This window comes from Melopsittacus undulatus, chromosome 10 (assembly GCF_012275295.1).
Source record: "Melopsittacus undulatus isolate bMelUnd1 chromosome 10, bMelUnd1.mat.Z, whole genome shotgun sequence".
NCBI lineage: Eukaryota > Metazoa > Chordata > Aves > Psittaciformes > Psittaculidae > Melopsittacus > Melopsittacus undulatus.
The window spans coordinates 10194264-10328123 of record NC_047536.1 but is presented as its reverse complement, the minus strand read 5'-3'; the positions used below and the strand labels follow the sequence as shown (position 1 = coordinate 10328123).

The following is a 133860-nucleotide window of genomic DNA, read 5'->3' as shown; positions in this document are numbered from 1 at the left end:
GCATCACAGACAGCTTTTTGCAGCTGCTTTGGCGGCTCCAGGCCGGGAGCTGGCGCCGGCTGGGGCGGCCGATTAGCGGGATCGGGATGTGCGGATTAAAGTCAATCTTGTTGGTGCAATTATCTGCGGCTCGCTGCCAGGGGCTCAGGGCTGTAGGTGCCGGAGGGTGGAGGGAGCCCCCTCCCCTTGTTACACACCCGCCTGCCTTCCCCTTGTTCTGCAGCACCCAGGGTCCAGCCGTGGCCCTGGTTTGGGGGTGGCTCTACCCGTAGGGACCCCCAGGTTCCCATCCCCCAGGCTGTGGCTGGAAGCCGGGTGGGGATGGCTCTGCTTGGTACTGGGGGATTTTGGTGCTCTGACAAGCACCGCACAGGCACCGCCAGCCGAATGCCGATGGGCAGAGCTGCCCTGGTGCAGGGATGGGGGGGTCCAGCACGGGCAGCCCCAGCTTTCCGGGTGCAGTGTGTGACGGTGGCAGGAGGTTTGGGTGCCTGCCAGGCCCCAGCAGATCCCCGCTGCCTGCCTGCCTCCCCCGCTCCCCTCCGCTAATCACCTCGTCATCAGGGCGAGCTGCATCCCAGCTGGGATGGGGGGGTTGCCATGGCGATGGAGGATGCTGGTTGCCTAGCAACATCCATCCCCTCGCCCACCTGCCCTGGACCAATTTGGCATGTGTTCTCCCCCCCCCTCTATAACTGGCTGCATGCCCCTAGGGAGGTGCAGGCTGGTGGGGGTCCCCATGGAGCCCCGGGGGGGGCTGGCCAAGGTGCAGTGGGAGCAAGAGGGGGTTTCCCATCCGCTGGGAATGGTTTCTAAGAAACAGTCTCCATGACGGCCCCATCACACCCCGGCGGCACATTGATTTGCTGCTGCTGGTGCACCGGCATCCTCCCCCGGCCTGGTGCCTGCTGGGCTGGCGGCTCACGCAGCCCAGCACGTGAGCGGCCCCGAGCTCCCTGCCACGCCATGGGGCTGGCCCCAAAGCTGGTCGGTAGCTGGCAGGGGCAGGGGGAGGACAGGAACAGGCGTGTGAAGAGCCACAAGGCCACGGTGACTTGCGTCATTGGCACGGCTGCCAGCTGTTCCCTGTGTCCAAGTGACCCTCCTGTCCCCCGCCTGGGGACCCTGCCTGCAGGGAGGGGAAATAGGCCCTGCCCCAAACCCTGTCAGCCTGGCCCTTCACAGTGGTGATGGACAAGGGTTTGGGGTGGCTGTGTGGCAGCTTGGGAGCACATGGACAGTCCTCCAGGACTCCACTGGCCTCAGTGTTATCAGGATGGGGAGGTGGGAGGCTGGCTCCTGCTCCCCTGAGCTGTGGCTGACACACACTGCCTCCCCAGGGCCCTCTACACATACGAGGATGGCTCCGATGACCTGAAGCTGGCAGCATCAGGAGGTAAGTTCCTCTGTCCCCACAGCTTGGCTCTGACAGCCTTTTCCCCAGCACCCATCCTGGTGCTGGATGGACATAGGCTGATGGTGCTGTGCCAGGCGGAGGTTTGCTGGAGCTCTCTGGCCACTTTGAGATCCAGAAGGTGATGTACGGCTTCTGCAGCGTCAAGGACCCCCAGGCCGTGCTCCCCAAATACGTCCTCGTCAACTGGGTGAGTGGGGGTGGCTGTGCTGGTGGGGCTGTGCTGTGCCCACCAGAGCCTCAGTGTTAGCAGGGGCATTGCTGGGTGCAAGGCCAGGGAGGATGCGGGAGCCCCCCTGTCCCACTGCCCATGGTGGTCGCCCTGCCATCCACCCCTGCCATAGGTAGGTGAGGACGTGCCAGACGCCCGCAAATGCGCCTGCGCCAGCCACGTGGCCAAGATTGCCGAGTTCTTCCAGGTGGGTGATGCTGGGAAGGGGGATGATGATGCTGGGGCACAGACCCTGGTGCCTGACGGCTGCTTTGCCCCCTCCGTAGGGCGTGGACGTCATCGTCAACGCCAGCAGCGTGGAGGACATCGACCCAGGGGCCATCGGGCAGCGGCTCTCCAATGGTCTGGCCCGTGTCTCCAGCCCGGTGCTGCACCGCCTGCGGCTGCGGGAGGACGAGAACACCGAGCCCGTGGTAATGTCCCCATGGAAGCAATGGCGATGGTGGCGGCAATGGCAGCGGGTGCGGGGCATCCCTTCCGCCCGGGGCTCCTGTCTGCCGCAGCCCGTCACCCCTTGTGCCGCTTACTGTTATATCCCCCCTCGCTGATCCCAGCCCCTCCGTCCCCCCTGCCTCTCCTCCGTCCCAGGGCACCACATACCAGAAAACTGATGCCACCGTGGAGATGAAACGGCTCAACCGGGAGCAGTTCTGGGAACAGGCCAAGGTGGGCTATGGGGAAGGCAGATGGTAGCTCCTGGGGAACAGGGTGAGCTGCTGGCAGGTTGATGGGCAGCCCTGTCCTTCATCCCCCACCAGAAAGAGGAGGAATTACGCAAGGAGGAAGAGCGGAAAAAGGCTCTGGATGCCCGGCTGCGGTTCGAGCAGGAGAGGATGGAGCAGGAGCGGCTGGAGCAGGAGGAGCGGGAGCGGCGCTACCGGGAGCGCGAGGAGCAGATTGAGGAGCACAGGCACGATGGGGGCTGCAGTGGGGCTTGTGTGGGGATGTGTGTGTCTGGGGTGGCTGCGGGTGTCTGGGTGGGCACATGGGTGTTTTTCCATGGGAAGAAGTTGTTCCCGTTGAGGGTGCTGAGGCACTGGCACAGGGTGCCCAGAGAAGTGGTAGATTCCCCATCCCTGGCAGTGTTCAAGGCCAGCTTGGACAGAGCCTTGGGTGACATGATTTAGTGTGAAGCATCCCTGCCCATGGCAGGGGGTTGGAACTGGATGGTCTTGAGGTCCTTCCCAGCCCAAACCAGTCTGTTATTACATGATGGGGTTGGGGCAGGGGCAGGCAGGAGCCGGTGCCCAGCCCCTCTCCTGTGCCCTCGTCACAGGCGGAAGCAGCAGAGCATGGAGGCAGAGGAGGCCCGGCAGCGCCTGAAGGAGCAGTCCATCTTCGTAAGTGCTGCAGTGGGCATGGAGCCGGGCTCGGAGCCCCAGCCCTGGCATCACCCCTGGGCAGGGCTTTTCGCAGCCACGTCCCCAGGGCATGCCGGGGCTGGGGGTGATGCTGTGTCTGTGCAGGGGGAGCAGCAAGAGGAGGACGACAGGCAGCAGCTCAGGAAATCAGAGTCCGAGGTGGAGGTGAGTGTGGTGTCAGCCGTGCCCGGTGCTGGGCATGTGCTTGGTGCCTGGGGGGTGTTGGGTCTCAGCCTCCCCCCGTCCCCCCAGGAGGCTGCTGCCATCATCGCTCAGCGGCCCGACAACCCCCGGGACTTCTTCAAGCAGCAGGAGCGGGTGGCATCGGGCAGCAGTGATGCCATCTCACCGGGCAGCCACAGGACAGGTGAGGGGCTGGGGGGGCTGCAGCACCGGGGGGGGGCACAGAGAGCCCTGGGGAGCAGGTGAGTGTGGGATCAGGGGGGATCTGTGATGTGGGGTCAGGGTGTCCCCTCTGCTGTCCATGGTTGTGGGTGCCACGGGCACGAGGATGGCAGCGCATTGTTCTGCTCTGCTGTGCCACCATCACCACCGCTGCCACCGCGCCTCATGTGGCCCCTGCAGCCGGGGCAGCTTGGCAGGGGCTGGATGTCAGAGTGTCTTCAGCAAGGGGGGGTCATCCTGCTCCTTGCTGGGTGTCGTCCATTCACCCTTCATGGCACTGTGCTGGCAGCCAGGTTGGCCGCGTGGTCAGTGTGGCTGGGGTTCGGGTGGCTTGGGAGCTCATCCTATGGGGGCAGCTATAAGAGTAAGTGGGGCATCCGGTGTGCTCCTGGCTGGCAGGGACTGCCCCACAGAGAGGCTGGGCTGCCCCACAGTGCAGGGTCCAGCCCTGGGACTCTCTTTGCAGCTCTGGGGCTGTCCTGGTGGGCACCTTGGCCACGGGGCCATGTCATGGCACAGAGCTGGGGGTCGTGCTGGGGTGCTGTGCCATGGGGCTGTGCTGGAGGGAGCCTGTGATGTGTGTTCTTGCTGTGGGGTCATGCCATGGGCTGTGCCGTGGGGCTGTGCTGTGGAGTTGTGGTTCAGGGCAATGCCGTGGGTCTGTGCCGTGGGTCGTGCCATGGGCTGTGTGTTGTGGCCGTGCCATGGGGCTGTGCCGTCAGTTGTGCTGTGAGTTCATGCTGTGCCTGAGCAGACAGTTGGTCCCAGGGCTGTGTCCTGGCCTCTCTTCCCACAGGGCCATGCAGCACCTTCCATTCTTCTGTCCTGCTGTCTTTCCATCCTCTTGTCCCACATTCTCCCACCCTGCTGTCAGTGCTGCCTCCTGTCCTGCCGTCCTCCCATCCCGGTGCCTCCGTATCCTGGCCCCACCATGGCTGCATCAAGCAGGGACTGACCCATCTCTTTGCTCTCTCTCTCTCTCTCTCCGTCCGTCCGTCTGTCTGTCTGTCTGTCTTTCTCTCACAGGTCGTCTGCACTGTCCTTTCATAAAGACAGCTGACAGTGGGCCGCCTTCCTCCTCCTCCTCATCCTCCTCCCCCCCGCGGACCCCCTTCCCCTATATCACCTGCCACCGCACCCCAAATCTCTCCTCTTTCTTTCCATGTAGGTAGCTGGGAGCCCCTGGGCATGCAGCTTCGGGGGGGCCGCACCACAGGCGGCTGCCCCACAGCCCACCCCAGCCCCACAGCACATGGAACTGACAGCAGAGGCAGCGCCGCTCTCATGGGCTCCCTACAAACCTCAGCTGGGGCTGGCCCCATGGCGGGTGCTGTGCCACTGGGGTGGGAGGATGCAGCAGGCTGTGCCTGTGGGGCAGGTTGTGCCCGTGGTATGGAAAGGGGGCACAGGCAGGCTGTGTCTGTGGAATAGATGGGGACAGGGCAGAGCTGTACCCATGGGGCACACTGTGCCCATGGGGCAGGTGGGGATGGGGCACGCTGTGCTCTGGAACACCTAGGACTGTGTCCATAAGGCAGTGCAGGATGGAAAAGGCTGTGCCCATGGGGCAGAAGGGGCCGGATGGTGCTTGGGGCCATGTGGGACTGTCCCCCCTACTAGCCAGGGATGGCAGGGCACAGAGCTGTGCCTAGAGGGGCTGGGCAGTGCCGTGGCCCAGCAGGGTGATGTGTGGGCAAGGCTGGTGTGCACCATGGCATCTATGGAGCTGTCTGTGCCCATACCTGGCAGGTGTGGGGTCTGCAGCTGTGTGGGGCCAGTGGACATGCCTGGAAGGGCACATGGTGGTTGTTGCACCCATGGGTGCCTCTGTCCTGCCGGTGCAGGACGCAGTGGCAGGTACATGGTGCCATGTTTGACAGCTCATGGTTGGCGTGGGGCAGGAGCAGGGGCAGTGCTGGGGGGCTGGCCCCCTGCCTGTGTGGGCACCCCCACATCCACCCCCCGTCTCCCTTGTCCACAGGCAGCCAGTCGGACGCGTACCGCAAGGCCTCGGCAGCCGGCTGCAGCCCCTGCGAGCGCAGCCCTGCCGCCACGCCGCTGGGCACGCCGGGCACCCGCGTGCCGGGTGACGACACAGCAGCAGCGCCCAAAGGTGGGCGCAGGGCTGGCACTGCCTGGGCTCATCCCTGCAGCGCAGCCCCCACTGCCGCCCTCCCCTGCATGGCACTGTGCATCCATGCTGTCCTGTTTGCATCCCTCGATAGACCCCTGCCCTGCCAGCTCTGCCGTGTCCCCAGCACATCCCCGCCGTATCCGCTGCTCCGCACCGGTGCATCCCCGCCGCCTCTACTGCATCCCCCCCCCACTGCTCCGCCGTCATTGTTGCATCCCTGCTGTTGCCAGTGCATTTGCCAACACCAGTGCATCCCTGCTGTCCCTGCTGCACCCCACCCCTGCATTTCCTATCTCCAGTGCATCCTTGCTATTGCCAGTGCATTCCCTGCACCGAACATCCCTGCCATCTCTGCAGCATCACCCCAGTGCAGTTCCCACTGTCTCTGCTGCATCCCCCAATGCAACTCTGCCCTATCTGCCATCCCTGCCAGTGTTGCTGCTTCCTTCCATGCACTCCCACTCCCCCACTGCATCCCCACAATGTATCCCAGCTAATTATGGTGCAGTCTCCATGTGTCAGCGCACCGTCCCCACTGGCCCCTTTGCACCCTCTGGTGCATCCCAGCTTTCTTTTCCGTATCTTTCCAATGCACCTCTCCCTGTCCCCTCCACATCCCCTGAGCTTCCCACCTACTCCCCAACCCCAGGTAGGGCCGAGTCACCCCCCAAGGTATCGCCTTGCCCCCCACCATGTTCCCTCCATCCCTGGTTTCCTGGTGCATGCCATGAGTTGCCTCCCTGCCCACCCACTCCCACCCATCCCTGCAGCATCTCCCCACTGCACCCACCCAAAGAAACCCCCTTCCCAATGCAACCCTTTCCCTGGGTGTCCCTGAGCCCTGGATAAGGGGGGCTGCCCCCACTGACTGCTGTGCCCCCCTTGCAGACACCCCCAGCCCCAGCACCCAGGAGGCCGAGCCAGACACCCCCGAGCAGCACTGGCCCTTCCCGGGGCCCGAGGACAAGGCCACTGAGCCCCCCGGGGACGAGCCCAGCCCCAGGCCGGTGTGGACAGCGGGGGGTGACATCCTGGGGGACCTGGTGACCCTGGAGCCCGCTGAGCCCTCCCCGCCACCCACGGCCACTGAGCCCCAGCCCGAGGGGACCCCCAACCCCGAGAGCCTCATCGACCTGTGGCAGAGCGATGGGGCTGCCCCCCCGGCTGCCTGGCCCCTGCCTGCTGCCCCTGTCCCTGAGGGACCCCCGGCCGCGCTGCCCGACGAGGGGCCCCTGCTCAGCCTGGATGAGCTGCCAGAGCCTCCTGCCACCTTCTGCGATGCGGAGCAGGAGGAGGAGGAAGAGGAGGAGGCAGCCGGCGGGGGGGGGCCCCCAGCCCGGGGGGCTCGGCTGCCAGAGTGCCCCCCAGGAGGATGCCCCGGGCCGAGAGACCCCCCCCATCACCAATGGGGAGATGGCCCCCAAGGATGGGACGCCGGTTCGTGGGGAGCAGGTGAGCATCGCCGGGGAGGGGTTGGTGGTAGGGTGATGGGGTGGACGGCGGGGTCCTGACCATTGCCCCCACCCCAGGCCAGTGAGGGCTACTTTAGCCAGTCCCAAGAGGAGGAGGTGCCCCCCCCCGAGGAGCCATCGGCCAAAGCCCCCCAGCCTGTCTTCTACAACAAGCCCCCAGGTGAGTGGGGACGGGGAACATGGGGGGATTGTCCATTCCTCTATCGGACATCCCCACCATGCTGACCCCCCCACCTTGTCCCCCCAGAGATTGACATCACATGCTGGGATGCGGACCCCCTGCCCGAGGAGGAGGAGAGCTTCGGGGGGGGTCTGTAAGCCCAGACCCCGCTGCCGGCACCCGCAGCTTGCCCCGGCCGGCGCGGGGCATGGGGGGGGGCCACAGCTGGGGGCCTGGACCCCCCCGTTACCCCACTGGGGCCCCACAGGCTGAGGCCTCCGGGTGGAGGCCCCCCCGCTGCACCCCCACCCCGGGGCACCTTTTGCAGCCCTCCCTCCCCTCTCTTTTTTAAGTTGTCGGTAGGAGCCGTGTCAGCCCCCAGCCCCACATTAGCAGCTCCCCCCCCCGCTGCCCCAGCACCCCTTTGGAGGGGGGGGACACGACACACGCTCGCATCCCCTGCCCAGCTATGGGGCAGGGTCCTCGTTCTCTTCGTGCCCCCCCCCCCGGGAGTCCCCAGTACTTTGCACGACTTAAAAGCAAAAAGGAATAATTCTAATAATGGATGAATATGGCAATAAAGTGACCTGACCGAGGCGAGGCTGCGGCCAGCAGTGCCCCCCCCGACCCAAACCCCAGCAGGGAGCTGGTGTGGAGATTTCACACCCCCCCTTCATTCCTTGCTGTTAGCCCCTCCCCCCCCCCCCCCATTCCCTGTCCCTTTCCCCATTCCCGGTGACTGTTTTTGGAAAGCACAAGTTCTGTACCGGCAGTGTGCTCATGTCTGTTAATAAATAAAGCGACTCCCACGGGGGCTGCAGCCTGCTCGGGGGGTGCAGGGAGGGCTGGGGGGGTGCAGGGGGGGTGCAGGGGGGGTCCCCTCGACGCCAGGAGCCAAACCCGAGCCACAAACTTTTATTCTCAAACTGTAACAAACGAAAAAGTTAAGAAACAAGAGCAGAGTCCGGGTCCCAGAGCCCCCGGCCGGGGGGGGGCAGCAGGGGCCAGGCGGGGAACCAGCCCCTTCCGCGCCGGCGGCGATGGCCCGCGCCAGAGCGGGTGTCCCCCGGCTGATGGGGGCAACCGAACCCAAATTCCCATCCCCCCTCCTCCTCCAGTGCCGGAGGGGCACCCGCAGTAAGGTCCGGGGGTCCCCCGGTGCCGCCGTTAGACAGCGGTAGTCCTGCCGAAGAGGGGCATGGAGACCGGGAGGTGCCAGGGTCCCGGCTCGTAGGTGTCCCTGCTGCTGAGCTCCGAGTCCGTCCAGCTGGGGAACATGCGAGGGGAGCACTCTGCCTGCAGGTAGAGGTCCGGGCAGGCAGGGCCGGGGCTGGCCGAGCGGGGCAGGTGCAGTGCGGAGCCGTAGCCAGCGTCCAGGAAAAGGGGTTTGTAGCTGGGGGGCTGCTCCTGCTTCTCCAGCCGCTCATGGCTCAGGAACGGGGTGTTGATTTTGCGGTAGAGCCCCCGTGTGTCCATCAGCACTTCGCTGTATGGTGGGGGGGGCTCCGCCATCAGCAGCGCTTCCTCATAACACGGCGGCTTTGACAGGTCTGACTCTGCAAGGCAAAGCCCCCCCCGGACCCCTGCTGCCATCAGTGCTGCTCCCCGGTTCTCCTGCCGCATCCCCCCCTGACACCAGGGAGAAGCGCACGCTGCGCCGACATCTTCTCCCTGCTCCTTACCGTGCCGGCAGCTCCAGGGCCGGGGGGGAGGGATGTGGTGGGGGTGATGATGGTGGGGATCGAGGCGCAGGCGGTGGGGAATGGCAATGCCGGGGGGGCTGCCCCCATAACCCTCATAGTGCAGCGGCTCCAGCTCCAGCGCACGTAGGCTCTGCTCCCGCAGCCGCTCCTCCTGCTGCCGTTTCACCCGCCGCCGCAGGTAGCTGCAGAAGCAGCACAGCAGCACGATGAGGCCCCAGATGAGCCAGAAGCCCGCGAAGCAGGTGAGGAAGGTGTAGGTGCCCTGGGACATCACCATCTTGGCTGCCGGTCCCGAGGGGGAGGCCGCGGCCTCTCCCTGCCCTCGGGGTGGGGGACGGGATGCTCAGGGCAGCGGCAGGGCCAGGGCACGACCCGATGCTGCCGGGGCTACCGAGGGCATCTCCCCGGGCCGTGCCCGGCGGCGTCTCCTCCGGCCCTCGGGCACCTGCCGTCAGGGGTCCGTCCTCGCCATGGAGCCGGGGGGGGCCGGAGCAGGTGGGTCAGGCCTGGGTGCGCTGGGCGGGCGGTGGGGCTGGGGGCCGGCGGGGCGGGCGGCGGGGGGCTGGGGCCGGAGGGGTCCCGCTGCCCATCGCTGGGAGGGGGCCCTGCAACGAGACAGACGCGAGTGTGAGTGGGGCAGGACGCGGCTGCGCCGTTCCCATGGCGACCGGCGGGGAGCCCTGCGTGCACCCCCACGGCGGCAAACCCACACCCAACCGAGGTCCCCACCACGGCACTGAGGGCATCCCGGGCAGCGACACAGATGCTGTGGTCACCACAGCACTGACACCTTCACCAGCAACGGGTGTCCACTGGTGTGCCCCGCTCCTGCCCACCCAGCGCACCCCACATCGGCTGCAGAGCCCGGGCAGCTCAGCCCCCTGTGCCGCCAGCAGGGAGCCCCGGGGTGCCTGAGGAGGAGGAGGAGGGACGTGCAGAACTGCTGTGGCACGTGGCGCTCGCAGGAGCATGTGCACTGCGGCCATCACTGGCCTCACGGCCACCAAAGGGGCTGAGGGGATGGTGGCACCTTGACTCGGTGATGCAGAGCAATGGGAACTGTCACCCCTGTCAGGTCACTGCCTTTAGGCAGGGTGACAGTTTGGTCATGTCCAGCCAGGCACCAAACAGATGGCATGTGCCAGCGACTGGGGGGAACATGCACGTCAAGGAGTGGGGAGCAGCACCCATGGGTATGCACAGATAGGCATGTAAGCATATGTGAGGATTATTATTATCATGGTATGGGAGAAAACTGGCCTGCCCATGGGGAGGTGGGTGAATGCTGAAGTGCTGGTGGCTGAAGGCAGAAAGACCATGATGGCACCATTGCTTCCATGCACCTCTGCTTGCAAAAGGGTCCCTGTCAGCTCATGGGGCAAGATTGAGGTGACCATGGCAGGGCCACCGGATGTCAGGGGGCTGGCAGGGCAGAGGGAAGGGCAGCGGAGCTGGGGGTCTGAGCCCAGGCGGGAGGAAGGAGGAACGGGGGAAGGAGGAACGAGGGAAGGAAGGGGCTGGGAGCCCTGGCCATGCTCTGCAGGCAGTGGTGGGCAGCAGGGGCTGCTTCATCCCACAGATGGAAGCGGAACAGGGGCAGTGTCGGGATGTGAGTGTCTGGGGAGGAGGTGCCCCTTTTCTGGGGCTCCCCCAGCTGCCATCGCTGCCTGGCCAAGGCCAGCTCGGTGCGGGCAGAGCTCGTCGGTGCCGGCAACAACAGAGTCTCCGCCGGCAGCCTGGGTGTCCCCGGGGGACACCTTCTGGGAAGGGCCGCGGGTCGAGCACCGGGAGAAAGGCCAGAGGAACACCGGGAGCGATGGCGGGGCGGGGAGTACTGACGGCGCCCGGAGACCGGGGGCGTCTGCAGCTGGGGGGAGCGGGGCTGCCCGGGCCGTGCGAGCTGCGGGAGGAGCGTGGCCGGGCTGGCAGACACCCACAGCGGTGGGGGAAAGGACCGGCTGCCCGGCTGGGAGCAGACACCGGGGCGGCCCCGCTGCCCCCGGCCGCGGCCTGGGCCCCGCTGCCCGCCCGGTGCCTCCGGCGGAAGGGGGACACCCCGGCGGGGACCTCCCCGCTCCTGGTGCCGGGCGCGGCAGCCCCCTTCTCATCCTCCTCCTTCTCATCCTCCTCCTCTTCCTCCGCCGGAGCGCGCTCCCGCCGGGCACGGACCGGAGCCGCGCGCCCCGCTCCGCGCCTCGGCCCTGGCGCCGCTTGCCTGTGCCGGCGATCCGCGCGCCCCCGCCCCGGCCCCGCTGCCTCCGCGCCGCGCAACAGGCGGAGGCGTCGCGCCCGCTCCCTCCGCGGCTCCCGTTACCGGCGGCGGCGCACGTGGCTCAAGCGGCGGCTCCAGATGGCGGCGGCAGGAGGGGGAGCGGGGGGAGAGGGAGGGGGCCCCGTGCGCGCCCGGTGCGCGGCGCCGCCGCCTCCCGGCGCTGCCTTTGTCTCCGGTGAGCGCTCCCGCGCCGCCGCCGCGCGCCGCCCCGCCCGGGCTCCCGCCCCGCCGCTCCGCCCCGCCCTCGGCTCGGGGAGGGACCCCCCGCACCCCCACCCCGGGAGCCGCCGCCGAGCCGGGGCTGCCGGCGGGGAGAGCGGCCACTGCCGTGGGAATCCCCTTCCTCTGCCCCGGGCAGCGGCCGCGGGTACCGGCGGCGTGAGGGCCGTGGCATCTCCGCGGGAGACCCACAGGGCGGGGATCGGGGATGCCCCCGGGTGACGGCCCCACGGTCCGCGTGGGGTGATGGTCCTGCGATGCCCCGTGGGGTGATGCTCAATGGGGTGATGCCACGGGCTCCCGCAGCCGGTGGCCCCGCACCCACCCAGGGGTGGTTGGGGGATGCAGGGGGATGCCGACCACCCACTGCCTCCTTGGGTGACAGTCACGGGTTCCCCCCGGGTGGCGGCCAGCGCAGGGACAGTGACAGGGAAGTACAGCCGCTCATGAGACCTTGACAGCCCCCTCTGCAGCAGGGCGCACGGCTGTGGGGGCAGGAGGCCAGCCTGGCCCCGAGGACAGCGAGGGACAGCGGTGGCACTGGGTGGCACAGCAGCCTGCCCTGGGGGCACCCCGAGCTGCCCCTGCTCACGGGGGAGACCGCTCACTGGCTTCGTATCCTCGTGCGCTAGGGCTCCCCCGCCCATCTGCCATCGGGGCCGTCACCAGCTCTTCTCTGCTGCGCCCAAGGCTGGTGGTCACGGTCCCCATGGGAAACCTCCCCAAGCTCTGGGACGGGGCAAAAGAGCCCTGCTCCCCATTCGCTGCACCCTGGGGCACCCTGGTGACAGGGCAGAGCCGTGCCAGAAGCCGACGGGGTAACCGGGTGTGGGTCCCCACGCAGGCTGTGACCCCGCCGCCGCTTCCTCCCCGTGGGCAGGGTGACGGCCGCACACACGGCGCATTGTTCTGCCGAGGCCCGGCCGGAAGGACTTCCTCCATCCCAGCCAGGGAACGACCCGGGGCCGCCGGGCACCCGCATGGGCAGGCAGAACGGCTGCGGCAGCCGGCCAAGCCCCACCACCTCGCTCGGAGCAGCTCCGTGGTGGCCATGTCTCCCCCGGCCCCCTTGGCCCCGGCCCCGACTCACCTTGTCAAAACTCGCCTCCTGCGATCGGACCTCAAAGCGTGGCCGCGGCCGCCCGGCAGAGCCGGCTCGACGGTTATGGGGGTGCCCGAGCAGCACCCTCGGCGGGCAGGGGGCTGCGGCCATGCAGGGGGGCTCGGGTGCTCCCTCGGGGCGGGGGTAGTGCAGAGGCGGGGGGCACGGCAGGGCCCTCGGGCATCGTCAGGCCAGGGCGATGACGGGCGGGGGGGCCAGGCCTCCGGCCCCGCCAGCGCCGGGGGCCGGGAGCTGCCTTCCCCTTCCCCACGGCGGCGGGGGGAGGCAGGCGGGGGAGCGCTCCCCGAGCCACATGGTGGGCTGGAGGAGGAGCCGTTGCCCAGGCAACAGCTGAGAGCATCCTTCACCTCTGAAAATCGTGTGCCGGCGCTGCCACCACAGCCCCACGGCTAGAGACTCAGCACCCCGGACCCACAGCGCCCTAGCTCCCACTCAGAGCTCGGCCAGGGGCTGCCGTGTCCGTGGGGTACAGCTCCAGACATACACCAGCATCCCCTGACCCAAATCCTGCTCTCTCCCCCCCCCCACCATCAAGACAGGGATGTGGATGAGACACACCCCAAACGTTGGGACTGGGACAGCGCTGGGCAGGGGGGAAGCTGGAGCCCAAGGCAGGGGCTGCCCAGAGCCCTGCCCTGCCCGCACAGCCGGGGGGGCAGACACCACTGAGACACTGGTGACCTCAGGAGCCGGGTGCCACAGCCCCGGCAGTGCCGGCAGGGCGGCACCACATCCCCGGCTGGTGCGGTGGGAGCCGCAGGCAGCCCCATCCCCCGCCCTGCTTTCCTTCCATGACTGCAGAAATTTCCTGGATTTTACCCCAAGATGCCCCCTCCGAGTGTGAGAACTCCTCGGCCTGCTCCCATAGCAACTGTTCCCTAGCTACCCAGCCGCACTTGCTATTCTCATCCCTGTGCAGCTGCGTGCGGCCCCCCCCGCGCTGCGCATGAGGCTGCTGCCACCACCGGCAGCCCCACCACCGGCCCTGGTCCCCAAACCCACCCTGCAGCCACCCTCACACCCTGTGCACGCTCCCCCCGCTCTGGTGACTGTCGTGACCCCAACCCTACTCACACCGTGTTCCCTGTGCTTTGAGGGGCTGGCCCTTGGCCCGAGACTGCTCTGTGCTGACACAGGGTCCCCTAATGCACAGCACCCAGAGGGGAGCAGGATTCTGTCCCCAGCCCCACAGCACACCAGGACAGCCCAGGAGGGGCTGTGCCAAAGGCAGACAGGGGACCACAGCACCCCAACAGTACAAGGCCCCAACCACTGGCCAGAAGCCATGGAGGGCCACCCATGCGGCCAGGGCTCAGCATCAGCCCTTTTCTGGAGAACAGGAGAACCAGCAGAGCCCATGGCAACAGGAACAGGGGGCCCTGCTCCTCTCCTTCCAGTCACCACCCCTGGATCGCCCACACAGGCCCCCCTTGACCCGCCAGCAACACAAGGCACAGTCACACTTAGGCTTAAGAAAAGGTTAAAAATTTAAATACTCTCCAACTTTAGTGCAAGGCAAGCAAATGATACCACAGGTCCAAAGTGGTGCTCAGCCCCCCCAGGGGGCCTGGCTCAGAATGAGCACGAGGCAGCAGCACACACATGTGCACTCACACGTGTGTACATACACAAGAGACAAGTTATTGCTTGGGGCACAGCTGGGACAAGTGTACAAGAGGAGACAGGACAAGCAGAATAGAGGTGGGCTGAGCCCCACACTGCTCCCCAGGGCCACATAGGGCTCCAGCCCCTGCACTCCTGCTTGCCCTTGGGCACAGGAGCTGTGCTGGCTCCCCAGGATCCCTAGGGACAAACACCAAGCCAGTGCAGCAGGCATGCTGGTCCTGGCTCTGCTCACTCAGGTCACAGCTCAGAGCATGACCCCAGGAAGGGACATTCCCTTTACCACAGCTTCGCTCCCTGAGAGCAGGGTCCCTTATGTGTCTGCTCCTCCAACACCACAGTGGGCCCAGGGGGGCCCAGCATGCATAGACAGGTGGTCCAGAGCTGGTGGAACCACACTAGGGCTCAGATCAACCCCTTGGCCCCAGCAGCAGGTACCTGCTGTGGCAGTGACTGCATGGCACTGGCGCAGTCTGGAGAGATCAGGATCAGCTCTCCGGAGCTGGCAGCATGTGTGAGACGAGGCAGGAGGAAGCAGGCTCCGGCAGACAGGGAAGCAGGGATGAGGCAGTGACGCTCTGCTGCCAGGATGCAATGGTAGATGCTTTGGCACAGCAGTTTCCTGTGCCTTGGGGCTGAGCAATGGACTCCGCTGGAGCCAGGGACACCTCAGCATGGCCACAAAGGTCCAGGAAAGATGCTTTAGACACCTCAAGGCACAGAAGGCCTCTGCCCAGGACTCCCTGGTAACAAAGGTGGCACCATCGCTCCCCCCATAGGAGGACATTTGTGCCTGTGACAGCGTGGGGGCACTGCAGACCCCCACCTATAGATTAAAAACTGGCATATGTAGATTAAAAACTGTGATATGTACAGACCAACATACATAAATATACACCAAACCTGCAGTGCCGTTCCGGCACCATGGAATGTGTGAGCAGGGCTGCTCCAGCCTGGCCTCAGCCCAATCCCTCCCTCCCACCCTGGGTCCAGGAGGGCAGCGGCAGCAGCACAATCCTAAGCGGCAGATTCAGAAGCATCCAGGTCTGTCTCTGGGATGAGGGTTTGCCCACGGGCAGATGCACCTCAGCCCGAGCTGTGTGCTGCTCCAGCCTTGGAGCCATCCAGTCTTCAAATGCAGATGTACAGAGCTGTAAACAAATCCACTTTGTGGGGCTGCTGCTACCTTGTCCTTCAGGTTGGGCTGTTCTTGCTGGGCAGAGGCAGAGGGCTCCCAGGGCTGAAGAACAGGCTGTGCTCTACAGCCGGGTGGGCTCTTCCTCGCTGTCGCTGCAGTTCCCACAACAGTCCTGAAGTCAGAAGGGCAAGGAGAGGGAGGAGGGAAGAGAGGAGCACAGCAAGCAGAGGGTGAGCATGGTCACACAACCCAGCCTATAGCTGCCCTCTGGCGAGGAAGGGGCAGGTCCCTCTGATCTGCTCATGGGAGAGCTACATGGAGGCAAGGAGCTGGAAGGGAGCCCCCATTTGCAGAGGAACAGTCAAGCTGCATGTGGGGGTTCAGCTCCTGGCAGACAGACTGGTGAGCATATAGCTGACTAGCTCAGAAGTTGGGAGGAAGATGGTCTCTGTGGACTACAGCACCCAGCAATACAGCTTAGTGCCAGCATAGACGATTGGCCCTGCTCAGGGCTCAGCCAGCCACAGAAGCAGCTCAAGTCTTTTTTGCTGGAACAGGAGTCTGAGAACTGGGCAATGCCAAACCCTTCACGAGCTCTTAACCCTTCTGTGTGTCCCAGAAGGAGGAGTGAAGGAAACTGCCCACTGCCCCCTAGGAGCAGAGCTCTCAGCAGTGGCTATGCAAGGGCAGCTTTGGCTCAAGCTGAGGGCAAGGCCTACCCCATGAAGGAAAGCAGGGAAGCGGAATTAGTGGCTCAGGGGGCAGTTAGAACAACAAGCAGCTTGTGCTCTGCTGGGGGAAGGGGATAGGCACTGAAGGACAACACTCCTCTTTCCCAGATCTTGACATGTCCACGGGCCACCAGGTATTTCCCTGAGCAGAGCAGCCAGGAGAGACTGCTCACCTCTGGAAAGAGAAAACACGCGGCAAATCACAGCTCAACCCCTGCTACAGGCAGCTGCCCATCTGCCAGCAGGTCCTGCCTGCCTCGGAAAGGGCTGGGTATCCCAGCCCAGAGCTGGCTCTGGCTAGGGCAGCCCACTGAATAGTGAAGCACAACTCAGAGCTTGGCAGGGATGCAGGAGTCAGCACCAGATGGCTGAGAGTGGGTCCAGAGCCAACCATGCTTGAGTTCCACAGCTGCAAGCAGCTGTTGAGAGCCAGCAGCCCAGACTTTGCCAGTCCTAGAAAGAAGGCAAAGGCTGTTCTGGGCAGAGACAGGCAGGCAAGCAAGCCTACAGCAGCTGCAAGGCATTTCCATTCTTCCTCATCCCTCGAAAGAACTGCTCTTTCTGCCTGGCTCAAGGTCTGGCAGAACTGCTCTGGAGAGCCCAAAGAGCCCATTCCAAAAGCAAGGTCTTCTTCAGGGATGTTTTATGCACATAGGAAGGGAGAAGACTTGCTATTCAAGTGCATTCAACATCCCTCTGCCTGAGTGACTCCAGCACGTTTAACCAGGACATGCCACCCCAGTTCCCTCGACTGCTCCAGCATGAAGAGTGTACTCCCTGCAGCTCTGCACAGGTGCCCGAGAGCCCTGGGGTCTGGTCACCCACTGACTCTGCCTGCTGCCCTCTTGTGCTCACCTCCCTGGCATATCTACCTGGCACAGGCAGGAGCAAGCTCATTGCTGCTAGACAACTTGCTGGGGAGGAAGCACTGGGATTCTTACCTGTCTGCTGAATAAGCGCTGGAGTAACCCTTTTTTTGGCTGTGGAGAAGGCTGTCCTTTCCAGTCCAGGTCTGGAGGCACTGTCCCATCTGTGCTAAAGACGTTTAGCTCTTTGAAACACTCAGTCTCAATCATCTGGAAGAGGGCAAAGATAACTGTAGCAATCTGTCACTGAGAGCTCAGTGAGCAGCAAGGCAGACACAAACCCTGCAAGACACTGCACTCTGCCATGGTGGGCACAAGCAGGAGCAAAGATCGGCCCTGCAAACCTACCTCATTCTGCCACGGAATGGGCACGCTTCCTGTGGCAAACTTCTGGTAGAAGTCATTGTCTGTGGGCTCCAGCTCCACCCCTTTCACTGTGGAGAACTGCTCAATGTCCAGAACATCCTTGCAGTAGATGGCCTGAGGCTAAACAGCACAAAGATTGCTCTAATGCCACACTCCAGTGATGATGCCACCATCACAAACAACCGTGGCTCATGGCCAAGCCCAGGGCCCCTCTCTTGCAGCAAAAAGCTTGCTTGACCCCTGTTCTTCCAGGCTCCAAGAAACAAAAGCAATGGGGATGTGCCCCATCTCCTCAATTAAACCACACCAGGGCTCTTGCTTCCCAGTGACTGAAGAGGCCAGGATACACAGACACTTACATCTGGCTTGAAGGGGGGGTCCAGCATGCCTGCTTCCAGCCTCCTGAAGTTGAGGTGTTTGAAGAGAGGGTGCTCCTTCACTTCCTTGGCCCCAGCTCCTCGGCACCCCAGGCGCTCCAGAGGATCTTTGCACAGCAGCTGCAACACAAAGGGTATCAGTGCCCTGAGTAGAAGATGCTTTGGGCAGAAACAGCCCTGAGTTCAGCTGGGCTCCTGCAGTGTGTCCCTAGGAACAACATGAGCCCACCAGGTAACTGGGAGAGTGAGGAATTGAAGCACTCTGGACCCTTCTGTGCTGCCTTATCAGAGACAAGGGAACCTGGTTCCACCACATCTCTACAGGGAGCAGCCTCTGTGTTCTCCAGCTATGTGCAAAGGAGCAAAGGGTCAGGGATACCCACTCGTACCATGGTGCAAAGGGAGCGGGCACAGGGTGAGAACTTCTCTGAGTACTCCTCCTGCACTTCCTTCACCAACCGCTCCACCTCCTCCCGCTTGATCTTCTTCTTGCGCTGCTGGAAGGGGGACTGTCCCTCGATCATCTCGTACACCAGGCAGCCCAGAGCCCACCAGTCTGGGCTGAACGTGTAGCGCTCATTCTTTACCACCTCTGGAGCTACAAGGGGTGAGGGATGCGTGAGGGCAGGGAAAGCATGTGTGCAGAGACCACTTTCTGATAACACTAGGACCACTTACCCATGTAGCCAACTGTCCCCACCCGGCCCTTGATTGTTTGGCCCTCTGGCACATGCACAGCTAGTCCCAGGTCTGAGATACGGATGTGACCTGCACAGAGGAGGGGCCAAGTTAACAGGACAAACTCAAAGGGCAATGTTTGAAGCTGCCAAGAACACAGAGAACCCCTGGTACAAGCAGACAAAGAGAAAAGGACTTGGGTCCAGGGCTTTTCTTGAACCGGCACTCACCGTGGTCATCCAGTAGTATGTTCTCTGGCTTCAGGTCCCTAGGAAGGAAGGGGCTTGGTTAACATCAAAGCAAAAGACAAAAGCAACAGCATCATCTCAAGAAGTCACAGGTAAGCAGCAGAGGGATGCAGTGCCCCTCCCTCAGGCATACAGATAACATTCCTCTCACCCTCTGCTCTATAGTTAGCCCAGCAAGCTCTCTGCTCCTGGGCACAGAGAGGCAGGCCAGGACAACATTCAGTCCTCCACAAGGAAGCGGTGAGCATGTGGGCAATTCCCTTTTTGCAGGTGTAGAACTCACTATGGGGCAGCCTACACAAGAGAAAAGGAGCAGAAGCTGCTTCTGCTTGTCCTGCCCCAGGGCAAGCCACAGGGTAGGACTAGAAGGGACTTTCCAGCCTGTGTTTAGCCATGCTATCCCTAAGGGGATCACACAACCTGGTCAGTACAGTCATTATAGCTTGTTCTCCATTCTGCCCCTATTGGGGCATCCTACCCTCCTTTGTTCTAGAGTCAATACTGCCCAGCAGTTAAGCACCCAAGTGCCTGCCCTGAGGCATTCACAGAATGATCACATCCTGTTCTTGGCGATCATTTACCAGCATAAGGAAGCCAAGCTAAGCTCCCCCTCTCCTCCCATGAGATCAGCTTTCTGTTCCTGATCCTTTTTCACTCAGTTCTGTGCTGCTTTCAAGCATGAGCTTATTTTCTTGAGCAGACAGATCCAGCTGGGCTACTAAGAGCAGCTTCTTGCTTCTGCAGCCCATACAAGGTCTCCCAGCAGGGACCAGGCAGTGCTCACCTGTACACTATCCTCTCCTGATGCAAGTCCTCGAGGCCACAGCAGATTTCAGCAGCATAGAAAGCTGCCCGGGGCTCCTCGAAGCCAGCCTCTCCCATGTGGTAGATATGGAACTTGAGGTCCCCTCCATTCATGAGGGTCAGCACTAGGCAGAGAGCATCTTTAGTTTCATATGCATAGGCTAAGCTCACCTGCAATTCAGGGCAGAAAGGCTGTTAGACACAGCTGGAAGAAGGAAGTGCCCACCCTCTGATGGGCACTTTGCTACACCCAAGCAGCCACTCCTGGGCAGCAGGACTGGGCCTTTGCCAGCAGAGGAAGCAGAGGGGAAACTGTGCAAACCCATCAGTCCCAGCACAGCCCCAGCTTTTCTCAGACAAGGAGGACGCTGTTTCCTTGATCCAGAACTACTCCCCTCCATGGCAAGCAGCACCCAACAGCAACCCTGGGGCAGCATCTGGTGAATCCTCCACAATGGGAGGTTTCAGGTTGTTCACACCTCAGTGCAGACAGGGAAAGCTCCCTACAGTTCAGGAATAGGCTTCTGCCCACTTGGCTGTCTGGAGAGACAGATCTCACTGTTTTCTTGTGCCCCAGAAGCTAGAAAGGTGCCTGTGAGACCAGATGGGTGTTTGGGCCTGACTTTGGTGGAATTTACAGAGGCAGTAGGAGATCCTGCCAGATTCCAGCCTTGTGAGAGATCTGCAGCCACCAGGACCCTAACCCATGGGCAGGGTCTGCTCCTGTCTCTCCACGCCAGGTAAGGAGCACAGAGGTGCCAGCCCAGCTGGTTGGAGGAAGAATCAACTACTGCAGCAAAGTGAGAGCAATTCCTATGTACTTACTACAAACCTACTGTTCACTTTTTCCAGGATCTGTTTCTCATTCAGGGCCATGGCCTCTCCCTTCCGCTTTTTGATCCGTTTCTTCTCCAGCTTCTTGCAGGCATACATCTTCCCTGTGGCACGCACTTGGCAGGCACAAACCTGGAGGGAGGACAAGGCCCAACACCCTTCCACGGCTGTTTCCAGAGTGGGGGTCTAGGTTCTGCTCTTAGGAAGAAGCACAGGAAGGCAAAAATGTCCCTGTCCCCACCTCAGTCTGAGGTTAGCAAGAAGCCTGTTGTCAAAGCAAGGACACAGGCAGCAGTGATGTCTCCACATGTCACAGATAAGCATCAGAGGGCTGTGATGCCCCTGCCACCAGCAGTAACACCATGGCTAGTGCTTGGGAGAACAGCCATTCCAGAAACAGAAGCCTGACAGTGGCAGTTTTCAATGTCCAACACACAGCAATGCCCAGCACCGTAACCCACAACCCAACCAGCCAGCAGAACCTGCCTCCAGGTGCTAGAGAAGCTTGTGGCTGCCTGGTACCCCAAAAGTAGAGGAAATGTTGGTCACTCACCTCCCCAAAACCGCCCTTGCCCAGCACACGGTATTGGCGGAAAGTGTTTTTGGTCACTGGCTGCCTGTGAAGTAAAGGAAACTGGAGTGAAATAGGAGCAGGAAGGGAGCAGGAGTCGAAGCCCAAACCACCTCCATGCCCTGGCCTGAGAGACTGAGGCTCACCCCAAAACCCCTGCTCAAGCAGACCTTGCTTCCCTGCAAGGCAAGCAAAGATGGGGCTGCTGATGGTGCCAGGGCCCTCAAGAAGAGCAAGAGCAGACAAAGGCCAGGCCCTTTGCTCCTGCCAGAACCAAGCACAGGAAGAACCCCAAGGGACCCCTCAGACAGCCTATGCAAAGAGGGTGCATGTCTCCCAGCAATGCCAGGAAGCATTACCGTTCCAGCCATTTCCACTGCAGGAAGCGACTGAAGTACAAGCTGTCGAGGTAGTCAGCAAAGGGAGCCACACTCAGGTAGTCGTGGATAAGCCTAGGAGAGAGCAGAGCCAGCAAGTTCCTAAGGGCTGATCACAGCGGTCCAAGGAAAGAGCAGCCCTTAAGGCACATTTATTTTGCCATCCCTTCACCCAACCTCATGCTCAGAAAGCCACCTCCATGCTAACCGTGACGCAAAAGGAAGGTGTGTTGGAGGTACTGCTGTGACAAACAAACACCTTGGGATGGGGCTGGCACTGCTAATTGTGGCCTATCAGCACCAGCCCGGGCTCTGGGACAAAGCAGGATGATGGGACTCTGCAGTTATCCCTTTGCTCACAGGGCAAATGCACACAAGGCTGTAATCACCTGCCAAAAGCTGCTGGTAATGTTCAGCACAAGGTGCTGAATTCACTTTCAGATCAATATCCAGCACAAAAGGCCACAGGGGATCCGGCCTGGGGGAGCTAACTGCCTTGGAGACCAGTGCCAGGGCTGCCCAGTGGAGTAAAGAGCCTTAGACACAGTGTCTAGACTGGAGACATGCATCAAGGAGAAGCGGATGGGCTCTTCCCCTTTCAGAGCTTGCCAAGAGCAGGCAGGGCCCAGCCCGGAGGCTCTGCATTCAGACAGTGACACTAGTTACCACACACAGATCTAACGCTCCCCAGAAGACTGCAGCAAATCCATTGCTACAGCCCTGCGCTCAATTGGGCAACGTGCTGCAGTTACTGCTCAGGGAGGGGTGGAAGCTGTAAGCCGGGTTTGCCCAACAGCTTCCGCTTCACACCCGGAGCCAGGGCCTCAGCCACTGCCTCTACAATGGGAACAGAAATGACCTTAGATCCCTGCGGCAACAGCCAGCATCACCTAACCACAGCAGCCACATCTGCAGCCAGCAGAAGAGGACAGCTGGCACCAGGGCTGTCAGCTCTGCTCTATGGGTGCCTGTGAGATCCTGGCACAACACAGTGTGGCCAGATGCTGGGGCTCATTGAAACAGAGCCTTCCCAATTAGCAACTCAGACCCATGGCAGACTGAGGAGTGACAGGTTTCTGCAGCAGCTTGTGGCTCCCAGAGCTCACAGGAGCTCCCCGCACTTGCGTTCCTGTAGCTGTGCTAACCCAGGACTTCTCAGGCTCCAGCCTTAGCACCGGCCCTCACTCTCCTGGAGGAAAGGACCATGAAGGTGAGTTAGCTGCAGCGCCCACCCCATACAACCTGCAGGTAAGCCCCAGCTCTCCAACTTACTTAGTGGATTCCTTGAAGAGCTCCTTGGAAGGTTCCTGCTCCAGCCTCTCAGAACAGGCATCCACCAGCTGTGATGGAACTTCAGGCACATGGTCCTCACTCTGGGGACAAAGGGATGGAGTCAGACACAGGGAGCAGAGCCCAAGGGTCCTGCCAGGAAGGAGAAGCCCACAGGAAGGTGGCTTTAGGGCCACTGTCAAAAGCAGCATGGTTGCTTGTAAGGTAGCAGGGTGGCTCTGTATTCTGTCCTCACTGTCCTGCCCAGCACGTTCACTGTGGCAGGACATGGGTAATGACAGCTGTCAGCTGCTCTACCACTGCAGGCAGCAAACACAACCTCTTACTCACGTTTGGCTTCAAGTACTTTTCAATCAGGCGCTGCCCGCATTCCTTCCGCTTCTCGTCTGGAGCCACTTCGTACCCTGCCTGCACAGAGCAAACAGTGTGAGAAGCAGGTCCAGCCACGAGCCACAGCAACCAGGCAACAGATGAAGAGCAGCAACACCCTCTGCCCAACATTTCCCATGGTTTCCTGGAAAACCAGGTCTCCAGCAAGCAGCTCCCTAAGCAAAGGACTAACAACAACTCCCAGGTTTTTCCTCCAGGAAAACCCTAAATGCCCAGAAGTACCTGGCAACTGTCAGAGTACTCAAAGCCAGTCCATGCTGAAGGCACCAAGAACATCCCTGCCTCCCTCAGCAAAGCTTGACAAGCTCTGCTCTTACCACAGCATCCAGGAACTTGACGCAGCGTGCCAGCTCAGGCCGTGTCTCACAGAACTGCCGAAAGAGCATGTGCCCGATGGGCTGCTTCTCACACAGGCTGTGGTAGTCCCGCTCTGCAAACATGGAGAAGACCGCTCACTGCCAGCCCCCAGAGGAGCAGCCACAGCACACCACCCAACCCCAGGCAGCACTGGAGGGGCTCGTGACCCATCAGCCCAAGGCTCCCACGAGAGTGATGGGGACAAGAGCTTTCATGTTCCTATACGAATATCTTCTTCCCCAAAAGATGTTTGACCTGCTGTTCTGTACAGCCTGGCCTAGCTCGAGACCTAGCAAGAGACCTTTTGTGTCTCCTGCTTGCCTGGAGACTCTCTTCTCAATCCTTCCTACACATAAATCAACTGACTACTCCAGAGACACAACTTTCCTTGGACCACATCAACCTTATTTTGAGGCAGATCTTCCAGGCCAAGAGCTGCTCTGATGACTCTTGCAAACCACTCATATTCCCAAAGGCCCTGCTGGAAGCAGCAGCATGAAAATGGGAGATATCATTTCCACAGATGTCCTGTTAACGCTGCACACAGCAATCAGACCACCCCACTTCACGGGACAGCCACATGGTTGTACATCAACTTCTATAGCCCTCTTGAGCTCAGCTTCCCTGCTAATTCTTCCTATCCCTCTCTGAAGTCTGGCAGCCCAGGCACAAACCCTTTGGACTATCAAAAGCACTTCCACTTCTCCACGTTTTTCCCCTCCTCTTCCACTCATAAGATGTCTGATCGTGTGCCAGAACAGATTTCTGTAACAGCCTCTGCCACCAAGGGCTGCCTGGGGTGCAGATGTGCAGCCATCCATCATAGGCAGGGATCTGTCAGCACTCTCTGGAGCTGGGCACCGCCGGCCTTCCCGAGCCGGTGCAGCAGTTTATCCCGAGGAAGCTGCAGCTTCCTGAGGGTGCTGGAGAGCACAGAGTTGTGGTGGGGGAGGAGGCTGCCTCGCCAGCTCCGCAGCACCGGCCGGTTTCCTTGTGTCCACAAGGGAAGGAGTTCCCTTCAGCTGGGGAGGACACGAGTTTGCTGCCGGCGAGATCAGAAGCTTCCGGCTGCCCCGGCTCAAACAAGGTTGTTCCCTGTGGTCAGGGCACACAAAGCTCATTTCTGCAGTGGGCAACCAGCCCACCATGCCCCCAGTCCTGCCAAGCCTCTGCAATAGGAAAGAAATTTCCCTCACAGCTTGCTAGAAAGGGAAATAAAGACACTCCATCCAAAGAGTGACCCAAGCATGAGGAACGGGGTCATCTCTCCCACAGGGAAATTAATTGAGGTGGTTGCAACCTAGGCTAGAAGCATTTCTCATGTGCCTTCCCAAGGGGATGTGGGGACATGGGTCAGGACAGCCAGCAGCTGGGAGAGACTTGCCTGCCAAAGCTTCACAAGGTCACTGTCTTGGACAGTGGGACAGCAGGGACAGACAGAAAACCAGCACACACCACTGGCAAGTGGGCAGCACAATGAAATTCAGTGCTGTAAAATGTCATGACACCCACAGGAAGGGTGGCTGCAGGCAGAAGATGGACATCAGCTGAGGAAAGCTCTACTGAGGGCACACAAATCAAAGAAGGAGGCAGGTATGTGGATGGCCAAGACAGGAGCTGCAAGGAGAGCCCAGGTCAGAGCTGTGTTCGTTCAGTGCTCACAACTTGCTCCAGAGGCAGTGTGCAGCAAAACCAAGGTGAGAGTCTCCATCTGACTACACTTGGCTGTAAAGCCAGCCCCAAGAAGTGATGCACAGCACGCACTGGGCTGTTGTGAGCTTGCGGGTTACAGTGTGAATGTCCCACTCTCCAGCTGGCAGCTCAATCTGGAGTGACAACTTAAACAAGCTCTCCCCAGGAGGCAGAACATTCCCACCCTCTGTGCCCCAAAACGATTGCACATGATCCCAGGACCAAGCCTGCTGCACAAACAACATTAAAACCATGAAGAGTACAAAGTGCAGTATTAAAATGACAGGCCAAGCCCTGCCCACCCCTACAATTCTCATCCATACTGCACAGCAAGAGCCCATTTTTGCCTGAGAAAAGCTGCTGCATTCGTGTTCGAAGTCAAGGACTGTGGAACAGCCTGGGAGCCCAGAGGACAGCAGCAGGGCCTGTGTTATTTATGCAAAGGCACCCCACAGTGCCACTCCAGAACTGCAACACCTAGCAAGTCTGTTTGCACAAAGAAGGTGGTGTATCTCTAGTGAAGCTCCTCACAGACTACCAGGTGTGTTTGTACATCAACAGGCACTACCCAGCGAGCACTGTGCAGCTGTGATGTACCCACCCATTATTTCTTCCCTACACCCTCAGCTCCAAGTGCTTGTGGCTGGGATTTGTCCAACACATCTCTGACCCTCACAGGACTCGACTTTGGGTGCACAACACCCCACATACGGTCACCCACTGGCACCACTCCAGCCAGCCCCTGTGTCTCACCAAGGGTTTGTCGCAGGTCCTCGCAGAGGCTGATGTGAGGGAACTGCAGCATCTGGCGCCATTTCTTACTCTTCCCTTTCCTGTTTCCACCACCACCTGCAGGACACACAGAATTGGTACCATGAGTTATGAAGCAAGGATGACCAGCTGCAGCCTAGCCTTGCCAGGAGCTGAATGAGGAGACACCCTGTCTGTTTACACAAACAAGCCCAGGCAAGGAAAACAAGACTGAAGTGGTCATAGCAGTCTCCTGGCTGGTGGAACAAAGTGTTAGAGCCTCTGACTGCCAAAGGAAGCAGATGGACCAACCACTCTGGCTGCTGAACAAAGTCCCAACCAAGAACACAAAAACTTTTCACCTGGACCTCTCAGTGACTTGTATTTGTGATGGGAGAATCACAGCAGGGCCAGGAGCTCCGAAAGTCACAGGTCACTCTATGCCTGCATAAGAGTTCTTGGCTTGCAGGCCTGTCCTCAGGACCTCTGCATAACTGATCATCTCTTGAGGCCAAGCCTTGCTTGGTGTGAAGATCTTCCTGGTGAAGATGTTCATGCCACCTACTCATTCCAGGCTGATTGCCTACTCCAGGGAGAGGCTCTAAGAGGGAGGACATGAAGCTGGGAGACAGGAATTCCTGCTCTAATCCTGGCTCCACAACTTACTGCATTGCCTGGGGCTCATCACTTCAGTTTCCCACCTGTGAAGTGGGGACACTCCCACCTTTCTACAGAGATAAGCCAGCCTCAGAAAAGGGAGATCAAGAACCTGATATTATTCTAACTTCAGTTGCTGGAGTAAATGCCCAGTGCTGTAGGACAGGGTGGGAAAGCTTCTAGATAGACCAACAAATTTACATCATAGCGAGCACTAAGTACTGAAATAGGATTGCTGGGATCAGCCAGTCTCTAGGGACTGCTTTCCCTCCACCCGGTGCCAACACACACACAATATCCCACCTCCCTTTGGAAATATGTTAAACCACCCTGCTTGAAAGAGTTAGGCCAAAGGCTTTCTGAAATCGGGGGGGAAGGGGCTGAACATCATTTATCAGCTCTTAGGAAACACTCTCATAACATTTTCCTCCACTGTGGATGCAATTCAGCCCCAGATCCTAGACACAGTCCATGGGCACCCCAGCTACCCGTGCTGCAGGAGGCCTTGGCTGGACAGGCAGGTGGGATGGGGCCATCACAGGTGTCCTTGGGCAGGGCCAGCCTCAGGTCTGAGCCCCTGGCATGCTGTGGGTCGCTGTGTTACATCTGCCCCACACTAGCAGCTGGGCTGCATGATTGTACAAACTCAGGAAGGAAGTGACTCAAGGGTAAGCAGGGGTGGAAGAAACCAGCAGCACAGACACCTTCTTGTCAGCCACAGCTTGCAGCAATGAAATAGCGGGGGACAACTAAGGGAGGGCTCAGGAGAAGCCATCCTCGCCCTGAGAGTCCTCAAGGAAAGGCAGAGCAACGACCCACAGCTCCTGAGGGACGCTGAATGGCAGCTTGCATTTCCTTGAGTTGTTTGCTTTGAAAGGAGGCTCCAGCACCCTTCTGGCATGGTCCCTCCCAGCACCACAGCAAACAGCCCAGAAGGCAACTTGGCTCCTGCACACCAACCTCCCAGCACTTGCGATCTAGGGATGGGGCAAGGGGTGATCTGCCTCCACCAAGAGCTCACCACAGGAGAGCTTCAGGGCTTAGTGACAGCTCAAAGCTGGCCTGTTGTCCCTCTGCAGGATGCAAGCAGGCAAGGGGGACAATGGGGAAAGGATCCTTCACCTTCCCCAGGTAAAACCTTCCTAGAAGTGCTTGAAGGAAACACAGAGTATGGTCATCCTATGGCAGCAACTGAAGACAGCTTTCAGTAGCTCCCCCAGCATGTCCAGCATGATCTCAGCCACACACTCCCACACCAGACCAGAAGGCTCCCAAGAAAGCTGAAGCAGAGCATGTGGTGGTGCCAGACCTGGCCAGCAAAGCAGCTCTGTCCAGTCCCAGAGGCTGCCAGAGCTCATCCCAGCGAGCTGTGGGGTGGGAGAGCCATGCAGAGGCACCACAACCACCCGCAGCTCTCCCAGGTCAGGAACCTGCCAGTGTGTGTGCCAATGGATCCTATCTGCCTGCAACCAAGCTGCCCAACTCCTGCATGGGAAAGGCACTGGGAAGAGCCGCAGCAGCTGTCCTACGCCTCACTCTGCATCAGTGACCAAACTCTGCTCTGCTGATGGAATGAGAGGAGCCAACCTCCTGGTCACTCACTCCATGTGAAGCAGGGCCTTGTGTCCAGAATTCACAAATGCTGCTGTTTGGTTTTGAACCAAACCTTCCATTATGAGCCATAATGTCATGGCTACTGAGCCTGGAGTACCTACAACTAAGCCTGATTTTCAAGCAGCTCCGAAATGTTTCTGCCCGTATAAATTTAATTTCGTTGTTCTTTGCTCCCACAAATCTAATCTCCAAAGCTCTCTAACCGGATTTCAGCAGGCCCCTCGGGCTCCAGCATGACTTGGTCTGGCCAGCTGCACACCACGGGCCAGGAGGGACTGTACTTCCTGGCCACTTTATGTGATCTAATGAACTTCCCGACACCTGGCTGCATCAGATCTCTACAAAGGACCAGACTCTTGTGTGACCCAGTGCTCTCTTTAAGCCATCCCGAGGGTTCTCTTGCACACCTCCCCAGATGCTCACAGCAACCCCGCTGCTGGCAGGGGGCACCCCACACCCGTGCCCTGGAATTCAGCCGGGACCCCTGAATCAGCAGGAGGACTGTGAACCTGCAGCAAAGCTCGTGGTGCTGGGCAGACCCGGGGCTGGTGTGGGGGGGGGGGGGGGGGGGGGGCTCCCCCACCGCAGTTTCGGGATCGGCCCTTGTGTGGGAAGCGGCACTCACCGGCCTGAGATCAACTCCTTTCTCCTAAGGCACCAAAACTGCCAAGGAGCAAGAGCAGCCTCGGGAAGGGGCAATGCTGGAAGCCGCCAGCACGGCGGGGGCCGCCACAGGGGGAGGTCAGCACCCCCGGAGGAAACACGGCTTGGGGCGCGGGGCCACGCCGGCTGTCCGGAGCAGTGCCCAGCGCCGGGGCCCGCTCAGAACCGAGAGCTTTAGGGCTGCCCGTGCCCGACCCGCGCCGTTATCTCCCCGCTTCCAGGAGCGCCGCGGGCAGCCAAGGCCGCGACCCCGGCAGGGCCCTCCCGGGGTTAAGTCCCGGGACAGACGCGGCCGGAGCCTGCAGCTCACCCGCCGCAGCCCCAGGCAGCAGACGCTGCTCGGACAACCGGACCGCTGGGCTCACGGCTCAGGCCAGCGGCCGGCATCTTCCGGGCGCCGCGCTCACTCCGCGGCCGGACTGCCCTGGGCCTGCTGCCTGCCCCGCGGCCCCACCGCCCAGCCCGGGCACCGGAGCCAGCCCGGCACAGCCGCTCACCTTCGCGGGCCTTCAGGAGGACGGTGTTGGCGACGATGTTCTCCAGCTCCATGGGCCCGGCGGCGCTGCCGCCTCCCGTCCGCTCGGCCCGCGCCCCACCGCCGCCCCCCCGACACCGCCGCCGCGCCACGCCCCACCCACCACCGCCCGACCAGCCAATGCCTGACCACGCTCCTCCCGCGCCGCGCTCCCATTGGCCCAGCCCCCCAGGAAGCCCGGCCCCCTCCGCCGCGCCGCTGCCCTCCTGTTGGCCCCGGGGCGGGCGAAGGTCTGAGAGGGCGGGACGGGGAGAGAGAAGCGCGCGTCATTAGGAAACCATTGGCGAGGCTCTGCCGGGAGCGGGTGCTGATTGGTAGCTGAGGTGTCACTCAGCTGCCGCTCTGGGAACGGATTGGAAGAGGTGCAAGAGAGGAAGAGACCCTCCTCCTGCTGCATCTGATTGGCTGTGGAGCTGCCACTCTGCTACAGCGTGGGTCGTGATAGGGCCGTTCCGTAAGGGGGTGGGGCCGAGCTGCGGTTCGTACGGAGCCCTGGCCCCGGTGCTCCGGTGTTGTGGCGTGCTGCTCGGTGGGGTTTCGTGACCTGCCTTCCCTGCTTTGTAGCCTGGCCCCGTGCTTGCGATGGCCTTTATAATAAAGTCTTTGAGCACTCGTGTCTCTGGTGTTGGTCAGTCCCTGTGCCGTGGTGACAAGAGCTGTGGTTTCCCCTCTCTCGCTGCTGCTGTGGAGTTTTGGGGTTTCCCCATCCCCGGTGCCGCTGGCTGATGGCAGTGGCTGCTTATGTGCTGTCCTGGTGTCTGAGCTCGTCTTGAGCTTCTGACTGAGTGCAGCTGCTCCCGCAGGCTTCTTCCCTCCAATCATTTCCTCTAAGAGCCCTTTTTTCACTTGTACTTCCATTGCCAGCAGCTTTATCCTATCTGAAAATGAGCTGTAGGGTGAGAATCTCTTCCCCAGCTGCTCCCCGGCAAGTAGGTCATCGATTTCTTTGCAAAGCTCCATCTCACTCAATGATGTACTCAACTTGATGACCTGTCAGCGCTGCAGGTGACCTGCCACGCTCTCTGCTCCTCTGTGTAAAGCCACTCATTAATCCGCTTACCCGTTAGCAAGTTGTGCCTGTCCTGCTTTCTGCTCCTTCTGGCTCTCAGGAGCAGACGCCACCTCTGCCTTCCCATGGCTCCCATCACTGGCTCCAGCCCGTGGGTGATGCCTCTTTCTTACCTGGTGTGTGGCTGGTGGCAGTGGGGCTGCCCCAGGTGTGAGGTTTGTGGTACCCAGGGCACAGAGTAGCACATGGTGACAGGCAAATTCCTCCACCAGCCTCTGTCAATGGCGACCTGCTGGTGGGCCCCTGAGCACTGCTTGGCGGGGCTGTACTGGTGAGCTGGAGGGAAGATCATGTCCTCAGGCTGTAGCGAGGCTGATAATAACACCAATTACTCCAAGCACTCACTGGCCCTGCAGTCAGTGCTGCCTGTGGTCCACCGTGCCCTTCAGCATCCAATGGAGATCAGGTGTTGCACCTTCTGGTTATGAATACGCAGTGGTAAGGGGGAGGATGCTTTGCCCGGGCGTACCTTGGAGGTGATCTCCTGTGTCACTCTGCCGTGAGAGATGAGCTCACACTGTGAGCTTTCTTCTTTTAGAGCTGCTTTCCTTTTAAAGGTGGCACACACTTATTTTGAGCTTCAAATGTGATGGATTTGTTCTCATGCATTTGCACGCTTAACCCTTAGGTTGTTACTTTCTGCTTCCTCCCAGCTGGTGTTTTGCAGCACCATGGCAAGAGTTGTTGGCCATGGGGTGCTGCTGAAGCAACATGAATGTCCAGGGGGGTTCTGGTGTCCCCAGAAGAGCTGGTGGCAGCCCAAATGGTGGAAATGGCACTCTGCTTTTTAGCTCTGCAGAGGGGACCTCGATGGAGAGGGCTTCAATCAGGGGAGTAAGTAAAAATAATCCTGAGAAACTGAAGAAACAGCTGAAAATGCAGGATGCAATTCCAGGCAGAGGTAGTCCCTGGGGCAAAGTGGGGGACCAGGTGCTCCCAGGTCGTGTCCAGCTCATGGGATTTGATGTGTTAATTATCAGCCTGAAGCTCCCTTTGATAGCTCTTATGTCACCCTGTTGCCAGAACAAGCTGAATGTGTCAGTGACTCCTTGCCCAAGTAGAGGGGTCCCTGGGTGCCCTCAGACCAGCTGGTCCCTGTCTCCTCCTGCCCTCCAGCATCCTGGAGCTGTGTAGCCATGCCCAGAAGGATGGACAGTGCCTGCTCCCTTCACCAGCCCCAGTAGTGCTGTGCAAGGATGAGCTCAGGGTGCAGGAGCCAGACATTGTGGTGCCCCAGGGTGCTGCCCATGGGGCTGGTGCCCATTTGGCAGGTGCTCCTCTCCCTGCCCAAGTCCCCATCAGAAACCCTCATCTCTCTGGGTATTTTTAGAAGCAAACTGCTGTTTAATTATGAGACGGAGAAAGGCGGCCGCAGAGGGGAAGCCAGGCAGCAGTGATAGGGCAGCTCCTTCCGCAGACAGTGCCAGTGGGGCTCCAGCCACCAGGGCCAACAATATCCAGGGGGTCAGTGCCAGGCCCCATCCCAGCACCGTTCCACTGGCCCCCAGCTTCATGCCACAAGCCTCCATGTGTAGGGCCAGCAGGTGCAGGAGATGGCCATGGGATCCTTGCCTCTGCGAATACCCCATCTCTTCCAGACCCTCGGACCAGCTGCACCCACCCCAGCAGGGAACATGGGGGACAGTGGGGAATGGCATTCCTGGGTTCCACCTCCCAAGCACCAGTGGCTGTTTTTAGATGAGTGAAAGTCTGATGTTTGGAGGTTTTCTATTTTGAGCTTAAGGCTGGAGAAATGGAGCAGCTCCTGACCCCCGGCTGTCTGTGCAGCACAGAGCAGTGAGCCAGGCAGGGTGGGTGCAGGGCCCCTGGGGGGATGTGGTTGCCCCCAGGTCTTCACCCCATGGTTTCCCTGGGGGCCTCTTGCACCTCAGGCTGTGCTGGAGCTTGTTCCCATGCTGTCCCATCTTCCACACTCTCCCAAGGGACACAGCATTTCCAGCACTGCGATGTCATCCCTCCTTTCCCTCCTGCAGCGAGATCCCAGTGAAGCCCCTGAGCAGGATGTGGGGTGTCCCACCCCAGCCCCACACCCCTCGTACCACCTCACTGTTCCCACCAAACTCCCATGGCATGGCACAGCTACATGCTGATGGGAAGCCAGAGGGGATGCCCTTGGCTGAGTGGCACAGCTGGGCTGCTGCAGTGGCATGGCCAGTTCACCCTGGCACTGATGACACTGCTATGTGGGGGGTTTCCTATCCCTGCAGCAGCTTGGGGTCTGTCCCCTGTGTGAGGATGCCGGGTGTCAGGAGCCTGCAGAGGAACTGGTATTTGCCTGGCAATGGGAGGGCTGGCGCTTCCCAGAGCTGCCATGGTGGGTTGTCATCACCAGCAGGTCACCCATGCTGCAAGGGGGACAGAGGGGTCACAAGGGGTCTGGTGATGGCTCCTGCTCACTGTGCTCCCAGGAGGCAGACGCCAGCCCTGGGCACAGCTTCGGCCTCGTTTTATTCAAACTCTCATTTCCAAAGTACCTTGAGGTGCTCCCTGGCTCTGCAGCCCAGGGTCCATGGTGGGGTCAGGCACTGCCAGCGGCAAGCAGGGCTGGGAGCTGCATCCACAGTGTGCTGGTGTGTCCCTAGGGGCAGTGCCAGCGGGGGATGGCGAGAAGCCGTCGGAAGGCAGCTCGGAAGTCCCGGTTGAAGAGGGTGTAGATGAGGGGGTTGAGGCTGCTGTTGCAGTACCCGATCCAGAAGAAGAAGCTGAAGAGGGGCTTGGAGATGTGGCAGCCATCCCCACAGACAGCCCCCAGGCTGTAGGTGAAGAAGAAGGGGAACCAGCACAGCACAAAGGTGCCCATCACCACAGCCAGCACCACGGTGAAGCGCCGCTCCTGCACCCGCATCAGCCGCCGGCGGCACAGCAACACGCTCTGGTGCTGGCTCTGGTGCCGCCAGCCCAGCATCCTGATCCCTGGCCCCTTCTTGCTGGCAGCAGCAAGGCGCAGGGAGCGCGCAGAGAGGAGGGCTGCAGCCCGGCGCCTGGTCAGGCGATAGATGCGGCAGTACACGGTGACCATGACGAGGCAGGGGCCGAAGAAGGATGCGGTGCAGGAGGCCAGCACGTACCATGTCTCCTGGGTCAGCTGGCACTGGCGGCCACCCTGCCGGGCCCACAGCAGCGGTGGCAGTGCCACCAGGGCTGCCACAGCCCAAACCGCCCCGATCATCCCCTTCACGCGCCCAGGGCTGCGGCGCAGGTTCAACCGGGCTGCGCGGGTCACGGCCCAGTAGCGGTCAAGGCTGATGGCGCAGAGGTGCCCAATGGAGGAGGTGCAGAGCAGCACGTCCAGCGCCAGGTACAGGCTGCACCACAGGCCACCAAAATACCAGTAGCCCATCAGCTCGTTGGCCAGTGAGAAGGGCAGGATGAGGACGGCCACCAGGATGTCTGCCGAGGCCAGGGACAGCAGGAACAGGTTCTGTGGGGCCCGCAAGGCATGGCTGGTGGAGATGGCCACCACCACCAGCGTGTTGCCCAGCACAGTGGCCAGCAGGACAGCCAGGGCGGCCAGCAGGATGAGTCCCATGGCTGCAGGTGAGTGTGGAGCACTGCTGCCACTGCTGCCATTACCAGAGGCATTGGAGAGGGCATCGGCTGGGTCCATGCTGGCCCAGCTCCTCAGGTGGATGAAGCCCCATGGGGCTGCTCCCCACCACATGTGCCCTGTTCACCTCCCCTGACACATCTTGTGCCACAGCCCCAGCATCGCTGAGTCCTTCTGTGGCTGTCCCGGCCACACCACTCCAGTACTGACCTGGTCTGGTGGCAAGGAGAGGTTGTCCTGGTCCAGTAGTCACCCAGCCATGCACACGGGGCGATGGTGCCGGGAGCCCTGAAGCAGCTCCCACGGCAGCCCTGCTGGCTGGGCTGGTCCCAGCCCCGAGGAGGGCGGGCGGGAAGCAGGAAGGGACAGGCTGATAGCACTGGCAGGAGCCCAAGCATCTGCAGGCATGGGAGACGCCATTATTGCCAACACTTACGGGGCTTCTGCTGGGGTCACCATGGTGGGTGGGCTCCTGCCATGGGCATCAGGGTGCACGGTGAGCCAAGGGTACTGCCTGGCTGTTCTGAGCCAACATTCTGCTGATCCCCAGCCCCTCGCCAGCTGCCCCACGTGCCTCATCACGTATGGAGCCGTGCCCCACTGACACGCTGCTGGGGCACATTATAGTGTGACATGGACCTGGCCATCTCAGCCCTCTGGGGATGATGCAGGTGAGAGAAGGTGACACTTTGGTACAATCTGGCTGCAAAGCGCAGGTGTAGGGTTTGGCTGTGGCTCTGTCAGTGTGTGCCCCATTGCACCAGTGGTGTGATCTGTGAAGTGTGTGATGCACTGGGCACCACACAGGGCTGTGCTGTGCAGTGGTGAGTGTCTGGTACCGGTGGCTCTGGCTGTGGCTCTGGCAGGGTTTGCAGAGGCAGGAGCCAGAGACACACATGGAGGGTGCAGGTGCTCAGCTTTTATTAGGCACCAGCTGAGTGGGGATGGAGAAACCCAGGCAGCCATGGAAGCAGCGGTGCCGGCTAGAGCCGGGTGGCTCCGTGTGGGAGCGGGCGAGGGGAGCCCATCCGGATGGCAGAGCCGGGCACCTCCTCGGGGTAGGAGAGCATGGGGTTGTCCAGCCCCAGCCTGGCCTTGTCCCGGGGAGGGCCCTCGCGCTCCTCCCAGCCCTCGGGGCTGCGGCAGCGGTCGGTGCAGCAGAGGGTGGCCCTGGTGATGAGCCGGTCCAGGGGCTGCAGCGAGTGCATCCAGGTGGGCAGGAAGTCCCAGGTCTGCAGGCATTTGGGCAGGCGGCCGGGGCTGTGTGCCTGCAGCGCGTTCACCAGCCCCACGAAGAAGAGGAGGCTGAGGAAGGGTGCGCCCACCCCCACCAGCGCCCTCCAGCCCGCCATAGAGATGCCAAAGATGAGGGAGGGCAGCAGGAGGAAGCAGATGATGAGGTACAGCACGGCAAACCAGCGGTACTTGGCCGTGCGCTCGCCCAGCGCCTTGGCCATGCGGATGGGCAGGCGGGTGAAGGGCAGTGGGTACCACAGCAGGATGCCGGAGATGTTGAAGAAGAAGTGGCAGAGGGCGATCTGCAGGGATGGCATCACAAGGGGGTTGGACACATGGGCTTCCCCCAGCCCCTGCTTTGCCCAGTGCCCCCCACCAGCCTAGCTGTGCCTCCGGGGCTGCCAATACCTGGAAGGAGCTTGCCAGCTTGTCCCCTGGGCTGGCCAGCGCGGCCAGGATGGCGGTGGTGGTGGTGCCAATGTTGGAGCCCAGGGTCAGTGGGTAGGCACGTTCGATGCTGATCACCCCTAAGCCTGTGGGACAGGCACCCCATCCCGTCCCATCGCTCCTCACCAGTGCCATCCCCACAGTCTCCCAAGGAGGAACAGTTCCTCCCAACCCTCCAAGCACATTAACATCGAGGAGTCACTGTGGCTGGGAGCAGCACATGGCAGGGACAAGGCAGGGCTGGGACTCACCTATCAGGGGTGTGATGGCTGAGGTGAAGACAGAGCTGCTCTGCACCACGAAGGTCATCCCAGCACCCACCACCATGGCAAAGTACCCGGTGAGCCAGCTGAGCGGGTGTGGGAGGTCTGCCATGACATGGATATGGACATGGACACAAGCATGGACATGGACACATCAGCTGGGAGCAGCCTGTAGCTCCTAGATGATGATGGGGAGGGGTCCGTGGGGATGGCAGGTGGGGACAGGGATGGAAGCTGTGGGGCAGGCAGGGTCCCATCACACTCACCAGTGTTGATGACCTTCTGGATGGCTTTGGCCACTTGCCCCTTGAGCAGGGAGTTGAGGAGTTTGACCAGGAGGATGAGGCATGTGCAGAGCACGACAAGGGACCCAGCCAGCAGCACCAGCCCCACGGCCAGGTCAGGCAGCGGCGTGTCAGTGAAGAGGTGCTCGCCTGCCCCACAGCACGGCTGGGAGAGGGGCTGGGGCTGGCCTGGCCCCGCTCACAAACCTGCCCTCCAAGACAGCCCCACACCTGGACCCCAGCCCCAACATGTCTTGGCCCTACCACACACCACTGCTCCAGCCCCATGCCCACCATCTCTCCACCCCACACACAGCCCCCCAGTCCCATCTGCACCTCCCCAGCCTCATGACCTCTGCTCCCCAGTGCTGCCCAAGCCCCACTCACACTTCTGCCTGGTGATGTTTTGGAGGCTCTCGAGGCCCTTGGTGCTGCAGTGGCCGGGGCCTGTGCAGTTCAGGGGGGGAGCAAGCTCCACGGTGGCTGTCTGCAGGGAGGAGGTGTCTGCAGCTCCTCCACAGAACCCTCAGCCCCTGCCCTCCTCCCACCCTCCATGGGATGGTTTGGTGGCCCCAGCAGAGCCATGGGCTGCTCACCTGTGCAGGTGCAGGACCACACCAGATGCGGATGAGGCTCCGGTTTCGCAGGCTCTCATCCCCTGTTGCAATGCCCGTGATCACTGACTTGTCCAGCTGCAACAACACATGGGTTGGAGGGGGCCCTTGGGAGCTGACAGCACCCACAGCCTGGGGACATCACTGGGATGGGGACACCACTGCTGGCCTGGGGACACTTGGATACAAACACGGTGAAAGGGACAACCACCAGCCTGGGAACACCACCCCTGGGGACACCACAGCTGAGGAGACCTGGATGATGAGCTTGGTGAAGGGCTCTGTGATGATCTTCAGCAGATCAGGGGCATCCTTCCCACTACGGATGTTGAATGTGGCCACCACCAGGCGAGTGACGTGGTGCAGGTACCCGGTCACCACCTCCAGCGGCAGCAGCACCAGCACTGACAGCCAGTTGAAGCAGTCATGCACTGTGGCACCGGCAAAGGCCCTGTGCAGAGGAGCCCATCACCATAGTGTGGTCCCTGGGGAGCAGCTCCCAGCCCCATGGGTCCCTCTGCCCCGATGAGCTCTCACCGTTTGAATTCGCTGCGGTCACCAGCCTGCATGAGGGCCACAATGGTGTTGGTGACGGAGGTGCCGATGTTGGAGCCCATGATGATGGGGATGGCAGAGCGCACCTCCAGCACTGGGGACACAGACACCCATTAGCCCCACATGGCTTAGCTCAGGGTGGTCCCATCCAGCCACCCTGCTCCCAGCCTCAGGTAACCCAGGAGTCCTGTGGGTGCACTCACACCCTGAGGAGACCATGCTGACGATGATGGAGGTGGAGGTGGAGGAGCTCTGCACCAGCACAGTCACCAGGATGCCCACCACCAGCCCAGCCACGGGGTTGGAGAGGATGGCGTTGTCCTTGAAGATGTCTCCGGCTACCTTGCCTGCAAGGAGCATGAGCAGCAGCTGCATGCTGGCATGGTGGGTGCCGGGCACCCAGGCACCCCCACCACCCTACCTCCAGCCAGCTGGAAGGCAGAGCTGAGAATGTCCAGGGAGCACACGAAGAGATACAGGAACCCGAACATCAGGGGCACCTTGAGAAGGGAGACACAGATGGACTGGACCCTGGCCCAGCACCCCAGCTCTGCACAAGACAAGAGAGAGTGTTAAACACTGGTTAAACACTGGCTGTGGCACAGCCCTGGGCTCTTGCAGCCCTACACCATCCTCCCACGGTAGGATGGGGCTCATGTCCCCAGCCATGCTACCACCCCTGGGTCCCATCCATCTCCTCCCACCCTTCAGTGTCTTGTGCCCCCTGCCTCCCTCTGGCAGGTCTCTGTGGTGGTCCCCAACGTGGGTGCTGTGTGCCGGGGGTCTCACCTGGCTTCTGCAGCTCATCCAGACCGAGCCGGGGCCCCTGCCAGGGCAGCGTGTCCAGCTCGTACCGCTCCCGGCCCTCGCGCAGGCGCCCCGGGGAGCCGGGGCAGAGGAAGCCATGGTCAGGGCAAGGCACCGCTCCCACAGTGAAGGGGCAGGAGTGGGCACCCGGCAGCCGGTGCAGGGCTGGGCAGAGGGGACAACCGTGTTACAGCCCTGTCCTCACACAGAGGAGAGCTGGGCACCACCTGGGCCAGGATCTGGCCAGAAGCAGAGCTGAGCATAGCGGGGTGAGAAAGAGGAGGAGGAGGAGGAGACTGGGGGCACCTACCTTGCGGGCTGGGGCAGTAGGCGAACTGGGGCCCGTGCACCACCCTTCCTGCCCGCACCGGGCAGCGGGGCAGCACCGGGCTCTCCCTGTGGTACGGCAGCATCGCTCCTGCTGAGGCTGAGCAGAGGCAGCCACATGTCAGCACAGCTGTGCTGCAATGACCACCACAGGCTTCCCCAATCCCTGCGGTGCCAGCACCACCGAGGAGCACCATCCAATCACGCAGCAGTCCCCACCATGCCAGCCCAGTGAGCTCCTGCAAGGGCAGGCAGGAGACATGGGGAGGGGACCACTCCTGCCCAGTGCCCCGCTCACCTGAGGCTGGCCTGGCACTCAGGGCAGCACTGTGTCCACATGCCACATCCACACGTCTCTCCAGCAAAGTAGCCTGCTAAACACCACGGCCCTTTATACTCATGCCAAGAGCAAAGTCTAAGGAGCCTGCATTGCCCCTCGCCTCTGCTCACCGTTCACCTCCTCCCCAGAAATTCCTGCAGTTAATGGGTAACCCCACAGCATCCCCATCAGCTGTGGCACCGGGGTGGGATGTGGCACGTGGCACCAGGTACCACGCCACTGGTGCACCTCTCCCTGCCTGAGGCTCAGCATTGCCCTCGGGCAAGCGACAGCCAGTGGTGGGGAGTCAGACAAGGCAGTGCTGGGGTCCAGTGCCTGAGAGGCAATGCTAGAGCAGCCTCAGCTCTCCATCACTTGGTGCTTCATCCCCTGCACCAGAGGAGGAGGGCTCAGTGCTGGTGCTGTCAAAGCATCCCAAACTGGAGGTGAGGCCACACATAGATCCACCATCCTTGGAGCCATCCGAGTCTCAACTCTGTACACGATGTGTGGTCCTTGCTGCCTGAGCATTGGTGGTGGGTTACATCAGCATCAGTGCAATCCTTGTGCCCTGTCGCTGCTGCTGATGGTGCCACATGGCCTGTCTCAACCCATGCCAGCAGCTCGGTGTAGAACAACCGGCAGCACTGCAAGGGCTGCATGAGGCAGAGCCTGCATCTTCCCAGCATGCGATAGGGTGGGCAGGAGGGGAGCGATGCCAGTGCTGCTGTCACCACCTCCTCGATGATGTTTACCATTACCTGCTGTTTACGCACCTCCAGCCAAGTTTCCATCCACTCACAAGGTGCTCAGTCAGCTCCTGTCCATGTCTGCCCTGGGGAGAGCCAAGGGCCAAAGGCTCCTCTAGAAGCCCCATGACTGTGGGGAGTGGGCATAGAGGGTTCATACAGTCACCACATCCTCATGCCTCCATCACTGGGCACCCCCAAGACCCATCACCACAGACAGGCCAACTGCAATTGTATGGGGAGAGCAAGTGGGGATCCCTTGGGTACCCCAGGGTGCTTCTGCCACTGCTGGACCATCACTGAGCCTCCACCAGGTCACAAACCAATGGAGCCAAATGCCGGGGGGGGTGCCACAGCAGGGTACACAGCAGAGGCAGAGGGCTTGGGGACCTTTTCGTTCATGGGGCACAGCCTGTGGCACCCACAGAGCCCTGCGCCAGGCTGCAGTGGGCTGGAGGACGGTGTCCACACTTGCCCTGTGCATGGGGGCTCTTGGCCAGCTGCCGCACAATCATTAACCCAGTGAGGCCCTGGCAGCTCTGGCTGTCACTCATTGACAGGGTCAGGGCTGAAGTCCTTGGTCGTGCTGGCCCCACAGCTTCCCCTACACAGTCAGTGTTGCTGGGAAAACAAGCTCCTGGCACCGCTCCTTGCTGCAGGGCAGGGTGGCATCAGAGCCGAGGGCTGGCTCCAGCCCTGCCCTGGCCCTGGGGTGGCTTTGTGGGGTATGGGAAGGCTGAAAGACATTACTGCCCAGCAAAGCACTGTCTGGCTTCAGTGGTGGAGAAAGGCAATGAACACATGTCAAGGCAATGCTTTTTATTTCCCCTGATTTCACAGCACAGACAGGACTGAGCAGCACCACAGAGACACAGGGGGCTGTGACCAGGGCTGCAGGGCTGCAGCTGGCCATGGCTGCGTGGGGCTGGGTGGCCATGGCGCTTGTTCCTGGGTGAGCTCCAGGGCTGCCTTGGGTCACCCTCTGTCTCTTGCCGGGCAGTGGTGGTAGAGCAGTGACTCCAGGGCACAGCCAAGCAGGGCCCCAGCATGTGAGGATGATGGAGGGATCACTTGGCTGTTGCTGGGGGGAGTGCTTCCATCATAGACTGCATCCGGGACCTCTGGGGACATGGGGCTGCTGGGGATGGGGACCTGTAGAGCACAGCTAGGTCTGGCAGAGCTGGGCTCAAGGTTACAGCCCAGCACAGCCGCTGCCAGAGGCAATGGTCTCGGCACACGCTGGGTACCCACACACCAGGCTGAGATGCTCAGCACCCAGGGATGCTGCATTCCTCTGGCACTAGAGAGCTGAACACCTCCAGCTCTGACCAGGCTGGGGCAGGGGACCTACAGGGATCTGCTCCTGTGGGTCACTTCAGCAGACACCCAGGAGCTACAGGGTCTCCCTGCAGGGGGGAGAAAGGCTCCTTTGGCACAACCTGTGGTCTGTGTGGGGCAGGAACCAGGCACCCTGCTCCACAGCAGTGCTGTTGTGGCATTATCGGGCCCAGCCATACTCACACAGTGTGGACGGTAACAACCTGCTCTGCAGGGCCTGCAGAACCATGCACTTCAACTATGGGGTGTCCCTATTCCTGCAGGGTCAGGGACCAGATCCAGCCCTCAGCTCTGGGCACTTCTCCTGACCCTGCCTGCCCACAGCGCTAGGGTTGGGGCTGCCACCCCACCCTCTCTATCCTGAACACCTTTTGGTTAGAAGGGTGCTTTCCCTACCCAAACTGTCAGTGGGGCTGTGCCAGCCGAGCACAGGCAGGATTTGCTGGGTGGGCAACTCTGCCACAGGCACTGGGTAGGACAGTGCCAGGCACGTGGGATGTTGCAAAGTGCTTTGCAACGAGGGTTCGGACTATGTAGAGGACTCCTTTGACGTGCACCAGGATGTGACCCACTGAGGGGCAATGGCAGCTGCTCAACCACTCACAGTGACACAACACGACAGTTTGGGGCGGGACGTGGATGGATCTGTGGTCCGGGCAGTGTTGGCAGTGCAGGGCAGGGGCTGGTTGAGCCCATGTTGAACCCCGGCATGGCCTGAGGGCACCATGCGCTGGTGCAGACATGCAGCAGGACTCATCGGAGCTCGTGGTCTACCGGAGGCTGAGCCGGGGTGGGCTCTGTGGGCTGGGGATGGCTGCTCCCCTCAGAGCCTGGGCGATCGGGGCCCTCGCAGCCGCTGCCGTCCTGCCCAGGGAGCTGGAGGAAGTCAGGCAGGACCAGGTCCTCCTTGGAGAGCAGCCCACGCTGGTCGTTGGCCCGGCAGCTCTGGGCTCGGTTCAGCAGCTCCACGAGCCCTGGGGGAATGCAGGTTGTGCGCCTGAGCCTAGCACTTGGGTTCTTGTGCTAACAGCTGCCCTCACCAACTGATGTGACCTGGAACGTGTCACAGGTACAACACCCGCACCTTGTCCCTGCTCCATGCCAGCACCCATGCATATCCCCAGCGTACTGGGGGACCCTGGGTCCCTCACAGCTCATGCCCAGCTTCACAGAACCCTGCATCCACCCCCAGCAGACTGGGGGCCCTATCTCACCCCATGTGTTGCCCCAGCCCCTCAGGTTTCAGACACACCAGGTCTCACCTTCCAGGTCATATGTGCGGCGGTTCAGGTTTGTGGCAGCAGAAGAACGGGGCCGAGGGAAGGAGGAGGACATCTCCCACAGTGTATCAGGATCTTCTCCTGTTGGACTTCCCTCCTGTGATGAGCAGCCCAGGCTTCACCCATGGGGCAAGGAGGCAGCACTGCTCCAGCCCATGTCCCCATCACCCTCCCGCAGCTTGGTTCCTGCCTTGGTGTCCTCTGTCCAGCCCTGTACTATGTGCCAGTGCTGCAGCAGGACATATCTTCCCCATGGACCATGGCAGCAGCCACGGGGGCATCCCTGACCAGGGGATGGGATTTGAGCTCACCTCGCTCCTGAGGGGGGATGGGGCAGCTGCAGCACTCTCTGTCACTCGCATGTCTGCAAAATAAGTGATGCTGTGTCCCATGCCAGTACCCCGGTCCTAGCCCAGACTGTGACAGGATAAAGCCCTTCCCACGGAACAGGAGACATGGCCAGCAGAAAGCATCCTGGCCCTGTGAGTGCCCTGTGGTGGGACATGGCTTGGAGGGGGACACTTTACCTGCTGGCGTTTCCAGGACAAGTTTCTGAGCAGCCACTGTGCTGACCAGCATCTCCAGGTCCAGGGCAGCCGGATCGCCTTGCTGCAATGTGAAGGAACAGCAAGTGTCACACTCGCTGTGGCATGGCAAAGAAAGCCAGGCTGAAGAACCTGTGAGCAACCCAGCCAGACCCTGCTGGGTCATGGGCTGGACAGTGCAGAGCACACCCATGGATCCCTCTCAGCTCACAGCGAGTGTGGTGCCATGACCCATCTCAAACACTGGCATCCCTCCATGTGCCTGCAGCACAGACCACTACTCCCCAACACCGTCAGCAGCCCCTGGCCCAAGCCCCAGACCTGTTTCCCCCCCAGGATTCCAGCGGCAGGAGGCTGGGTTGGTGCTCACCCTCCGCAGCAGCACCAGCTCCACATTCACACCGTACTTCCCCAGCACAGGCTGCAGAGCTTCCCGGATGCGCTTGGTTGACTTTGCTGTGATGCGAATGGTCTTCTTGAGGGGGGAGATTTCCAGGCTGTGGATGGAGGAGAAGAGGCTGTCTGGAGGCAAACACAGACAGGCAGGGGCAGAGCCAGGGGCTTGGGACTGCCTGGGGGCAGTTGGGTGTGGGTCACAGTGCATGGCTGCACATGATGTGGACCAGACGTGTGAGAAACAGCATCAGCCCCAAAGCTCCCACTCACTCAAAGCTTATCCTGTTCTCCAGCTTCACTTCCTGGTCTGCCAACACAGAGCACTCTTGGTCCAGCACCAGCGCTTTCTGCAAGAGCCAAACCATAAGGAGAGATCAAGCAAAGCAGCACGTGGTCCCAGCCTGGGCACAACACTCCTCTCTGCCCCTCCTACCTGCTCATTCCCCACCAGGTAGACCTTGATGTCAGGGAGGCTGAAGCCCCGTTTCTCACATATCCCCGCCAGCATGTCGCGGATGGAGTGGCCAGGCCGGACGGAGGCCAGCGAGGCTGTGCCGTCAGGCAGGTACACACAGCAGTACTTCATGGGCTTGGCTGGCAGCTCTGCCTCACTGCCCCCCAGACTCTTCCGATGGCCCTGCAGGAGCAATGCGGTGCGATGAGCCCAGCCGGTGGCAGCGTGATGCCGTGAGGCTGGCATGGTGACAACTCACCTCGGTCCAGGGGCTTGGGGCTGTGCTTCCTGAGGACAGGAAGCCCAGGTCCAGGCTGGCAGAGGAGTTGAGTGAGCCCTGGGACTCCCGCCACAGCATGGCACTCCCACCACCTTCTCCTCCATCTAGGACGGACAGGACAGTGATAAGGAATGCAGACACCCTTCGGGGGTGGTGTGGTCCCTCTGCCCCGCTCAGCACAGCACCTACCTGCCCAGGAGGGCTCCCGCCGCTCTCCCTTCCTGAAGGAGCGGCGGGGGCTGCGGTTGGCACCACTGCCTGCCATCTCCACACCCAGAGGCAGGGACTTGCCCAGCTTCAGCTTCGATTTCTGGGGTGAACAGGGAAGCATCTCAGCATGGGGACATCCAAGGCTGCCTCTTCACTTTCCCTTGTCCCCTGCCTGCTTGTGTGTCCTCATCCTGCGACTGGGTTTGCCCCGAGCAGTGAGGAAGGGACCCAGCATCATTTTCTGGTGAAGGGACAGGCCCTTGTCCCCTCCTTCCCACCCCGCTCACCTTGCTGAGGTCAGGTGGGGGGCTGCTGCTGCGGGAGTGGGGCCGCAGGTCGGGTAGGGGCTGGCCCTGGCTCTCTGCTCGCAGGCAGGCCTGGTAGAGTGGGGATTTCACAAAGCGTGTGTAGCTGTCAAACTTCATCAGGTTAAAGATCTGCAATGGGAGGACACGTGTGCTCAAGACCCCTGCCCATCCACAGCTCGCCCCAGCCACTGCCCTGTGTCACAGCCCCGTGGTGACAGCAGTGATACAGTGATGTGTGGGATGGTCCCAAAGCTCCCACCCTGCAGGTGCTGTCGTACCTGGAGCTGCTGGGTGCGAAACATGTCTGGGGAGGGGGTGGCCAGCATCTCCTCCCCAATCCAGGCCTGCTTGTCGATGTTCACAGGACTGATGGAGTGGCTGGAGAGGAACTCATCGTAGATCCGCCGTGCCTCCTGGGCCAGCTGGAGGGGAGCAGGGGGGTCAGGCCGAGGCCAGGAGCCCCTTCCTCACTGCTACCCTGCAGAGAGCTCCTGGGCCACCCAATGGAGGAACCTGAGCCCTAAGGGGCCAAGTGTCCCCTTGGGACCAGCTCAGTACCTGGCCTTCAGGATGGGCACTGGAGCCAGGCACTCCTACCCAGTGCCAAGCTCTGGGCACAACACACCAGTCTCTCCACAGACATACAGCTGAAGGAAGGAACTGTCCCTCTATCTGCGTGACTCTATCCCCATGATCCCAATCCAGCTTTCTGCCCTTGGACTCTCTTTTCCTCCCAGCAGCACTCTCCACCCTCCGGCCACTCCACAATGGAGAAGCACACCCCTCAGATACACATCACATCCATCTCCTTATTCCTCCCACAAGAGCACCCAGCCTCCTCAGCCTCCCACAGCAGGGGTCTGCTGGGACATGCAGGCATGACACTTACCCCCATCCCTGCCCACCTCCCTCCCAGCAGCTCTGTGACTGTGGCTGCATGGAGGCCGGTACCTGCTGTGTGTTGCTGGCTGGGATCTGCTGGAAGCGCTCACACGCCTGCCAGAAGTAGACATTTTCAGCGCTGAACTCCTTCTTGAGGAACTCCTGCGGGGCAGAGGGAGCTGCTGGCCTGGATGGCACTGGGACTGTGGGACAGCCGGTGTCAGCAGTGACAAGGAGCGGGGACCAAGGAATGGGCTGTGGCACTCACAGTGAAGTAGGTGACGGCCACATGGTCCTGCAGCAGCGTCTCAAAGGATTCGGCCCAGCTGACCACAGAGCCCGGAGCAGAGCTGCAGGAGGCAGAGGGTGCCGGCAGGCTGTTCACACTGTGGCTGCTGCCGCGGGACCTGGAGGCATTTAACTCTGAGAGAGAAAAGGGGTCAGTTCTGGCAGTCTGGGTGCTCCCCAGTGTCACTCCCATGTCACCAGCAGCCCTCTGTATCTGCATCAGGTTCATCCACCCTGTTCCAAGCAGAGCCAGCAGCCCGCAGATGGAATACAAGGAGCATCACAGCAGCATCCTTGGTGGATTTAGCTGGTGATGGCAGAGCTGGCACTTTCTGGCATGACAGCCTCCCTGCCAGTGCTGGCCTCTCCTCCCCGTGTCACCGTGACTCTACCAGTGACTCACTTCCCAGGAGAACAAAGCGGATATGTGGGGAAGGCACCCAGCCAGGGAGGGAAAGTGGGGAGGAAGGGGACATGGGATGCACACAGCATGGAGGGAAGCTCAGAGGATGGGTTGAGGTCCTGATTTCCTTCACCATTCCTCCAGCCATGACGAGGAACAAACCCAGCAAGAGGAGGGCATAGCAAGTGTAATCCCCAGCTCCCAACCCAGAGGAACCCTCCCCTGGGGAAACCCAAGGTGACCACTCATTCCAATGGAATGTCTCCATCAAAAAGATGGAAGTTCCCAGGGGCAACCCCAGCTTTTGAACAGGTTTGGCTGGTGACCAATTGGCAAGAGAGTCATTTGCAAGAGAAGGTAAAGGTCTCTCCCAGCAAAGCTGGCAGGAGCAGAGGAGGAGTCAGGCTCCTGCTTTGCTGGGTTCCCACGCTTCCCCTCCTGTCCAGAACAGGGGGTAACTGCACACACTCTGCATGTGGGAACATCAACCACCAGCACCCACACTGGAAGGATCCTGCAGTGGGACTGAGATGGGTGAATGGACTATCTGAGATATCTGATGCACAGTGAGACAGATGGACAAACAGACTCCCTCAGGGAGCCTGGGGCTGGCTGGTACCCAGGTTCTGCTTGCTCAGGAAGCCTCTCAGCCCTCAGCACCCAAGGGTGCCAGTTGAGCAGGAGGGGCAGGTACAATGGGATGAATGGGGTATGGTGAGTCCCTTTTGGAGGGCTCATCCCAGCACCACGGGGGCCCAGCCATGCACTCGCCCATGGCACAGCCTGTGCTGACACAGGACCTGGCTCTCAGCTGGCTCCTTGCCCCTGGTGTCAGGCTGCCTCTGGCTTCCCCCTCCCCTGCTGATGATGCCGGGCTCCAGCAGAGCAAAGAGCAGTCTTACCTCCATCTGACACAGCCGGACCCTGTGGGGTGGAGAGAAGAGAGGTGAGAGGGGCCACACGGCACCTGCCAGCATGGTGCAGCAGTACCCGGGTGAGCAGCATCACCAGGGCAAGCCCAGTCCAAACCCAGGACACAGGGTGGCTGCAGACACTGCTCTTGTGACATCTGCAACCGGAACGGCTGCCCCATGGCAGAGGCAGGATAGCAGCAAGCAGGGGTGGGGGTTACAAGGGATGCACAGCTTTTCTTCCACCTCCTGCACATCTGCTTCCCTGGGGCCAGGCCAGCAGCTGGGAGAGGGCAGATGCCATCAGATGTAACCCTGCCACTGCTGCCCAGAGAGGAGAGAAGCAGCCTCCTCAGCACAGGAAGAGGAGGGGAGGAGGGGAGGGAAGGAAGGACAACCACAGCCCTAGGCAGGCAAACTGCCTGCTCCCTCCTTCCTTGGGGCCTGGGGCTACTGGAATGCAGATGCCCCAGACAAGACTGGAAGCTGCCAGCCCAGGGCTCAGCAGGACAGGATGCCCTACAGCACCCCTTGGACCACCCCAGATACTAGCCATGGGGATGTGGTACCCCAGGACCCACAGCAAGCAGGGACATGGGCAGAGCCTCCACAGCCAAAGCCCAGCCAAGAGGTGCTGCCTTTCATTGCCTGCTTGAGGCCATACTGAAGTGCTCCCCAACCTGCCAGCCTCACACAGCCCAACCTACCCTGCACACCGCCTGCCCGTCCCTATCCCAGACCCACACACTCCAGCCTCGCTATCCCGCTCCTCCCTTTCCTTTCTTCCCCACCCCATATGCCGCTGCCACGCCCCTTACCCCAGCCCCACATACCTCTATCTTGCCGGCTCCTTGCTCTTCCCCACCCTAGCACTGTTAATTCTTGTAACCCCATCCCCATATGCCACTGTTTGTCCCCAGTGCCATACACCCCCACTTACATTGCTGTCTCAGCCTCATAAACCCCTGCCTGCTTATTACTCCATCCCCATATGTCCCTGCCTGCCTGCTCCTATACTGCTGTCTGCCGTAATACCCCTCTACATCTTTGCTTGCTTTGAATACCCAAGTGCAGTGCCCAGCCCCAGAATTTTCACCTGCCTTTATCCACTCCAGACCCCTGTGCCTGCCCGGTACCCAGCTGCACAGTGCCTGCCTCCTGCCCAGCCCCACACACCCCTCTGCCTGCCCGGCACCCGGCTGCACAATGCCCTGCCCGCCTCCTATCTAGCCCTATACATCCCTGACCGTTATCCAATCCACGCCCCCCCCCGCCCCGCCTGCCCAGTTCCCGGCCCCAGTCCGTGCCGCCGGCTGGGGCACCCCCGGGGGATGGGAAGCGGCGGCCGCGGCCAGGCAGGGACTCACCATGCGGCCGTTGTGGACCAGCAGCAGCTTGGCCTTGCCCTGCATGCCTGGCACCGCCCGGCCGAGCGCTACCGGCGCGGCCCGCGGCCCCGCAGCATCCCCGGCGCGGCTCTCCCGGCGCTCCCCGGCACTACCGCTTTCGGCTGCCACAGGAAGTGTCGCCTTGGGAACCGAGACCGCAGCGGGGGGAGCGGAGCCGCCCTCCCGCCCCGCGCCGCCGCCACCGGCCCCTGCACCGCCCCGGCAGGCACCGGCTCCAGCGCCGGGACAGGCGGCGCCGAGGCCCCGCCGCATCCCTGTCCCTGCTGCCATCTGCATCCACACCCATGGCCCCATCTCTGCCTGCATCCCTGTTCCCATCCACATCCACATCCACATCTCTATCCCCATCCCTACCCCTTTCCCCATCTCCATCTGCATCCACATCCACAACTCCATCCCTGTCTGCATCCCTGTTCCCATCCACATCTACACTCCAGTTTCTGTTCCCATCCCCATCCTTACCCCTGCCTCCATCTGCATCCATATCTGCATCCCTGTTCCTAACTGCATTCCCGTTCCAGTCCCCATCCCTATCCCTGTCCCTGTCACCATCCCAGTACCCATCCCCAACTCCACCCCTATCTCTGCCTCCATCCATATCCATGATCCCATTCCCATCTCCCATCTCCCTGGCAGCAGCACCAGCACAGCCCTCAGGGACATCCCCAGGCCTGTTGCATGGCAGGGGGCTGGGAGGCAGCCGGGTGTGACCAGGGCATGTGGCTGCTCCCAGCCCCGTGCCATGCAACGGGCCTGGGGGTGGCCCCGAGAGCCGTGCTGGGGCTGCTGCCAAGGAGAGCTGCCTGCACCACGGGTGCTGGCAGGGCCTGGCAGAGAGGAGCAGTGGACGTGCCGCTTGAAGCCACCAGACTGATGCCTAAGCAGTTTTGCCCATCTCCTAAGGTCGGGGTTCCATGTTGATCAGCAACCACAAACCAGTCAAAGATATTTTAGGATATTTGTTAGGAAAATACAAGTAACTAACAGTTCGAGGATAAACTTCAGAGCACCATGGCAACCTGCTCATGGAAATGCTAATAACTGGGACATAAGGTGGGTGATTAACCTATCAAAAGCAGAACCCTAACATTAAGTCGGATGCAGATCTATGCAGAGAAAAATAAAGTGTTCCCACTGTGAACATGCACAAAAGCAGTGTGGCATTATCAGCCGCAGCCCTGGCTGGGGGGTCTCTGGGCAGGGGTAGTGGAGGGTGGCCCCTGCTGCTGCCCCATTGGCCCCTGCTGCAGCTCAGAGCAGCTGTGGGGCAGGGGGTGATGATGCTGCTCCCTGTCCCTTTGTTGGAGCAGAGCTGTGGTGTTTGGCTTGGCTTTGTAACAGGAGTTATAAATAAGAATGTCTCACCAAGAGTGCGTGACTCACGGTCCTCACCACAAGGATAACCTCTGCTAGGAAACCTGATCCGAGGGCCAAACTGCAGCATGAAAGAATCAAAGACATTGCCTCATTAATGTATTTAATCCAGATGGTGAACAGGAGAGCCTTTAACCCCACTTGGGCAAGGGTGGGCTGCTGGGGAAGGTCCCTGTGCCCCTTTGGAGCCCATTGCTGTGCCATCCCTGACCTCTGGCTCTCGACAGCCCAGCCCTCGCCCTGCTCCAGGGCCTGGTGTTTTCCGTTGGATGGCAGCAGGGACCTGTGGCAGTGGCTGATGTGGCCTTGAGCAGCTCCAGCCCCAGTGTCCCCTCTTGCTGCCCTCCGTGGGGCAGCTCATGGGTGCTGGTGTGAGGTGGGGTGGGATGATGTGCTGAGGCATCACCCCTCACACAGGAGGCTGTGTCAGCCCCATGCACCAGGATCCCACCACCATGCTCTGTCCATGGTGTCTGGTACCACATCCTCCTGCCATGCTGCCATCTCCGAGCCACCAGCTGGTCCCATGGGGAGAGGGATGCCCTGTGCCCCAGTGCTCCAGCCTGCAGGACCTGCTTTATTCTGGGGGTAGGGGATGGCAGGGCGACAGCTGGCTGAGGGATTTGCCGAGGGCATTATTTAATGCTGCGGGTAAACGGAGAGACAGCAGCTAATTCTGGAGCCCATAATCCTCTTCCTCCCCTGGGATGGGCAGCGTGCCAGCCTCACAGCCTCCGGCAGGCCCTGGGGATGAGCCCCCGGCAGGTCCCCAGGCGTGCTGTGTGCTGCAGTGACTCCTGGACCATGGGTGATGTGCAGAAGGTAAGTGGGGCCCGGTGACATCCCGCCTGCGCCAGGGCATCAGCTCCCAGTGTCAGTGCTGGGCAGGCTGACAGAGCAGGACTGGGGCTTTACAATGGGCAGTGTCCCCAGCTCGCCCAGCAGCCGACAAGGCTCTCAGGGCAGGGACAGCCACCATGGGGGGACCAGGGTTCAGTGGATCTGCCATGGGGTCACCCCAACCTGGGACAACATGGGAGCAAACCCCTGGTGCTCACTCAGGCCATAGACACAGAGTACCATGGTGAACAGCATGCCCAGCTTCCCCCTCTGAAATGAGTGACCCGCACCCTGCAGGACTCACCCAGCACCCCACGGCCCCAGGGGCTGCTCTCCGTCATCCAGAGGCTGAAAGGATCCCCGGAGCAGGAGCTCCGCATCGTCCTGCTGGGGCTGGACAACGCGGGGAAGACCACGCTGCTGAAACGCCTGGCGTCCGAAGAGGTCAGCACCATCACACCCACCCAGGTAGGTGCTGCTGGGGGCCAGCGGGAGGGTGGCAGGTCCTGCCCTCCCCTGCCAGATGCCAGAGTTTGTTCCTGTTCCTGTGCAGGGCTTCAACATAAAGAGCGTCCACTCGCATGGCCTCAAGCTAAATGTCTGGGATATTGGGGGGCAGCGCTCCATCCGCCCATACTGGAGGAAGTATCTGGGCAGCACAGACCTGCTGGTGAGTGGGGTGGCCACCTGCAGCCCCCCCCCAGCCCTGTGCATGGAGAGCCATGCCCTCTGCATGGGGCCCTTACAGCCACTGACTGTCGTGTTTGTCCCCATGGCAGATTTATGTCATTGACAGTGCAGACCAGAAGCGTTTTGAGGAGACAGGACAGGTATGAGGGGTCTGCTGGGGGGGCAACTGGGGGGGGTCCTGGGGCTCAGGCCCTTCTGGCACCAGCTCTTTGAGGACTGGAGTGGGAGGCAGGCTGCTCTGTGCCATGTCTTGGCACTGCTGTGGGGGCCAAGCTGTCCTGAAAGCTGTATGGGATGGGCTCGTGATCAGTCTCAGCATGCAGAGCCAGCCCACTCTATGGCACATCCATGACCAGCAGCTCCCCCTGATCCAGGCATGATGCCCGAGGGGTACCCGGCATGGGGGTGACTCTGCCCCTCAGTCCCCAGGCCTGCTCCCACCTCCCCAGCACCACCTGAGCCATTTGACCAAGTGAAGGTTTAGAAGTAGCAAATTCATAGTTACAAACCCTGGGATTGAAGCTGAAGAGGGGAAGGTGAGACTCCAAGTGCCAGTCTTGGCTGTACCAGCACCAGACGGCGGCGTGGGTGTGCCAGACACACAGGGTGAGAGCAGCTCCTTGTAGCTGCCCTTTGCCCAAGGCTCTGGGTGCTGGTATTGCTTCAGACCTCAGGCAGTACTGCATGCGGCTCCGGGCTCTCTGCGGGGCAGGTGGAGCTTCTTCTCCCTTGGGATGTCCGGACCTCACTGCTTCTTTGGCCGCAATAAGAGCACCAGAGAGAGGGGAGTGAGGCACTTTGGGGGCAGCCCTCAGGCAAGCAGCCCAGCAGCTCTATGGAGGAGGGCAGCAGCCCTGGGAGATGGTTCTCTCTTGGCAGGAGCTGGCAGAGCTCACTGAGGAGGAGGCTCTCACAGGGGTCCCGCTGCTGGTGTTCGCCAACAAGCAGGACCTAGTGACTGCTGCACCCGCAGCTGAAATCGCAGAAGGGCTGAGCCTCCACACCTACCGGGACCGGGAATGGCAGATCCAGGCCTGCTCAGCCTTGTCTGGGGAAGGAGTGCAGGTAGAGATGGGGGCCTGCAGGCTCTGCAGAGCTGGGAGAGAACACCAGGACCTGCCGTGCTCTCGGGGCTTTGCTCACGTATCTCTCTTCCCTCCAGGATGGGATGAATTGGATTTCCAGCCAGATCATGAATAGGAAGAAGTGAGAGCTGCAAGTGCCAGAAGGGACTGAGCTGCAGGTCCCTAAGCCATGGCCAACCCCCCTCATCCTTAGACTCCCTCAGAGGCTTGGCAGGGCCCTGAGCCTCAGACTGCCATGCTCAGGGGTGCTTCCCATCCAGATTTTCACTGATCATTCAGCTTCACCTCTCTCTGCTTCCACCAGCTCGTAACTCCTGACTCTCCTGCAGCCCTTGTGCTGTTGCAGGGAAGCACAGGCCCCACCGTGTCAAGGGCCTGCCCACCTCCAGAACAAGAACCTGCTGAGCACATGTCCATCCACACTGCTGGCACCCTCTGCAGAGGCTGCTGCAGCACACACACTGCGCAGAGCACACTGGGCACCCCACAATGACACCAGCTACATCCTCTGATATGGCATCTACAGCCAACAGAATAGCATGTATTCCACTCTGTTCCCATAGGATGTGACTGGTGCTGCCCCAGCCATGGCAGCTGGCTTGGGAAGGCTGAGCTCAGCTCCTTTCACTGGCCACAGGAGCTCCCACATGTGCACAGGAGCTGGCACAAGGACACAGATGGGACTTGGCTGTGCAGTCCCCAATGGAGGGGTCGCATTGCCTGCTTACAGCTCAGTTGCAGCTGAGGGGGTTGCTCTGCAGGAGCCCTGAGAAGTGCATTGTCCTCAACGCACCCAAGATGGGCCTTCTGCCACCCGGCTGAACATGCTCCTCCCAGGGGCTGGAAAGTGCAGTTCCTGCAGCCAGGGCCCCACACCTCTGTGCATGGCTGGGAGACAAACCACAGCCGGGTGGGAGCACCTGCTGGCGGCAGGAGGCCCCGCGGCCCTCAATAAAGCTCTTTGCAACCTCCACACGGCCTCGGCTGCTCCTTTCCGCGGCCCCACTGCTCTGCGGCCGGCGAGGACTGCGGCACCCCGGGCCCGAGCCCGGCCCCACGCACCAACGCCATCATGCATGCCGTTGCCATGGCGACAGGCTGCCGGAGCCGGTCACGTGCCTCGCTGGCGACACGTGAAGGGCACGAGGAGGGAGCGTGGACTACAACTCCCAGCACACCGCGCGCCCTGCGCCGCTCCCGGCCTAAAGCGCGGGGGGAGGGGCTCGCTCCCGGCCACACCCCCTTCCCTGCCATAGGTGGGCAGCAGTGACGTTGACCCGTGGAGGCGGGAACACGGTGGTGTAGGGGCTTCTGATTGGCGGACGGGGCTGCCTCTCCTGGGCGGGGCCGGGGGCGCGGCAGTGGGCGGTGCGCCCGAAGGCGGAAGCGGAGCATGGCGGCGGGTGCGGGCGTGCAGCTGGCGGCCGCGGCGCTGCTGCTGGCGGTGGTCGGGCCGCGGCCGGCGCCCGCCGAGCTCACGGATGGCAACAGCGAGCACCTGAAGCGGGAGCACTCGCTGATGAAGCCGTACCAGGGTGAGCGCGGGGCCGCGCGGACGGGACGGAGGCCCCGCGGCGGCCCGGGCTGAGCCACTCTCTCTCCGCCCCTCCGCAGGCGCGGGCTCCGCGGCCATGCCGCTGTGGGACTTCCAGGGCAGCACCATGGTCACCAGCCAGTACGTCCGTCTGACGCCCGACGAGCGCAGCCGGGAAGGCTCCATCTGGAACCGCGTGGTGAGAGCCCGGGGGGAGCCCTCGGGGGGCGGGGGAAGACCTCGGGGGCCCGGGGCGGCCCCAGCTCCTCTCGTGTTCCGGCTCTGAGGCTGCTGGGTGGTCTCTCCGCACAGCCCTGCTTCCTCAAGGACTGGGAGCTTCACGTCCACTTCAAGATCCATGGAGCTGGCAAAAAGAACCTGCACGGTGATGGCCTGGCGCTGTGGTACACGCAGGAGCGCCTGGTGCCAGGTATGGTGCACAGTTGGGGCTGCCCACCAGGACAAAGCCAGGTCAGCTGTCACACATACCCTGTCCCAGAGGGTTTCCCACCAGGGAGGGTGTTTGAGCTCCTCTGTCTGGTCTCATGAGATTGGATGGTGTGTTCTGCATCTTCAGACCCTTGGTCATCAGCCTGGCAATAAACAGCTAGTACAGCTCTTTTCATTAGGAATGTCTGAGTAGAAACTCTCTGGGAGCCTTTTGTTTCCAATGTTCTGCCCTGTTCTAGGTCCTGTCTTTGGCAGCAAGGACAACTTTCATGGACTGGCTATTTTCCTTGATACGTATCCCAATGATGAAGCGACAGAGGTGAGTCAATCAGTGCCAAGGAGGCTGCTTCCTCAGCAGCTTCATGTTCTAAGTGGTTCCTGGCCAGAGCAAGGAAGAGCCTCTCCTTACATGATTGGGCTGCTCTTCTTATCATGGGAGCTGGAAAAAGGATGAGTTTATACATGGAGATGAGACGGTCCTTGCTCCATCTTCTGCTGGTTTTGACTACACAGGTGTTTCCAAAGCCTTTCCTCCTCCTCATGAGAGACGGCACAGGGCTGGTGTAAACTATGCACCAGCTACTAAGTAAAGTTAGAGGAATCAGCCCATGAGTATATTAATTCTGACTGTAATTTCCTGAACTTCTCTGTGTTTTGCTTACTTGTTGTTCTTGCGTTATTCTCTATTGGCAACCTGGGTGTCTAAAAGACAAACTCCTGGCCAGGCTTTTTGCTCCAAATTCTCCATGGCCCAAATACAGATCAGTCCCATGGGGCTGGTGGTCCTTTTCTTCTGCCCTGCTCTGTGTTTGTGGATCTCATTACAGTAGTCAGAAAACATAATTCTGCTAGTGAAATCTGTTGTACCAAGACCATGATACTTAAGTCACGAAGCACCTGGAAATGACCCCTCTCCCTTTGTCTTGATGCTCACTGGGAGGTCAGTTCTTGCCTCCAGCTGATCTTTCTTGGTGTGTGTAATGTGCTGCCTACAAAGCCCTGAGTGCGTTTATGCTGCTTTTGTGAGATTTCTGCCCATTCTGGGTCCTGTGCTCTGTTCTTGTACTTCTTACCCAGGCTGAGGCTTACTCTGCAGGCTTGGGGTGGTCTCATTGCCCTGGACATGTGGCGTAGTGTGGTCTTCTGCAGGGTCTTGATACAGAGGGTCAGAAGTGGCTGCTCTGCTCTAGCCAGAACATGTTCCCACTCAGTTTAGAAGCAGCTTTATATAGAAAAGGAGCCTTGATTTCATTGTTCTGCCCTCTGCACCTGACTGCAGCCAGGCTGGGGCCCTGCTGCTGTGCCTTGCTGAGATCCCGCTCTCACTGAGGTTTCTGACCAGGCAGGGGAAGGTGGCTCTTGGTCTGCAGCCCCAAGGCTCCCACAGGCTGAGGGCAGTGGCACTCTCCTCTCCGCAGCGTGTGTTCCCCTACATATCTGCCATGGTGAACAACGGCTCCCTGACGTATGACCACAGCAAGGACGGGCGCTGGACAGAGCTGGCAGGGTGCACTGCTGACCTGCGGAACCAGAACCACGACACCTTCCTGGCCATCCGGTACTCCCGCGGTCGCCTGACGGTGAGATGTGGTCGATGCCTTCGTGGTGTCCCAGGCATGGCAGCCGGGGCAGTGCTGAGGGGCGGGTGTTGCTGTGGCAGTAGGTGACCTGGAGATGGTTTTCCAGGCTCAACCGCCTGCCTCTCCTGCACGTCCAGCTCCAAAAGAGCTGCAGGCGTGCGGGATGGTGGCACCCACTCCTGGTGTGACGCTCCCCTGGTCTTGCAGGTAATGACTGATGTGGAGGACAAGAATGAATGGAAGAACTGCATTGACATTGCAGGGGTGCAGCTGCCAACCGGCTACTTCTTTGGTGCTTCTGCTGGCACTGGAGATTTGTCTGGTGAGAGGGGGCTTTGCTCACACGAACACGTTTGGAGCCTGGATGATAATGCTGTGGATGCACTGTATGGCTTTCATGGCTTTCTTTCCTCAAATTGTTCACCAGGCTCTTTGGAAGACCTTCAGGGTAGGGACCCATGGCCTGGAAAGGGAGGTGTTTTGAGCCAAGGACCGTCTCAAACTGCAGTTTGACACCAGGAGTGTGAGGGGGGCTTGAGAGGGAAAGAGGCCTGGACCTGATGGAGCATGGTGCTACGGGTGTTCTGCATGTGTGGATGTCTCTCAGAGCTCCTGACAGTGTTTGGTGCTGATGGTTGTTTTCTAGACAATCATGACATTATCTCGATGAAGCTATTCCAGCTCATGGTGGAGCACCCCATAGAAGATGAGACCGTTGACTGGACCAAGATAGAGCCTAGTGTCAGCCTCCTTAAATCACCCAAAGGTAAGTGTCTGGGATTTGGAAACCTTGACTGGAGCACGTTGCGGCTGGACTCTTGAAGGCATCAGAGCTCTGACACTGCAAGACTCCACAAGAGCCAAGGCTGGGCTGGTCTCTGTAGCAGTTCTTATCCTTGCAGACAACGTGGATGACCCAACAGGGAACTTCCGAAGCGGACCTCTGACAGGCTGGAAGGTGTTCCTGCTCCTGCTCTGTGCACTGCTGGGCATCATCATCTGTGCTGTGGTGGGAGCTGTGGTCTTCCAGAAACGCCAGGAGCGGAATAAGCGTTTCTACTAGCAGCAGAGCTGGGCTGTGACATGCACCCAGACCCATCTTTTCTACAGGGAGCTGTAAATCTGTGGTTTCTAGAAGCTGTTTCTGAGAAATATCAGCAGTATTTTTTATCTGTCTGTTTGGCTGTAACCCCTGCCCGGCACTTGGCAGCGGCCGGGTTGGGCCGAGAGGACGATGCCTGCTGGGACCCTGGGGCTGTTCTATGGGAGCCTGGATGTCGCTCCCGTTTTTCCAGCTCTCCTCCTGCCCGATGAGATCTGCTGGATGGGACCTGCTGTGCTGGGTGTGAATGTGAGGGCTGGGGGAGGGGGCTGCGAGAGGGGCATTAAAGAACTGACACCAGCTGCGGCTCTGGCTTTGTATGGGGTGGGAAAGAGGGGGCTCTGCTGCAGTGGGGATGAAAGCCTGGGGGGCGGCCACTGGGGGTGGTTCCAGCTTGGTGTGGGGTTGACCCGGGGGGGTGTTCCTGGAGGCTCCGGGGGGTGGCACGGAGGAAGCGGGGGTATCCTGGAGGGTTGCGGTGCCCGCCGGAGGGGGCGGGTGCGTGCCCCGCAGGCGCCGGGCGGAAGGGAGCGGGGCGGAACGTCGGCGCCAGGCCGTGTTTCCGGGTGGGAGCGGCGGGTGCAGCCAGCGTGTCCCGCGGCGGCGCCGGGGCCGGGCGAGCGCCATGGGCCCGGCCCGCCGCAGGGCCGCGCTCCGCCTGCGCGGCGGAGGGTGAGCGGGGCGGGCACGGGGGGTCCCCGAGGGGGGGGAGTCGCGGCGGGTACGGGGGTCCCGGCGGCCGCTGACATCCGGTCGCGTTGTGACCCAGGCCCCGCTGCTGCCCGGCAGGTTCTCCGTGTTCCCGTTGTTCTGCCTGGCGCTGCTCCTGGGCTTCGCCTCCCTGCTCTGGCTCCAGCTCAGCTGCTCGGGCGAGGGGCCGGCCCCCGGCGGCGGGCAGAGCAGGGGGGCTCCCCTGCAGCCCTGCCCGCCCCAGGCCCCTCTGCCGCCGGTGGAGGATGAGCCGTCGTGGGGTCCCCATCGCCTGGCGCTGCTCGTCCCCTTCCGGGAGCGCTTCGAGGAGCTGCTGACCTTTGTGCCCTACATGCACCGCTTCCTGAGCACCAAGAGAATCCGGCATCACATCTTCATCCTCAACCAGGTGGATCATTTCAGGTAACGTGTCCCCTGGCCACAGCGAGCAAAGGGAGTGAGGAGAACCCCCTTCCAAACCCAGCCCCACCATGAGCGCTGAGGTGTCTCCCACTTGCCTCTGGCAGTGTGAAGTGTAGGACCTGGGGAGAGATGTCCCCAGATGTACTCACTCTAGAGCTTACAGAAGAATGAACTGGTGTTTGCTTCTCTCTTCCTGAGCAAGAAGAGAATTATCTACCCCAGGCTTACCAGCTTGTTCCCTAGTGTCACCGGTCTCTAGCAGTAAATATCTGCGGATGCTGAAATCAACAGAAATGCCATGGGGTGCTTGCGAGCACTGTCACAGCCTCTGCTCACCATTTGGTACCTGCCTGTAGCCCCAGGGGTGCTGTAGAGCTCCCCAGTTGGCCTTGGGCAGAATGGAGCTTGCTATAGCCCCTTGGGGTCTGCAGTGGTCAAACCTCTTCGTGTCACTGTGAGGCTCAGCATAAGCTTCCGGACAGGCAGCTGAGGCACCCAGTGCTGTGCAGGCAGGGAACACTGTGTGTGTATGTCCTGTTTGGGGACCAGTTGCACATTTAGCATTGAGGAGTGCAGGAGAGGGATGGGAAGGGATGGTGGCAGCTGTGCATGGCGCTGAGAGTCTCTGTCTGCAACAGGTTTAACAGAGCATCCCTGATCAATGTGGGCTTCCTGGAGAGTGGCAACGACACCGACTACATTGCAATGCACGATGTTGATCTCCTGCCCCTCAACGAGCAGCTGGACTACAGCTTCCCAGAGGCAGGACCCTTCCACGTGGCATCCCCGGAGCTACATCCGCTCTATCACTATAAGACGTATGTGGGTGGCATCCTGCTGCTCACCAAGCAGCACTACGAGATGGTGAGTGCACAGGTGGGATGTCATGGCCAGTCTGGGGCAAGGGCTATGACACTCTTGTGGTAGATGGTCATACATTGTGTGCTCTACAACTGGGATGGGGCAAACAAGTCAACATGTTTGGGGACAGAGCCTGCAGTGTGACCTGCTTACGGACAAGGGTTGGGAGGCTGCACTGGTGCTCAGAGCTTGAGATGCTGGTGTTTGTTCCACTGCGGTGTGTGGAGTTGTACTGGACAGGACCTCAGCTAGTATGGTACCCCTCTGATTCCAGTGCAACGGCATGTCCAACCGCTTCTGGGGCTGGGGACGGGAGGATGATGAGTTTTATCGACGTATCAAAGGAGCTGGTCTCCAGGTGAGTGGTGCTCTGTGCCCTCCTAGGTTGAAATTGCCCTTCTCCTTGTCTCCCCTTCGGTCCCCAGCCGTAGCTGCCCAGGTAGGGACCTGGGGAAGCAGCCCTTCAGCGCTTCCCACTCCAGGAGCAGGCACAGCAGGTTTTCTAGCAGCTTTACAGAAGCTCTGCTCTCTTCCAGGTTCGCCGTCCCTCTGGAATCACAACTGGATATGAGACTTTCCAGCACCTGCATGACCCAGCCTGGAGGAAGAGAGACCAGAAGCGTATTGCTGCACAGAAGCAGGTGAGACCTGAGACCTTTGTCTGCTTGAGGTGAACCACAGGAGATGCAGGTTGTGATCAGCGTGTGCTCTGAGCTGTCCTTGCTCATCTCCTCCCCTGCCAGCTCTGTGCTCCCTGCCCAGCCTATGGGTGCTTCCCTCTCTGCTGGAAGCCAGCATGGGCTGAATGGTCTTTGTCTTCCTCAGGAACAGTTCAAGGTGGATCGGAAGGGAGGACTCAACAATGTGAGGTACCGAATCGAGTCACGGACAGCTCTGAGTGTGGCAGGAGCCCCTTGCACTGTCCTTAATGTCTTGTTGGACTGTGACACAAATGAGACCCCTTGGTGCACATTTGGCTGAGCCAGTTGTGTCACTGTGCTTGAGCCGAGATGTCGGGGCTGCTGCCCAGCTGCTTGGACAAAGCAGGATCTTTGCAGCGGCTGCTTGTGGCGGTGCTGGCGAGATGCAGAGGAACAGAAAAGGCCAAGAACTGGGCTTTGCTGGGTCTGACAGAAGAGGCTGAGAGCAGGACTCAGTGGCATTGCTGCAGACATTGGTGCTGCCTCCCAGGGCAGGTGCAGGAGGCTGTTTTCCCTCTCTGGACATGGCTGAGCTGCCACCCAGTTCAGAGGACAATAAAGAACTATCAGGGCACCTGTGTGTTTTCAGTGCCCTGGGCTGTGCCGTGCTGCTCCTTTTTCCTGATTCCTTCACCTTACTGGCTTCAGTGCACCCATTTCTGGCTTGGCCCCAGCTATACTCCAGCTGGACAGGTGAGGTGCTCTTGTTTGGAGTCCAACCCACTCTAAAACGGGCCTCAAATGAGGTGGTGCCTGTGTTTGAGCTGCCAGGTACCCCTAGGGCTGTGCTGTGGTCAGTTCATTGCAGGAAGCAGTTGTGCCATGCCCCGAGCCCCAGCATCCACAGCTCTGCTGGATGTCAGCAGTTGAAGGAGCCCAGGACTTCGGAGGAGTGAGGAGGAGAGCTCTGGCTGAGCTATTCCCTTCCTTGCCTGCCTTCTGTGGCATGTGCTGCATCAGCCTTTTTGGGGGCATTAGAGAAACTGATGTACCCCCAGAAGTGCTGTGGGAAACTGGATCTGCTCTGGCCCTGTATGAGGTCCCCTGGGAAGGGGTGGCTGCCAGGCTTACCATAGTGCTGGTGGAGCTGCAGTGATGGTGTGGGTGAAGAGCAGGAATTGGGACAGTTGCTCCTAACCCACCTGAGTCAAGGAGAACAAGAGCTTCCCTGGGTGAGGCAGGAGCTGGAATGCTCCCTCAGAGGTGGGGAAACAGGGGTTTGAGTTGAGAGAGAGGCAAGGCTGTGGGGGGCCCAGGCTGCAGATCTCACCCACTTTCTCTTGCTGCCAGGCTGGTTTCTCCCATGTTGTGCTAGGACAAGGGCCTAGAATGCCTCTTCCAGCAGGGTTGCGGGGTAGTCACTTGCTGAGGGTATCAGATGCTGGTCCCTCACTGCTGGCAGGGCCTGCGAGGGCTCTGCTGTGGGCTCAAGCACGTTACTGGATGTGGCTTGTCTGGACCAGTGAGTGGGTTGGGGAAGGTGCCTGGGGAAAAGGCTGTGTCAGCCTTGGGGTGCTGGTGGGCAGGGGGTGGCTGGGCAGATGCACCCTGCAAACCCTGAGTCTCTGACCTGCTGCTGCCAGAGCAAGAGCAGCCGTGGGAGGTGGCAGAAGTACTGATGCTGTGTGCTGGGAGAGTGCCCTGGGGCAGGAGACATGAGGAGGAAGTGAAGAAGAGGAGGAGGTGAGTGTCCTCTTGTGGCTGCTGGGAACAAGCTGTAGTGCTGGACCCAAGCAGTGGGAAGGCTGGGAAGGTGCCAATGGGTGAGGAAGGGCACTGGATGCTGACAGTTACTTGAGTTTGGTTAGAAATCAGGCACACCAGCACCTTTTGCTGGGAAGTGGGATGTGAAGGGTTGGGAGGGATGGATGTGGAGGCCCACAGGCCCTGCTCAGGAGCCAGCTCTTGAGTCCTAGGCAGGAGTAGCAGGTGTGGAGCAGCATGTGGTCCATATCCACTCATGCTGGGACCAAACAGGTGCTGTGACCTCTAGGATGCTTCTGCTCACCCTGACCTGCTGAGGGTGGCAGAAATGCCCACCAGCTCTCAAAGGAGGCCCCTGCCAGCACTGGACTCCTTTGTCACCAGCCTGGCCTGGCCGCCTGCTGGGTGAGATGGTGCTGTGCTGCTCAGCAGTGGAGGGTGCTGGGCTGGCTCACAGATGGTGCCATGCGCTGGCTTTGAGGTCTTGGCATGCATGAGGGGTTCTGCTGCCTCCTCAAGCTGTGCAGACCCAGCCGAGCAGCCGGTACCCCTCCATTCAGCCCCGTCTCCAGTGCTGGCACCAGGCCCTCCGCATTTCCCGGCCCCTTCCATCCTGGTCCCCTGCCTGGCACTTCCTGGAGCAGTTGCTTTGCCGGGTGCCTGCAGATGTCCCCAGAAAGAAGTTGTTGCCATCCCAGGAAGATGAACGGCCCCAGGGATGTGGCATCTCCGGTGAGGAGCATTGGGATAAGGGAGGCAAAAGCATCAGAGCCAAGCGTGGGGTTTGTGTACTCTCTAGAGGCAGCAGGATGAGAGAGGAGCGTCTGGAGAGATCTGGTGCTATCTGCTCTCCATGCTGCTCTGGAGCTGGGTGAGGAGTCCAGAGCCCTGTGGACTGGGGTGTGAGAGGAAATGCCTCCTGATGAAAAGATTGAGGTCGTGGTGCATGGTGATAAGGATCAGGCCATGCTGCTTTGCATCATCCAAGGTGAAGGCAGACCCAGCCTCAGGGGATGTCCTTGCCCCAGGGTGAGGACATGTTGGGCACGTGCTACCAAAGAGCTCCCAACAACAGCCTCTGCAGCCTGGCAGCCCCAGAGGAGCAATGCTATCTGGCATGAAGATTGCAGATGGGCTTGGACACAGTGCATGGCTCCAGAGGTGTTCCCAGGACCCATCATGTCCCTCAATGTGGTTGGATGGAGATGCTGGCCGGGTGTTGCCGATGCACAGGTTTTGGAATTGACCACCTGTATTGCTGGCGCTTACCGGTGCCTGAACTGCCGCCAGGGCTGGCGAAGGCAGATCAAAGTATTTATCTGCACCATTCAAAATAGATGACACAGTTTCAGGCAGGTTTCATGAAGACATCGATGTGCAGAAACACAGAGCATATGTGCCCCTCGCACTTCGCTCAGCGCTAAAGGCTTCTCTCCTGCTGCCTGGCAGCTATTTCTCAGCTCTCCTCGCAGCCCCCTCATCCTCTGCTTGCTTTTGTGGAAGAGGCACCGTGCTGGAGACCCGGCTTCCTTTTATAGCTCTGAATGTGACTCCGAGGTCGCTCGGCTCTGTTTCACCCCCCCCACGCACTTCGGTATTAGCAATGGCCCAGCGGGAGGGGATGAGGTTTTTCCCCATCGCCTTTCTGCAAGTGGATAGCACCCTGCCTGCTGTCCCTGGAGCCCCATGGCGCTGAGCTGGAGGCCTCCTGGTGCTCCCTTGCTCTCAGCAACCCCGAGGTGGGGGTCAAGCTACTCAGGGGCAGAGAGATCCCACAGAGTCCCAGGTCTGCCCCTTTGCAACCTCCTTTCTGTGGCCCAAATTGCCATCAGTGAGGCTGCAGGGGGGGCTACAGCTTTTTGTTGGCTTTTATTGCCATATTGCTTGAACCGAGTGGTTCCCAGGGCTGTTTGCTGGCTGCCACATGAACTTGCTGTAGTATCATCATGTAAAGGGACTGGGGGGTGAAGGGAGCAGGCAGAGGGGGCTGGGGAAAAGCCAATGGGAAGCAGGAGCATCTCAGCATCCCTGGCTGTCAGAATGTCCCAGGCAGGGACAAGCTTTGGGGCGCTGTGGGAGCTGCCAACACCGGGAGACATGCAGGTGGAATGCAGCCCACAGTGGAGACAGGAAACGGGGCAGACAGGAGGGAGGGAGGGGTGCGGCTGTGACCAGCACCCGCTGAAGTCATCCCAGCATCACTGCAACCTGCCCGGTCCAAGGCCCCGGTGGGATGCTGTTACATGCCTCTGCAGCATTCCCATGGGCTGCTAGGGATGCCCCATTCATAGCTGAGCTCTGGAGGGTGGGAAATGCCACCATTGCAATGGGTCCCCAGTTCAGAAGCCACATGCTGCTAGTTCAGTTTGTGGCTGGGCAGTGAAAATGGGCTGTGGGGAACAGGGATGCAGGGAGCGGGTGCATGCCTTGGCACTGCACCAAGGATAATGTGAGCATGTGAGCAGGGCCCGGGCACAGTGTGTGTGTGTGGGTGAGCACTGGCAGCACAGAAAGGACTCTAGTGTGTGGTGGGGGAGCTGGCAGTGCTGGGGCTCATGGTGCATGCTGGATGCATGTGTCCCGTACCCAAACTGGGGATAAAGGGGGTGCAATCCTTGCCCAGGGAGAGACGGGCACAGTGCAGGGCTGCTGCAGGTGTCCCGCTCCCCTAGGAGGCTGAATGCCCGGTGACCAGCTCTGCCCCATGCTGGGATTCCCTGCTCCCTGTGCCTGGCACGCTGCAGGGGTGCTGAGTGACAAAACCGGCTCCCGGCCAGGATGCGGCAGGGCTGATTTAGAGGGATGAAGTGTGTCGTGTCTCACCGGCACCAGGCCAGGGGCTGGGACGGGTGGCAGCTCCCCAGAGGTTATTCCATGGCTCCATGGCATGCCACGGCCCGTGGATGGAGCTGTGCAGCACAGGCACCTCTGGTGGATCCTGCCCACCCCTGGGTGCTGTGTTGGGGGCACACGGGGCTGTCCTGCAAGGGGAGGATGCAAAGAGTGTCCCACAGGACTTCTCTGCCCCCCGCAGGCAGATGGTGAAGCCTTCGCGGCTGAGCAAAACTCTTCTCCCCTACCCTGGTGGCCCAGGGGAGGGAGCAACGGCTTCCCCCTACCAGCCCCCCTGCCACGGTGATGGCCACCGGCGGTCTGCTGGAGCCGCTGCCGGTCCCGGGGCTGTAACCGAGGGAGTTTGCAGGGGGCTCACCTCAGTGGGTGCCCGCCCGCCCCGGACACCGCCCTGCCCCGCCCCGCCGGTGGGCACGGCCGGGCCGTCCCCTTTCCTCCTCTTCCTCCTCCCGCCCCTTCCCGCACCGCCGCCGCCCGCCTCCGGGCCGCGATTTGCCGGTGCCGGCTCCGCCCGCTGCCCGCGCGGCCGCGGCCGAGGGGCGCGTTCAAACACGGCGAGGGAAGGAGCGGCGAGAGGAGCCGAGCGGGCCCGCAGCGCCGCCGGCATGGTGAGTGCGGGCCCGGGGAGCCCCGGGGCGCTCCGGTGCTCTCCGGTGCTCTCCGCCGTGCGGGGCTTTGTCCCGGACTGCAGCGCGCTCGGCCCGGCCGGGCCCCGGGCACCGACCTCCCCCTCCGCATTCTCCGTGCCGGAAATTCCGGCCGTGCTCGGTGGAGGCTGCGGGGAGGTGCAGGGGGGGCTGCGGCCAGGCGGAAGCGGGAGCCCCGCAGCCCCCCTCCGGTTCCCACCCGGAGCCCAGGGGAGGTTTGTGGCCGGCTCCTGCATGGGCAGGGCTCGACGGGGGCACGGCTGGGGCTGGGACCAGATCTCATCTGGCACCCCGGGAAGGAGCCAGGCTGGCTGGACCGGTGTTCCGCCGCCTGGGGGGTGATGCCCTGCCCGCCGCAGGCAGGACACCTTCGGGCTCCCCCGGCGTTTCCCAAACCTCCCACAGCCTGACCTACTTCCTCGGCCGCCTGTGCCGGGAGGAGCTGCTGCGGGGCTCGGCCGGTGCCAAGGGCTGGATTCTATGAGCTTCCCCCCATGGGGACATCCATGTCCCCCATCCCCGTGCTCCGCGGGGAGCCCCGATCCTCCCAGAAGGTACATCCCTGCTGCCCTTCATGGGGTGCTGATGCCCGGAGCAGGTGCTGGGCTCGCAGAGGGAGGTGACAGCGCAGGCCGGGAGCTGTCAGACAGGTTTGTGCGTGGCAGCAATTAAAAGCGGGGTGTTTGTTTACCCGCGTGTGGTGCTGAGAACCAGGGCAGCTTCCTGGGTGTAACCCGGCCTGGGAGCCCTCGGCGAGCCTGGGAGCCACGGGGTGGAGGGGCTCTGCCTCGCCCCTGCCACACTCACTGTGTCCCCTCCACCGGGGCTGCCCATAAAGGGCTCCGAGGGCCTTTGTCCCCCTCAGAGGGGGAGAGCCGGGGCCGAAGTCATCCATGCATCCTTCCTCCCCCGGCCACCTGCGCAGGAAGCTGCATTGTCCCGTCCGCTTCCTGCCCCTTCCCACCGCCCTCCCACTGTGTCCGGCCATGGGGTCTCCAGCACGCACACAGCAGCTGGGCTGAGGCCGCCTCATCCCTGCCCGGTGCTGGGGTGGGAGCGCCTGCGGATGGAGTGGGGCCATGGGGAGGGCTTGAGAGCTCACCCTGCGTGGTGTGGGAGCCCGTGCTGTGCGGGAAGTGTCCCTGTGGAGCGGGAGATCTGTGTGTCCCTGCACGTGCTGGGGAGGTCAGGCCGCAGGGTCACTGTGGGGAGGTGTCTGGGGGTGACCGGGTGCTGAGGTCCGGGTGTTGTGCCTCGGTGCTGCGGGGCTGGGGCTGGCGCCAGGCCCGGGCGGGTGCTGCCGGCTCCCAAACTCGCCTGGGCGGCAGGTGCCTGTTCTGGTGGCGGCCCCGTCCGCAGGCGGGAGGTGGGGCTGGGTGTGGGAGGGAAGCGCTCCACGTGGGGGGGCACCAGGGGAGAGCCCCTGCCCCGGTGTGTGCTGTGCACTGGCACCCTGCTCACCTGGCTGCCCCAGGGCCTGGCAGGACCCTCCCAGCACTGGCTTGGCCCTTGGTGCCGGCTGGGAAAGGTGATACCAGGGGTTTTAAGTCCCAGGCTCCCGGCATTGCTGACTTTGTCTCTCCTTCGGCAGTGCTGGTACTGGGCTTTTCTCTAATTCTCCATGGCAGCAGCACAGGGTCCTGTGACCTGTGAGCCCGACACCCGCATCCTCTGCACCTACCTCTCTTCGGAGCCTGTTGGCGTCGTTGGCAGCATGGGAAGCGTGGGCAGTCTGGTGGAGAAGCAGGATCTGTCCCCCCTGGAGCTGCGGGCCCCAATGGGGGGCTCACGGGGGCTTCGGCAGCCTGATGGCTTGCTGCGGAAGGGGCCGAGCCAGCGGGAGCTCTTTGGCTACCTGCATGGGGCCAAGAAGGAGACGCGGTCGGAGCGGAAGCACCAGACGTCGAGCGCCTGCTACAAGCGGGACTATGAGAGTGACCGTGAGAACCGGTCCCCCGAGCGCTGCTCCCGGGAGCACCACCGTGGGGCTGACTTCTCCAAGAGCTCCCTGCCTGAGAGGGGCCGATTTGACAAGGTGAGCCTGTGGGTGCCATGCTGGGCCCTGGAATAGGTCTTGTTCTGTGGGAGGATGGGGCTGCAGCAGAATGGTCTGTGCCCTGGATGGGATGTGGGGATTTGAGGATGTCTAGGGATATGGGGCTGGGAGCAAGCAGATTTTCCCTGGCTCTGGGTGCCTGTGTGTGCGGGTGGGTGCTGGTGGGCTCATCCTGACCTTCCTCTTGTTTTTCAGTGCCGTATCAGGCCCTCTGCCTTCAAAGCGGTGGCTGGAAAAGGGCTGGTCTCCATGCAGGGCCTGTCCTCATCCAAGGGGCAGAAGCTGTCCAAGAGCAATGGGAGCCTGCACACGTTGCTGTCACAGAGCAGCACAGCAGCCTCACAGCACGGCCCACTCCGCACCCACCTGCTCCATGCCATCAGCCTGGATGAGGCCTCCGACTCCAGCCACAACTCCATCCAGAGCTTCCCTTCCTACGGCTCCCGCCTCAAGCCTGCCCAGAGCCAGTTCAGCGCCTCCATGGGCCACATAAACCACATCGGGGGCTCCTTGGACAGGGTTTCCCGGAGCCCCAGGGACCCCTTGGTCTCTGAGAAGGTGCCCCTGTCCTGCAAGAGCATGGCCACGCTGAGCCGGCTGCAGAGCCCAGGTGAGCCCCCACCGCCGTATGAGTTCACCTACTCGCTGGAGGATGCGGTGAAGCAGCTGGAGGACCGGCTGCAGGAGACAGGAGGAGAGCTGCGGCAGCTCAAGAGGAGCCTTAGCGAGACCGAAGACCCCTTCACGCAGGTGAGCTGTGGGGCTGTGCTGGGTACCCTGGGTTTGGTTTGGGGCAGTGGTGTCTGGGTGGAAGGTGAGGTGAAGGAGCTGGTGTCCTGCCATGGTGGGTGATGGAATATTCGAGCATGGGAGGACCCAACATCATGGGACCTTGTGGGGCTGCCCTGCATAGGGCAGACTATGGGTCCTCACAAGCATCAACCTGTGTTGGCAGGCTTTTGAGGACAAGCAGCGGCTGTGGCTGGACGAGCTGGAGGATCTGAAGCAGATGTACATGGCACGGCTGCAGCAGGTGACGCAGCAGGCGCAGCGCGGGCAGCGGGCGCTGCAGCTGCAGCTCTACAAGGCGCAGCAGGAGAAGAAGCGGCTGCAGGAGGAGCTGAGCATGCAGCAGTGCCAGTGTGAGGAGTCCAAGCTTCGGCAGCCACAGGGCGAGCGCGTCAGCCCCAAGCTGGAGGAGACCAAGTGGGAGGTGAGTCCCCTTCCTATTGCACCCTCCTGGTTGTGGGGTTGGATGGGCACAGCGGTTCCATGTTCTGTGTCACTCATGGCCATGGAACAGGGACAAGCCAGGTGTGGTGCTCATGGTCTGCCAGGGATGCTATGGTGACAACCTAGGGTCCTGCTCCTCCAGCCCGTCCTCACTGCTCACCCGTGTCCTGCAGGTGTGCCAGAAGGCAGCAGAGATCTCCCTGCTGAAGCAGCAGCTCCGGGACACGCAGGAGGAGATGGCCCAGAAGCTGGGCGAGATCTTCAGCCTGAAGACGCAGCTGCGGGAGGCCAAGGCAGAGGTCCAGGCCAGGGACTCCCAGCTGGCACAACTGGCAGACTCCTTCCAGAGCGCCCCAGAGCCCAGCGCCGCGCTGCCGCTGGGTGATGATCCCATGCCATCGTGCCAGGACTTCCCTGGCTGCGAAACTGATGACTCCAAGTGCCGGGGCCTTCACAGCGACACAACGGAGCCCCTGGAGCGTCAGGTGGAATGGCTGTGGGCAGAGCTGCTGCGGGAGCGGCGCCAGGGCCAGCTGCAGGCTGTGAACTTTGAGCTGGAGAGGAAAACCTGGCAGGAGGAGAAGGAGAAGGTGCTGCGGTACCAGCGGGAACTCCAGGCCAGCTACATGGAGATGTACCACCGGAGCCAGGCGCTGGAGCGGGAGCTGCGGCAGCTGCGGTCGGAGCCCAGGGATCTCGGGGCCGACTCGCCGTGGATCGAGCGTGTGGAGTCCTCGAAGATCTAGCGGTGGGATGCTGGTGGGACTGTGATGGGGGAAGGTCTTGTGCTGCTGCAATGGGACGATCTCAGGGTCTGCACAAGGATCGGCTGCCCGGCGCTGCCCCGGGGTGAAGGACTGTTTGTGACAAGGGAGCTTTTCCTTCTTGCAGTGCTTCAGGCCCTTCTGGGGGTGTCTCTGGAGATGGGGGGGGGGGTCACCTATGCCAGGGTGGGGGTCTTGCATGTGCCCCTTGCTCTGACTCCAGGAGCGTTTGCCCTGTGCTTCCTTCTGCCATAGGGGCAGAAACCAAGCGCCCTGTGAGACATTCCCTGTCCCTCCTGCTCTGTGCCCCCTGTTCCCTACAACCCATAACTTAATATCTTGCTAACAAGAGGCTCAAGCTGTGTCCCCAGCCCCACTGCATCGCTGTGAGGGTTCCAGCTGCTGCTCAGTGATTGCCCTGTCAGCAGGGTCCTGGTGCTGGCAGTGCCCTGTTCCTGCACTGGGCTGTGTTGGTGCCATTGGGGAAGCAGAGGAGAGAAGCCTGCAAGTGCTGGTGCTCAGCTGGTGCTTTCCATGTCACCGGTACTGGGGTACTCTGCAGTGGAGGATGGTTAATGCATCTTCCCTGCAGGACCTTGAGCTGAGAAGGGTGAGTACCTTGTGTGAGGAGGGATGGGAACCTGGTGCCCTGCCACACCGGGAGATTGTTGGGGGGGCTGTGGGCAGGGATGTGCCCCAAGCTGGGGAATCCCCACATCCCCCTTCCCAGAGTAGCTGATGGGGAGCTGGAAGGAGCCCTGCTCTGAGCCTGTAACCGTGGAGCCATGGGCCGGCTGGGCCCAGCTCTCCTCGGCCTTTCCTGCAATAAACCTGACTCCATTCTGTCCTGCCCTTGCTTTCCTCAGGTGCGACAGCGGGAACCGACCCCGGGCCTGCAGTACTCGGGGAGCGTCAATGGGGCAGCATCTCTGGGGTGCCAGGGAGCCGCCACGGGGGGGAGGCGGCGGCCCGGCGGTACCGGTCGGGGCGTCAACCAGGGCTGAGTCACGGCCGGGCAGGGGCCTGGGCGACCGGCTGGGCCCGGCAGACAGGCTTCGTCCCCCTCCACCGCCATGGTTTAACCCGGCCAGACCTCCCCCCCTCCTGCCGCGGAATGGGCTGCACCTCATGCCTCAACCGGCCGCCCCCTGGCGGCTCGGCGGCCCCCAGCTCCCCCCCACCCCGTAACAGAAAACTTGGACCACATCCTACAAACCGCACAAATAATCTTTATTCAACCCCAAAACGTTCACCCCCCCCCCCCCCGTCAACGCCCGCAGCCGCCTCCCCCCAAAACAGGGAGGGTTCGGAGCTGCACACCCCGCCCCGGCTCTTCACAGTGGGAGTGGAAGAGACTCCACCTCCCCCAGGCACTCATCATAGGCCTCCTGGTACTCCTCATGTGGCTTGATCATGATCACGCAGGTCGGGCGCTTTGAGCCGGCTGCGGCCCCCAGGTCCTGCGGGACAGAGAGGTTGTGCGGGGCTGAGGGGCACCGGCATCTCCACAAGGCAAGGCCCAGCCTTTGGCAGACACACTTCACAGCCTGGTCCAACGCAAGGAAGAAGTCTGCCAGCCCCTCTGGACTCCTGCTGGGCTCAAGAGCCATTTTCCCAGCTCATCTTCTGCATCCCAGAATATGGCACAGCACTGGAGCTGCTGCACACTCCACGCTCCTTCTCCAGCATGGGAGTCAGGGACTGTGGAGCTGCCTGCACTGGGGACAACATCCTAAAGGCTCCAGCCTATGGGGGAACCATGTTCTACTACCCCTTCCCAGGAATGTCCATCATGCCACTGGGCCAGTGCCTGTTTCTGGGAGCAGGCAGGTACCAGCTCATAACTAAAGGGGAAAACGGGTCCCAGAGCTTCTGTCCCTCACAGCTGCAGGGACACAATCATGACAAACAGCTCTGTGGTCCCACGATGGAACACTCCCATCCCCTGGCCATGGACGAGGAGCGGCTGCATTACACAGGCAACGATCTGTGCTTCTGCAGGAAAGCTCCTCCAGGCTGCACAGCCCCAGACCCTTACCGACTTGGAGGGGACATATGCATAGGGGAGGCTTCTGTCCTCGCACATGATGGGAATGTGGCAGTACACATCGATAGGCTGCGTATCGCCGGCCAGCACCGTGATCCTGCGGGGAAAGCCCATGTCAACCACCGCTACAGCCAGAGACTGGGGCAGCGAGGTCGGGACAGCGCTTACCCCTTCTCCCCCTTGTTGATGAACTTCTGGACCTCCTTCACACCGCGACGGATTTGCTTGTGCTTGGCCGCTGCAAGAGAACCACCCCGTGAGGGGCTGCGCCGCCACGGCCCAGGCCCACCCCCGCCATGCCCCCGTGCCGGCCAGACCTTTCTTGATACACTTGTAGAGCTTGCGCGTCAGCCTGCGGGAGGCCAGCGGCCGCGCGATGGGGTTCAGGAACTCCAGCTGTTCCCGGTACGAGAGCTCGGGCGTCCCCTCGGCCTCCGTCGCCCCCTCCGCCTCCCTATCCCGCGCCATTGCCGCACCGCCGAGAGCTTCCGCTTCCGGAGCACGCACGGCACGGCAGGAGAGAGCGACAGCTCCGCACCTCTCCGCCAGCCAATCGGCAGCCCCTCAGGCACTGCCCGCCCACCGCGCCAGCCAATGGCGAGCGACCCCTTCCCAGCCCCGCGGCCGCCGCGCTGGGCTTTCCCCGGTGCCCCTGCCCCGCTGTCGGAGACGCGTTTTCAACATGGGTCTTTACGGGGCTCCGGTGCCCGGGGCGACAGCGGCCAGCCCGAGCCCCAGCCCAGCCCGAGCCCCAGCCTAGCCTGAGCACCAGCCCAGTCCGAGCCCCAGCCCAGCCCGAGCCCCAGCCCAACCCAGCCCAGCCCAGCCCGAGCCCCAGCCCAGCCCAGCCCGAGCCCCAGCCCAGCCCAGCCTGAGCACCAGCCCAGCCCGAGCCCCAGCCCAGCCCAGCCCAGCCCAGCCCGACCCCCAGCCCGACCCCCAGCCCAGCCCCTGCCCCAGCCCCAGCCCCAGCCCCAGCCCGAGCCCCAGCCCCAGCCTAGCCCGAGTCCGAGCCCCAGCCCCAGCCCCAGCCCCAACCGCTCAGGGAAGGCAGCGGAACGGAGCCGTCCCGCAGTGCCCTGGGTGCGCACTGCAGAGGCTGCGCCTGCCGCATCCCAGCTCGTCACGAAAGAGGATTTTCCCCCCTCCCTTCTTTTGTCATCCCAGGGAATCTATTTCCCACTGCAGCGCTGTGCTGCTGCTTTTGCCAGGGGAGAAAGGAGGCCCCTTCCATGCCCGTTCTAGAAACCATTTTGTTCCTCTTCCCATCAACCTGGGAACAAAGGGGGATAAGCCACCCCTGGGGGATAACTAGTCTTGCTGCAGTGTCAGCACAGCCCCTGAGCACCAGCAGACCTCCTGCGCAATGGGGACAACACTGTTCCAAAACAAACAGGGCTCCTATGTGCCCTGTTACCTTTTCCCCCACCCCAGCCTGTCCTTTGAGCACAGCAGGGCTTCACCCAACATCTGCAGCTGCTCCAACACCTCTCGCTGCATCTCTATGGCCATGTGGTGCACGTGGTGGGTGAAGCTGTTGTACATCACTGCGTTCTGGAACATGAGCATGAGGTCACGCTGGAACTCGACCATGGACTGAATTTGTCCCTTTGACAGTCTTCTCTTTATGCTGGTTAAATCCATGGGTCTACAAGACAGAAGGAAAATTAAATTGCAGCCCAGGGCCAGGCATTCTTAAGGCTCTGCATCAAAGTGCTTGTCCTTGTTTCAGCATGGCCAGGAAAGCACAGCTATTTGCTATCAATTTTATTTTCAGGACAAAGAGGAGGAGGTCAGAAACAGCTTTTCAAACAAAAGTAAGTTTAGCCTATGTGACACTTGCTGTCAACTTGGCAGGTCATTAACAGTCACCTCTAAAAAAAGCCCTGATGCTGAGCTCCAGAGAAGGCAAGCAGAGCAATTCTAATTAGTCTTCATGAAGGCCAGGTTTTAGATCAGGAGAAAGAAAAGTTACTAAAATAGGTATCGATTAAAACCCCTTAAAGTTGAATGGTGCCGCCAGCAAAAATAGCAGTGCTGATAAGGGGAACATGATGGAGAATAAATATTACTTCCCTTATTTTTACAGAATGAGAAAATGAATGGCTGCAGAGAGGACAACTGTGACCAAAATAGAATGTAACTGAGCTCTGAAAAACGTCCTTAATCTCTTGGGAAATATACTTGTGACCCAATTCTCCACTCACAGTGAAACACCTGGGGAGCAAGCTGTGGATGAGGAGAGAGTATCTACGGAGGCACATGTTTCCAACATGGGGAGAGGCTGCTGAGCTGCAGAAGCTGGATCCCCTGCTCAGGCAGGGCTCACAGCTGCATGGGTTGTGCCTGGAGTAAGTCAGCAAAGGGCAGGCAGAGCTCCTCCCAGCACCAGAGTCACTGCAAGCTTCCAGGTTCTAATCACCCAGAAGGGAGTTTTAATAAATTAGTGGGAGATGCTGGTGACAGCTGGTCTGGAAAAGGAGGAAGGAAGCCACTGGCCCTTTGGAAACCAGAGAAGACCAAAAAACCCAGAGAGAAATCAATTAGTGAGCACTTCCTCCACAAACTCACCTCTTTACCACATCCCTATACCCAGGGGCTTGTTTCTCTGACACCGCCTTCAGGAATGGGCTGCTGTACCTACAGCGACAAGCACAAAGAATTATCTCTGTCCGCTTCTCCACCAAAGACAGTATTGCCTCGTGGGCCAGTGCTTGCTTCTCTCTGCTTGCAATGAGAATCACAGAATAGTTAGGGTTGGAAAGGACCTTATGATCATCTGTTCTACACACACACACACACACACACACACACACCTGCCATGGGCAGGGACACCTCACACTAAACCATGTCACCCAAGGCTTTGTCCAACCTCAAACATGGCCAGGCATGGAGCATTCACAACTTCCTTGGGCAACCCATTCCAGTGTCTCACTACCCTCAACTCTGTTCTCGTGAGACCTCACTTGGAGTATAGTGTACAGTTCTGGTGTCCTCAACATAAAAAGGACAGGGAGCTGTTGGAACAAGTACAGAGGAGGCCATGAGGATGATCAGGGGACTGGAGCACCTCCCATATGAAGACAGGCTGAGAAAGTTGGGGCTGTTCAGCCTGGAGAAGAGAAGGCTGCGTGGAGACCTCATAGCAGCCTTCCAGTATCTGAAGGGGCCTATAGGGATGCTGGGGAGGGACTCTTCATTAGGGACTGTAGTGATAGGACAAGGGGTAATGGGTTAAAACTTAAACAGGGGAAGTTTAGATTGAATATAAGGAGGAAGTTCTTTACTGAGGGTTACAGCCAGCATCTGGTGGCTGGAAGGATACGACGAGGCAGGAGGCTGAGCCCCTTGCTGAAAGCTGGCTGTGCCAGCTGTGTAGGAAGCAACATTGAGGCTCTGCCGTGTGAAGCAGAGGAAATAAATATGCAGTGTTTTCTCCAGCTTTGCTGCACACAGCTGTTCTTGCTGCAAGGACAGCCAGAAGCAAAGCCATGGAAAGACAAGGCAGCTTGCAGCGGCTGCTGTGGAGAACAGGACAAGGCTTGGTGACACAGGAGCCAGAACTCAGGGCAGTGTGTTCAGGAGCCATGTCAGTCCAACCCTTTGCCCCCACATACCTGTGACTGGCTATCATCTTCCAGATGGACAGGAGCGTTCTTTTGAAGAGCAGATGCTGCAGGGGGTTCTCCGAGCTCTGCTGCATCCTGGGGAGGGAATGCATTGCCAGATCATCACACTGGAGACAAAGTAGGAGGCAGCAGTTCGTTAACACCCACCACGTTCAGGTGGACGAACTGCAGAGATCCTTTGCTGTAGCTGTGCAAAGCCTCTCAGGGTGGAATGGTGTAAGCCATTTGAGATGGTGGATAACCATGTAGTTGTTCATTCTGCATCTGAATGCACAACTAAACATCTGAATTCAGGAAAATGCAGAGCAATAGGTAGAAACCAGAGCTGAGTTGAGCATCTTTAAAGGGCAGGATCAAGTTCTATAGAAAATCTCACACTACTCTGGAGTTCAGAACTTTACTGAGGAGTTTTTTATTTAGTTTCTCATCCCCCCCAAAACATGGTTTTCCTTCAAAAGGCAGCTCAGGTGATCACACATATGTCACAGCCTCCATGTGACTGACACACCTGCACCTGCCTAAAGGTCATGCTGTCTTAGAAGCTGGACTTGACATTGCTTGACAAAGCACGATGCTCAGACCACACAAGGCCCAGCTCCCTTGATGAATTTTCCTTGTACTTTCCATTTAATCTCTTACTTAATCTTCTCACTTCATCTTAGGATCAATGCCCCAGAATGCTGGCAGATCCACAGTGACAGCGCAAGTTACCTCCTTCCCTCCTGTTCTCCTTGGCTCTCTCACCTTCCTGGATGTGACCTGTGTCATACACTTGTTCTCATGTGAGACAAAGGAAACAACTCTGTTCTGCTGCACCTGCAAGACAGCAGAACAAACTACTTACAGCTGTGTGTCAGCAGGGCTAGTGGAGTCAGGCACAGGGGCTGCAGAAATGTTATCACTATCATCTTGATCCTGGGCCTGATCACTCATCTCCTGTGGATGTGGCTCACCCAAAACTTCTTCTCCAGAGGTCTCTTGAGTCTTGTCCTGAAGATCACAGAGGAAAAAGATACATCTAAAATGGCAGCCCATCACCTGAATCCTTTATCTAGAAGCCAGCCTGCAGCTTATCCCTTTACTGCATCCAGTCTCAGCTGGGAGCTAGCTTGCTCTCTTTTACTGGAGGATGATGTTTGACCTTATTCACTGTGCTGTCCAGCATTCCAGTAACAGCTCACCTCTTGGATCACGACCAGCTCTGGCAAACACAAACACTGTGGGGTTGACTGGTGCCCAGTGTTGTGTCTGTCTGCTTTTCTGGGAAGAGTCATGGATGCAGATAGGGCAATAAGGAGCTGAGGTAAGACTGCCTCGGGCTCAAGACACAGGTAACAGGAAATCTTACAGTGCAACAGGATTGTTTCCTTACAAACTCCCACATGCATATGACAGACTCAGCCAGGAAGGAGAGTAGTGTTGTTGTAGTGATTTGCCAATAAAATGTAGAGAGTGCAGGGAGAGAGTGTTTTTGGAGTCCTGAAGTGGGATTATGTGCAGGGGCACCTGAGAATCCTCAACAGATTTGAAGCAGAGAGCAGACTCCTCAGGAACAAAGTGGACACTGTGCCATGGATGGCTTTCAACACTGGGAAACCTGTGAGGGAACTGCTGGGAATAACAGGAACACCTCACAGGCTGGTGGGAGCCCACAGCCCCCTAGACAGAGGACTGATGCAAACCCAGGCTAGACAGTGCCTGCTTCCAAAACATGACGGTCTCCAGGGGCAGATGGTTATTGCTATCACAGCCACGTGGGCCTGAAACCAGCCAAGCTGTGTGGTGCATAACACAGCAATTAGAACAAGGCAAGTATTCCAGTCTTGCCTCAAACCTGAGAGCAGACTGCCAGCTCTCATGAGTCACCTTTACACTGCCAAGGAGCAGTTCCTCCAACTCGCATCTGAGGGTTTGATTTGCAACAAGCTTCCTGTTCATAAAGATACATATCCATACCTAAAACCACATCCTTCCCCTCATGTATTTCTTTTGCATTCCCCTCCCTGCTGGCTCTTCCTTTGTGTCCCTGTCACCCCACTTGGAACCTGGGACTTCCCCATCTCTTCTATAGCTGATTTCCTTTACTATCTCTTGAGTCTCATCCAGGCCCAGAGGCTCTCTTAGGATCACCTCACCCCTACCTCTCTTCTTGGAAAGCGTTTCTCATCTTCTGCCAGGATGTGTAGCTGACTTTCCTCTGCTCCTGAGACTGCTGTTCCTGTGTTTTTTTCCTGGCATCTCACATCTTCCCCATCACACTGCTTCCCAGAGCTACAGTGATCACACTGAGTCCGTGATGACCCTGCACTGCTAATGCAGAGAGATTCCATCATCTGGGTTACCTGCAACACAGAGATTTACTGCTTCAAATTCTGAAGGCAAAAGGAAGAAGAAATAAACAACACAGATGCTATTTTTTGCTTTCACTCACTCACGCCTTTCCATTTTTAGGAATCCTTGCAAAATCTCCTGATGAAGCCCTGTGTTGTTATTGCAGTTTCAGTTCAGTGACATCTCTGTGCTTTAGGTGAGCTGTTTCAGCAAAGCAACTGTTTGATTGTGGTGCCAGCTCTAAATGGGAGGAAGGGCTAAGGCTTGGGGTAGGGAGCAAGTGAACTTGGGGCATCTGCTCCTCCCCAAGACTGTTCCTATGTGTAGGGATGGTGGAGACCCTGATAACCCTCATCTTTCAGGAGGATGTTACCCACTTTCTTGTCATCCAAACAATCTTACCTCTGTGAAGAGCTGGAGAAGACTGTCATCTTCACATGGCCTCTCTGCCTTTTGGTAGTCTTCACTATCATCCTCCCAGAGAGGATCACTGAACTCTGGCTCACAGTCTGCCTCTTGGCTGCTCTCCTCTAGCTTCCCCATGACCACCTCTTCAGTATTCCTCCAGCTCCCCACGTCCAGATCCAAGCTTGAATCCCAGCTATGAAGAGACTGGAAGTCACTGTTCTTCTCTGACTCGCTGTGAGACTCTGTCTCAGACTCCCACCACACCCAGGTATGTCCCACCTGCAAACAAACATAAAGAGACAGCAACGTCTTTGTACCCTGATCCAGAACTGCAAAGCCCAGCTCATGTCCTGCCATACTCAGAGAGCCAAAGCATGGGAAGGACTCTGTGAGGTGAACAGCCTGCACCTGAGCCCACATCACAGCATGTGGTGGCTCTGTAGCTCTGCACCACAAACCACCACTTCAGAGCGACTGAACTTCAGGTTTTCTTGTGCCTGTGCTGTGCTCTCCTCCTGCCCAGGGGTCTGTGAGTTACTGTGCTCAGGTGATGCATGTTTAAGGTGCCAAAGGCACTCAGTAGAAAGCTCAAACCACATCATGCGGGGACTCCTGAGAGCAAACTGGGACAGTTGTGAACACCTAGACACTCCAAGGACAACTCACTGAAGTTCCCTTTGCTGCCCATTTACATTTATACTTTTTGCATAAAAACATTTAATACTGGAAATAACTTATCACAAACCCTACAGGCACTTTGTTTTGAAAGTGACAAATGTGATTTAGCTGGATGGTGGTATCTTGAGTACCCAGTGAGAAGCATTATAATCACATGCTGATGGGACAGTTCTACACAGCTCAGAAAATAAAAGTTGGCATTCTTTTAAGAAGGAGGAAACCATTCATTTCATCTCTGTTCGCTAGTCCTTGCCTAAGTGTCTCCTGCTGCATAAATCCGCTATGGGTTCTCTAAGTCAGGGAACTGCTTGCAGAGTCACAGTAACAACAGTAAAGGCTGCAAGAATAATGTGTATCTTGCCACTGAACTCAGTGCTGGGTGCTGTACCTATGGAGAATTCTATGCATTAATTAGCAGTGTCTCTACAGTTTTAATTATGTACAACCTAATTTCCCCAGACTTTTGAACAAGCACATTTCTCACTGATTTCCTTTTGCATTCTCAGGGCTGCTAGCACAGCTACAGATATAGCTTGTGGTGCATAACTGGGAGAAACAAGGAATCCGTTGGGTTTGGGATGAGAAAACTTGTTTGCTTACTTTATGATCTAGGAGCTAGGATCTAAAAGGCTGTTCTGAAACCTCTTTCAAAGTTAACTTCAGCGGAAGCAGATGAAATATGATGAGGTAAGAGATAACATTACCTGCTCTCACCTTCCAGCTGAAGGAGTTGGGCAAACTGTGATTTCATCTGAAGAGTAACCCCATGCCTAAAGCGCTTTAACGCACCAGCAGCAGAGCTGGCTGCACATGCAGAACCAGCCACCACAGCTCAGCTAAGAACTGAAAAGCCTTAGCCCAGGGTAATCCAATCACTTGTCATCATCTTTCTGTATTCCAGTTGAGAGGGATAAGGATTTTCAAATCAGGAAGCCCAGGGAACTTGGGCATAAGCATCGATTAAAAAGCTCTTTGGCCTTATGTTCAGTTTTACTAAATCCTGGAAGACTCAAGATGCCAGAGAGCAGAGCAGCAGCATCAGTGCAAGACAAGTAGGATGAGCGAAATGATTACAGACGGCTTAGTTCCACACTGATTCTGTACCAAAAAAAAGGACAAAATGATACAGACTCCAGCTCTTAATTAAGAACTGGCTGACAGCTCTTAATTATGTTGGCTACATAAGTCACCAGCAAGGAATCATTACCAAATTGGAAAGTTTTAGTTCGCTTTGGAGAGATCATGCACTGCGCAACCCTTGCTGATACAAGAAGCTGTTTGAAATAAAGATGATGGCCTTTAAAAGGAACGTACACGTCAAAACAGGAAAAATGATAAAAACCTAAACCCTGGTACATGAAATGCAGAATTCACAATAAAGTAGGGAAAAAAAAAGAAAAAAAAAGAAAAAGAAAAAAAGAACAATTTGCTAAAGACATAAAAGCAAATAACAACAACAAACCCCATCAAAAACATCAGAAGCAGAGAGCTGCCAGATGATCAGTGGGGATGACGCATGATCAGTGCCAAACATCTCAGTGGAAAATAGGGCCAGTTGGAAAAACCATATTAATCATCGTTATCAGCAGCTGCCACAGAGGAGATCACAGGAGACTTTCATTTGGAATGGGTCTGGGAGACTGTTTCTAATTAAAATGTCAATGGGGGGAGATTTTAGAACAACTTGAGGGAGGGAGTAAACCTTCAAACTCATTAAGATTCACTTATGGACCCTAAAGAAGCTTAAATAGAACGTGAGTATGCCTATGCTGTGTAACCTGTCACTTAAGTTAGCCCCAACACAGGAAAACCAGAAAGGTTGCTTGTATCTGTCTGTAACAGGGCGGCTTTTGGGAGATGCAGCACAGTAAGCCTCAGCTCTGCACTAGACAGATTAGAGTGAAGCATTAGGAAAAACAGAATTAGTAGTCAGGGTGTGAGATGATGAACTGCGAAAGAAGCAATGGGGCTCTGCAGAGAAAATAACCTCTTAGATTTTGAAGATCTTAAATGGCATTAGAGACTATTAAAATGTTATAGGACACGCAAAAAGGTTCTTTGAGAGAAAAATATCTGGTTAAGAGAAGAAACCAATGCTAGGAATGAACAGCAATGCTTTCCATAATGAAATCAAGTTACTAGTGGGCATGCTAAAGCTCCTCCCATGTGCTGCAACCTCAGTTTTTCAACATGGACAAAGATGGGGCAGAGTTGTTACAGAGAGGGAGCCAGAGTCTTCTCTGTGGCCAACAGTGAAAGGAGAGGGGGCAGTGATGACAAGCTGCACCAAAGGGAATTCAGACTGGATGAATGTTTACCCTGTGAGGATGGGTAAGCACTGAAGCCAGTTGTCTGGAGGTGTTAGGGAATCTCCATTCTTGGAGATTTTCAGAACTTGACTAGACAAGGTTCTGAGAAACCCAATCTAAATTTGAAGGTGGCCCAGCTTTGAGCACCAAGTTGCACTAGATAAATGTGCAGGTCATAGAATCATACTATCAGAGAACTGAATCTCAGAATCACAGTATCAGAAATGGGAACTTTTAAAGGTCATTTAGCCCAACCCCCCAGTAATAAGAAAGAACGTCTTTAACTAGGTCTGTTTTTTCAGAGTCCCATCCAGCCTGGCCTTGAATGTTTCCAGGGATGGGGCACCTACCACCTCTGGGCAACTTGTGCCAATGTCTCACCACCCTCATCATAAAGATTTTCTTCCTATATCTAACCTGAATCTGCTCTCTTTCAGTTTAAAACCACTACCCCTTGTCCTACTGCAACAGCACTACTAAAACGTTTGTCCATAAAATACATGAAAGCCAAAAGAACCCTGTAACTTCTTGTGCTACAAAATGAACAACCTGCGATCTCTGGAAACTGAGGAAATAAAAATTCTTATCAGAAACCTGTCCCAGTTTTAGTAGTGAAGGAAAATTAACCAGTAACCAAACAAAAGGATTCCACATTTCTAGCATCAGTAGAGTGACTCTTGGTGGAAACACCCTCAGCTGTACATGGACTCAACACTGCAGACACAACCAACTTCAACACAAAGCTGGTGAAAATCAGGAGCTCTTACAAGGTAAGGCAACAATCCCTCTTGTTTAAATCACAGTGACTCAGGTTCCTGCAACCTGTGTCAAAAGGCTGCACCCTGTACATTCTGCACAGTGTAGACCACTCCCAGCTACTGCAAGCATCAGGAAGGATAATGTTGAGGTTTGTCCTCCCCCTGGAAGTTCACATGGGCAGAAAATTTGCACGTTTCATCTCAGAGGTCATATGAGCAGAAAATGACTGGAGAATTGTCACAGGGAACTTAAACCTCAGTTAAGCATCCATGTTGCTGAGGAAAAGAACCGTCATTCCAGTAGCGAAGCAGTGCAATTGTGAGCTCAATTGTGAAACCAGGTACTGGCCTGCCTATAGCTGCTGGAATCACAGATTTTCACTCTTACATTCTTTCCCAGAGATTTGTTAAGGTACATTTCAATACATTGGTCTCTTCAAGAAAGCTCTGACAAGACTGTAGGATTTAACTTTGTCACAGACAGATCCCCCATTTCACCACAGTGTCACATTCTCACACATTCAAGCATGGAATCTTCCCCTCCATCCAAGCATGACACAACATACCCATGATTGATGGATTGTCGCTAATGTCAAAGCTCTGCCATGCTTGTGTGCCACATGGATAACTGGAAGAGAGTTATATTTGTAGATATTTGAGACAGGTATGCATGCTTGTACAAAACCAGGGCTCCTCACTGCACAGAGCTGCGATTTTCAGTACACTGCACACTGTACACCGGATTTGTTCCCAGACTTTAATATACATACACATTTACACATCACTAGTAAAAATCTGTACACTTCACATTACAGTACATACGAGCCACCAGTTGATAGCTAACACCAGAACACTGATGAAGCCCAAGATGACTGCCCTAAAACAGGCAGGGGGGGCTAGTCTTCCCCTCCAGGGAAGTTTCTTTGGGTTACACATTCCGACGAGACACTGCTTTCCAGAGGGCAAGCGAAGAAGGTGGGCCAGGTCCCAGAAATGGACCTGCAGCTTTTCTTCCTCCTCCAACAGCTGTTAACAGCATCTTGCTTGCGCTCCAGCTCTGGGTGCCAGGTGCTGGGGTTTTCTGACTGCCTGCAGCATCATTTCTTCATCTTCATGTCTGCCTCGATGGCACAGCGACGCCCTCTGGTGCCTCCATCCTAGTGACAAGGCAAACAAGAGTTATGCAACCCAAAACACAAAACACTTCCTCCAGCACTTGGGGAGGTAAAGAACTGTGCATCTGATAACAAGTTTTCATACCTTCCAAACAGGAAAGCTTCCTAAGGGAAGCTGTCCTAAGACAGCCTGCCTGCAGACCTACCTAAAGTTCACCCTGGACACAGCACAGGTGCTGGGATGTGCAGCATCTCTGTGCACTGTGGGCAGCCAGGGCAGAGAGAGGCAACAAGGCTCTCACCCAGACGCTTTTTGAGCCTGTACAGTGCAGGCTTTCTCCTAAGCAGTAGATGCTAGCTTGGCTCTTAAGATGGGAAGAGGAAACTGCTGACTAACCTACCTTATCAGCTGCTGATCCCTATGGGAAGTGCTCCTCCAGTTGAGTGACCCTGGCTCCCTAGTTTCTCCCTAGTTTTTCCGCACAGCTCCTTTCCATGAGCAGGAGGCGAGCTGAGAGCTTCCTTTGATCCGCTGCCCTCTCTCTCTGGCTGACATGCTGACTCTCCTGGAGTACTCCTCTGTCTTTAGACATATGCGAGAGAAAAAACCAACTCTCCATCTTCCTCCCCTCTCTCCTCCCCACAACTCAGAGACTTGGAGTTTCCTGGAGGGAATATTTTTCCAAACACTTTCAGATCACCACAGGCACAGAGCAAGATATTTCTGCAGAGTATCTTATTTGCTTTCTGGACCATGATTGATAAAGGAGTACACAGATAACTCCTCACTTTCCCCAAGACCTTTGGTACTGTCTCGAACGTGCAGAAGGGGCAGCTGTATAAGCATAAGAGATGTAGGAACTACAGTAGTGCACCACTTGGTCTGTCTTCCCACTTACATGGAAAGAAAGCAGGAGAGAGGTTGTGGAAGAAAGCAAAGGCAGATGACAAAACAAGAACACCTGGAACCAGAAGACTGAAGCCCCTCCCACTCACCCAAGCTGAGAAAGGGACCAAGATATTTATTCTCTAATGATCCCAGTTGTACAGCCCCTAAGTTAAACACACACTGCTGTAATGCTAAGGATACTGTGACAGTGCAGCAATCACCAAGACAAAGAGCAGAGCACACTGCCAGCAGTACTGCAGTACCTGCTGCAGCCTTTCAATACTTACAAAGAGAGAGAGAAGGAAGGCAGGAGAGCCCATTGGGACACTGTCCTGTTAAAAGGCCAAACAGAAGGACTTATCAGATATCAGATATGGAAATGCACACACCACAGAAGCACTGAGCCCACACAACGGCATAGAGAAACACGTGCCCCACTCCCCTTCCCGCATGGCATCAGTTTTATGCAGCAGGAACATAAAAATGCACAAAAGAAGGATACTGCGAGAGTCAGAATGCTAGGAAAGGGATATTCCCTCGTTCATGGCAGGGCCTGGTCTACCAAACAATTTCTGCACTCTGCAGTTGCCACTAGAACTAGGCAGGCAGCCCTTGCTGTCGCAATGCTACGTGTACTAGCTGACAGCACTTGAGGTCACTTAATCAAGTTTCGATCTGTCTTTACAGAAGAAAAAGAACACCCAAGCAAACCTAGATGGCTGTTGTGAGATCAGTGTGGAAGTCAAAGGTTCTCTGGTGCACTTTACACAGTGAACCAGACCAGAGTGATTTCCTGGTTCTAAAAATCTGACTGTGAAGGACAGGGCAGAGGTTACTCTTCCAATTCTCTATACCTTCACCATCCTGCCATATTATGCCTCTTCCAATACTCTGTTTATTTCCCTACAGTTTTCATCACCTGTTTTCAAAAACAGGGAATGGAACTATTTGGATTACAGAGAACACTTGTGAGATGTGTCTCTGGGATGATGTACAGCTCCAGAGCTGAAATCTCATCAATGGACACATTTAAAGAAAAATTCATTTGTGTGAAGATGCTGGAGCCACTGCAATCTCAAAAACATTCTCTCCCTTTGGTACGGAAACTTCATGCAGTATTTTGAGGTTCTTCAAAAGATTCCAAGTGCCCTTCCACAGGGTGCAGCATCCTCACCTTCTCTGAAGCATCCTGCTTACGAGTGGAGTCACGCCCACGTAGGCTCTTTGCACTGATTCCTGACTCTGATGTTTGCATGATCAGTTGTGTGGCCAGAAATTGCTGCAAGAAAACCACACTTTGTTAAGATTCTCAGGCAAAACAAGCTCAGTTAGTGTGTGTCAGTTAACTATCACAAACCACAGGCTGGGAATGACTGGGTTAGAGGCAGTTTCAGTTCCTTGTCTGCTACTCAGAGTAAGTTCCTGCAATTACCTCAGAAGCCACAAGTCCTGGGGAACTATAAAACTCCAGTTCAAACTGTGTTAGCACTACAAGCTGGGACATACAAGCTGGGCCATTCTACTTCACAAGCCATTTTAAATGGCATATATTCACAGGACAGTTTCAGGTACGCTTTGTACCAGTGTAAACCAGCACAGCCACCAGAAGCAATCGCGTCCCCTGTCATTCACTGCTCTCGTTGCTTGTTTCTGTTCCTCAACCACACCCTGGTTCTTGCTGGCCTAAGCATTTCCCTGAAGGAAATTAGGTTTGAAATTGGTCTGGGCTGAACCTTAAATTTTGCTGTGTTACATTTAACTTACCTACAATCTAGTTCACCAAACACCTGAGCTAGCACAAGAGAGGTGCAGAGAAATATGGGTCTACTTCATTCAGAGACACCATGAGCATAGCTGTGGTGTTACATAAGTCTTTCCCATACTTATGGGTTAAGGCAGATGCTCTGTCCTGCACTTTACCTGGATCTGCTCCAGGACATCTCGCTGCATCTCCACAGCCATGTGGTACACATCATGGTCAGAGCTGTTGTACATAACTGCATTTTGAAACATCAGCATAATGTCACGCTGGAACTCAGCTGTGGTTCGTATCAGCCCATTTTCAATGTTCTTTTTGATGGTCGATAAATCCATTGGCCTACGAAAGAAATGCAGTCAAAAACAGCAACAGAAATATCTCTTTACCCACTCTCTTGCAGACAGTACCATGTCTACTCAGACCACCTATTTAATTTAGCCAGACAGGTTTCCCCACGCACAGGCTGTGTTCCTGAATTCCAAGGCCCTGGTCAGAGGACCCATGCTGTCCAGCAGTTATCATGAATGGTAAAAACACCCCAACAGATGCCTCAGAGAGGCATTTGCCTTCTCCAGGCATCAATGAAGGAGACATTAAGGAGCTAGAGCTGCAGCCACTGAATTGTTTAGGAGAGATTTTGGGGGATAGAAGATTCTAGTAATTCTTCCAGGAGAGTCTGCTATCTGGGGCAGTAAAAAATGCTCATTAAAGAAGACAGGTCTCTGGAATTCCTACCCTTGGACTGAAACTGGAAAAAGCAGATCAGTCACGTACCACCTTACAGATAAAAAAAAATGTGTAAAGCAGTGTGCTTTGTTCAAAGATAGGACTGTGTAAAGATACCTGTTACTGAAGACAACCCTTTTCTTGGGGAAGCCTGCTTCTGACTGAATCATGCCAAAAACAAATAACCCTCCAAGTTTTGCAGTTGCATGGCAGCTAAAAACTACATTGTTCCTGCCAGAAATCCTTACACAAACGTGCAACTATATAGAGTTCTAATGATGGGAAGATAGCTGAGACTCACCTCTGCACAATACTGTGGTAGCCTGGTGCTATATCATCAGTTACAGGCTGCAGGAAGACATTGGCATACCTGCAGAGAGAAAGTGTTCACTTAGTGTCCTCCTTGGTGGTAAGGGCTTGTTTTATGCTCTCATGTTTATTTGTGTGCTAACAGGATGATTCATCATAACCCAGTGAGCCTCTGAGAAGGAAGAGTGGAAACTTGTCCAGGATTAGTCATTTCTTTCTGCTGGCTCTTCAGACATCAAACCCACCTGTGATTAGCTGCTGCTCTCCAAACTAGCATGATGGCTTTCTTCCAAATCTTCTGGGCCTGTATTGCTTCCTGGTCTTCACTACACACTGAGCTGGGAAGAAAAGAACATAACTTCCTTCAGAAGTCTGCATACTACCTTATTGTTTGTTTTGCCTTTGACATGCCTACACTAAACCATGGGACCTGGTGCTATAGTGCTGCCTGCACACTTGCAAGCAGAGACCCAGACAAATCATCAAAATCCCCCTCTGGACCTGGCTCAGCCAGCAAAACAGAAACGGGAATTCTATGTTCCTCCCACAGAATAGTGTGGGATTTCACTTGTGTGCCTGAGAGCTTCACTGATACTCACAACTGCGAGGAGGCTGGGCTGCTGGGGATGGAGTCGGCTAGTGTGTGAGACTGTAAAGGTGCATTATGGACACTGAAGCCATCATCGCTCTCGCTCACAGGGGGCTCATTATCCATCTCTGACAGATATCCCTCACCCTGATCTTCTTCTTTGGGTTCCTCCAAACTGGCAGCCTCACTGGCACCATCCTCATCATCCTCTTCACCTTGCCCATCCTGAAACACAAAGTTCATGAGTCTGCTCAGCCAGCTATGGCAGCAACCCAGAGCCTCCAAAGCAACTACGGCTCAGCAGTGATTTTCTTGCTATGCTGCTGACAGCTGTACAGGCACTTTCCCAAACTCCCAGTCACTCTATCCTGCCCTGCCTCCCCCCCCAGACACAGAAACACACACAGAGCGTCACAGTGCCTGAAGCAAGCTCCCCTTTAGCTCCAACTGCAAACTGCCCACTTCTCAGTGCAGAAAGTGGAACATAAGCTTTGTTTTTCAGCAGATGGCAGCCAGGAGGCAGTAGTAGTAAGATGTTACTAATACACTCAAGATGACTACAACCAATTGAGAATTACCTTCATCTGACTTCTAAACAGGGCTTGGGCCTCCTCCTTCATTGACTCTGTGAATGAAAGAAAAGCAAAGGTTGATTCTCCAAAGCAGTCTTTCCTAAAAAAGCTCCTGCACCAATACCTACTGTCCTGCAGTAATTAATACTGTTCCTACATATCTTTTCTCCCTCCTCCCCAAAAAACCTGAACCAGATAACTGACAACTATCCAGCTAATAATGTTGTATGTAAAAGATTTCCTAGCTGAATTAAGTTACCTGACAGCTCAAATTTGTGCTGAACATCAGCCTGTGAGGAGTCTTCACTCACATTTGGGACTTGTGGAGGGGATGAATCATCATCAGGTGGGGTCTGGAGGGAAGAGAAATGCACAAATCTAGATGTTTGTGTCAGCTTACTTCAGTGAAGGTGTGGGCACATCTCACTCACTCTAACCTAACTCAAGGCAAAATGAAGTTCACTGAGCACCTTCCCAACAGTAATTCTGCACATGGGCGGGGGGAGATACACAAAGGTACTGCCTAAAGCAGAGAGCTTATCTGCAGATCAAACGGATCAGCAGCATGACTCCCAAGAAAACAGTCAGTCACATTCATTGAAGGGATAACTTCAACCCAACAGTCATCCTTCCTCTAAACTTCTCTCCTACCTGTCACAACTTCTCCTTCTTTCCCCACACTAGTTCCAGACAGACTTTCTGCTCACATACCTCTGCCTTCACTGTATTGTGCACCATGTCTTCTCCCTTGGTCGATTCTATCTCGATTTCAGAAGTCTCTCCTACTGTTACAGCTGCTCTTTGATCTTCTTCTATCTCTTGACTTCGAAGCTCTGATGTTTCTGTCACTCTTGTAGTTGCTGCGATTGTTTCCTCATGGCCCAGCTGATTCTGCTCCTGCTCTGCAGGTTCTGTCTTTATTTCTGATCCCAGATCACCAATGCCCATTAGATCTCGAATTCCCTTTGCCTCTGGCTCCTCACATTCCAGTCTCTCCTGCTTCACAGTCACAGACACTTGGGGTATCTGGGCCTGTTTCTCATGCTCCTGACGAATTGAGTGCTCCCATGGGCCAGGTAGGGTCTGAGGGTCATCCGTATCTTCACAGAAAGAAGACAGAGCAGCTTCTACAACTGCTGCATCCAGGACTTCAGGGTGGTCGTCTACCTTTATTGCCAAAACAAAGAGCAATACAGGCCAAGGTCAGAAAAAGAGATTTTTTAAAAAAAAGTTCATGTTATTTAGTAATGAGACAATTGTGGAAAACCTGGTGTACTGGGTTTACAAAACTGCCTTTTACAGCCAGACCCTTTATCACTCCCTGTGGAGTCCCCTGTGGAGCTCCAGTTTCAGAAATACTGCAGTCCTGGAGAGTGTGCTGCAAGCAGTGCTCATTTATCTGCCAGAGTCATGACCCAAACCCTACCCAACATGAGGAAAAAAAGAGACCTCTTTCTGCACTTTGAAGAGGAGCACCAGGCTAAATGTGGCAGACTAGCAGCAGTAGTGTCACAGGGCTGTTTCCTACTGATGTGAACAATGATGGTGAGAATATGCATTTTGCAATAGTTAATTTTCTTGCTGGTCTACACTAATCAAATTGGTGAACAGTAATCACTTGACATTAACCTAACTGGATGTGGAGTAAAAGGCACTGTGATTTTGCTTTGCTGGTTTACCTTGTCCTCAATGATGGCTATAATATTTCCAACGGTATCAAAGTCCAGCTCTTCCCCTGTATAGGACACTGCAATATCCATTTTCTCAGCTAAATCCAGGTCTTCTTTCCCATCCATGCAGTGATCTTTGGAAGACCCTGCAGTACCACCAGCCCCAGAACCCAGGCACTCTTTCTTGATGGAATCAATGATCATGGATATTTCACTGCTGTCCATGGACACTGTCACAGTGTGGGAATCAGACACTGCCTCCATAGAAACACAGGCTTCTGGCTGGCTCACTGCACAAGGATGAAAGTGTCAATCAGAGACAGATCTGGAGAAGTCAAGCCCACAAAAATAAACACTGCAGTGGATAAGACCAACCAGAAGTATCCCAGGTTCACCCACAACAGCATGGCTTAGAAAAATAAAGGACAAACAGGGGTTTGCTTTCCCACAGTAGAGACAAAGTGAGATTCCAGCCCTTGAATCACAATCCAGCAACACACCATTAACACCCTTCCCCTCCTCCCCCCCCCCCCCCCAAGCAAATCTTGTTTAAAACCATCTGTTTACTCCAGCTGAAAGGTTGGTGAGTCCAGGGTGGTAAAAGGCCAGCTGAGATCTTGCTGGGTGCTGATCCCAAGGAAGTTCTGCTTCCCAGCAGTGCAGGATCTATGAATGCGTAGTTCAGGAACGCACCTGTGGCTACGCTTTCTGGAGCTGCAGCTGGTGGCACAACGGATGGTGCTGACAGCGTGGGCATCATGACAATTGTAGCCTGGGACACAGGCTCTACTTGGGGTGGCAGGAGCTTAGCTGGAGGTTCGCTGGCAACAGCGGAGAAGGAAGCAAGAGGTGAGGTGAACTGTGCAGGACCAGCTTCTAAAAGCCGGGAAAGCGTAGGAGCACCTAACAGAAAGTAGAAGGGAAAAAGCACATGAGCAAGAAGCAGCCACCACTCAAGTCCACAAAGACACCACTGGGCTCTTCACTGTCTGGTGGCTTCTTCTGGGAAAAGACACTGACAGGTACCTATAAATGGTCCCAAAAACTGTATGGAGAACCTGCACCCCAAAATGCATAATCCTTTGTGTGTGCAGTCTGAGACAACCATGCAGACTATAGGATGCTGCATTCAATATAAGGGCTGCAGAGGCTAAACCACACATGCAGAGAGATGCCCTTCCAAAGGCTAATCCCAGTACAATCATAGGATATCTGAAAAACAGTGCTGAGAGAGCCACATAAGGTGAGCCAAGACAAACAGTCATCACAGGAGCTGGAAGGGAGCAGAGGGAATCTCTCTGCAGGTCTTTCCTGGAGAATTCCTCTTGTATCAAAGGATGCCACTCAGCTGTAACCTCCAGTCTGAATTTACCAAACTGTCTGGATGAAATTAGTGGGTCTTGAAGAACAGATGTGGATAAGGAAAGCCAGATTATTCATATGGAATTATATATGAATGAATGGCATAAATGCTCAGTTGCAGACAATGTTGTTAAACCACTGGTTAGCATGAGCTGAGAACCTTCACCTTAGGCAGGTTATTCTGAAAAGGCTCAAGTCAAAGACTCTTGCACTGTCCCTCTCACCCTTCTCTCTGTGGAACTTACTCTGGAGTTCACAGTCCACTGTGATCTAATCCTCATCAGGCCTCTAAGCTAAAGCAGAGGTAAGACACAAGTTCTCCAGGTTCACAAGGAGCTGCAATTTGACACATTTTTCCCCCCTCACACAACTCCCTGTCACCTAGCCCTTTCTACACTGAAATGCCTTAGTATTAGCCAGTGTCAAACCCAGAAAACCAGACTTCATGGACTAGGATCAAATCGAGTCCAATTGTTCACTGATTTTAGATCAAGGCACTCTTTCTTCTGTAAGCATAAGGACGTTCTTAAAAAAAACAATAGGGGTGAGAGGGATGAGAGATACAGAATTAGCAATACAACTCATAAAGCCCCCAAACCAGCCAGGACAGACATCCTTTATCTCTCTCCAAACAGAACTGACAGACACAGAATATTCTGAAGGTACATCTGAAGGGAGAAGTGTACACAGAGAGTCCCAAGTTACCTGAAGCAGCAGGAGATGCAGGGACAGCACCAGGTGCCGACTGCATTTCCCCACTGTGCAGCACTGGGAGGACACTTCCTACCTCCAGCAGGACTCCTGAGCTGTTCATGTGACCAGAAGCCACTGCCATTTCATTTTCACCAACCTGCCAAAGGAGGACAGAACTGAAAATCCTGGAGATCACCATCACCTCAGCGATTCTCTGCCAGATATGCACCTCCACAAATATGTCCATAATTTGCAGCATTTCCCCTGCATTTTTTGTCCAGCCTAGTCCCTGCCTGAGGCCCTCATGCAAGTGATCAACATGAAAGTCTGAAATTAGTTGTTCTTCTTCAGCTACAATACAGCTGCACTGCCACCCTCCTTTGAAGTTAGGCCAAATACATCATCTGCTCTACCTTAGTTCCTCTATTCAAGGACCTCATAATCCTCTACAGATACCAGTCTATCCCCTTAGATGGCATGGAATTATCCCTTATTTTGAGGAAAACTGAAGCACCAAAGCGGAAAGTAACTCTGTCAGTGTCACACAGTAAACCTATGATGGACTTTGAAGCAGACGTAGGCCATCTGCTTCAAAGAAAACAGTTTACAAAGAAAACACAGTCTTCCACAGCCCTTCCTTGCTGTACCCTATGTTACACTGCAACATGAAACATAAAACCCATGGATATTTACCCAAACTAACAAATAGAAAATACCCCAAATATGACTATTAAAAAAAGGAAGTCAAGAACAATACACCTTTTCCATCACACAAACACTAACACCAGGAATCCATGCCATGGGCAAGCTGATGGATGCTCTTTTCAGACTGGGCTCTGAACAGTGTCAGCAATGGTCACCCTCCTAAGATTTCTAGAGTCACTAACATGAGAAGTGAGTTGCCATCACAGTGATTTTAGTAACTGTCTAGAATCAGGAGAAAACCGAAGCACTTCAATATTGGTCATAAATTCCATTAAAGGACTCCCTACTCCTACACTAAGATCTATTACAAATACTGAAACTCAACTTTAGGCCAGGATGTAAAAAAAGAACTGTGAGCCCAAAGTAGAACTCAAGAACACCTCCATGGAGGCTGACTGGGATGATGCTGACTAACATCCTCCCTCCCCTGGGGAGAACAATTGCCTCTAGCAAAGCCTGCAACTCCAACTCCTTACAACTGAGACAGACAGCCAGTCCCATGTGCTGAATGCTCCCTGCAGTCCCACACTATAGTACTGCTGGGAAAGGGTCCCATCTCTGTGGCTCACAGGAATAATTCTATTGCTCACCTATCACTTCTGTTGGGACTCTCACAAAAACCTGTATGCTTTAAAAAAGCCTTTGCATATATGAGCAGAGAGCTCCATACCAGCCTGGGGCTTGTGGGCAGGAGACTGCCCTTCTTCAGCAGCTCTGAGAGCAGAGGGGAAGGAGGCGGAGTTGCTTTTTGTCCTAGCATCTTTTTCTGGGGTGAATCATCAGTGACTGGGGTCATAGGGGCATCCAGGGGAGCAGAGCCTGGAGGGGTGTCAGGGATTCCAATGAAGGAGGCAACTGGGGTGCTGGGCAATGTCCCTGGAGTGACCTGAGAAAGAGAAAAACCACACTGTTCAAAGCCACACTCCACCACACGGACTAGCCCCACTTGCTCCTTCCCCCTAGAGCATTGATCCAGCACACCACAGACACCTACTCCATTCACTCACTGCACCTACTCCAGGCATATGCTTTCACCCTTTCCCTGCCCTGTAGTGCCACTTCCCAGGCACACACTGAAGACTGCCTGGCCAACCCACTGATGCCCCTACACAGCCTTTGATCCAGGCACCTGATCATCACAGACACGGAAGAGGGCACATAGCCGCAGTGTACATCAACCACACTACAGCATTACCACAGCAAAGTCTGCAAAACAAGGCAAGGGTGTCTCCACAGGCTCCTTCTCCATAATGGATGCAGAGCCCTATGTCCCAAACTGGTCCTTCTCTCTTACTATGAGAGGGATCCTTACCCCTGGACTGGCCTCATCCACAGCAGGCTGAGATAGATCTCCCAGAGCATAGTCTCCCCCTGGGGAGGTTGAGCCTGCAGGCGATCGAACCATCACACTCGTCAACCGTCGCTGTGGATTCTTAATGGCCTGACGAGCTGGAAGAGAACAGAACAGTGAGATTCCATGATTCCATGATGCCAACTTGGACAGTCCCTAAGAGTCACTTCTGACTTTATGTTAAAGAACCCCAGGAAGACAATCTGTATTGTGGGAATTTCTTGTACCACACCACTGACAGATTAGTTCACTGAATTGCCCCATGACCTATTAAATATTCAGAACAAATCTATCTTCCTTTTCTCTTCAGACAATAGTAAAACTATAGGGAAAACTAAAGGGGTAAAAAGCCTGATACTCAGAAAGCTCCTTGCTAATCCTGTTTTCTCTTAGGTATACCTTTTCTACAGAACTCATTCCTTTCTCACATGTCTTACATTTTGCCGTGTTACAAACATGGTGCTGGAAAGAGAATACAACCTTTCTCTCCAACTCCAGGGTCAAGGAATTCCTCCCAACAGGTCTTAATGTGATTGAAGTATTTCCCAAATGCTCTTATGAATATATGCATCTCTCTCTGGGCAAAAGTGCTTACCCTGATAAGCAGCATCTGTAGCCTTCCTCTTGACTTCTGCCTCCTCCTCCTCCAGTTTTTTCTTTCTGCATACAGAACCAAAGCCTGCTGTCACAGAGCATCCCACTTCCCCTTAGTTCCTGTTCCACAGCGAGCTTTCTAAACCTCACTCCATTATCTCCAGACAACAATGAACTGCCTCTGGGGCCTCAGGCTCAATTCCTCTGAGGAGGAAAGCAGAGTCAAGAGGCCAGTCAGAGAACAACACAGTTGGCAGAAAACTTCACTGCCAGCTGATAATCAAAATGGAGGAGGAAAGCATGATGTTGCAAGCCACCAGCAAGCTCTGTACTGATACATTTCAAACCATGTTCCACACAAGCTGGTGCCCTCCAGGCTAATTTCTGTCCACCCTCAGAGGCCAAAGCATCAGCCCAGCTGCCCCATTTCTCTTAACCCAAAGGATATGGAGCAAGAGACAGTTAACAGAGTGTCAGAGAAATATAAACTCAGAAGAAAGCATAACATGGAAATAATTAAATAACTCACATCATAATTTCATTGCATAGCTCCTCCAGTCTGTTATCCATGTGTCCAGCCTGGATCAGCTCTGCATCCCTCTTGAGTTGCCTGTAATTAGGAAATCTTACTTATCACTGAACAGTACACCCTAAGCAGCATTTTCATCCCAAGCACCATCTCACTTGGGCAACTTTTCCAAAACAGGGCTCTTGGGTGAACCACAGCTCAACTCCTCTGCCACATACCTGTACTTTTCCTGTGTTTCTTTAATGATTTTCTTCAACTCCTCAACTCGTTCTGCAGTCAGTTTCCGCACAATAACATCTTCCACAGTTTCCACAACTTCTCCCTTCTCACCTCGTTTTCTCCTAGAGTAAGAGAAAACCAAAACCAGTTCAGACATGAAATACAGAAAACCTTCTCCTTTCGTAAGTGGCTGCTGCCTGTTCTTCCTGACACATGCACACAAAAAACCCCACCTCTTCCAATTTGCCTTAAATGATGTTGGACAGCACAATGTTCAAACAATCTCTTCTGAAAAATCTCACCCTAATTCTTAAATGCATCCAGTGTTAAAGATTTCAGGAATAGACCAAAGATGCAAAACCACTGCATATCCTCAACATGCAAAAAAATCAATCATTCCACTTCAGAGAAGTTTCTTTCTACCCATGAAGAAACACTTATTTTTTGATCCTCCATAATTCAGTCTTTTTGTCTTTGCAATTCTAGGGCTGAAGATCATTCAGCACTACCACAAACAAATACTACTTTTAAATATCCTGCCCTTGACTTAATTTGATGTGAAGTCCCAAAACAAAACTCCTGGAGTTACGAGTGACAAACATCTGAGACCATAAAGCTGTAGTGAGAGCATTTGTAAGAAAACTATAAGAAACTATTGCAAAACAGAGACATATAAAGAAAATTTCCTCTTCCCACTCCTGCTGTCTTTTCTACCTCTATTCTGAATGATAATTTTATGTTCAAAGCTTCTGATCAGTAAGACTAGCATGTAGTGTTTTATTCCAGCCAAATAAATGTTTCCTTCTTTCTGCATAAGTCCCCAGATGCACACTGTAACTGACTGAGCTGTGGCAGAGAGGCCCAGTTATCCAGGGATGTATGAGAACAACAGCAGGGGAATATGGAAGACACTAACAAGTACACAGTTTTCGAACCACATAATACTGAAATACTTATGAAGAAAAGAGGAGACAAGACAAAGATACAGGAAGTGTCTTCTGAGGAACATCTTGGGCTTGTCAATCCTTCCCATTTGCCATACCTGGAATCCTACCCATGCCAGCTATGACAACTGCATCTCCTCATTGTTTTACACTCCTTTTGGGAGGAGCACTACCATGTGCTTTGCTATAAGAACTGACAAGACTACCCCAAACTGTTGCAGACTGCACTCATGCCAGACTTCATACTCACTTGGGGGTCTCTGTAGTCTCCAAGAGCTCTGAATACTGAGATGCACAGTGCTAAGAGAAAACAAAGAAAGTCAGAGGTCACTGAAGAGTCAGCTCCAGCAAACACCTAACAACAAACCCTAAGGGCACATACTTCTTCAGTGGTCTAATACTTTATGAATGTATGTGACAGTGCTCTCCAGAGTTTCCCCCGGGCTATAATTTAGGGTAACTCAAAGTGAGGGAGTGTATTCACTCACTTACTCCAGCACTGCCCAGGCTGATCTTCAAAACAAGGCTAAAGAACAGATGCTGCCATCTAACAGTTTAGAAATCAAAGCAAGCTTGACTAGGGAAGCTGTAGCTGTTACAACATTTCTGTCTGTGAATGTGAACCAAAAATGTTTTAACAGAGAAGACAAATAATTCTACCAAGGCCATCTTCACAGCTTAACAGGAACAGTTAGCAACCTAAACCACTGAACTTCTCCTCAGTTCCTTTTAGTCTCTTTCTGTCCCTTATACAACAAAACTCACAGGTGCTTGCACAAACAGGACACACCAAAATACATGGGCATCAACAAATTTCTGGGGCAAGGAATTCCACAGCTTAATTACATGCCTGGTGAAGAACAATCTCTTCAGGTTTGATTCAAACCTCCCTCCTATTAGCCTAGCCTCCTGATAGCCTCTAAATCTTGTACTAGACAAAGAACTGAAGAATTAAACTTTATTAATTCTTACTGATGCTCAACATGCCCCTTTTGACTGTGCAGGCATCTGGCATATTCCTGTTACCTCTTCTTATGTTAACAATTCTACCTTACATAGCCATCCCTTACAAGGAAGCTATTTCATATCTTTGATCATTCTTGTCTTTTCCTTAACTTTATCTAGATGTACTGTAAGCTCAGATTTCATTTCAGAAATAGGAAAAAGTATTTAAAATTATGCAAGCAAAATTTTTGTTGGTTTTTTTTTCTGAATAATTTTGCTTTCCTTTTTTTTAAACAAGAAACACATTCTTTTAGGCAGCAGAATTCACCTTTTCCAGCATCCAAATGTCAGTACCTTACCTTTTGGGAAAACCAGTCAGGTGGGCGTCCTGGCTCTGCAAAAGGTTTGATAGCTCTGCTGACTGAGACCCTACAGGAGAGAAATGGCAAGTCACTATCAACATACTCTCTTCCCCAACCAACATGCAGAGAAAGGACCCTGACCTGTCTTGACATTCATTGACTACATAGCCATTACCATTTATTTATTCATTTATTCATCATTGAATAGCCCTAGTAGTTATGAATACAATGAACTTACCAAGGAGTTGTTATGTTTACAAATTATTCAACTACGCTCTTGGACTCAAAAATATTTGCTTGCTCCACATAACCAAGAGTTTGGCTCCCTTGCTTTGAAAAACAAGTTTCTAGCTTTTGATGACACCTCTATGTTTCCACAAAACCCTTATTCTGGTGAGGGAAAAAGGCAGCAAACCAGAGCTCAACCTTCAAATGCTGTGTACAAAAACCTGTTATAAAATATCCTCCTTGAGCACAACTTACTTCTTCCAATGTATGAACACTGAATCACAGAACAGTTTGTGTTGGAAAGGACCTTAAAGCTCATCCAGTTCCAACCACTGCCACAGGCCTTCCACTGGACCAAGCTGGTCCAAGCCCTGTCCAACCTGGCCTTGAACGTTGCCAGGGATGTGGCAGCCACAGTTTCTCTGGGCACCCTGTGCCAGTATTCATTCTTTGCTCTGTTTAACATGCTTCTGTTTTTATGTAGTGATTATAAAAGAAGCAAAATCACCGTCCAGGTATGTTCCTCATACTTCAACCTTTAATATCCCCATCTTTGTTTTGAACACAAAGCACAAATGTTAAGAACTAAGCTGTTAGGCAAGAAACCAGCACAGTGTAAAGCCACGCTAGGGTACACCACACAGTCCCAGGAATGCCATATCCACGCATACACGGCAGCACAGCGGGACACCGTCCTCGCCACCCGCTTACCAGTTCTGGTCTCCGCTCCTCATGACGGACGAGGCCAGGCAGAGCTTCTCGCGGATGGACCAGGGCTCGGTGGGGCCGGCGCTCAGCAGCTTGTGCTCTGCCGGGAAGGGACGGACTTAGCGGCCCCGCCGACCCCAGGCGTCCGGCCCGCCCCTCCCGGGCCACAGCCCCGCCCCTCCCGGGTCCGTTGGCTCCATCCTCTCGCACCACCGTTAGCACCGACCGCCCCTTCCGCTCGGTTCCCCTCGGGCTGTTCGCTTGCCCCGGTGCCGCCCCGGTGCCGCCCCGGTGCCGCCCCGGTGCCGCCCCGGTCCCGCCCCAGCCCCGCCGCAGCTCCCGACAAACCCCACACTCACTGCCCGTCCCCGCCGCCATCTTGCTCGTCCAGCCCGAGGTGAGGCAGGGCGGAGCCATACGCAAAGACCGACGGGAGCCGCGCAGAAGGTGGAGCTCCCAAGCTCCGCCCCTTCTTGCCCACGGCGGGCGCTGATTGGCGGTCGGGCAGGCGCAGGCTCCCATTGGTGGAGCAGGCTGGCGGCGAGGTTTGAAACCCCAACTGTAAGCACCGCGCGGAGAAGGAGAGCGTGAGGTAGTGGTGCCGGAGCAGCGGGTCTGGGTCTGGGTCTGGGTCTGGGTCTGGGTCTGGGTCTGGGTCTGGGTCTGGGTCTGGGTCTGGGTCTGGGTCTGGGTCTGGGTCTGGGTCTGGGTCTGGGTCTGGGTCTGGGTCTGGGTCTGGGTCTGGGTCTGGGTCTGGGTCTGGGTCTGGGTCTGGGTCTGGGTCTGGGTCTGGGTCGCGGTCGCGGTCGCGGTCGCGGTCGCGGTCGCGGTCTGGGTCGCGGTCTGGGTCGCGGTCTGGGTCTGGGTCTGGGTCGCGGTCTGGGTCGCGGTCGCGTGTGGAGAAGCCCTGTGTAACTCGGAAGCAGCTGTGCCTGTGTGGTGGTCTCTGGGGGTATTGTGGAGTGTGGCCTGCGTGACGCCGTGTGTGGTCTGTGCGTGTTATGTCTACTGGATACCATGTGGCGGTTTGTGCGTGCGGGGAGTCCGATGCGTGTGTGCATTTGTAGCGGCATCCTGTGTTGGTGCGTGTGCAAGGATGGCTCCTTTTGGCAGCCCATTATGTGCTGGACAGACTGATGCGGTAGCGGTGGCAGCCTGTGTAGTGGGGTGTACGTGTGAGAACCAGAGTTTGGACACGTGCTATAACATTGCCCTGTCCTCACTGTGCCCCTTTTTTCTCCAGGAGCTGTGTTGAGGCATCATGGCACAAGCACTTGCCTCCCCAGGGCTGTTCTCTGATGATGATGCTGCAGCCTCTCCTGTTCTTGAATCCACAACAACAGGGTTTGGGGCTGATGTGCGCAAGGACCTGCTGTCGGAGTTCTCTGCCATCTCTCCAAATCCTGAGGGCTCCCAGCAGGTGAGGTTGGAGCTTTAAAGTCACAAACAGGGCAGTGTTTTGACTTGCTGTGTCTCTGTACAATGGTGGTGTGGTGCAGGCCAACAGATACTCTTCAGTAGAGGCTAGAATGAAATGCTGCTCTGGGGGAGCAGTTCCTGCTATGAGCAATGCACTATGAAGTGCTTCCTCACATGATTGCTCTTAGTGTAGTGTTTTGTCTAGCCACTGGTTTTGCTGTCAGGTCTTCAAGTTCTTGGTCTAATTCACTAGCTAAAAGAAACCCTAATGTGACTGGAAATGCCTAAGAAAACTTCTGGTATTGCTGGGATTTTGGGACAGAGGAGTGTCCATTAGTTACTGAGCCCTAGTTGGGGTAGCTGCATGTGTTTTGTGCTGTGGTTCCTGCAGTGTTTTGGTGGAGGCTGTGTACTGCATCTCTGGCTGCTGTGTGTAACCTGTGCTGATTTTTTGCAGCCTGTAACTGAAGACAGTGATGGAAAATTAAAGGTCTATTTAAGAGTTCGTCCTCTGAAATCCACAGAACTGGAAAAAGGAGAAGACCAGGTAAGACACCGAACAAAGGAGTCTCTGAGATGGTTGTGTGCTTGCTGGGAGGTGCTGCTATCCTTTGCTGTCTATGCTAATGCCTCTTGTAAACCAATGTGATTATGGGGTTTATGTGTTCTTTAGGGCTGTGTCTGCATTGAGAATTCAGAGACCCTTCTTCTAAAAGCCCCTAAGGACTCCTTCACCATGAGGAACACAGAACGTGGAGTGGGACAAGCAGCACACAGGTTCTCTTTCACCCAGGTAGGTAACTGCGACAATCCACCTGGAAGTCTTCAGAGCTTAAATCACCCTTACAGCTTGAAAGCTGGCTCATTAATGTGCACTGATTCTAACATGCTGCATTAACTATGTGGTCTTGAACAACGCTTTGTTTCTGTCACTATTTCCTTAGTTTTTCTCTTCTTAGGCTGATCCTGACAACTTTTTTGGCAGCAAATACCAAGTTCTTGTTTTGCTCCTGAGGCTCTAAACACACTAGAGGCTATAGTGATATCAGATATTACTACATTAAGCAAGTGAACAGCTTGTTTTAGTGGTCTGGACTGGAATTACTGGTGGGTCTGTTTCTCATGATGTGGGGCAAGTAAAAGAAACAAGGGTCTACATAAGTATTACTTGAACAATTATCAGCAGTCAAAAGATAGGAAAGACCTACATGAAGCCATTTTTCATGTATCTTGTTTGCAGATCTTTGGACCAGATGTGGGGCAGAAATTGTTTTTTGATGCGACAATGAAGCAGGTGGTCAAGGATGTACTGAATGGGCAGAACTGGCTGGTTTACACCTATGGCATCACCAATTCAGGGAAGACTCACACTATTCAGGGTAAGGAAAACACTAGGTGTTAGGAGCCTGTTGAAGGAGTTGTCTGCTTCTACATGTGAATCCTTAGCTTGCTGCTGTTCTTGCTTCAGGAAGCAACAAAGATGGGGGGATTCTGCCTCGCTCCTTAGCAGTCATCTTCAACAGTGTGGGGGACCGATTGTACAAAGCCATGGATCTGAAGCCCTTCCTCTCCAATGAGGTGATGTGGCTGGACAGCAAGCAGGTGCGATTGGAAGAGACCAAGAAACAGACCATGCTGCGGAGAGGTCTGTGGGAGGTAAGCACTTGGCCTTCAGGTTTAATAATACTAGGGGAAGGATGGTGTCATAATACAGCATATGTGCTCATGTTCTTTGTTTCCTTTCAGGAGGAGCTGTTAACACCAATGAAGAGGAGTCACAGTGCTGAATCTCAGCTCCAGGCCACTGCCAGTGGCAGCTTTGACAGTGGAGTGGCTGGCCTCTCTTCATCTAGCCAGCTCACCAACCATTCAGACATCAGCCAGACAGAAGGTATGTCTGGAAGCCTGTTCGGTGCTACCTGCTTCTTACTGTCGGAGGGTGGGTGAAGAAAGAGTGATGGCTATTTGGATGCTGTGTTGTGGGTAAAAGAGGAAAAGTGCTGTTGTTTTGCCAATTTTTCCCTTTGAAAGAAAAGGATGTTACGGCTGAAGAACTTTGTTGACAAGACATACATACAAAGAATTTAATGCTGCATAATAACCAGCCCTTGTGAAATGGAGAGTTATTTGACACCACTTCATTCAAGGGGTGTGGTTATTGGGCAGCTGAATGCCATGAGATGTGGATAGCTGGAAAGCAAGGTGCTGAAGTGACACGTTGCACTGAGCGCTTGTGCCCAGACTCTCAAACCTGGGAATGACCAGCTTATCTGGAAGGTGTTGGCAGCATGGAGTGACTATTGAGGACTAAAATGTCACTTATACTATGAAGAGCTCGTGGTTGAACTATCCCATACTTCTGGAGTCAAGAATATGTATATAAAAGGTCCCTACACAAAAAGAAAGATGCTCTTTAAGCAGATTTTAAGCTGCCTCACTGTGAACATGCATTAGAGTAGGTCTGAATGAGAAGAGGTATACAGAATAACTTGGGTCAGCGGTAGCATTCCTGCTGAAGAAAGGCATCTCACTCTGGCTAAACCTTTCAGGCTGGACTTATGAAAAGCTACAGTCATGATGTTTTTTCTCCTTTTTGTTTTTTTCCTCTAGAGCTGGACCCTCGCTGGGCTGACTTGGACCGCATTTCACTCACCAACACTGGAGATGTGCAGTTCTCCATCTGGGTCTCCTTCTTTGAGATTTACAATGAGTTAATCTATGACTTGTTAGAACCAGCTTTATCCGGCCAGAGCCGCAAGAGACAAACACTGCGGCTCTGTGAAGACCAGACTGGTAACCCCTATGTGAAAGGTAGATTTACTCAAAGGATATTACTGGCTTCCTAGGGAGACTTGAGGGACTGGGGAGGTGTGAGACTTAGCAGTGTGATGTGTTGGGGATGTCCTCTATGGCTGCCCCTTATAGGAATGTTAAGTTTGTTAATGGCAAAGAAATGCAGTGGTGAAGCTGGGGCTAATAGTCTCCTGACTGCCTTGCCCAGTGCGTGCCTGCTTTTTCAGATCTGAACTGGATCAATGTCCGAGATGCTGATGAGGCCTGGAAGCTGCTGAAACTGGGTCGGAAAAACCAGAGTTTTGCCAGCACCCACATGAACCAGAATTCCAGCCGAAGGTCTGAAGGGGGAGGGAGATTTAGGCAGAAATACAATTCTGAAGGGCTTCTCAGAATTTGTTTGAGAAAGATTGCATTTCCTTTTTAAAAATACCTGCCGGTTTCTTCACAGTCACAGTGTCTTCTCCATTCGGATCCTGCACTTGAAAAGAGGCGGCAGTGAAGCTGTTCCAAAAATCAGCGAGTAAGTTTTATGCTCTAGGATTTGAAGGTGTTCTCTGTGGACTCCACTTCCTGCCTTTTGTTATGGATATGGGGTATGGGAAATATCTTGAGGAAGGACTTGTTGAAAGTATGTGGAGTAAATGTTCCCACTCTTCTTGGAACTGACTGAGAATTTTGTGAACAGTACTGCAAAGTACAACTCGAGTAAGGCATTTGATAACTGTCTCCCACAGCATCCTCATAGATAAGCTAAGGAAGTGTGGGCTTGATGATCAGGTAGTGAGGTGGATCAAGAACTAATTGAAAGGAAGAAGGCAGAGAGTTGCGGTCAATGGGGCAGAATCTAGCTGGAGGTCTGTGACTAGTGGAGTCCCTCAGGTGCTGGGACCAGTGCTGTTTAATATTTTTATCAGTGACCTGGATGAGGGAACTGAGTGTACCCTCAGCAAGTTCGCTGATGACACTGAACTGGGAGGAGTGGCTGACACACCAGAAGGCTGTGTTGCCATTCAGCGGGACCTGGACAGGCTGGAGAGATGGGCAGGGAGAAACTTGATGAAATTCAACAAGGGCAAGTGTAGAGTCTTGCATCTGGGGAAGAACAACCCCATGTACCAGTACAGGTTGGGGGTTGACCTGCTGGAAAGCAGTGAAGGGGAAAGGGACCTGGGGGTCCTGGTGGATAGGAGGATGACCATGAGCCAGCAATGTGCCCTTGTGGCCAGGAAGGCAAATGGCATCCTAGGGTGCATTAGAAAGGGGGTGGTTAGTAGGGCAAGAGAAGTTCTCCTCCCCCTCTACTCTGCCTTGGTGAGGCTGCATCTGGAATATTGCATCCAGTTCTGGGCCCCCCAGTTCAAGAAGGACAGGGAATTGCTTGAAAGAGTCCAGCGCAGAGCCACAGAGATGATGAAGGGAGTGGAACACCTCACTTATGAGGAGAGGCTGAAGGAGCTGGGTCTCTTTAGCTTGGAGGAGACTGAGGGGTGACCTCATCAGTGTTTACAAATATGTAAAGGATGGGTGTCAGGATGATGGAGCTAGGCTTTTTTCAGTGATATCCAGTGATAGGACAAGGGGCAATGGGTGTAAACTGGAGCATAGGAGGTTCCATATTAACATCAGGAAGAACTTCTTTACTGTAAGAGTGACAGAGCACTGGAACAGGTTGCCCAGGGGGGGTTGTGGAGTTTCCTACGTTGGAGATATTCAAGGCCTGCTTGGACAAGTTCCTGTGTGATGTACTCTAGGTTACCCTGCTCTTGCAGGGGGGTTGGACTAGATGATCTTTTGAGGTCCCTTCCAACCCTTGGGATTCTGTGATTCTTAAGCTCTTTAAATGAAGGTAAATGTGAGTAACACTGCACCTGCAGCAGGGCTGATTTGAGTGTTACCAATGCCTGTTCCTGAGATGTAGTTGTCTCAGTACCTGGGAAGTGGCTGTCCTGAGGACTGGCAAAGGACTTTTGAAGTTGACACTACAAAGCTCACATTGGTTTTACCTTTTTTAAACCCCTACATTTAGAGTAGGCCTTTTTGTCCGGCAGTAGCACATACACCCTAAAAGAGCTTTCTTTTCCCTTGTGGGGAAGGTGAGCAGGGTGTAGGGGATTGCAGGGTGTCTGAATTCTACACATTCTGGATAGAACAGGACAAACCCAGTAGTTCATGTGAATACTCCCTGTGTTGTCTTCAGGTTATCCCTGTGTGACCTTGCGGGGTCAGAGCGTTGCAAAGACCAGAAAAACGGGGATCGAATGAAAGAAGCAAACAACATCAATACCTCTCTCCACACACTGGGTCGCTGCATTGCTGCCCTCCGCCAGAACCAGCAGTCCAAGTGAGTATCCAGAATTCCAGAGGGAGGATGTAAGGAAGCTGTTCATTTCTATTGGCTCACTCTTGTTTCTCCCCACAGATTGAAACAGACCATGGTTCCCTTCCGGGACAGCAAGCTAACCCGTGTGTTCCAGGGTTTCTTCACTGGACGTGGGCGCTCTTGCATGATTGTCAACATTAACCAGTGTGCATCTACATACGATGAAACTCTGTATGTAGCCAAGTTCTCAGCCATCGCCAGCCAGGTAAGCAGCACAGACCAGGACCATGGCATGGTCAGGATACATCTTGCTTCTTTGAGAGTGAGCCCTTTTCCATCACAAGACAGGGGGAATGCTTGCAAATCCTCCCTATGCTTCTCCAGTGGATTATTACCTTTACAGTACTTGCAGATTCTGCTAAACTGAAAGAGTTGACAGACTGCAGAGAAGTGCTGCGCTTAAAGACTGTGCAGCTTCTTTTGTGGATTAGTAATAACGGCCTTTTCCCCTTCAGCTTGTTCAGGTACCACCCACAAAGCTGGAACTTCCATCCATCCAATCAATCATCAAAGAGCACAACAGGCGAACCAGCCAAGGTGCAGAGGCAGTGGCAAAGGATGAAGTGGAATCAGAAGATGACAGTGAGGATGAAGCGGATGTCTCCATGTATGAGAAGGAGGTGGGCTGTGTTTTTTGTTTGTGTTTTTTTTTCTTTTTTTTTTTTTTTACAGCCTTCATGGATAGAGGATCAAGAACAACTTTAAAGAATCTTAAACCTAGGTCACCTTAGCCTAGATATGGGATTACCTAATTTAAGTTTCAACTCTGTTGTGCAGTGCGGGCAATGGGGTCTGTGCCCTTTTTGCAGGACTTGCTGCGTGTAGTGGAAGCTGCACGAGAACTGCTGGTGCAAGAGCGGAAGGAGAAGCTGCAAATAGAAATGCGTCTCCGTGAGGAGATCTTCAATGAGATGATGGAGCACATGCGACAGAAGGAGCAGTGGTGCAGGTACAGCTTACATTGATCTTCCTTTATTAAGGGTGAGCTATGCTACCAAGAACTGCCAGCCCCTGACACATAGTTGTTTGCTCTCTTTGTAGCCAACATGTGGATACTCAGAAGGAGCTGCTGGAGGAACTGTATGAGGATAAATTGAATAATCTGAAGGAATCACTTACTGACTATTACCAGGAGATGATCCAGGTGTGTTCAGGGCAACAAAATCATTGGCTTGGGGTACTTGAATCCAGAAAGGTGACTTAAGCAAAGTGAAAGATACTGCTTTTTGTGATATTATTGGATAGCTTGAGCCACAATTCTTGCTTCTTGTCTACTGCTTTATGTAGGTGACTAGTTTTTCTGATTTTCATCCCTTAATCTGAAAGTTACTGTTCAACCATTCTGACTCCTCTATTTGTTCAACATGATTCTTTCAACTATTTTTTTGCTAGCTGCTTGTTTTGCACTCCTTCAGATTAATAAAGTTCTGTGAATTTCTCTCTTTTTTTTTTTCTCCTAGTTGTAATGATGGGCATGGGCCTATCTGTATTTTTCATGCTATGGCATTTGAGTAGTTTCTGTGATTTGCTGCAGACCTCTCTGAAGATGCCAACTCTTAAAAAACCCTCTTTCTCTAGAGGCTGTAAAAAAAGTGGATTAGGCTCCCAGAAAATGGGTACACACTTTTCACTGAAAGGGCACTACGGCTGGGTCCTGTGTGTAAAGTGTCTGATTGTGAAAGCCTCCTGGAAGAAAAGACATTGAAAGTTTCAGGAAAGCTGTGTTAAGATCATCTTCTTGACTATTTGAACAAACTTGCTTTCTAAGGAGCGTGATGAGAAGATCGAAGAACTCCAAGCTGCTCTGCAGGAGGCAAAACAAAAATTGGAGAGCCTGGATACTAAGGACAAGGACTTGGGACAAGGCTTGCGCCGATCAAAGCGAGTGGCAGCTACCTCACTTGCTCTGCAACATGAGCTGGAAGATACCAAAGTGAAGCTAGAGAAATGTCAAACTGAGTTAAATACTGCAACAGCAGGTAAGGCAGTGATGCTATGCTGGTCCTTAACTACACCAGAACAGCCCTTATAAAGCGTTAGAGATACATTTTATCAGTAAGCACACTGGATTCAGACATCCTGAAACCACTATTCTGGGCTTCACTGCATTTTCATGTGAAAATAGACTTTAGGGCAGGATCATATTCCAGTTCAAATTCTGAAGTTCCTTTGCATAATTGAAAGGGAGAAGCCTGGAATGCTTGTGCATGTCTGCACAAGGCTTTTCTCAGCTTGCCTGTGGCAGCTTATCTCAAGGGGAGTCTTCAGAAAAACTGAAAGCTTATGATTGTACTGTTGCTCATTGCTTTTTGTCTGTTCCTAGAGTTGCGCAAGTACCAGAAATTGCTGGAGCCACCTCCCTCCGCCAGACCCATTACTGTGGATGTAGACAGGAAACTGGAGGATGGACAGAAGGTAACTCCATCTATGTTACAGAAAGGAGCACTTGCAGGGGGAAGTAGTTGCCAGTTTAACAGTGCTTGGAGCTACTGTTTCCAGATTTTTAAGCAAATGGCTGAAATTGAGAGATGTAGAAGGCTCTGTTATCTGTGATCCCAGTGTACCTCCCTCAAATGGGATCCTTCCTCAGTCCTGCATGTTTGAGTTACCTTGGGGTGGCTTTGCTTGCACAGCAGTATCAAAGCTAGCTCTCATGTTGAACCTTTTTTTCCTGTAGAATGTCAGATTGCTGCGTTCAGAATTACAGAAACTTGGGGAATCTCTTCAGTCTGCAGAAAGAGCGTGCTGCCACAGCACAAGTGCAGGGAAACTTCGAGAAGTCCTCTGTACATGTGATGACATTCTGGCTAGACAGGTAATTTTTCTGTTTTGTTGTGGTTGTACAGGGGGATTTACTCTATGTGCTTTGCCATAATCAGCAGAATAACCTAGGTTCTTGAAGCTGCAAATAAAAATGACATTCTCTAGATACGTGCTATTACACTAAGGGATGTATACTGCTGATTTTTAACAATGGCTGAGTCAGACTGCATGTTTAAATCTCCAGAAGAGACCCAAACTGTTAATGTTCAGCTGACAGGCTGCACCTAAAGCAGGAGACTTCAGAGTTCTCACTTCCTTATCTACTTCACTCTATCACAGTTGCTATGGCAGCATGTTTGCAGAAGGATGGATTCAGCTTTTTCCTAGCCTTCCTGTTCCTATTTTGTTACTGAACTTCTACACTGTTGACTGTAGAAGCTTTTATACATGGCCTTATATAGCTCACCAGTTAATGAATTTTGGCAAAGACATTATTATCTTCAGTTCATAGTAACCAGGAAGTTAGACAACTTGTCATGTCTATATACCAATCTGTTGCCTTCCCTTTCTCAGGACCAAACACTGGCAGAACTGCAGAACAACATGATGCTGGTAAAACTAGACCTTCGGAAGAAAGCAGCTTGTATTGCAGAACAGTACCATACTGTACAGAAGCTCCAGGCTCCTCCAACATCTGCCTTAAAGAAACGGTTCTGTGCCAACCGGGAAAACCTACAACCTAATCAACCTCCCGGTAAAAAGCCCTTCCTGCACAACCTCCTGTCACGTTCAACTCCCCGTCCTGCTGCTGGCAGAGGGTGGCAACTTCGTTCAGTTGCTCTATGACTTTTTATGGAGAAATCCTTGCCTTGCTATTACTGGAATAGGTGGCAAATCCAATATAATAGCATGTATTTTTGTGTGCTTGTTTGTTGTTGTAGCTGCTTGAGAGCTTATGTAAACATTTTTGGATATGTATGGTTAAACTTTTAATTGATACCAAAGTGGACAAAATGACCTTTTGTATTTTAAACACTACAACGAAGAAAGTCTTTAAATATAAAGTAACGGAGATGATCAAAGTTGTTTAACAAACAGACAAGTTAAACTGAGCTCTTATCTTCAACTACATTGGCACATAGTTCAAAAATAAGGTCACGAGATCCTCCTTGAAAGATACTTCCCTTCCTTGAATTATAATCCTTTATTAAAGTATACACGTTCTACTTCAGGGCTGTTCTTTTGGATGTTGGCTTGCAGTTCTGGCTCCAAGCGTGTTACAGACATAGAACTAAGCAAAAGAAACAGTAAAATAGTTACACATAACAAGCACTTGAATGTAAAGTAAGATGGAAGACGTATCTGATTAAGCTTCCTGGAGTGTGAAAAGAGTTTTCAGTTCTTTTTTACCTTCTCATGAAGGAATTGTGCTCACAGTGCAGGGGCAAACAAATCCCTGCTTAAAAGGCAGCAGGACAGTCAATAGTCAAGAAATGGCTGTTGCTACTACCGTGACGGGTAGGAATCTACTTAGTTCCTTGAAGCTGTTTCTGGCAATAGAAACTTAACTTTTTAAAGGTGTTTTTATTAAATATAATGTATTTGCCTATTTAACTCACTGCCTGATTTTAGCCTTAGATATTAAGGTTTATAAGAGTCATAAAAGTGAATTTAAGCTGCCAGGTCATTTAAATAGCTGCAGTTTGTTAAATACTGTTTCAGGTCCAATCTTCTTGTGAAATGCAGAGCCCTGATTAAAATCAAGAACTGTAGTTCACTTGCTGTGCTAGTTTGTCAAGTCATCTCCAGGTAGCTTAGTGCTGCTCACCACCATTCTCTTACTCTGCCAGGTATAGAAGCAGATGTCAAGACTGCTTTGTTGTACTCCAATAATGGCGTCAGATGAGAATCGGGTATGGTTTTCTGGAAGTTAAAAGCTACTTGCTCAATATTTTAATGGATTCAACTACAGCTTGCACTGTTTAAGCTACATTTGGCAGCTTGTCCAGTTTAGACAACCACTAAAATATGAGGGACAGCTTTGAAATTAAGACCCTCTTCATATTACATACTGCATATTGTGCTAACTTTATTTGCAAGTAACCCATCCAAGTTTCATTCTGATGTCAGCTATATTGTTTCTAAGACAGTTTTCAGTATTGAGCTATTTGTGTATTAATGAAAAATTCTTTTTGGAAAAATATTAATAAATTGCAAATAAGCACATATAGCTAAGTGTTGTTCTGTGTATAGGAAGGAGGTTCCAGCTGAAACTAAAATGGGTTTTGACTGTTTAATGAAACTATAACCTTACTGGATGCCAATATATATTATTTAGACCACATTAGCCTTTTTTATGAACCATTCCAGTGATTCTTAACTCTGTATTATCAAGCTCAAACATCCCGACATGAGAGCACATTGTTAAACTATGCACCCAAACCTCTTGTTTGCTGTCCCTATGTACCTTTTTCTTGAGCTGCTAAGAGTCTGTGAACAAGTAAGCCCAATTCTACTGTTATATATTACTGATGTGTAACAAAGTTATTTTTCTATATATTCTCATGTTTATCACACTTGTTTTATGGGAATTAACTGTATGCTCTAGGAGGCAATGATGTATTTGTGTTTTTGCAATACCTTGCATGCAGCTGGGAGTGTAACATTAAAGTTAAGAATGATGTAACAGGAATACATACCTTTTTTGAGGAAACAGTGCACAACACAGGGGTGTAGCAAACACAAGACTAAAGGAGACAAAAATGGGTTTACAACAGTTAGGGTACTAAATGAAAATTCAAAACCTTTAGGCATGGTCTTAAGGCAGAAAGCTCTTTTTTTTGTATGCAGTGAGCTAAAGTTCCACGAAGTAAGTGCTTTGTGACCTTTGTTTCTTGCTGCATTATACCTTATGAACGCTTTTATCTACTATGTAGTAGTAAATGCATCAATACCATCCTTACAAATATGTATAAAATTATCATTTGATGTCCTTCCAGTGTTTCGCATTGGTGTTTGTGACAACATTAGACAACAGCAGCTGCACCTCTCCATTAATCAAATGTTTCAAGAATTCAACAACCTACAGGATTAGATTCCAGTTACTGTTTATGGAGGTAGCAGCCAAAGCACCTTTTTTAATCAAGCTGCTCCATGCCTTTTGCCACTCCCTTTCTTCCTCCCTCCCTCTGCTTTTCTTGTCAGATTCTTCATTATTAATGGCTTTTTTTTTAAATATGGTATTATCAGTTACATTAACTGCTGTAGCCTTTTTTTATTTATTTAAAGAAAGAGCAAATACTGCTATTTCTTCCAAAAAAACCTCTTCAAGTATCTCTTAAAATAGCAGACACAGCTCAAAGAACTCACCAGAATCCAACTAATCCAACTTGAATGGGAGCACTCATCCAAGGATACCTCTGTTGAAAGGAAAGAGCACAAAGTGAGGATGGTATCTTTTCTCCCCCTCCCTTCCCACCTTCCTGGAATTTTTATATTCTAAGAGACATAATGAAGGCAAAACCGAGTATCAGTATACATTAAAGCTGAGCTCCAATTTCAGAGTCCAATCCCTTCGAAAAGTAACAAGAAAATTCCCAGTGATACCAATGTACACTGATATCCCGAGTAAGTGTCCCTTCGGAACTATGACGGCTGGTTGACCATTTTGTCTGCCTCTCTTAGCCCTTTTTTCTGACTTTGATATGTTGGAACTTGCCCCTGTAGCAAGTCTGGTCCCCAGTTATGCAATCTCAATTATGCAAGAGTTCACCTTTTATTACAGAAAGAAGGGTGGAAGGATTGGGAAAATAAAACTGAGACAGCAACACACACCATACGGATGCATTTTTAGCATATTACTCATTACTGCAACTTTTGCAGAACCTGGAACATCTACCAAGAAATGGGACATTTTTCATGTAGGTCTCTATTTATAAATCCATTCCCCCTTGTTAGAATTTTAGTGGAAGTTAAGTACTAATGAAATAAAGCCAGACCCATTCAAATGATACTGCTGCAATAAAATCAGTGTCTCTGGTTAGCAGTGCACACGCAACTGCGCATCAAGGAAGCTGATTTTAAAACAAAACAGCAAATGAGTTAAAATCATGTTACAGTGGATGATGCTTTCAAAAAATGTTTTGTTTTTTTTTCTGCAAGAAGCATTTCTCGAGATGTAGAAGTTAGAGGGGAAACTGGTGAACAAGAAACAGGCACTACCTGAGAGCAAAAATAGAACAAAGAAATTTAGGAAGCTCGGTAGAACAAAGCCTGGTGTTAAAGAAGGTCACAGCAGAATAAGAGACATGGAAAACAAGCCTGTGAAGAGTAAACTTTCTCCAGAGCCTGAGGGAGAAGAAATGATGTAGAAGATTGCTTCTTTTTATTACCCCCCACCCAGAGTCAAGCTGTAATCCAGAAATGAGTGCAGAAGGAACCATGCAATTCAGCAATAACCTGTAACAATATATAAGAAATTGAAAAAAAGAAAGCAATAGCAAGAAAGATGAAGAGTGAAAGCAGCAGTGCTCTGCGGTTCTGGCACTCCATGAAACACACCTTCATTTGGTTCTCAGCTGAAACAAATTAAATCAAAATGCTCTACATTTTATACACTGGGAGAGTTCATAACAAGAGATGGTGTGACTGACAGTGGAAGGGATGTGGGACCGTGGCATTGGTAAATATTGCACGTATTTGGGAACACAAATCAAATTATTGTGAGTGACTCCAGCCTCTGAGGAGAACTAAGGGAAAGGGATGCTACGCATTGCAGTGTGAGTGTGGGAGCTGAGATACATAACAGAAGATCCCAAACATAATTTCATAACTGAAAAGGTTGTTGGAGGGTGTCATGAGAGTAATAGATGGTTTAATACCTCTGTCAGAGTTGGTCACTGATCTGAGAGAGATGTCTGCTAGCACAGGCAATATGAAAGACATCTATTTCATGTGCTGGAACATTTTTGCCAAGGTACTTCATCTGAATTACAGCCTTTATTTTTCAAGAATGCTACCAACCAGGCTGTGCTCATCAAGAAAGATGGTGAGATACAACTCCAGCACTGGGAGGTCAATCTTAAGAATTGAGTTGCTCAGGGAACAATGTAAAACAATAAAGCAAAACTCAAATGCAAGCTGCACATCCCTACAAAGAGATAAAATGGAGAAGTATAAGACAGCAGAAGAATTTACTGTGTTAGACAAGTATAACTTAACTCCAGAAGAAGGCAGTTCCTGATAAATTAGAATTTAATTTCCAGATGTCTTTATGGCATCTTCAGAGCTTAGTGTGAACAGAGAAAATGGAGAAATGATAATTAAACAAACAAAAGCCATAAAGAGAATAATTTTTTTTTTCTCACTGCTTCCTTTCATTGTTGGATTTCAAAATCTGTCAGCTTTCCAAGGCTAGCCCTGTTTTCAAAAGAAAAAGAATAACTGAAATGGCAGTTAAATTAAGAATGTATGGAGGACCCTAAAGCATAAGACATTCAAGAATGATCCTTAAAAAAAACCCAAACCCAAACTCAACCAGAAAGCTCTCTTGGAATAGTTTTGAAATAAGTATTTTAGTTTCAAACTAAGAGACCCCAAGGAGCTTATTTTAGGGATATATGAAGAAATTTGTGTAACAAACTTTAATATTAATACAGTACAGCAGCCATGAGAAACAGTAGCTGAAGCTGTAGGAGCAGCAAATAAACTGAAACTTCAGTGTCAGTTGGAATTTCCAGAAGTTTCTATGGAAAAAACAAATTTCTTTTCTTAGGAGAAAAGTTACCTGTAACTAAACTAAATCTACAAACCCTGTGCCTCAGAGCAAGGTTGTTTGTGGATCTTTCTGCTGTAGCAGATGACTTGGTTCTGTGCAGAGCTAGTCAAGTGTAATGGGGTAATGAACATAGACATTATTTAGCCCACTCAAGAACTACTACTCTGAATAATCACCTAGAAGGCAGTCAAAGCCACTGCTGAAACCTATAGCAAAAGCACATATATTAAAAAATATTTTTTCAAGTAAAGCAATAATTAGATTCTTTTTGAAGTAAGTATGTGCTTGTGTTCTAAAACCATTTTTGAATCATTTTCTAGCAGTAACTTTTGGGAATATTGTTAATTTATACTAATGTCACCATCAAAATGTTCTCATGAGTAACAATGTCGGAATATGGGGGATGAATAGTGCTACATAATCTTCATCTTATTTCAAATATCAGAGAATGATAGCCTGCTATCACAGATATCAGCATTCCAGAAGCTTTTCTGATTTACTGCAGAACATCATTCCATTTTCTCCATTATTTCACAAACCATTTGCCTGTTTTCTGGCCTTGTGCATTGCTTTATTAGACTTTGGCAAGCATACAAGAATTATTTTCAAGAGTAATGGTGTGCAAAAGCAAAGGCAAAGAATAATGGTTAGTAAAGCACTGTGTGGATGGTGCTGGAGGACTGCAAATGGGATGGTGCTTCCAAAACCTCAAGAGGACATGCAGAAGCTGCTTGTTAAAAACGCAGCTCATTCCTTAATGGTTTTAATACTAATCTCTACCAAGTGTTACACTGACTACCTGCAGAACAGTTTTTCACCTGAACTCACAGTCTTTGAGGCTGAGGGAGTGGAACAGGTGAGCATAAACGGTCATGATGGTACCAAAGACCACTGAAGAAATCGCTCATTTTTGCTGATCTGAAAAATTCACAACACCCTTATATTGATTATACCACACACAAACAACAGACAGTTGTCTCCCAACCCTGAGGATCACTGTAACTTCTTCATAGATGTCATGCATTTGCCAGTTGAGTTGATGGCACTGGTGATATTTCTCCCATGTCAAATACATATAAAATAATCGTTGCTCTAAATTTATTTAAACAAGGGTTAATGTTCTGGGTAATACATACTCAAGAACGTAACACTATCTCAAGCAGCTTAAAGCTACTCTGTAAACATGGTAGGGATCAAAAGAAGTCAGCAATTAAGTGTTAGCCAAATCCATACAAGGCTCTTCATGCTGCAGAGAAATAGTGTATTTGGATGCACAGCAGCGTTACTTCCTTTAGGAGATACAAGCAGCACACACAGTCATTCACTCTGAACTCAAATGCCACATCTCCTGCTTTTACATTCTGAGCAATAGTGTTTTGTGTTAGCAAGGGGAGTGGGAAGAAAAGAACTTCAGGGAAAAATATGGTTTCACATTTGGAAGACACTTGGGACTTCTTCCCAGTTTCAAACGGTGCATGGAACTGGGTAATCTAACAATGCACAAGAAAAATGAAAGGCAGAAATAAAAAGAAATATAATTTATTTAGAATTCTTTATCTTAGGCAAACAAAACCAGACAGCTGCCCCTGCTTGTCCTGCCAGTCCCCACCCAAACCACTTTTCCTCAGACCACGCTTTTTCCTAACTTATAACAGGAAGGAAACAGATTGTTTTGGGCTACTGTTCCCAGCTTGCTGGGTGGGTTTCACAGGCAGAGACTTTGCCTGGAGCTATACAGTAAGTAAATCAGTGGTATCTGCTGGTGAAGATGAAACTCCCTTTACTGGTAAAGGATTACAGAGCTCCTCATCTGAACATTATTTCTGTTATGTTAGACAACCCTATAATTAATGTCATTATTCTTCTTTAGCCTCTCATACACACACAGTGCACGATGTTGATTTAGTTTATATATTTACTAAGACCAGATGTTTGACTTCATACTACATTAACATAAACAGAAGAAATAAGTAATCTTTGATGAGGTATGCCCATTCTATGTCTACCTTGCACCTGCTCATCCTGTAAATTTTAAAGGATCCTTTTCAAAAGAGATTCTTATCATCACTGTTGTTTCCAAAGTCAAATTGCTACTATAGCCGCTAAGCAAAACCTCCTTATTGCTATGTTGAGGAAAAAACATTAAAATTTTCAATGTTTTTCTACTAAACTCTATTCCAAGTCTCAGAAGAAGGAAGATTCATTTACTAGGAGGAACTCTGCATTTTAAGAACAATTACAAAAATAACAACTTCATATTTTCTTAAATGTCATTTTACACTGTGTTGAAAAGAACCAGGCTATCTCTGTCTAAGAAAGGCATAAAGAAAGCAACAGCTGTAAAGCACAAGCTCTACTCACACTCTACAAATGGTGTTCTTCCAGAGTTTTTGTGCGGCAAATAGGAAGACTCAGAAAGTATTTTAAATCCATGACAATATTAGGATAGGAAATACATATACATAGATTATCTAAGACTAACCTTTAAAAAGGCTTTCTTTTCCAGTGTATTCATTATGAAAGGAGGAATTGCTGCAAATAAGCAAAAAAAGAAACATCAACCTTGGAGAAAAAGGCACATTGTTTTAATTAAGTTTAATACAGTATTCACAGCTTTCTATCATTAACTGAGCTTTCATTTCACATTGCCAGTTCAAGATACTGGATTGGTATTTACAGAGGTAACTTCTCCCAGTAAGCAAACCTCTTAAAATCACACATAACTAAACCCGAGCTCAGCAACTTGGCACTGGGCAAAGCACCCACTCTTCACTAAACCAATTCCACCCCAGTGGAATTTGTTGCCATTCCTTTGCTATCTCTGTCTTTTCTGCAACAGCATCGCAGGAGCTTTTCTGCTGCCCTTCAGTGCAACACACAGTAGATATTTTCACAGCAAGGAATGTCCGGTTCTCTATGAAACTTCCTAATGGAAATGTAAACACTGGCAGCATTACTGTAAGATAATTCGGCCTCTAAGAAAAATCAATTGCATAGAATTTAATCTCTCTCACATTAGGAACTGACAATCAGGAGCTGCACGTTACTGCAGTTATTCTTACCCATGCCAGGAGCAGCCATAAGAATCCTTGATATAACCACCTGGGCAATTGCCTGCTGAGCTGCTTTTGATGAGTCACCCAGTCTGTTTCCATTCTCATCCATGACAGGGATTCCAAACTTGATTTCTCTGTTGAATAAGGAATAAAATAAAGCAATGACAGACATGCATTTACTCTCCTTTTTGTCACCTTATCTCTGTCCCCTTAAAATTGTTGTTTCTAAGAATTACAATTTGTATTTTATTTTCCATGTTAACCTCTTTGTGACACTCTTTGGTATAAAAAATTCAAAAGGCAGAGAAAGGTCCAGGGGAAAATATGCTCAAAAGCAAACAAGTGGATATTTGTAACAGCATTCTGCTGCTTGAGCCTGGTCACATGCATTCTGAAAGGAAGAAAAGAGATAGATGTGTTATTTCTGTATTTCACAGAACAGAGAGGTTCCTTCAAAAAGCAATTCAGAAATGTGGGATTTTCTGGACTGCTCTGGAATTACTCTGTCCTTTCCAGCAGAAAAAACAGGGAATACAGGAAGATTAGAACTAAACCAGAAATCTTTGTGAAGGCTCCCCTCTGACATTCTAGGCTGAGTTTTCATTTCAACCACTAAGAACATAATTGAAAGTGTAAATGGATGCACAAAACAAATTGCATTTCTGTATCTGTATTATTCTCTACTATATCTTATCCGTAAGTACAAGGTTAGCTGTTAAACTCATTCAGGGGAGTGAGAAGCAGACAGAAGGGCAGATATACCAAGATATACTTCCTTTACTCCTCATCTTTTGTAAAAGATAAAATACTACCACAGATTGAATTTCATTGCAAACACATACTTTATATATTCTCTTTTCTGACCATAACCTTGTGTTTATAAGAGGGTGTTTTTCATTTGTTTTTCCCCTTTAAAGGGCTGGTAATTGGTTTCTGAGATGTAAGACCTTTGAACTCTATGGATATTTATCTGAAGAGAATATGGATGTTCTATTTTATGCCCATCATAATGAATCAATCAAAACAAGATCATCCATGTGGTTTTAGCTAGGTTCTGAAACAAGCTGAAGATATGTAATACGCTTTTACTTAGTAACTTGCTGCTCTAAAAACTCAGAAACATGTAGAATGAGTGATCTTTGTTCTTTTTCATACCTTTGCCTCATTAGTGGAATATTAATGCAGTTAGCAGCAGCAACAGCAGCAAATGGAACAAACCGTCCTATAAGAGGTGAGACATGCTGCAAAACACACAGAGATGGAGGAAAAAGGAAATTCAAAAGAAGAAAATAAATTTACATACTAATTTTATTTCCCAAGGTCATATTAAAATGCTTCATGTGCTAATGACAGACCAGACCTGTTTCCTTTAAATTAAAATGCTGTGAAAACTCACTAGTGGGGCAGAGGTAAAATGACAAACAAACAAGTCATAAATACTTCTCTCAGAGGTACCAGTGGCATGAAAATAGAAAACCCAATCTTATTTCAGTAGCATCACTGCAGAGAAGTGTCAGCTTCTGAGCATGCCTGTCAGCAGCAGTAAACAGACCTTAACTTTACTGTCTCTGCTGGCAAGGTCACAGCATCCATACCCGCTGCTTTGCATCTAGAGGCACTGACTATGGAAGCTATTCATCTAGCCAGTGTCTTGTATAATATGAATTACTCTGTTTGGAATAGCCTCTCAAATAACTTGTTAAAGCTATACCATTCCCACTACATTTAAGCATAAACAGAGGGGTACAAAATACGGTTTTGTTGTTTGGTTTTAATTCGTACTATTTTTTTTGGAAAGGATCTATTTTTTTGCCTTGTGTTTTGCACTTGTTTAAAGAATTTGAGTTTTCTGCATTTAGGAGCGGCATCTCCTCACAAGTTCTTCAGCCAGTCCAGAGAGGTGTCCACGTTTGCAGAAGTGATACTGTACCTTAAAACCACACCTAGACAGTTTATGGGATAATGAGCTCACATTGTTGTAACTACACATCCACTGCAATTAACTTTCAAATGCTATTATATACTTTGACATGTAAAGAAACTGCAAAAAAGGGCACCTTATTAGATACAGTTTGTATTAACACAAGGCTGTTAGATGTACATATAAGGAGGACAAGCTGTTTGAAATACATAAAAAAGCATCTACACAGGGCAAAAATAAGGTTGGGATCTCAAGAAGGGAGCCATCAAAGGCCATTACAACTCCATATTGGGTGCTGCACACAACATGCCACAGATACACAGGAGAACTGAGCTATTAGCATCTCATTAAACACAAAAGTTTAGTTACAAATGGGAGGGGGGAAAAATATCACCAATACCTTTGTTAGTGCATTAAGTCCTAAAGCTGTTGCAACAGCACCTGTGGTAGCAGAAACATAGGCTGCTCCCAGCTGGCTAAAAGAAAAATAAACATGTTTGCATCTGGTCAACATTTACTTCACTTTTAATTATGTTCTATACATGTAATTGTACCCACCCAAAAAGTTAAAAAGCAGACCTTTCTGTGATACTGCCATGAGATAGGGATGAAAGATTCAAATGGACACTGAAACACTTCTATTTCACTAGCAGTAAAAATCACATGCAACATTTTAACATTGAATCTGGTTCTGCTGGTTCTGCATTGCTATCTGTTCAGCATTTTCTCATGTGTCTGAACGACCGTCTTGAAGGATTAGTTCTGCATTTAATTTCCTAATTACTTAAACTAATAAAACCAGCTTGGATTTCTAACGCCATGTCTATGATAGTAATTAAATTCAACTGTACCGAAACCCATACATGCAGACCAGGTATGATGCAAACACCCAAATCCAACCCAGTCTGCTCTAAAACACAATTTACATACTTCCCAGCTATAAGGTGTCTGTATATCCTTGAATCTACTAAACTGATTTTAGCCACTAAACCAGAAAGTCAAGCACGCAATTCTAGCCTCCTATTTATGATTTCTAGCTTTCTGCATCTATTTAGACTCTCTCTTTGCCTTCAAGTAGAAACAAGTACTGTGCAGACCAGTTCCTCGGAGGGGTCCTCTTTTTGCAAATAAGCACTATTTGTGGTGTGTGCTCTACTTCAGGGCACTGAAGAGATTGCAGAGAGAGACACCTAAAGGTCTGCACAAAATACCAACTTAGAAATACCCTGATGTAACACCAAACCAACTTTCAAATGATTGAGCAATGCAACACAGACTCCTATTAAATCCTACGCTGTTAAGTGCTTATGATCAAAGTACACAAGCTTATCTTTAATGGCAGAAATGGAGTTCTCACCTCCATCGTTCTCAGACTTCTCATCTATGCATATCAAATTAGTAATAAACACAGATGAAAAAACTTATCCCTCTATCACCTCAAACTTTAAAGCCCAACCATGTTCCAGGACATCTGAGAACTATTTATAACTCATGGAAAGTATGTGGTTGTGTGTCTGACCTGACAGTAATCGGGGCATCACCGCTCCTGTTTGTGTAATTTACTACAGCATTGAAGGACTGGTTAATCCACTGCCAAAAAAGCACCGCTGGTGTCGTTCTTGAAAAGAGAAATGTTAATAACAACAAAACCAACAATAATAATAATTGTCATAACAAAAATTAAGTTGAATCAACAGCACAGGAAAATTACGGCAAATCAAGAAAAGTCAGTGCAAGCAGTAATCACGCAGAGGTCCTTACTTATCTGAAGGAAACAATACAGTTCTTGAGGTACTGGCTCGATAATAAAAGTATTTTTATTTCTAAGAATAGAATTTAAAAGCTTTGTAATTAAATACCAAGGTCCACTTGGGACAAAGGTTTGTTGTAATAACAAAAGCATTATAGAAAACCTCTCTATAAAAACCACAGAGAAATATGAAATGCTATAATTTCTAGAATATTTTTGAGGGTTGTTATTCCTTTACAGTCTGCTAGTTCTCTTTGCAAGCTCCATAAATGACCTAGAGGTGGATTTTAGGACACAGGTTTTATTCTCTCAGTCTTCAAAAAGTAAATACGATGCCATCGTTTTAATAAATCCTCGTGACACTAAAACATTCACTTGTATGTAGAACTGAATTAAAGATTAAAAGACAACTCCAAAATGTTCCTGATCCACAGACAGCTGGATGCTAGGAGAGTATATCTGGGAAAAGTGTTTCTTTCTCTCCTCAGACCACAAACTCTGCCCCCAATGGAGGCACCACTGAAGATTCTTCACCAGAATTTCAGTAAGGAGAACCAGACCACCAGAAGTTAACAATTGCTATTGAAAACTCTTTCTGATCATTAAAATAACTTTTAACAGGACTTTCAAGCTTACACTTCATTAAAATACTTAATAACACAGTTTCAGTAATGTGGTTCTCATTCGAGGGCTGATCTGGAAATTTAGAGTGCTAAAGAAGAAGCAGTAGCTGTGCCAATTACTCTGTAACGAGCAAGAAAACAGAGTAGAGATGCTACAGTAGAAGATGTGCTAGGTTTCTAAGGTTAGAAATTCCTAAGTATCTCCTCCTTTTTGTCCTCTACACAACTCTCCTACACAGATGAATTCTGGAACATTCAACTTTCCCAGTTTGAGAAAAAGTAGGATGGTGAAGCAGAGGGGCTAAGGGTTTAACTCACAACTACTTCTTTGAGGAAACCATTAAGTGTGAGGGAATGCAGAGAGAGAAAAGAAAAGGAAGCAAAATGTTAACTTTGTAAATATTATAAATCTTCTAAAATGCTATTTTGACAATAACACTGATTTGAACTTATCTAATTTGTAGGCAAATGTTTTCTGTGAGATGCTGCCATCACTTACCTATAAAAGGTCATCATACAACCTGTGATAGTCATGTTCATGGGTACCTGAGCTGACATTCGGCCAATCAAGATCATCTTTTCACCAGTGTCTGGGTGAAAGGCTGAATCATAGATATATTTTGCTCTCCACAAGTCATCTTCTGTCAAGCCAGGTGACACAATACCTTGTCTTAGGACAAATCAGAAAAACAAAGTAAGACAACAGCAGAAAGCACAACTGTTATAAAATGCTGCAAATTGCAGTGACAAATGGGGCATCAGAGGATTTTGGGATGTTCACACTAAGTTAGTCTAGCCTCATAGCTAGCTTATAGTTCTTCAGCTTTTAAATGGACTGGTGAAAGGAGAACAATCAAAACTCCAAGTAATGGCTATGTTGGCTGAGTCAATACACGCAGCACCAAATTTCTATTTACTCAAACCTGTACTGGATTTCAGAGCTCAGATCTCCATCAGTGTGGAACTCTGGAGCAAGTAGAGTCGTAAACACTTGTAAAGTAAATTTTCAAACAATATAATGCATAAGAGTATTTCAACTTTGCGGTCATATTAACTAATTTCAGAATTTGAAAATGCTATTAAGCATTTTGTGTTTCAGAATGCTCCATAGGGGTTCTCAGATGACACAATTTCTCCATTCATTAGCAAGTTTATTTTAAAATGAAAGAAAAGTGTCTCAAGCTCTGAAATAAAACAAGAGTGGTGCAGTGAATACAGTGTTTTAAATATTTCCTTTTAAATACATAACCATGTACTTATTATTGACATGGACATTTTTTGGCCTGCAGTTAAAGTGATCAATGCCATACCTGTAATCATGCACAATTCTTCTTGCATTTTCCAGCTGGGCATTAGATAACAAAATATTCCGGGGGTCTGTTACAGTAAAGAAGTGATTGGCTCGACCGGCAAAAGTGCTTTGATCCCATCGGGGCTCCTTGATATTAATATTCAATGGTATATTTCCTGACATCTTCAAGAACTCTCTGAAGAAAACATGAAAATTTGCAATTCAGAATTCCATTTATTTCATTATGCATCTATAGCCTGCAAGATGAAAAGTGGTTATGCTTAGAGTGAAAAACCAAACACCAAACAGCTTGCAGAACTGAGATTTAAAGGGGCAAGTGTACATCCTGAAAGCAGATGATGTCCCTTCCCCCCCCCAAGACATTTATGCACTACACCTTTCTAAGAGTATGAGTATCTAATTAAGAGGGAGAGGTACACAGATACATGCACAAATATCTGGGGATGAGGCAGATGCAAAAGAAGTACAGAAAGTTATAAATAAATAGCTGTACGAAAGAACAGCATCAATCAAAGTGTGCTTTATTTCAGTGATGAATAGCTGTTTGCTGGAAATATTGGCTTGCAGGGAAGAAGAAATTGAATATTTCAGGAGATGCCTAAAGACCTGCTATAAAGTGCAATGACAGGACAAGTATTTAATAAAATCCATTTAACATCTCTGGTATAGAAAAACAAAACAAAAATTAGGGACAAACCCCAAACAATTCCTTTTAATAAATGCCATTTCTCTAAATCCACGCTTTAGCAAAACAAAGATTATATAATGCAACAACTTGCAACATTATGAACACATGACCTGATCTTCTAATGATAACTTCAAAGACGGTTAAAGAACTACACTGAAGGGCACTGAACTAACATAGTTGTGCATTTATGGAGCCTAAAGCCCAGAAAATTAAAAATGACTTCAGGATGACTAAGTTTACTTCAACATCTAATGAAAGGCCAGTCCCTGCACAGGACAAGCTGTGTGAACTTTAACTTTCTTAAGAGAAATTTCTGCAACATATTCTATACTCAATTCTAAACAAACAAAACCAACAAAAAGCCATCCTCCAAATAATGCTTGTAACTCAAATGGCTGAAGTAAATCAGATCTATAAAAATTCCAATGATATCACACAGAAGTTTAGTTGTTTTAACCGGAAAAGTATCATCATTACGAGGAAAACTAATACATATGTTGTAAGCTGCCACTAAAGAGTATTTTCATCTAAGGAATACCATGAAATTGACTGAGGCATTCTGATCAATTTGATGAAACTTAAGTGATGCAGAACAAAAAAAAAACCCAAACCCGAACCCACAAAAAGGAAGTGACTAATCATGTAAAGTGTCTCCACCATAAAGAATGTGAGCCTTGTGGGGATGAAAGGAGAGACCATTCATGAAATCTGAAGAAGCTGTTGTCCATCTCTCAAAGGCAATTACGATTCTTCTCCTCTGCCTCAAGTGGAAAAACTTCTTATGACCAGCACTGACCTTACTGAGAACTGAGCACACATAGCTCAAAAATATCTGCACATTGAGGCTGGTAAGTTGCTCTGTGAATGCTTCCCTATTGGTATATTATTTGTAGAAAAGTCCAAGTTTAAATATTTATATAATTAAATTATCAGTTTCATCAAGAAAGATTTAAAACTGCTTAGGACACCTTATGTTAATCTGTTTAAAGTTGCCTAATGAATGCTTAATAAAGTAGTCTGCAAATAGAAGTGCTTTTCTTTTCACTCTGATTAGCATATATACTCCTGTGCTATCTGTGAATTATTTTTATATACTTCTGTCCATAAAACCAAGCTCTTTGGTAATAAGAAATCTAAACAATAAGGATCTGCCTTCACTGCAGATGTTTCATGGTTTAATTCAGGATGGTTTCATTCTGCTTTATTCTACCTGCCCTGACAAGGGTGGACCTGCAGAAAATAAGACTTACACCTTTCATGTCCTACCATTAATCCCGTCACCACTTGATCTACACTGTGACTGCTCTGATGCTCCTTGAACCATGTGTGCTGATATAATTGACTACTTTAGAAGAAAACAAATGCTGCATAAAGAAGGGAGGCCAGCTGTCTCCTGGATTAGAATGTTGAACTGGCACAGTAGAAGATCTGGGAGCACAAAAGGTTTGTGCTCCCATGCTCCTTCTACAGACTGATCAGTGACCACCTTGGGTTACCATTTTGCTCAAGTTCAGGATCTGTGGATGCAGGATGAGTCAGCTGTAATACACATCTTGAAGCTTCAAACCTACCAAAAAAAGGTCAGTGCTGCAGCAGCAAAAAGCATCCTAGCAGGAAAATGGGAAATGTACATTAAAGGAAGACTCTAGGCATATGCTACAACAAGGGACCGTGCTTGCAGTCACTGTGTCTGTTTAGAAGGATAGCTACAGAAAAGGCCAACTTTAATAATACTAATCTTAAAAAGGATAAAGGATAGTTTATAGCCTCTAATCCTGCACAGGCTGAGGAGGGGGCCTACAGGGTGTGGTGAGATCATGCAAAAAGGGATTCAAACTTTCAGGAACAGCTATTTAAATACACAAACTATATTCTTCTAAATGATGCAACTGACATAATTGACTTGCATTTTAAGAATATACATAGGAGCAATGCTGTTCTAAGTAAGTCTAAACTAGAAGTCATGAAAACTGTGGACAGGGACAGAGCACCAATGCCCACGGAGAAGGAACAGACGTCATGCATAAAAGGAAGGGTAAAAAGTTCAGACACTGGAATAATATAACTTGGAGACACATAAACCTTGCAGTGAAGTAAAAAGGGTGTCTGAGTTTGCCAGCCTTGGGACTCTCTGAGTCACGGCTCTGTTACAAGAGTGCCTAAGACAACTGGTAAATTTCTGTCTTGAAAACCTTCAAGTTTTCCAGCAAAATATTTTTATAATAAACCCCCCAGCTCTCGTGTTAAAGTGACTGAATGATGCTACTCATTAGTTATCAGTCCCTATTATTAAATGATGAAAAGGGAAATAAATCCCACAAAGCAAAACCATAAGCCAATAAAATGCTTCTGTACTTCAAAAGGATCCTCTTATAAAACAGAATCTCCAATTATAAAGTAAAAATGGTGACTGCACAAAAATGGTTTCATCAATATATTATCCAGTCATCATCATAAACTGTATGGCTTCTCGTTTTTTATTTAAACAGTGAGACTGTAAAACTGCAAGAAACAGGTCCCACACCCTCAATTTAAGCTGCTGCAACAGTATTTTACCTAGCTGTCACCTTAATTTTCAGATACAGTTGTAGAGGGGTGCTGCTGTTTGCATAATTCCTTCAAATATTCAATAGCAAAAGCACTGCAATGAAACTATTAAAATTTAATTACTATTTTAACTGCAATGCTTTGTCAAGGGTGTAACTCTCCTACCTTCAGTGATATAATTCTCCATATACATTAAATGTGCCCAAGATTTAAGTTGTCATTATCCACATACCCATAACAGAATTGTGTAAGGAAAAAACAAAGGACATTTGGGTTAAGTCAAATGTAAGTAAATCCCTCTGAAGCTTGACATAAGTAGAAAGTTTGCAAAGGGACTGGAAAGTAAATGCACAAATCCTCTAGAACAAAGATAAAAATGTTTGCTTTGTTACAGTCCACTAATGAATGCAAACTTCAACAACAACCTGACACTCAACTGCTTATAAGCATCTAAATTTATTGTTCCCACATCTGTTGCCATTCAGTAAGTCCCAACAGAGTGGAGACCCCCTGTGAAATAGGACAAAACTTTGGATCTGCAGCACCTTAAATTTTAAGGTGGAAAGGTTAGAAGCAAAATTACCCAATCTGATCTTGAAACAACGCTCTTCCTTAAACAACTCTAGTAAGAGTCAGGACACAACATTAATTGTACAAACACAAGTTACTCTAATAATTCACACTGAAATGGCACTTTGTGGTCTTGTTCCTCATGGGAGGATCAGCAGTACTGGAAAGGATAAATGACAGCATCATAACACAGTCAGTTAACATCTATCATGGAAAATATGCAGGAAGGAAGGAAATAATAAATGTTCTTCATTTTTCTAACAACAGATCACTTAGAAAGGTACTTACTAGAACCACTTGTACCCGTAAATCCTGAAGTTGGTAACAGTCCACACTAGCAAATTAAACCAGTAATAATGGACTATGCTCTCTGGCACATTCATATTATTAAAACCTTTTAGTTTCCCCAGTAGGGTAGCTGTACCCAAACTGCCCATGGAGAATGGCAGCTAAATCCTCCCTTGTGCTGCCGGATTGTCTGGGTGAGCATCAGCTGTCCTGGGCAAAATTGCTCCAAGCTGCACTCCAGCAAGTTCGCAATACAGGGGACTGCATTCCCGTGACCGGGAACAAACACTCTTTGGCACTGTTTAGCTCCCCAGCACTGACACAGAGGTTTCATTACCCATGTGTTTCACACTGTGGCATATTTTCAGAGTCATAGCTGCAATTGTGTGTTTATAAAGTATTTTGTAAGCATAAGACTGTCAAGCTAAAGAAACAGCCACGTCTTGCCATGTATTTGACACCAAAAGTGGAGCTGAAGACATGGTTCTGTGTACCGGATGCAATTAGATGTGGTGATACAGATGGCCTATCACACAGTGTGAAAATGCACTTCCCAAGGTCTTTAAAGCAAATTTCACTGCCAGCCTCTCCTCTACCATGCTCTCTAAAGCGCCTTGCTCCTGCCTTCTCTTATCTCTCTCCCAGCCCTAGTAAACAGAAAATAAAAACAATCTAAAAAGCACTAAAAAAAGAAGCTAAAACTAAGGTCTTCATCTTCAGAAAACCTCTCAACTCCATTCTTTTAATAACCTAAAAAAATAAATCTTTAAATTAATAATTCTTTGACTTTCATCCTGTACTTTCAATCAGAAAGCACCACTGAACTGAACTGGAAGCCCTAGTACAAAGCACAGCCAAATATTTTGCCCTCTCTGATCAGATGGAATTGCCTCTCAGCTCATGGTCTAATGTTTAATCCTAACATTAACAGCAGGGAAAAATAGGCTGTAAGAGTGAGAATGGCCTTTCTTAAAAAACAACTACATAGAACCTAGCACAAAATCTGGTCAACTGTTTTAGCAGAAAGGCCACAGAACCACCAATACCAGGAGACTTTAAACCTTGTTTAAAGGTTAACAACAACAGTTGCAACCATCTTACAAAACACAGATTCCGAAGTTGTCAGGAGTTCAACTTTGGTGTTCCTTTCCAAAGTTCACGTATTAAACAGCACTTTGAAGGCCACAGAACCATTTTTCAAACCACAGCAGTAGCCAAAAGAGTAGCAATGAATATTTAATTTACTCCAGACAGCAACATACCACTCAATTTTGAACAACACAGACATTTGATCATTTATTTTAAACCCCGTTGCATGCCTGAATAACCCAGATGGGCAGATAATCTGGGAAATTCTGGGCAACTTAAAACTCATGCAGTAGTGCACAAATGGTGAAAAGCAACTTTTCTACCTTCCTTGGAACCATTTCTATTTTCTTCTGTTATTGACACTTGTATTTTAACCCAAGTCTTGAAACAATCCACTTCACAGTTAAGAAACTTTGTCAGTTTCTTTCCAGTATCAAAGTTAAAACCTTGTGGGAGAACTACCCCAGCAGCAGGCTTTCCTCAACCAGTACAAAGGCCTGAATTCTCTTGAGTGAGGATCCTTCAGCAAACATCCTTAGATTGGGTACCAGACAGGGTATTGCCTTAGTCTTTATACAGAATTGTCTGTTGCTTTTTGCTTTTCTAGGGGCTGGAGCCCAGATTGTAGCCTCCTGCACTGCAGAAGTGGACTCCATTAATGAGACCATCCTTTTGCTTCTCTTGCATGCAATTTCAGAAAGTCAGCAAAAACTGAGCTGTGGGAGTGAGAAGTCAATAGAGAAGCCTATGTTCAAAAGCAGTGCAGAAATATTGTGATATCAAACATTGTAACATTTCACTTCTTGGTGCTCAGCTCCCAGACTGCAACCTGCAACCCTCTGTTACAAAGCATGGGACATGTTGCACGCCCCAGCTTGAAAGAGAATTCACATCAGCCCGCACACAGAAGGTGAGTGAGCAATCTAGCCAACACAAAAACTGAAAGGAAGGGGTAACTTGCAGTGTCCTTTACCAGGACTCAGACTTTACGTATGCAAAGGCGCTCAGGTCAGATCATGACTCACAAAATCTCCCAGAAGCAACTAAGAGTTCCTTTTTTGAAAGATGAGATAAGGCTTTTTACTGAAAACTCAGTAAAAATAGAAGGTAACTGCAGTGCCTCTTTCTTACCAGAATCCTAAATAGGAATGGTTCAAAAGCTAGAGCCAGTTGCTGCTGAAAATGTTTCATGTGCAGAGTCACTGGGAGAGAGAAAAAAAACCCCACTTGACACACTTAGGTCCCTTAATCTCCACTCTTCAAAGCAGTCCCCTAACAGCCTGGCGTCCTGGTGTCCCAGGACAGGGCCCTGTTCTGGCAAACAAGAGATGCAGCTTGGAAAATCCTGAGGCTGAGAAAAATACCTGCTGCTATAGAATGGGGGAAGAACAGCTTCTCTTCTTCCTCTGACACATTTATAAACTAAAACCCAGGGCTGCTTTTTGGAGGTCCTTTGCCTGAACAAACTCTGATTCTTTTCCACAAGCAGTAACCACTCTATCAGCTGCTGTGTTGGCTTAGAGAAGAGACACAAAATTAACTACCCTCTGATTAGTAAAAGGCGCTCTATTCTATCTTAAAACTACAACACATTGGCAAAGCAACAGCAGAAAGCCAACCCAGCTATTCCCCATACTTTAATTGCTTTGGCAAAGAACCCAATGCATTCTGCAGGGATGTCAATCATGGCAGTATAATTAGTTCAAATGGGAAGCACTAATAGATTTTAGGGAGATAAAGCATTTTTGCATGATAGCAAAAGAGCACATATCAGACTTCTTGGGGTCATTAAGCAATGGTATTGCTCTATTTGCACTATGTTTGTTACCACATTTGAAAGAAGGAGCACAGCTGATAACTGGGAGAAGTATGATGCAATGTACTTACACCAAATGTTAACAAAGCAACTCGCCAAGTTCTTCTTCCCCAAAGCAGCTTCTATAAGTAAATACCTATTTACTTATACCTGCAAAGATTATCATCTTTGCACTCTGATTTCTCTTCCTGCAATCATAAAACCAAACTGAACGCTGGAGAAAGCAAATGATGGCCACACTACAAGATACTTCTCTTTTTTTTTTTGCTTATAAATGTACGTCCCACTTGTAGCCTAGCAACAAAAGCAGAGTCTGTGTTAAATGGATGGAGCCTTCTGCTGGGGCTCTCTCCTCAAAGCAGCCATGTTTGGCCTGTAACTTGATGAGAGATTTCATCATTTCCACATTAAAGCTCCCTCCAGATGTTAGAGGCTGCTGCAGCCAGCTCAGCAGCGCTGGCTTCCCGTTTCCCACCTCTCCCATGGCACGAGGTGGATTGCAGAGACGTGCCACATGTTCACTGCCTCTCTTCCTTATGAGAAATAAAGCTTCTTTGCTAAAATGGGTTAGTGCAAGTTCTTGTTTCAGTCCTGATTGCTGCAAGCCTGCCTCTGCTCCTTCATTTTTTAATACCCCCTGGCAAACCGGAGGAGGAGTGCCTGGCTCTGCTCAGGCATGCTCATGGCCTCTTCTGCAGCTTGTTTCATGCAGCTTTTTCTGACAGACACCATGCAGGTGATTTTTTAACTGCACCTGGGTACAAAGCCAGTCTTTGCCCCCTCCCCCTGTTCTCCCAATACCCATGATCATTACAATTAATGATTTATAACTCGATAAATAAATACTTCTCATTAAAATCCCTGCCTTTGGCTATCAGGTGTCTGACCTCCAAATTATCAGCCGTTCCTCCCCTGGAAAGGATGATCCTCGAGCAAGGGAGGTTTGCTTTCTGCAGGCAAGGGATCTGTGCCGGTGCCACACGGCACCCTGCGGCACACAGCCCGTGCTCAGGGGACACCCGTGGCCGGGAGTGGTTTTGGAAGCGGGTGGGAAAGCGGGAAGTTCCTGAATGTGGAGGGAGAGGGGGGACCCGCTGGGACACCCGCTCTGCTCCCATTCAGGGGATGGGGCTATACATGGGGTCGGGGCCCTAAGAAGGGACCGGGGGACACGGGGCTGGGCCTGCGGGAGAGCACCGAGCTGACGTGCGGGGCTGGGCCCCTGCCGAGGGCACCGGGGTGACACCGGGGGTGGCACCGGCGCTGGATCCTCCACCCGCTTGGCAGGACGCAGCCCAGCCCGAGCCGCGGGGCCGCCCCTGCCCGGTCCCGGTGCCCGTACTCACCGCGACCGCTACACGCTGCCGGCTCCGCGATGCCCCTCGCCCCGCCGCCCGGAAGAGGCTCGCTCGGCACCGCGGGCGAGAGGCCGAGGGAGGCGGTTGGGCCGCCCCGCTCCTCTCCGCTCCGCCCCGGCGGGGCAGGGCCGGGCCGGGCAGGGTGGTCAGCGGGGAGCGGTGGTGCCGATGGAACCGGGCCGGGGATGCCGGTCACCTCCTACTGCCTCCGGCCGCTCCACCTACTGCCGGAGACGCCGGCGGCGACCCTGGACACTGGGGAAGCAGCTGAGGGCCTGGAATTGCCGTTATAGTTAATGCCGGAGGCATTACCGGCAATGGTAACAGGAAAGTGATGCTGGGGAGAGGTGAGCCATGAGCAACAGCGAGAGCAGGTTCAGAGAAAGGCAGCTGGACAGCACGGAGAGGTTTCTGCAGGATTTCTCATCATTCCTGCTTTAATACATACTGCAGGAAACAACCGGCGGCGGGGCAGTGTTCGTAGGAAACCACAGTGAAGGAACCTTGAGAAAAATAATTTCCCCTTCGGTTCTAATCCTAAAAAAAAGGAATAAAGAATGATAAAGCAATGCATTCCTATGAAATCCCTTCTGGTTTATACAAACTTTGTGTAAAGTGCCTTGTCGGATAAACACGTGTCTTTGATTTTGTTGGAAGCTGAGAATGGATTTCAGGGCATTTCTTTCCTTTTAGAAATTACAGTCAATCCATATTTTATCTTTATGGCATCCAATAGGTTCTCTGTTTGAGATGTGATGTGCAATCATTTGATATTTAATAAAAACTGTAGGGGTACTCAACTGTGTTTCTATTCTGTCTCAAGCCCAGCTTCCCAGTGTACATAGGCATAAATTAGATTCCTAACACACATGCCAAGAAGCAGCACATTGAATCTGATAGCATTATAAATCAGCAACACAGGAGCTGGTCTTATCCCGTAACTGATGCTGAGTCTTTTGGGAATAGAGGGACATGTGTTCAAATACAGCAGTACTGCATCCCAATTGCAGCTTGCAAGCAGTGCTAGTTTAGCTCTTTTGTGGATCAGAATAACATACTGACAAAGAGAAGCCGATTGCAACTACCATCTGTAATTCAGCCCAGCTCCTCTAAGGTCTTCTGTTAAAATTCCCTTTGTAACAGTGCTGTTCTATCCACAGGTCTCATCCCTGAAGGGGTGGCAGCGTGCAGAGCAATCCTACTCTTCAACACTTTGAATATGGGGCTGGCAAGCTCTGACCTCCCTGCTACTGCTCATTGCAGGATGCTAAATTGAAATTTTACATTAAAAATCCAGAACTGTCCCCAGGTGTTAAATGTTCATGGAGGTACTCTCACTGGTGAAATCTTTGCTGTTAAAACTCAACTTCTGTGAAAAATTGGTTGTTTTTTTTTATTATTATTCCCTAAAAATGTAACTGTGTACGCTGGAGTTTGGTTTTCAGCTTTTAGCTACCCTGCTCAGTTTATGATTTTCAGTGAAGAGTTAAGATTCAACTTTCATTCTGACACAGACACATCAAATCTCAGATGTCCACCTATCTGATTCCCCCATGGCTCCACAGCTTAGGTCTTACAGATACATAGATGACAGTTGCAGGCGCAAATATACCAGGTGAGATTCCATCATGAAAGAGTGAAAGCTGGCACTGATACCCTTGCACTGCATTTCTCTTGTGCACCAAAATGTATTCATAATTTATGTGCTTTACTGCTAGTTTATTTAGTTCTTTTTAATCTTATCAGGCAGATCCCAGTCTCTGTAACTACTCACAGATCCAATACTGGGTACACGTTTGATGGTAACCAGCCCTAACGCTTGTTGCTAGAAACATTGCAATGACTGAGCATGAAAGACATTCAGCAAATGGAGACAGCTGGATGTTGTGCGTGGAAGTAAGTTATTTGTCAGTGGGTGTAACTGGTGCTGTGGTATATGGTGTACATTCTGAGGACTGATGTCTTCTGCCTCTAATAATTCTTGTATGTCAAAGAGACTAACTTGGTAATCTCCTTTCAAACCACACATGGTCTTTTCTGCACGCCACAATAGAAACTCTGCTTGCAGAGTCTTTAAATATATTAATACCTACATTCTTTCTCTGGGTAGCTACAAGGAAAGCTACTAATTCGTTCCTTGAGTTAATAATTTGTGCTGTACTCAGTGCAGACGGTTTTGAACAGCTACGTAACTTCTCTTTCACTAGACTAGTCATTTCTCTCATTGCTGAGAAACAAATTTGACTTTTTTCCATGAATCCTGAAAAGTCTTGATGTGGCTCTGGCCAACCAACAATTGCTCATAGGCAACAAATCTGGAAGCAACTGGGTGAATGTGGGTCGTCACAAGGAATATCTAACCCTGGCTATATGTGTTTCTCTGCACTAATATTCATGCCAAGATGTTTTCAGATGTTTTTCAGAATCCAAGAGGATGTGCCAGCTCCCAGATCCAGGTGTATGCTTTGGCCCGATCCTGCTTCCATTCTGAAATGAAATCTGGTTACTGATTCCATCAGTGCCCTCCATGAGCAGGAAGGTCAGGTGAATGAACTGGAGGGGCTGCTGTGGTCTCCACCCAGCTCTCTGCCTTGGAAGATCAGGAGGGACAGACCCCAGAAGATGGCTTTGAGCATATTGATCTACAGCTGAATATTGCAGATTTGTTGTTCAGAAGTCCTGGTCTCTCCAAATACTCTTACATAGACAGTCTTATGCAAGAAATTACATGTAGCTTGGTCAGTGCCCCATTTGTAAGCTCAGGGGTGTGTTTTCTTAAGGTTCATGCAGAACGTAGTATCTTGCTGGTTAAATTACAGTGCAAGTACTAATGGTAATATAGAAATACTAATACAGAAAGCATGTGTGCAGAGACTGTGAGTGGATTAATGAAATAAGCCCTACCCCAGCTCCTGTAGAAACATTCTTTTCAGTTGCCTTATTTCCTAAGGAATACATTAATAAGACTCCTGCAAAACTCCAGATATACATTCAGTCCTTTGTGTATCTTGAACAATGAATTTAACCATCTGTGTGTTCCCAGCTGGAAGAATTCTCAGACTATTGCAAGGCAAATTCTTCCCTATGCTGACCAGAAAAGGAGGATTTCTGTTCCTCTACAATTACTGCCTCATATAAGAAATGAGCTTTACTGTATTTACTTTCTTAAAACTTCCTGTATTCATAATATTTACATTGGACATTAATGCTTTTTATATTTTTTTACCATTTCAAATTGACACTGGGAATCAACTGAGAAAAACAAAGAGCTGCTGCACATTCCTTTTATTAACGTAAAAGTCCAGTAAGTGGCACTGCAGGACCAGGTTTTCCACAACCATGGATCACAAACTGCAGTCAAGGAGAGCAAAAGCAAGCGTGGGATATGTCAAGGCTTTTCTGCTCAATGAAAAAAGTAGTTGTAGAGGAGGTGGGAAGTAATGTGTGGTTACAGCCCTGAAAGTGCAGTGCAAGGAACTGGGGTGTATTTATCTACTGGCTCTGGAAAATGATGTTAGGAACTGGCTTTGGCACCAAGATGGCTGTTATCAGGGGTTTGCCAGAAGAAACCAGAGACATTTCTGGGAACTATTCATTCACACTTGATGGGAGGTGCCTGAGAAGGCTTTGTGCTGGGTTTTGCTATCAGGAGCAGAATACTGGGCAAGGTGAACCATTTATATACAGCGCTTCCTATGGTCTGTTGACTTACAGTACATAAATTTTATGTGGAAAATCCAAACCCCAGACTGGAAGGGATGTCAGTACAGTCGGGAGTGCCATTAAGTTCAAAGACTGTGTCTGTACATGAGCGAGGGATTTCTGAGAGTCTGTGTCAGTGTTACAAAACCTACCACCCTGTTTTCTCAGTCTTAGCTGATAATGAATAAACTATTATCTAGGGAAATTTGGTCAAGCAGACAAGTACCACTACAGTTTTTGGCAATATAAATTGTAATAAAACCCTTATATAAGCTAATAGAGGATTACTTACAAAATCAGTTAAAGGTTTTGGCTCCATCTGCAATATTTGAACCCATTTTTAGGTTACTCATGCTATATATACTGTGTCAAGCTAAAATAATGCAGATCCAATTTTCCTATTTATCTAGATACATAGTTATATCAGATAAAACTGTAAGGGAATGAACATGAAGAGACAATCTGCATTTAGAAGGGACATAAAGCTACATTTAAAGGGATAAACCTGCTTTTCAAGGGAATTAGGAAGCCATTGCCTCTATGATGTGGCTATTTTATAAATGTCTCTTGTGGGATTGTTCATGCCCTGAAGCATCTGTGCTAACTGCTGTCAGCAACAGGACATTTGATGAGGCAAACTGATCTAAGATGTCAATATGCAGCTATGGATGTTAGCAGGGGGGCAATAGGAGGTTTGGCACCATCCTGCACAGGGAACAGCCACAGGATCTCACAACTGCTTCAACCAGGCCTAACAGATTTTTTTCATCACCCTCTAGGGACCAGATGTTGCAGACTTCTGATACTTTCACCTGAACCTTTCCAGTGGCTTTTGAAAAGAGTGATTAAAAACATTCACTCTCAAATATTTACTCCTGTAGCAACATAGGGTGGCACTTGATAACCTCTGACAACAGAAGCAGAGGGTGACATATGGGTGCATGCCACAACAACATGGGAAGGATGGAGCAGCATGAGCAAACAGATGAGAA

General features: G+C 53.0%; 15 protein-coding genes across 19 annotated transcripts in view; 6 read left to right on the top strand and 9 right to left on the bottom strand.

The window, feature by feature from the left end:
* DBN1 (drebrin 1) overlaps positions 1-7983 on the top strand; it is a 10742-nt gene extending 2759 nt beyond the window's left edge. Inside the window, 14 exon segments of the mRNA XM_034067189.1 lie at positions 1341-1396; positions 1492-1604; positions 1759-1833; positions 1913-2059; positions 2235-2312; positions 2405-2556; positions 2923-2986; positions 3113-3172; positions 3260-3374; positions 5394-5525; positions 6435-6865; positions 6867-6998; positions 7076-7178; positions 7266-7983. Coding sequence (XP_033923080.1) covers positions 1341-1396; positions 1492-1604; positions 1759-1833; positions 1913-2059; positions 2235-2312; positions 2405-2556; positions 2923-2986; positions 3113-3172; positions 3260-3374; positions 5394-5525; positions 6435-6865; positions 6867-6998; positions 7076-7178; positions 7266-7336 — 1729 coding nt within the window. The 3' untranslated portion in view covers positions 7337-7983.
* Positions 7984-8077: 94 nt separating this feature from the next.
* Positions 8078-9393, bottom strand: PRR7 (proline rich 7, synaptic). Of its 2 annotated transcripts, none has more exons than XM_034066942.1 (2): positions 8861-9393; positions 8078-8761 (listed from the first exon to the last, which is right to left on the bottom strand). In XM_034066942.1, the coding sequence occupies exons 1-2, from the start codon at positions 9156-9158 to the stop codon at positions 8346-8348; spliced, it is 714 nt and encodes a 237-aa protein (XP_033922833.1). In that variant the 5' UTR covers positions 9159-9393; the 3' UTR covers positions 8078-8345. The 2 variants fall into 2 exon arrangements, with proteins under 2 accessions (XP_033922833.1, XP_033922834.1); XM_034066943.1 differs by having other exon boundaries at positions 8078-8734.
* A 4571-nt stretch (positions 9394-13964) lies between these two features.
* On the bottom strand, positions 13965-29131 carry GRK6 (G protein-coupled receptor kinase 6). 3 transcript variants are annotated; one of them, XM_031043339.2, is made up of 16 exons: positions 29019-29131; positions 25591-25686; positions 23106-23218; positions 22729-22806; positions 22381-22481; positions 21091-21183; positions 20714-20777; positions 20152-20292; positions 19307-19497; positions 18505-18542; positions 18275-18364; positions 17986-18194; positions 17579-17716; positions 17202-17339; positions 16929-17063; positions 13965-16162 (listed from the first exon to the last, which is right to left on the bottom strand). In XM_031043339.2, the coding sequence occupies exons 1-16, from the start codon at positions 29068-29070 to the stop codon at positions 16157-16159; spliced, it is 1683 nt and encodes a 560-aa protein (XP_030899199.1). In that variant the 5' UTR covers positions 29071-29131; the 3' UTR covers positions 13965-16156. The 3 variants fall into 3 exon arrangements, with proteins under 3 accessions (XP_030899199.1, XP_005142742.1, XP_030899200.1); XM_005142685.3 differs by having other exon boundaries at positions 13965-15428; XM_031043340.2 differs by having other exon boundaries at positions 13965-15428; positions 19307-19451; positions 20163-20292.
* Positions 29132-32724: 3593 nt separating this feature from the next.
* Positions 32725-33753, bottom strand: LOC101881511 (alpha-2Da adrenergic receptor-like). Its single transcript, XM_005142700.3, has one exon. The coding sequence runs from the start codon at positions 33751-33753 to the stop codon at positions 32725-32727; it is 1029 nt and encodes a 342-aa protein (XP_005142757.3).
* Positions 33754-34601: 848 nt separating this feature from the next.
* Positions 34602-38319, bottom strand: SLC34A1 (solute carrier family 34 member 1). Its single transcript, XM_031043350.2, has 12 exons — positions 38210-38319; positions 37882-38064; positions 37514-37642; positions 37296-37439; positions 37075-37186; positions 36793-36988; positions 36520-36615; positions 36311-36410; positions 35906-36073; positions 35628-35744; positions 35338-35462; positions 34602-35231 (listed from the first exon to the last, which is right to left on the bottom strand). Exons 1-12 carry the CDS (start codon positions 38310-38312, stop codon positions 34677-34679), a joined length of 2028 nt encoding a protein of 675 aa, XP_030899210.2. The 5' UTR covers positions 38313-38319; the 3' UTR covers positions 34602-34676.
* A 1835-nt stretch (positions 38320-40154) lies between these two features.
* On the bottom strand, positions 40155-48025 carry RGS14 (regulator of G protein signaling 14). Its single transcript, XM_034066854.1, has 15 exons — positions 47957-48025; positions 46581-46602; positions 45256-45410; positions 45057-45149; positions 44384-44527; positions 44085-44234; positions 43777-43897; positions 43567-43691; positions 43287-43490; positions 43124-43200; positions 42828-42954; positions 42440-42521; positions 42224-42276; positions 41895-42009; positions 40155-41606 (listed from the first exon to the last, which is right to left on the bottom strand). The coding sequence occupies exons 1-15, from the start codon at positions 47999-48001 to the stop codon at positions 41386-41388; spliced, it is 1734 nt and encodes a 577-aa protein (XP_033922745.1). The 5' UTR covers positions 48002-48025; the 3' UTR covers positions 40155-41385.
* Positions 48026-50176: 2151 nt separating this feature from the next.
* Positions 50177-52112, top strand: LOC101878496 (ADP-ribosylation factor-like protein 3). The gene is made up of 6 exons (XM_005142683.2): positions 50177-50194; positions 50537-50680; positions 50766-50882; positions 50992-51042; positions 51782-51967; positions 52065-52112. Exons 1-6 carry the CDS (start codon positions 50177-50179, stop codon positions 52110-52112), a joined length of 564 nt encoding a protein of 187 aa, XP_005142740.1.
* A 1254-nt stretch (positions 52113-53366) lies between these two features.
* On the top strand, positions 53367-56953 carry LMAN2 (lectin, mannose binding 2). The gene is made up of 8 exons (XM_034067163.1): positions 53367-53522; positions 53602-53720; positions 53834-53951; positions 54211-54290; positions 55390-55551; positions 55759-55873; positions 56198-56317; positions 56454-56953. The coding sequence occupies exons 1-8, from the start codon at positions 53381-53383 to the stop codon at positions 56612-56614; spliced, it is 1017 nt and encodes a 338-aa protein (XP_033923054.1). The 5' UTR covers positions 53367-53380; the 3' UTR covers positions 56615-56953.
* Positions 56954-57264: 311 nt separating this feature from the next.
* Positions 57265-59902, top strand: B4GALT7 (beta-1,4-galactosyltransferase 7). The gene is made up of 6 exons (XM_034066944.1): positions 57265-57325; positions 57443-57766; positions 58405-58630; positions 58902-58985; positions 59164-59268; positions 59453-59902. The coding sequence occupies exons 1-6, from the start codon at positions 57279-57281 to the stop codon at positions 59606-59608; spliced, it is 942 nt and encodes a 313-aa protein (XP_033922835.1). The 5' UTR covers positions 57265-57278; the 3' UTR covers positions 59609-59902.
* A 4453-nt stretch (positions 59903-64355) lies between these two features.
* Positions 64356-69433, top strand: N4BP3 (NEDD4 binding protein 3). The gene is made up of 5 exons (XM_034067156.1): positions 64356-64493; positions 66124-66567; positions 66784-67338; positions 67544-67801; positions 67995-69433. The coding sequence occupies exons 2-5, from the start codon at positions 66154-66156 to the stop codon at positions 68565-68567; spliced, it is 1800 nt and encodes a 599-aa protein (XP_033923047.1). The 5' UTR covers positions 64356-64493; positions 66124-66153; the 3' UTR covers positions 68568-69433.
* A 423-nt stretch (positions 69434-69856) lies between these two features.
* On the bottom strand, positions 69857-71140 carry NHP2 (NHP2 ribonucleoprotein). The gene is made up of 4 exons (XM_005142681.3): positions 70950-71140; positions 70801-70870; positions 70624-70729; positions 69857-70045 (listed from the first exon to the last, which is right to left on the bottom strand). Exons 1-4 carry the CDS (start codon positions 71098-71100, stop codon positions 69920-69922), a joined length of 453 nt encoding a protein of 150 aa, XP_005142738.1. The 5' UTR covers positions 71101-71140; the 3' UTR covers positions 69857-69919.
* Positions 71141-71741: 601 nt separating this feature from the next.
* Positions 71742-75287, bottom strand: LOC117436725 (bromodomain-containing protein 8-like). The gene is made up of 4 exons (XM_034066786.1): positions 75106-75287; positions 74250-74336; positions 73204-73272; positions 71742-72280 (listed from the first exon to the last, which is right to left on the bottom strand). The coding sequence occupies exons 1-4, from the start codon at positions 75192-75194 to the stop codon at positions 72046-72048; spliced, it is 480 nt and encodes a 159-aa protein (XP_033922677.1). The 5' UTR covers positions 75195-75287; the 3' UTR covers positions 71742-72045.
* A 6207-nt stretch (positions 75288-81494) lies between these two features.
* On the bottom strand, positions 81495-97422 carry LOC101880687 (bromodomain-containing protein 8). Of its 2 annotated transcripts, none has more exons than XM_034066784.1 (21): positions 97374-97422; positions 97018-97114; positions 96076-96145; positions 95022-95071; positions 93827-93949; positions 93609-93689; positions 93081-93145; positions 92447-92583; positions 91805-92020; positions 90442-90586; positions 89068-89277; positions 88384-88664; positions 87416-87871; positions 86964-87057; positions 86711-86757; positions 86143-86357; positions 85789-85881; positions 85536-85604; positions 84670-84847; positions 83924-84028; positions 81495-81902 (listed from the first exon to the last, which is right to left on the bottom strand). In XM_034066784.1, exons 1-21 carry the CDS (start codon positions 97390-97392, stop codon positions 81843-81845), a joined length of 2811 nt encoding a protein of 936 aa, XP_033922675.1. In that variant the 5' UTR covers positions 97393-97422; the 3' UTR covers positions 81495-81842. The 2 variants fall into 2 exon arrangements, with proteins under 2 accessions (XP_033922675.1, XP_033922676.1); XM_034066785.1 differs by lacking the exon at positions 91805-92020 and adding an exon at positions 83037-83081.
* A 124-nt stretch (positions 97423-97546) lies between these two features.
* Positions 97547-109058, top strand: LOC101877814 (kinesin-like protein KIF20A). The gene is made up of 19 exons (XM_005142679.4): positions 97547-97606; positions 98258-98434; positions 98891-98980; positions 99107-99226; positions 99674-99812; positions 99902-100089; positions 100180-100324; positions 101044-101244; positions 101454-101565; positions 101678-101749; positions 103427-103570; positions 103649-103814; positions 104065-104229; positions 104419-104558; positions 104651-104753; positions 105378-105588; positions 105933-106024; positions 106287-106424; positions 106946-109058. The coding sequence occupies exons 2-19, from the start codon at positions 98276-98278 to the stop codon at positions 107216-107218; spliced, it is 2658 nt and encodes an 885-aa protein (XP_005142736.2). The 5' UTR covers positions 97547-97606; positions 98258-98275; the 3' UTR covers positions 107219-109058.
* Positions 107349-129266, bottom strand: SFXN1 (sideroflexin 1). The gene is made up of 11 exons (XM_005142680.4): positions 129155-129266; positions 120809-120983; positions 119998-120168; positions 118645-118743; positions 117526-117601; positions 116360-116445; positions 115211-115338; positions 114631-114680; positions 109742-109791; positions 109072-109119; positions 107349-107663 (listed from the first exon to the last, which is right to left on the bottom strand). The coding sequence occupies exons 2-11, from the start codon at positions 120970-120972 to the stop codon at positions 107567-107569; spliced, it is 969 nt and encodes a 322-aa protein (XP_005142737.1). The 5' UTR covers positions 120973-120983; positions 129155-129266; the 3' UTR covers positions 107349-107566.
* Between the last annotated feature and the right edge of the window lie 4594 nt (positions 129267-133860).

Bases quoted from the DNA above. Each gene is read 5' to 3' on its own strand.
- LOC101877814 (XM_005142679.4), top strand. From the start codon at position 98,276: ATGGCACAAGCACTTGCCTCCCCAGGGCTGTTCTCTGATGATGATGCT. The intron at 100,090-100,179 runs GTAAGCACTTGG...GTTTCCTTTCAG, and splicing joins TGCGGAGAGGTCTGTGGGAG to GAGGAGCTGTTAACACCAAT. The intron at 104,230-104,418 runs GTGGGCTGTGTT...CCCTTTTTGCAG, and splicing joins TCTCCATGTATGAGAAGGAG to GACTTGCTGCGTGTAGTGGA.
- LMAN2 (XM_034067163.1), top strand. From the start codon at position 53,381: ATGGCGGCGGGTGCGGGCGTGCAGCTGGCGGCCGCGGCGCTGCTGCTG. The intron at 55,552-55,758 runs GTGAGATGTGGT...CTGGTCTTGCAG, and splicing joins ACTCCCGCGGTCGCCTGACG to GTAATGACTGATGTGGAGGA. The intron at 55,874-56,197 runs GTGAGAGGGGGC...GTTGTTTTCTAG, and splicing joins TGGCACTGGAGATTTGTCTG to ACAATCATGACATTATCTCG.
- PRR7 (XM_034066942.1), bottom strand. From the start codon at position 9,158: ATGGTGATGTCCCAGGGCACCTACACCTTCCTCACCTGCTTCGCGGGC. The intron at 8,762-8,860 runs GTAAGGAGCAGG...TGATGGCAGCAG, and splicing joins GCCCTGGAGCTGCCGGCACG to GGGTCCGGGGGGGGCTTTGC.
- LOC101880687 (XM_034066784.1), bottom strand. The intron at 93,950-95,021 runs GTGAGTATGAAG...CTCTTACTCTAG, and splicing joins GAGACTACAGAGACCCCCAA to GAGAAAACGAGGTGAGAAGG. The intron at 90,587-91,804 runs GTATGGAGCTCT...CTCCTTTGGCAG, and splicing joins TGCCCACAAGCCCCAGGCTG to GTTGGTGAAAATGAAATGGC.
- LOC117436725 (XM_034066786.1), bottom strand. From the start codon at position 75,194: ATGAGTGATCAGGCCCAGGATCAAGATGATAGTGATAACATTTCTGCA. The intron at 73,273-74,249 runs GTATGTGGGGGC...TTGTCGCTGTAG, and splicing joins AAGATGATAGCCAGTCACAG to GTACAGCAGCCCATTCCTGA. The intron at 72,281-73,203 runs GTGAGTTTGTGG...TCTGTCTTGTAG, and splicing joins TATAGGGATGTGGTAAAGAG to ACCCATGGATTTAACCAGCA.
- RGS14 (XM_034066854.1), bottom strand. From the start codon at position 48,001: ATGCAGGGCAAGGCCAAGCTGCTGCTGGTCCACAACGGCCGCATG. The intron at 45,150-45,255 runs GTGAGTGCCACA...TCTGCCCCGCAG, and splicing joins TGGCCGTCACCTACTTCACT to GAGTTCCTCAAGAAGGAGTT. The intron at 43,491-43,566 runs GTGAGTTGTCAC...TTGCTCCTGCAG, and splicing joins CCCCAAGCCCCTGGACCGAG to GGCCATCGGAAGAGTCTGGG.
- SFXN1 (XM_005142680.4), bottom strand. From the start codon at position 120,972: ATGTCAGGAAATATACCATTGAATATTAATATCAAGGAGCCCCGATGG. The intron at 120,169-120,808 runs GTATGGCATTGA...ATTTGTCCTAAG, and splicing joins AGAATTGTGCATGATTACAG to ACAAGGTATTGTGTCACCTG. The intron at 109,792-114,630 runs GTTAGTCTTAGA...TCCTTTCAACAG, and splicing joins AAAAGAAAGCCTTTTTAAAG to AGGTATCCTTGGATGAGTGC.
- B4GALT7 (XM_034066944.1), top strand. From the start codon at position 57,279: ATGGGCCCGGCCCGCCGCAGGGCCGCGCTCCGCCTGCGCGGCGGAGG. The intron at 57,767-58,404 runs GTAACGTGTCCC...TGTCTGCAACAG, and splicing joins AACCAGGTGGATCATTTCAG to GTTTAACAGAGCATCCCTGA. The intron at 59,269-59,452 runs GTGAGACCTGAG...TGTCTTCCTCAG, and splicing joins GTATTGCTGCACAGAAGCAG to GAACAGTTCAAGGTGGATCG.
- LOC101878496 (XM_005142683.2), top strand. The intron at 50,681-50,765 runs GTAGGTGCTGCT...GTTCCTGTGCAG, and splicing joins GCACCATCACACCCACCCAG to GGCTTCAACATAAAGAGCGT. The intron at 51,043-51,781 runs GTATGAGGGGTC...CTCTCTTGGCAG, and splicing joins GTTTTGAGGAGACAGGACAG to GAGCTGGCAGAGCTCACTGA.
- N4BP3 (XM_034067156.1), top strand. From the start codon at position 66,154: ATGGCAGCAGCACAGGGTCCTGTGACCTGTGAGCCCGACACCCGCATC. The intron at 67,339-67,543 runs GTGAGCTGTGGG...CTGTGTTGGCAG, and splicing joins CCGAAGACCCCTTCACGCAG to GCTTTTGAGGACAAGCAGCG. The intron at 67,802-67,994 runs GTGAGTCCCCTT...CGTGTCCTGCAG, and splicing joins TGGAGGAGACCAAGTGGGAG to GTGTGCCAGAAGGCAGCAGA.
- LOC101881511 (XM_005142700.3), bottom strand. From the start codon at position 33,753: ATGGACCCAGCCGATGCCCTCTCCAATGCCTCTGGTAATGGCAGCAGT.
- NHP2 (XM_005142681.3), bottom strand. From the start codon at position 71,100: ATGGCGCGGGATAGGGAGGCGGAGGGGGCGACGGAGGCCGAGGGGACG. The intron at 70,730-70,800 runs GTAAGCGCTGTC...CTTTCCCCGCAG, and splicing joins ATCAACAAGGGGGAGAAGGG to GATCACGGTGCTGGCCGGCG. The intron at 70,046-70,623 runs GTAAGGGTCTGG...TCTGTCCCGCAG, and splicing joins CATATGTCCCCTCCAAGTCG to GACCTGGGGGCCGCAGCCGG.
- SLC34A1 (XM_031043350.2), bottom strand. From the start codon at position 38,312: ATGCTGCCGTACCACAGGGAGAGCCCGGTGCTGCCCCGCTGCCCGGTG. The intron at 36,411-36,519 runs GTGAGCAGCCCA...TCCTCCCTGCAG, and splicing joins GTGGTCCTGCACCTGCACAG to ACAGCCACCGTGGAGCTTGC. The intron at 35,463-35,627 runs GTGAGTCCCAGC...CCTGTCCCACAG, and splicing joins AGCCATCACACCCCTGATAG to GCTTAGGGGTGATCAGCATC.
- GRK6 (XM_005142685.3), bottom strand. From the start codon at position 29,070: ATGGAGCTGGAGAACATCGTCGCCAACACCGTCCTCCTGAAGGCCCGC. The intron at 22,482-22,728 runs GTGAGTAAGAGG...CTTTGTCCCCAG, and splicing joins AAAAGTACTTGAAGCCAAAC to AGTGAGGACCATGTGCCTGA. The intron at 15,429-16,928 runs GTAAGAATCCCA...TTCTGACTTCAG, and splicing joins AGCGCTTATTCAGCAGACAG to GACTGTTGTGGGAACTGCAG.